The sequence below is a fragment of the Hermetia illucens genome, chromosome 5 (assembly GCF_905115235.1).
Source record: "Hermetia illucens chromosome 5, iHerIll2.2.curated.20191125, whole genome shotgun sequence".
NCBI classification, from domain to species: Eukaryota; Metazoa; Arthropoda; class Insecta; order Diptera; family Stratiomyidae; genus Hermetia; species Hermetia illucens.
In genome coordinates this window covers 74180587-74307933 of record NC_051853.1, presented here as the reverse complement: position 1 = coordinate 74307933, position 127347 = coordinate 74180587, and the positions used below count along the sequence as shown (strand labels likewise).

The 127347-nt window shown below is 42.4% G+C and overlaps 1 protein-coding gene across 1 annotated transcript; it reads left to right on the top strand.

Moving 5' to 3' along the window:
* Positions 1–9250: 9250 nt before the first annotated feature.
* On the top strand, positions 9251–126457 carry LOC119658134. The gene is made up of 20 exons (XM_038065403.1): positions 9251–9817; positions 20455–20610; positions 20674–21157; positions 26649–26805; positions 26903–26984; positions 27050–28304; positions 28368–28588; positions 40238–40834; positions 47390–47545; positions 47616–48099; positions 52817–52973; positions 59934–60015; positions 60078–61335; positions 61472–61686; positions 85604–86194; positions 117361–117510; positions 117786–118275; positions 118337–118575; positions 124930–126118; positions 126178–126457. The coding sequence occupies exons 1-20, from the start codon at positions 9285–9287 to the stop codon at positions 126382–126384; spliced, it is 8703 nt and encodes a 2900-aa protein (XP_037921331.1). The 5' UTR covers positions 9251–9284; the 3' UTR covers positions 126385–126457.
* Positions 126458–127347: the final 890 nt, after the last annotated feature.

Below are 127347 nucleotides of genomic sequence, written 5' to 3'. Positions count from 1 at the left end.
ACTAGATGCCAAAGAAACCTCTTTAGTTGCTATATCGATTATGCCAAGGTTTTTGATAACGTTCCGCATACTTGGCCAATCGATATCCTACATCCGTATCGTATTGATCTGAAAGTAATAAAGTTTTTGGCGACAGTCATGGTAGGGTGGCACACCAGCTTATCAGTGCGTACATCTGAGGGTGCTAATAGCTCAGAGCACAACCATATTAGGAGGGGCGTCTTCCAGGGGGATTTGTTGAGTCCCCTTTCATGGCTACTGAATGATACTAGAGGGCATGGTTTTGCAATAAAGTATGGCCCATGTGGCAAATGCGAACTGACACACTTGATGTACCTAGATGACATCAAGTTGCATGCTGGTACTGCCGACCATCTTAGAAGTCTGTTGCGAATTGTAGACATATACAGCCGTAATATTCGGATGGGATTTGGATTAGACAAGTGTCGAATTCAAGACATCCGCAAAGGTCATCACGAGCCCCATGTCGAGCATAGCATTGGTGATCTCCACATCGAAGCTATGATCGAGACAGATTTCTACAAGCACCTAGGAATTCTGTAAGGAACCGATGCTCAAGTTGGTAATCTGAAGGATACGCTGCTGTCAGAATTCTAGCGATGTGTGAAGTTGGTGTTGAAATCGCATTTATCGTGGAAGTATAAAATAAGCGCAATATTGTCGTGGACGAAGACCGATCTGGAAAACATCCAACGCAGATACGGGCTACTATGTCCAAATTCCGATTGCATCATCCAAACTTTGCCGTGGAGCAGATGAACCTGCCTCGTGACATCGGAGTTAGGGGCGTGGTTGACTCACTGCGCACTTATTTTTACAGCAAAGAGCAGACGAGTCGCTTGCATGCCTGTAAGGCAGACTGTGGACTGACTCCACTTAATTTGAAGGACCGACCATCTAATCCACTGAGTGGGGTGAAGTCGGATCAAGAGCGGATCGATGAATGGAAGTCGATGACAATGCACGGTAAACATGTGAATTGTCTTTGACAGACGTTTGTCGATATGCATGTGTCGAATAGACGCCTGTTCAGGACGGCGTGGTCGCCAATCGGGCTTATAAAAAGCTCATCATGAAAAAACGGGTGGAGAACGACCAGTGCACAATGTGTGGTTCTGGGTTAGAGACATTGGATCATCTCATTTCTGGCTGTACTGTTATGGCACCAGTGCAATACATAACCAGGCATAATGCTGTACTTGTGTGTTCCCATAATATTGTCAGCTACAGGTTTTGTATCTATCCCTCACGGCTGAATTTTCAATCCAAACCTCAGATGATGAGATAATGGGTAGAAGGGGAAGACCCCCTATCTAACTTTGTCGAAATATCGCGGCGACCATCCTTCTCGAAAAATGTATAGTACCTTAAAGTGGATATATTTTAATATCTTTACGACGGGAATTTCTTTCCCTCTTTAATATTCTTAATAGAAAGTGTAGGCTTTTTCGTTTTAATTACATAATTCAGACCGATTTTTTTCAAAATAAAACTATCATATTAAAAGGAAAAGTTTCCAATTTAACTATAGAATTATATTTATTTAAAGGAAGCAAACACGTGTTTCGGACACAACATGTGTCCTTCTTAAGTGTTGGTTTTTCTGTTTACTGTCTATCGGGTAAGCTGATTTCGAGGACAACAGATGCTTCCTTAAGGCTTTTCGTAGGCCCTGTACTGAGTAAACTTGCTGATAGGTGACTGGTGACGAGTTTTTCTGGCGTTGCTTTTGTTAGCTCTTCAACCTTTTTTGTGAGTTTTGATTTATTTGAGATACTTTCTGCTTCTGTTGGGCGTGAACCAATATGTCTTTGATAATTGAACAAGAATAGATGTCACAAGAATAGATGTTATCCACAAGGCGCTCAAGTAGACATTACCGGATTCCACCATATTACAATTTTCGGCAATCAAGTACCGTTATTGCAATCACAAAGTTTTGGTGAAAAAAAGGCCCAATGAACTACTCACGTATTTCTTGGAAAATTCAGAAAATCAATTGTCTTAGATTTTAGAATACATATGTATTATGTGAAATATAGTGCCACAGTAAATACCACATGGAATCTTTGTGCATAAAATACACATTTAAAGATATTTAAAGCACTTTTTTGGTTCATAATATTCTTTGGGCCAGTTTTGCCCGTACTGTATATTTTGAATTGGATTTTAGACTAATGCAAGCTCTTAGTTTTTCACAAGAATAATCCTAAATCACCTACATAATTTTTTCTTGCTGACCACGAATCTGCCTCCGTTACGCTCAGGGTTCGCGAATTAGCACTATTCCAAAGTTGTCCTTAGAAGTTGCCCTTCCATTTATTGTACACCCAGCTCCATTAGCACTTCGAGTTTTTCTCTAATGTCAGAGTATTGTTCTCTTCATCCGACAGGGTAGCCTTTTATTTGAATTTAAGGGGGTCATCCCGTGTGTCGGATCGGCGGAATCGAATTTTGGCATATATTGTATCTAGGCATAGTGTAGAATATACGGGCAAAGTGATTTTTTGATATTCGGAGTCGTTCGGAAATTATAGCGTTAAACACGTGATGAGTCACATGTCAGATTTATGCCGATCGTCGTAATAAAGCTCGTATTTATCGGTCCGAATGACGTTCGAATTCACTAAAAGGACAAGAATTGCAGCCAAGACCATATATGTGTATAAGGTTTATGGATTAGGTATAGCAGATTAATGGTTCAGTCAAGGTTTTATGGCTAAAAATCGTATTCTAGTTTTTAAATGTGTTTTTCTCGAAACTGCATGTTGAAAATCGGCTGCCACATAGCGCAAAATCTATCAAACGAAATTCCCTGAAATTTTCACGACTTATTCGAAACATACTTCTACGGTCCGCAAACTAGGATAATTGCGATTCATTAAGTAGTTTTCTTTTATTCATTGAGGAAGCCGGAAAAAAACACAAAATTAAAAAAAAAAGATTAACACGGCACCAAAAATTTAGTTTTTAACATTTTTTAATAATCCTAGTTTGCGGACTGTAGTTAAGTCTGTACATTAAAATGCCGTTTACTTTTTTCTTTAAGATGGTCGCAGCGCCCTCTAGCGTAGCAGCAGAAAAACGCCTTTTTTTCGGAGATGGGTGTGTAAATTGCTCTATATTTCAATAATGGACTATGCGATCGGGCTGGAAAAATTACTATGTACGCTCAAGATATTATTAAATTCATGGTGAAAAATTCGTATTTGTATCTTCATCCAGTTTTTTTACAAAAAATCTTTAAAAAGCCAAAAAAACGGCCTTCACCCTGGATGACCCCTTTAAGGGAAATTTGGCTTTCACTACAGTTTACATAATGTCCAACAGTGAAAAATTGGATTAAATTACATAATAATAATAATTCCACTTAATGTTTAATGCCAGGCTGCACCTGGTTTATCTACATAGATGATTGCAGCAGCAACTGGAAAGTCGAGATTGAAGGGGGATTTTCCTATCCAAAGTTCGACAAACACCACATTAGATTAGATAAATTGGAAATTAAATCACATTTAAGCTGCATCGGGGATTGATTCATTTTCCGATCAAAGGTTTGTTTTTATTGCGAAAACTTGTTATTTTCATTACAAGTGACCGATAAATTTATTTAATTTCATTGAAAATATGTAGTGCTAGTTTGAGGTGGTGAGATTAGAAAATCGTTGCATATCAGTTTCTATATTTTGGAACAAGAATGATTCAATATGCTATTTATCTTCAAATACTTTCGGTAAAGATAATGCTACTTATCATGGAAGTCCTACATATGCCACATATTTTCGATTTCTCGTCGAATCAGACCTAGTAATTATGTAACAGAAATATTTGTAGGTGGATAACATCTTCATAGCCGTGCCTGTTTTGCTGCCTACATTTTCCAATTAGAGAAAGCAGAGCGGAATTAAAATTCATTAAAATTCAGGTAGAACTTGACTGAAATGCCTCCGGGTTGATAAACAGTAGAATAAATTCAGGAAGAAAAACAGGGAAATTTTATATTATAGCTCTAAATTGAAGTTGAAGGTGTTTCGTTATGCTTTTTTATGGATTATTCACATAAACGTTCACATCGCTGTTATTCATTGACCTCTAGGGAGGCGTAGCTCAACGGCAGCTTAGGCAGTGCATTCCACTATATGGCACACCCCAAAAGGAGTTGCAGCTCTCTCGTAATGGCCTATCTATTCACAGTCTCTTTCACCTTCTAATCGTCATAGGTATCATCATCATCATGAACGGCGCAACAACCGATAACCGATCTGCCTTAGTCAGGAATTCCAAAAAGCGAAGACTTGTAACGAAAAGAATTTTCGTTCTCCGTAGTGTTCGTGGTGAGAAAGGAGCCGGCAAGTGCTCAAGAAGCTCATCAGTGATAGACCCAAGCTGAAGCGATATGTGTTACCGAGCAAAGCAGTTCGATTTTTGAGCAGGAAGTCCCACAATGCTGCATGCGGTCTTAAAGAATGTTTCCCTATCACATGTCCGGGCAAGTTATTATCAGAGCTGACTTTGCCATTTAGGTCACCCATCACGATCACAATGCTATTTTAGGACACTTCTCTAGGGCAGCATTGGGCTGCTCATATACAGCACTGTATTGTGAAATGGACAGCAATTTCAGCAGTTAATAGTATAATAGTATGAATGGAAATTGCATTGTGTCCTAAGGGAAAACTGTATCCTTTTGATCTCGAGTGTATCGATCAGTCCCATAACGGGCAGAACTTTTAGAACGTTGTCTACTTTTAGGTATTTGAGCCGTAGTCTGGTGCTATTATTATTCACCCAATTGCCGGAAAGTGTCTCAGAGTATGTACGGAGGTTTCACCTGTCAATGTGTAATCCGCAGTTTTCCCCCGTTGATAGGTTAGCCTGTAGTAGCCTATGATTCCAATGCACTCGCAGGTGGGGTTTAAATACATATGGCCTATTGGCTCTTCAGTAATTAAGTATACGCTTCCTGTTGATTAGTACTATAGTGGTCTTAGAGTAATTGGTGGACAGCCCGACCGTCTTAATAATTCCCAGTTGCATTTGGAATTTAACATATAGGGAGTCCTGATATTAACCCCTACAGATTAATACGATATCATCAGCGTATTATCAGCTCGCCAAGAAGTTCATCAACTTTTATACTCCACATTATCTCGGAGCCAACGTGTTATCGACTCCCTTATTACCAGTAGGTTACTCTGTATTTCACGCGATTAGTTGTCGAATGAACCTTCGATATCCAAAAATGAACATAGAGCAATTTTTTTGGTGCTTACTGCATTATGATGCAAATTACATTTTCCAACTGTTAAAGAGGAGCTTTGTTTGATTGTCCTGCCCGGTGAACGTTCTGGCATAAATGTGCACGTTAGGAAGTTCTTCAATATGGAGGGTCTCAATTCCAAATGTTTGATAGCATTTTCGCTTACCTTCATGCTTTCGGTATGTCTCCCAGGACTACCTTGCCACTTATTATCACTTCGACTGATTTCAGTGTTGTAAAAGTTTCCATCGTCGTCGCCCTAGCAAAGCTGTTTACAATAACTTTTTTTCTCCCTCTGTTTGCCATTAGGATATCAGAATGTCAGTCTTTCATCATAAGAGGCCGCGTAGGTGGGAATAAAAAGCCTGCCTGTGGGAAGTGTGAATTCGGGGTATATGATGAGGAAGAAATTTCAAATTTCAGACCACCCGAGCGGTGATGTCGGGAACTGCTTTTATCCCATTGAGTAAAAAGATAATGGAACTGTGAATGCATCAAGGACCACCGCAATATTCACCAGAATATTCACACATACAGCTGTTATGCTTCATCAAGTGCTAGACTTGCCAAGTGCTCTGGTTTCGGATGCAGGGGCGATAATCAGAAGCATGCGATACTTCTACGCCCAGAAGGTGACTGCTCCCCCGCAGATAACCCAACTACCAGCAGAATAACAAAATTTCAAGTTTACAAACCGCATGTTTACGGGAAAAGGAGCTTTACCAGAGGCTCAGCTAAAACCTTGGTAGCGACAATCGAGAAGAGACTTATGTGGCTACTTAAAAGAAGTCATTCGAAGAAATGGAAAGAGCTGCTTTAAACAGCCATGCCGATATAAACCCTCGGGGTAAGGTTTAGAGAGTGGTGATGAAAAGACTGCAGAGATCACTCTAGTTGACCTACCCCCGACTATCTCTGTTTCCTTACCAAGAAAAAGACAAAAGGCAAACGGTTGTTCAACAATGCACTGCGAGAAATATGTGGCAAGATCGGCGACTACAAGACCCCAGGTTTGGTTGGCATCATCATCAGAGCTTTGAAGTTGGCAGTGATGGTAGGCCCAAGCTTTTCACTAATAATTTCAAGGCGTGCCTAAAATAAGGAATATTTTCTCCAGCGTTGAAAGCGACTTGTCAGACCCCAGCATAATTTTCGGCGTCTCCACTGTACGGTGGAAGTAATACGCATGGTCGTTAATTTGACAGGAGGATACATTGGATGCTTGGGTAAAACTGTACACGACAATTAGAGAACTCGGCATCCCAACGAAATTAATAAGACTGACTGGGTTGACTCTGACCAATGTGCGAGGCCAGATAAAAGCAGCAGGATCACTCTCGAGACCATTCAAAATCAAAACGGTCTAAGACAAGTGGATGCCCTATCATGCTTTCTCTCCAACCTGGCCCTGGAGAAAGTCAAGCCGATGTAAATGCGATAGGCACCATCCTCTGCAAGTCGACCCAACTACTGGCCTACGCAGACGATATTGAGATCATCGGAAGAACAACCCGAGATGTACAGTCTACTTTCATTTAGAACAAGCAGGCGGCGTAAGATCTTGTGCTGCACATTAATGACGGCAAGACGAAGTACATGGTGGCACCGTCAGCGCTAAAACCAAAACCGAAAGAACGAACAACATCAAATCGCACTCGTCAAACGAAAATAATAAAGATAGGAGACTACAACTTTTAGACCGTTGAAAATTTCTCCTATCTAGGGCCGAAAATCACAACCGATAACAGTTATGAAAATGAAATTCGCGCACGGTTGTTGGCTGTCAACAGAGCCTATTTCAGCTTACAAAAATTATTTCGCTCGTAGCATGTCACCATAGAGTCAAAGCTCGTACTGTACACTACTATGATCTTGCCAGTCCGTATGTATTTCTCGGAGACTTGGGTTCTTAGCAAAAAAAAAACTGCAAACTCTTCACCGCGTTCGAGAGAAGAATCCTTCGAAGAATTTTCAGCCCCCTACTTGAGGAGGCCAAAAATTCCGTAGCCTGCATAACAACGAAATCCATGAGCGATACCACGATCATCTGAATGTGGATAAAATTCGACTCAACAGGTTCCGATGGCTTGTTACCGATGGCCGACGCCAGACAGCTTTTAGGCATATCGAATTGGTGGACCCCGGCGCAAAACCGGAATGTCTGGAGTTCCTTATTAAGGCAGGCTTAGACCGGATACCCGTTGTTGTGCCCTTGATGATGATGATACATTTGATGCCAAAAGCGCATTCCGTACGGACAACTGGAACTGAATTATAGGCGCTGACACAGATGAATTTAGCGAATGTGATCGAAAAAAACCTTTCGGAGAGAACTCTTTGGATGGATGAGGGTCCCTAAGAGAACAATGTCACAGCGTCACAGTACTACAGATAGTGGGTCGTGTGTTGTGGAATATCATGTGTAATGCGGTGCTTGCTCTTCCCGTTGTTGAAAAGACTACGATTATCGACTTGGCGTTACCTGTGTATGCGGAGCGGTTTGCAAACTCTCAGAGACGGTACTTTTAGAACCAACTCAGGTTAGGCAGCACTAGTGGTTGCAGGCATAGCCCTTCTCAACATTCTAGAGAAGGAAATGAACGTGCTGTACTATGCAAGAGAGAAAAGGGCCACACAGCACGTAGAAATGCGGTAATATCAGAATCAAATGATCTTTGGCAACGCAGTTGGGATGAGTCTTCCAAGGGTCGGTGGACGTACACACTCATTCCCAACTTTATGATGAAGCTTAAATAGAAACATGGGGAGACCAACGACCTGATTGCCCAGTTCCTTATGGAATACGGAGATTGATTGGGTAGGAGCGATAGCCTCAAGAATTTAGTTGCGGAGATTGAAAAAGAACTGGCTGACGGTTTCCTTCGTACGGACATGTCGTTCTAAGATTTTTACCTGTGGATACGAACAACAAAAAAAAAAACTGACAGAGGACAGATGATATAAAACCTTGTACCTTGTTTGTTTGACTCCTTCACACAATTTCTTCCTCTGATTGCGTTTCCGTATATCGTCAGTGCAGCTTTGTACCTTGGTCGGTCTCCGATTTGTTTCGCTTCGCAGATGAATTTTCGGACCGAGTTTTTGGTTTTTTAGTGGAGACCTAAATTATTTGCGAATTCTTTTTATCGCGAACCACGCATTTGGTGCAAGTCATCCTTGGGAATTAGCTTTATAATTACTGCAGACCCCATGATGGATTCACGCTTGTGTCCGGTAGGTTTACAAAAGTAAAATCCTAGTCGTACCGCTGAATTTCTTGCTGAAGTAGGTGAGGTGGAGGTTCTAAATAAAAACGTAAATAACATCCGAGGTTTGTAGGAAACTAATCCCTATTTTTTTAGTCGGCTCTGCGACAAGAGGAGACGAGGGAGGGTAGGAGCCCGGATTTTTCGCGGGTGTCGGGAATAGAATGAAAAATACTTTTCATTTACAGTTAATAAATTACATCGTGTTAAAGACGGTATAAGTGGATACCGAATGAAGTGTCAAAATCAGTAGCCGATAACACCTAAAATATACAGGTTGCATACAGGTTTTTAACTTATCGGGAAACTCGAGGACCACTGCCCTCATTTTATGACTTCTGTTAGCCGATTTGTCGCTTTCGCTATTTTTTTCCATTAAATATGGTGGCAGTTTTCTCTTGAAACGATTAGGCAATAGATGGATTTATCTTGAAGTTTAGTACCGATTGAAGATTGTAATGACGTCAATATCTACTTTGAAAATTCTTCTGAAAACCACTGGCCTCGTGCAGATATTAGATTTTGTTAAGCAACAACATTGCAAGCGATTACTAAATGAATTTTCCTTATCAAGCAACATCATATCGGAGCTTATCAACATCGCCTGAGTAGGATCAACAACCGTTGTAAATCATTTCAGCTTTTGAAATTACAAATTCGAATAATCGGTTTTAGCCAAGGATTTATTGGCATCCGATCGAGTTTTCAGCTCAGTTTATTTTATTAGCTGTGGCAAAATGTTCCGCTTAGTGTTAAGTCTTCTAGTTAGTAGTTTAGCCCTGCAGGGGGTCCAAAGTGCAGCGCCACTTCACGGAAAAGGAACGCCTTTAGGCCGTGCTGGGTTCCACGGAGAAAGAAGCAATGATCGCGCTCAAACTGTGAACTATCGTCTTAGCGGTGACCTGGTTCCAATAAACTATAACATATCGTTGTATCCTCGACTACACTTGAAGGACTTCACGTTTGATGGAAAAGTTCAGATCACGCTTCGGGCTGAAAACGATGCCAGTGAGATTGTCCTTCATGCCTACCAACTGAAAATTAATGATGTGGACTTAATGGACCTGAGTACGCAAGCTACTTACATCCTGTATGCAAAGGATTTAAATAGGACAACGGATTTTTTGACTCTGGCTTCTGCTCATGCGGATCCTCTAGAACTGGTTGCAGGCCGTGAATATTTACTAACGATTAATTACTCTGGATCATTGCGGTCAGATAATGGAGGATTCTATCTGTCGAGTTATGAAACGGCTGAAGATGAAGTGGAGTAAGTTATTTGGATTTTTTTTATCAAATCTGTCACGATTTCTGTTTGACACAGAGCCTTGTCAGTAAGGTATTGCAAAGTGTTTAGCGAATTTGGCTCCCTTTAAGTTTTTTGAACTTAAGCCTTTTCGTAACATTGAAAATTATCGACAAATGTCATCTAGGGAAAAACTAATCATCACAGCTGTAGAAACATGAATAATAAAAGATTTATTGGTTACTGACAGGCTTACAAAACTAGTTAAAATCAGGAGCTTGTATTGTCAATGACGAGAATCAACATATTAATACTTTCTTAGAGGGGTTTGCTTGTCTATACGGTGAGTCATTCGATAATTTGTTTCTGAAGAGATTTGAAAGAGAAATTGTAAGAAGTGAAGGGAGCGGTAGGAATTGTAAGGCGCGTCAATCACACCCAAATGCCATTGTTCGCGGTTTGCTGCAATATGCTTCAACTCCCATCAGGACTTCTCGAGGCGCCCGCACTCTTCCCATGCTGTTTCTGCAGTATTGCTCCTTCCAATAAATCATAGAGATATATTTCCCAGTAAATTGAGAAAGAAGATAATCGCTAAGATTTAGAAAAAGAGCTGAAGGCTGAGTGCATCAATTGGAGGGGTATTTGCGTGCTTGATATTGTTGAAAGGAAGCTAGCTAAAATAATCCTGAAAGGCGTCAAAGAATACCTCAAAATTTGATCGATGTTTCGTCCGCTTTTCATCGATTCCAATATGGCTTTCAACATCGTCAACAAGAAGTGTAAATGTTGTTAGGGCTATGCATGTCGGCGTAAATATCGGAAGAATTTGTCATGCTTCCTTTCTTTGACGTCATGGAAGGGAACTGTTTGTATAACAGTCGATCGAATGCAGAATCCGATCCGTCGTTTTTGCTGTTGACCGAATTCAAATCCGCTTAAAGGCTATAATTTTTTTCGCCAAATATGGTCATATGGGATATCGAATGAAAGGGCTCGATTAGTACCTTTTGGAAATGATGCTTCTGATATTGGGTGAAACATAGAGGAGTGACGGCTCAAAATGTGTTCCCCAAAAAGTGAAGCAGGTTTCGTTCTCACAATCTATCCAACCAAAAAATCTGAAAAAAAATCACAGAGATGTATTTAAATGAAGTCTAAGCCTCAAAATACATCCGCGCAAATAAAGTTAATAATATTTTATTTTAGAAGTTTACCCGGCAACCCCCCTTAAGTTCAGTACAAAATTTGGCATTGGTATAAAGGATAATATATGGCAGAATTTGGTCATGTTTGAAAAAATTCAACCATTATTAAAAAAGTAAGAGAAGGTGAAACTTGTCAATTTTTTTATGAATTTCGTGCATTCCGCAACGTGCATGTCGCCATCATCACAAATCAATTCATGAATACCACACCAGAGATCATATGAACGGGGGTTGTCATTTGTGTACATGTGTGCATGTTGATATATGTATATATGTGCTAATGAAGTTTGCGGTAATAAGCAGTTTGTCTGTTTAGTGTGAAGATAATATCTGTGTCTGTAATATGTACGCATATCTTGTAGTTTGGAAAACTATGAAGGAATATGTTGGATTTGTACGAATGTATACTATAATATATATTGGATTTGTATACGAATGAAAAAATGTCCGCAGAAGTTTCTCACATAAGATGAACACAAAACCTTTATACCCAAAGCGCGAGCTTCCTTATTTATTTTTAAGTTTAAAGTGCAATTGAATTTCTTACAACCAGAATTTATTAGAACGGAAATTCTACTTTAAGGCATGCAACACATGTGATTTCTTGCTGGCAAGAACAATATTCAGCAAAACCAAAATAGAGTTACTCATTGGCTAAAGCAGATTGTAAACACTGAAGAAGGGACAAACTGGCTCCCGAAATATCGACATTAGCAAATAAATACAAGAGGGCTATTCCTAGTCAAGAAACAATCTTTTCTTTTCATTAAAGCTAAAGATTATTTATATTACGGATGGTATGCTGATGATGGGATGTATTGCAAGGTCGATGACCGAACATTCTCCCCGTCGTTGAGTAATAGATCAACCCTCAGTGCTACTGGTTGGTCGCGATGGTAAAAGGTTGTGTTGTATTGGTTCTAGGTTGAGGAACTGGTATCTTCGACTTGCTGCTGGTCACTATCCGTGGTCGGTTGGTCCATAGAAGATAATAATGATAATAATCGTTGATGCAACAGACCAAGTGGATCAGGGCCTTGAAGTGTATTAGAGCACTTCATTCAAGACCGTAACGGTACACTACAGGATTACAGTAACCTATAGGAGGCAATGTGGTTAGCATTGCGGTCGCCCGAAATTATTATCCTGATTTGACTCAGGTACTCATTCACAACTGAGTCGACTGGTATCCGACGTCAAATCACGACCTTCCGTACGGCAGCCTTGTGTTCAACCACTCAGTTGTCCGGACATAGAAGATAGCCCGAGATAATTACGATGCCAATAAACCTTAGATAACCCACTGAGACAGAATGAGTGTATCCCAAGTGGCATCTACCATTTCCCGCTGCTGCAGGTTCTTTAGTTCATTTCGTATCTCGGTTAAATTCCTTTGGAAGGATTCGATCGAGCTGATATTGTTGCTTAATTGTGGTTGATGATCTGCGAGAATGAATTCGAAGGTGTTTCTGATCGGTACGTAAGAGGTGCTAAAGTAACTTCGAAACAATCGTTGCGCTTGAATAGTAACGGTTGGCTCTCATATAGTACAATTTTCGCGGAGTTGGATGATGCTACCTCTTTCTAGCCGAGCCTGAGTTATGGTAGGACCACATTCAATGTCTCTTCCATGTTTGGTAAAGTATTTCTAGTGATTGGGTTTTATTAGTTGAGTTCAATTTGATTGCCTTGCATTTCATCTTAGCCGGAATATGACTGATGAAATTCGATAGAGAGAATTCAACTGCTGGAATGAGCTATCTATGGTTTTATCAAATTCATCAAAATGTTTGTTGTTGAGTCGATAACCGTAGTTTGATTTTTGATGAGTTCCAGCAAGTGTGCATCGTTTTGCTTTAACAACGGTTGACATTTAAGTCGCATAGTCTCAGTTTGGTGCCCCAAAAAACAAGTTGACTATGTTCCTTGCTTATTTATTCGAGGTAGCTGCTTGGTTGATGCTAATAATGGTTCGTTATTTCTCTTGATATCGCCTAAAAGATTATTGAATTGTTCCATTATAACGAAGCAGGAACATTTGTTGTTCATCCTGCCGAGACAAAGAGGTAAATCTGATTTCCGACAGAATGGGCATATTGGAACGACGAGTTGAATACTTTGATGAACTACTGAACAACCAGAACATCGGTGGTCCCGCCAACTGAAGACGACGGACAAATACTACCACCACTAAGTATAGAAGGAACAGTTCGTGCAATTCATCGGTTTAAAAATCATAAGTCGCCAGGAGCCTATGGAATTACAGCCGAATTGGTTAAATATGGAGGCGACCAAGTGGTTCATCAACTTGGGCTCATGGCATGGGACAGCGAATCAATGCATAACGATTGGCAACGAGGCATTATCTGCCTCATACATAAAAACGGAGATATCACACAGTGCAGCAATTATAGAGGTATCACGTTGCTGAGTACCATCTATAAGATTTTCTCCGCTATCTTGCTAGGCCGGATAGCCCCATACGAAAGAGGCTTCACTCCAGGCAAATTAGCAACAGATCTGATTTTCTCTCTACGGCAGGCGAAGGAAAAACTGCTGGAATATTGACATCAATTGTACCATATTTTCATCGACTTTAAAGCCGCCTATGATAGCATAGCCAGGGTAATATTGTACACAACCATGAGAAAATTCGGTATCCCGACGAAATTGATAAGACTGATTAGGCTGACCCTAACCAATGTTCTCCGCCGCGTTCGAGAGAAGAATCCTCCGAAGAATTTTTGGCCCCCTACATGAGGATGGACGATTTCGTAGCCTACATAACGACGAAATCTATGAGCGATACCATGACCCTCAACTCGTAGATAAAATCCGGCTCAATAGGTGACAGTGGGCGGGTCACTTAATCCGTATGGATCGTCGTCTATAAGGGCAATATATATATATAAGGAAAAGAAGACGAGGCAGACCCTGCCTAAGATGGAGCGATGGCGTAGGTCAGGACGCCAGACAGCTTTTAGGGATATCGAATTGGTGGACCTCGCGCAAAACCAGGATGTCTGGAATTCTTTAATAAGGCAGGCCTAGACCGGATACGGATTGTTACGCCGTTGATGTTGATGATGAGGAACATTTGCCTATAAACTGATCATATGTTTTGTAAATTTTTTGTACTCCGTCGCAAATATTTTGCATTTCATTCCAGCACGGTCTTAGGTTGTGGGGTACCACCAGATTCCATTCATTTAAAATCAAATTGGCTACTCCCTCCGAAATAAAGTCCTGGTGGCGTTGGAAATGGTGTGGTTTGTACCGGTTTGGTGAATACTGGTAAAGTGAGGTCAGCCCATTTGTGTGTGATGAACTTTTGTTCGGCTGAGTTGGCCGGGGGCGGCTCTTGAACTAACGCCGAATTTGTCATCTGGTGGGAAGTTCCCTCCTCGGTTGATTCAATCGGTAGTGGGTATTTTATGGATAGGTCTGCGCACTACTTCTGATAATATTTTGACGTCCATTATCCTTACGAGACCATCTACTCGGTATATTATCTTTAGAATATGACCGATTGGTTATTTGAGAACGGGCATGTTATCTGCTTTTAGTCCTACTAATATACCTGGCTTGATATTTTCGTAGCGTTGTTTCCATTTATATCGTAGTTGCAGCTCGGACAAATATTCCGAGAACCAACGATGCCAAAACCTCTGCTTTATTTCGAAGATCTCTTTCCATCTTTAAGATACTACGCCACCCTTTGCGTCAATGGTAATGGTCAATGGTGGCAGAGGTCTGGAGTTCACTTCCAATATGGCTGTCTTCATTTCCTCGCGTGTGAGTGATTCAGGCGTGATTTTTTTTCAAAAGCAAATGTTTGGCGGATTTTCGGCAGCCTTCTTTGCGTACGATGTCACCGGTTTAGCGCGTTGATGAAGGACTCGGTCGTTAGGTCGGTGACTATATTAATTCTAAATCAACCGCTTCAGTTGTGAAACGTCATTTATCTCTGATCTTAAAATAAATCCATGTTTGCTACTTCGTAGCTGTTTCATTGATTGTGGATGCGCCTCTCATTAAGCTATTCTGATTACCACGCCAAGTGCTTCTTCTAATTCTTCGGCCGTTAAATGATCGATAGCTCGCTCCCTGATACACACATGAGTATTTTTGATGAAACGGTCCATAACTGATAATCCTTTGCGTTTGCTGAAAAGAATTCCCATGGTCGATTTGAAGTATCAATGGCGATTGACCAATCAGCACAAATAATACCAACATTGTTTGTTTTTTCTCCAGGTCAATGTTGGTGCTGGATGCTTCCCGGGCTAGACGTCTTGAGTTCCATGAAGAAATATTGAAGAAGTCAACGTGCCTCCATTGATTTGGTGTGGACAGTTGTTGTATGGATGCAACCCAATTAGCCGCAAAGGCGTAAAACAATGATACCTCTGCATACAATCAGTTCAGGACGATTTTTAAATCGGTCCAGTAGAAATATGCCTCCTCGGATATCTTTAAATCCCGCTTTAGCCTTTGCACAAGATGGTGGCAAGCTTCACCACACGTAGCTCTAGTCAAGATGCCAGTTTTTAACGGTGTCCGATATTCCTCTAAATATAATAGTTTGCCCAAGCGTACACCACCGGGCCGTATGCCCTCTCCGTTTCCGCCCCATATCCGTAGTCAAAATCCTGCAGACCCCAGGATTGTGCTTGTTTGTCAAGGGTTTCTTTAAGGTTATCTGTTCCAGCCATCATATCGTTTATGTAGTCCAAGTCTTCTCGCAGTGTTGATGCACTAAGCGTGACCGAAGCTGGATCTGAGATGATACGTGTTGAAGACGTTTATGTTAGTCGCTAAATAAGGTGCGGATGTGATGATTCTATTTAGCCGGTAGAATCGCATCGCTTCGCTTGGATAGATCTGCCATACTCTTAGCTAGAATCTTCTATATTCTTCTGCCACCAGAATTTGTCGATATTTCTTCTGCCGTGAAATCATAATTGGGATATATCCCGATGACTTTTTGGAGGAAGCGTCGAACACAACTCTAAGATTGTTCCTTTCTAGGTTCAATAAACAGTGGTGCGGAGGGAAGCGGTGACGCTTCAATATTCGTCTCTCAAGCTTGGGTCTTTGGTGACTTTTTTTTCAAGATGAAGGAAACGTTTCGTTGCAATGTCTTCTCGGAATGGTAGTTTCACACCGAAACGTTCGCGGTTTAGCCTTTTCACGGTTCGCCTGAATTTTTCCTCACATCTTCTTTCTTGCTGACTGATTGTAGAATCGCCTACTGATTTTTCTAACTGCCTGAATCGCTCCATTTGCTTTGGTACTCTGTATTGCCGGTATTCGAGACTGCTCAGGTGATACTCGGTGTGCCGGGTATTGCTATTCTACCTGCAATTATCCATCTGAAGACAGTACTCTGCAGTATTGGGAGGTTCTTGGCTAAGCGTATTTGTCCGAAACTTAATAGCTCGTAGTATATGTCCGCTACGAGAAGTCCGTCAATACGGCTTGGGTGGTTGAATTGGGGGTTCGCTAACTGAATATCCTTTAGTATAGCCTAAGTGTTACTGCCTAGTTTGTGTAATGGTTGCGCTGTCTATATGTGGCAGCACAAGTTCATCTAACTGTCGTGTAAAGGTTGACACTCTTGATTTTAGAGTTAACTTGACCTTTTGTCGCGATTATTGCGCTACTCCACATAATCTTTGGAGACTTATTTGGTGTTTTACTAGAGATATCATAATAGTCATCTGGAACCGCTGTCTATTATGACCCTAAGTTCGACCGATTTACCTTGTTGGTTCTTTACCTTGATAGTAGCAATTCCTGGGAGAACTAATGAACCAGAGAACGACATTGTCCCTGTGGATAAGGCTATTGAATCATTTGCTTCCGTAGCCATATTCGATGTATTCGCTATCCGTCCGCGTTTCTCCTTGAGATAGTTACCAGACGATTAAGATGTTGCATCATTGATGGTGGTGCCTTGGCTAACGAAGTCCAAAGGTAACAAATTTTAGGGCCTTTTGCTACACTTTAAACGGCTTCCGTAACGTAAACAATTCAGGTAAAGCTTCAGCTGCTGTCGTTAACTTTTGAAATTTGTCGCATGAATATATTCGATGTGATTGGTTGCAACTTCTACAAGCTTTGCCAGACTGATGTTTGGTAGCCATTAGTGTAGACAGCGAGTGGGAGGACGATTTACTTTGAAGTGTTGCTCGTTTGCCCGAATGCAAGGAATGATGACAATTCGTTCCGTTTTTGCAACTCCTGTGGTTTTGCTGATATTTGCTCGTAGAGGTTATGGTGTTTCTATCGAGCTCTTTTAATAGTAGATATAAAATAATAGGATCGCATCCTTTTACGTTCGGCTGACAATTGGAAAACTCAAGCAGACATTCCTTGGTGACATCATGAAACTTTTACATTACTTTGGCTGATTCGGTTGTAATCGCTAGCTGTTATATGAGCTTTTCCAGCAGCAACGATACTCTCAATTGTGGATTTTCGAACCAATTCTTCAAGATCTAGCATGTCACCTTATAGTTCTCATTAGTGATGGGAAAATGGCGGATTAGACGCTTGCCTCGTCCTCCACGTTTGCCAACACCATATTTTTGCGCCAGATCGTGAAATGATTGCCACTGTGTATGGTTATCATCGAAGACTGGAATCGTCACATGAGGCAATTACTTAATGAGCTGAACTCGTCTGAGAGGCTCTTTTGTCGTTGTAACTATTTCACGACATTGATCTAAGAGTGTGAGCGTGTTTTGCATTCTGTCCTCAAAGTAGTCGTTATCACTATATCCATGTTGTGATGGAACGGTTGCGCACTGCTAAATCGGCTGATGGCCTTAACGAAGCTGTTCCAAGCATGTGGAGAGTGTTGTAGCCTCCACTTTGCAATAGGCCTTAGGTTGCGCTTCCTCGACTCAATCAATTCTGCTGATGATGTGCTCGATTGAGCGCACCCTGCACTGTTGGTGCTTATTCTGTCCCGTGATGCCATCTGACGATATACTGGGCCGACTTTGGCTGCTTCGGAAGCCTAAATGGCATTCTGCTTCTTTACCCTTGTTGGTGGGGTCGTAGTAAATGTTGCCTTCGAGGTTCCCTCAGAACCATGAAGCGTTGAGTTATATTGGTCCTTGACTTGGCGTGTTCGCGTTTCGCCCCATCGAAAAACTGCTTCTTAAAGTGCGGATGGTCGGAACAAATCACGCTGAATATCATCATTTGTTTTGGAGAATAATGCCCAAAGTTAATCTAGTTGTGTTGATCGAGCCGTAAGATATTCCCCTTTCTTTCTCTCTCTGGAGTCCTTCTGGTAGTTAGAGATGAGACGCTGGATTTCCTGACCGGTCACGTCTTCATGCTGCGTCAACTTGTCTGCTTGCAGCACCTTTAGTTCGAAGTATTGCAGCAGATTACCGGGAACGCACTCTAGCCTGTAGGTCACGTCGAGGACCAATTGCATTCGGGGTTCATACAAATAGAATTTAATTACAGCGCTGGGTTGCAGGATTTACTCTCGCAGACGAACTTTGACAAAAATATTGATGTGGCCACAATCACTGAACCATATTGCAAATCCAGAAGCGACACCTGGGTAAGAAGTCAAACCGGCTTCCTCGTGAGGTAGTTTTATGAGATCAGGGAATACCCTAATGTCAAATTTGTAGAGGTGAAAGTGAGAGGACAGCACATTTGCAGTTACTATACTCCACCTTTGTCCTGAGTGCGGCATTCGATCAATGAGTGTGTTAGTCGATGTGTCTTTCTTAAAAGACTGGCAGTACTCACGAATGTCGGGGAAATAAATGCTTCACGAGAGGAAGGTCTAGTACGTGACGCAAGTGACTACCAAGCTAGCTGTACGAAGATCAAAGTTTTGCCAGGTGATAAAAAGGAAGAAAAATAAAAAAAAACCGGAAAAAGTGACTGGTGGGGTCGCTAAATATTTTGAGTAAAATTAATTTTCTGAGACCTTTGGTATAGATATATGTGTATGTCTGGGCGGCGCCACCACCATAGAAATAGTCATCCAGATTACCCAACGAATGACCGACGCATGACACAGATAGAAAAAAACAAGTCGAGAAACCGAGTATGAAAGGTTTTGTGTATTTCTTTTATAAAGAGATTTAGGTGTGCATTTGTCCCATTAGCATGTAGCACGTAAAATATGCATATATTATGTGAAAATAGCCACTTTCAAGTGATATTGACATTCATAGTCTTGAATTTGCAGAGCACAGATTTGACCTAGTATAACTTTGTTAGTGATGGTACGATTTTCACCAAATTTGGCAGAATCATGATCTATACTGTAGCCTACATTGTTGTAAAATTTTGTGATTCTAGGGTGAACTTAAAAGGGGTTTTCCTGTCAATTACTAAAGATTATTTTAATATACTATTATTAACTTTATTTGAACAGGTATCGATATGGAGGGTATTTCGGAGCCTAGGCACCATATAGTGGCAGCCCCCTGATTTTTTCCAGATTTTTGGGTTGGGTAGTTCCTGAGAATGGGTTCGTTAAAAAAATGACCAATTTCAACCCCCCGCACTCCCCACCTTTTCAGCAAAAGTCAAAACTAATACCGGCTTCGAAAAGTACTAACCTTTAATTTGATACCCTACATGACACTATTTGATGAAAAAAAAATTTACACCCCCCTTTTGCATGTATGGGGACCTTCCTTAAATTCGTCTTAAGAGGATGTAACTCACTATATGCGTGAGCGTTCATAGTTCCCACCTTTCTACCAAATTTGGTGTCAATCGCTATAACCGTCTCCGAGAAAAATGCGTGTGACGGACAGACAGACAGACAGACAGACGGACAGACAGACAGTAAACCGATTTTAATAAGGTTTTGTTTTACAAACAAAACCTTAAAAAGGTGCGGAGCGGAGGTGTTGACGATACTAGAGACTTGTCAATGACTGTAGTCTATTCCGAGCGCCAAGTATAACATAGTTCTTCTTCTTTTCCTTTGTCCCGTTCACAATTGGGGTCGGCTCGTCGTGATCGGTTTCGCTATTCTATCAAATGCCTGATTTGGATGCAATCTCGAGGCTTTTAAATCCCCATCCAGCGTATCAAGCCACCGTTGTTTTGGCCAGCTTTTTGGTCGTTTACCATCAACTTCGATGTTCAAATCAATCATGGCAAGCGAATTCTCGTTAGCGTTCAAACATTGGGTTTCCCTACTTGTATAAGAACGCAAGATAGAATTAAGATACTTTCCAAAATCAGAGAAGTTTCGAATTTTTCAAACTAATCTGACAACTCGGGTTTAAAGGGGTATCACTCTCTAGGGGCACTGGTATGGGTTATGTTCTAGTGGATAGGATAGGTGTCTTTAGTTGAAAGGTAGTAAGATTTCTAGTATATGCTGGAGGTATTCATTAGCCTTTAGCTAAGTTGATTAAAATTCAATATATAACTTTGACTTTAATTTCAAAGGTATTTGGCAACAACACAGCTCCAGGCAACTGATGCCCGACATGCTTTTCCATGCTTTGATGAGCCTGGCTACAAAGCCACTTTTGACATCGCGATCAGGCATGGCAAAGAATACAATGTGGTTTCTAATATGCCGCTATCTCGAACAGAAGATACGTAAGTACAAGATATCTTCTGCTTTTCCCAGTAAATTCATTGAATGCACCTTTGATTCCACAGCTCTTCCGACACTACAACATCGTACTTCCAGACTACACCGAAGATGTCAACCTACATAATAGCTTTTATGGTTTCGAAATTTGTCTCCACTGAATCCAAACAAGGTGATGTGCTTCATCGAGTATTTTCTCGGCCAGATACAAAAGATGAGCAAGGCTATGCATTGGAGACCAGCAAGAAAATCCTCAATTACTTCGCAACCTATCTAGATGTTCCATATGATTTGCCAAAGATAGACAATGTGGCTGTACCAGATTTTGGTACTGGCGCCATGGAAAATTGGGGAATGGTTGAATATCGTGAAGAGTATCTTCTTTTCGATGAAAAAAAATCCACTACGAAGACGATGTTGGGTATTGCAATGAAAATTGGACATGAGTTCACACACATGTGGTTTGGGGATTTGGTCACGGCGAAATGGTGGGAGTTCCTCTGGCTTCATGAGGGTTTTGCATCACTTTATGAGTATCTTTCAGTAGATGCGGTAAGTATTGAGTGCCAATTGATAGTACAATAGATAAAACTTTGTCTCGGAATAATCTCTGTTATCATAAATAATCTGTAATCAAACCTTACACATTACTCGGGGTACAGTTGCATAGCATATGTATGCAAGTGCTTATGTTACATGCAAGGTTTTTATCAAGCACAAGCATAACTTTGTCAATGTTTATGAAACGAGATTTCGATAGCTGATCCACTTGATTAGATAATCTGATTATTTTTGGGTTTGATATCAACAAGTATCGATTATGTGATTATCGTCAATGACATAAGCGTTTCAATTGCCTGAAATACATCGATAGATAAATAGAATACAAAATCACAACACAGACCTCTTATATCTCATTAACAGATTTTCTTTAATAATCTAAAGTTAATCGCACCCGCTTCAGCTCATGTTCAATTGGTGATAAGCAGATCACCGGGTCCCACCAGGAGTTACATTAGATAGTAATTTAATTTTCCGGACGTTACCTCAACCATGGTGGTCCGTGCACATGGTATCTAGGCCTGAAAATACTCTCCGGTACGATATCTGCTCAAGAAAAGTTTCAGAGTGGTATATTATTATATTTTGAAAATTTACTGCGACTCATCATACTGGTTAGTTTGGTGGAGATCGTACCATTATTAAGAAATTTACAGTAGGTCAAATTCGCCACTTTCGCGTCAAATTACTACTCTCTATGACATAAAATATTTGTATCATATCGGATTGAAGATCGGGTACATTCAGCGTATATAAAATACTAGTATCGTGTACCCATAAATTCTTACATAAAAAAGCAACAAAACCTTTCATACCTGAAACATTTCCATTTCCCATCTTTTTAGAGTTGTGCCACCACAGCTGCCATTTTTCATGCAATTCAGGTAGGGGGAAGATTGCCAATGATAAGGTGATATTGGAATTAAGGATACTTGCCATCATTATTAACGAGATTTGGAGGAACCGCTACAAAAAATGAGCCACTAGGACAAAAATGTTCAAGCTTCATCTTGACTGAAACATGACTGAATTCGCCAATAATGCCACTTTCACTTAAACTAAAATATCTTGGTATCATCCTCGATATGAAGCTGAAAATGGAGGTTCTACCAATGTACATAGTCGTAGTTCATCCGATTCTCACTTACGGTTCCATGGTGTAGCTAAGCATGGAGTACAGTAGAACAAAGCTTAATACGTTGCAAAGAACAACAGTGTGGGCAATTCTAGGGATATGCGTTCTTGTCTAACAATCGAACTCTATATCAAATAGAATAGAAAGAGGCCCTATGGAGTTGTGACCAACAAGAGTTTGAGCATCTCCAGCAAACTGCGTTATATAGAGGCTGGGTTTTAGGAAGTAGTTCATTACGAGTGTAAGGCTTTGGATCGAAGCGGAGGTTTTCGCAGAAACTCACAGCATATCTTACTGGTACAGGCTTCTGGGAAATGCCACCGTTTTCCGAGTGGGGATAGTGATGATGCCTTATCGGCGATGGGGTGTGATCAGACTGCTAAGCGAGATATAGAGATGAAGATGAGAATCGTTAGTTCAAGAAACTCCCTACCATTCAGTTCCTCCATTGGTCCAGCTTCTCCTAACAGCTGGGTGGAGAAATAGTCGGTCTCACCATGCTTTCGATTCAATCCACCCGCCTCTTCTCTCGTTTTGTCGAGAGAGTTGCTACTTGTTTAATGTACCGTTGCCGTTCTTCACGAACAAAGACCTCCTTTGGTTCTTCTCCCTCGCGCTTGTGTATGGCTTTATTTTCCTGGCGATGGGAATCACTCCCGCGATCACCATTACAGCCGATTTAGAGATTTAGGCAGATATCACCCGTAAAATTTCCCGTCTCTGTACTTGTGCTAGGCGCTTGCGATGCACCTCTTTACTAAGAGCACCAGTCCATACTTCTGCGTCGTAGACCAGAAAAGTATGCGTTGCACTCAGTTAAAGACTCGAATGTGATACTTAGGACGCCCAATGTTTGTCGTTAACCAACTTTAGGCCGAAATTTCACGTGAGCTTTGCCCGATGCTACTTTGATTTGCTCGAAAAATCTCATGTTTCAGTCGAGTTCGTTGGTTTTGACCCGATTATCGACTCTTTGATCGGTATGATCAGCGCAAGCCTTGCATCTTTCACCTGGAAGCAAAAATTCCTTTTTGAGGCAAGGGTTGAATGTACCCAGCTGTAGGTCTGGCCAATGTTAGAATACCACTTTGTATACTTCTGCCGGGATACCATTTGGGCCTGGTGCTTTTTAGTTTTTCATAGAGAGGATTGCTGCTTCCCATTATTTTATAGAGAAATTGGCAGTCCTCCATGCCATTCACGCTGCTGTGATCAACCCGTACGGGATATCCTGGGAGCAGTGTCCGTAAAATACGGTCATTTCGTACCCACAGTGATGAAGGCCCAAAAATCAAATTCAGACAAAGCCATCCCCTCGGCCTTAGCAAGAACCCTAGGTTAATTAGCGTCCGAACCCAGATGCTTGATAAGTCGTAATGTAATAAAGCAGGATCTCTGTTCCACTTATGTTCACTCTTGAGCATTAGATTAACATACTGCGCTGGCAATTCAGCACTTTCCTCTGTGCCCCTTTCCGGAACAGAAGATTGCCGTCTCCGCATCATTTTGTCGGTATTTATTTTAGCACTTACTGCTTCCTCAAAATGCGGCACATTTTCGTGATGCACACAAACGCAGTTAATTCCTTCTTTATTCGTCTCTCCTCAGTTTTATAATTTTTCGTCTCCATATAAGTTTTGTCAGCGAATCATGTGGCAACGGACCACAATAGTCAGGGACGGGTGTATATCCTTAAGGACAAAGAGTTGCCTTTAGACATGACCTACGCTTAGCTGATCCCGGAACTCATGCGTAGATCAGTACTCGCTCGGGGCAAAGTGATTCCGAGGGAATTAGCTCTTGACACATGTCGAAACTGTCACCTTAGCAAAGCATTACCATCGCACTTAATGCTGTGCTCGAGATAAGCCTGCAGTAGCGGTTCGGCACAAGGGCAAATAAAAACATTTATAATGGCCGCAATTCGAACCGGTGGTAACTAAAAACGCCTTATCTAAAATAATTTTTAAGTTGACTGGCAATGTGTAGTTGTTAGCTGGTTTACGGAAGATGACTGCGTTGAATGGAACAAGAGTATTTCAGTTGATTGACCAAATTCCGCCACTAGGTATTCGCTTGTTCATTCCCGGCGGCAACAAGTTATCTTGGGTCTAATATCATTACTTTGTATGAAAGATGAAGATATTCGAATTCATAAGATTTCAGATATTATATCATTGTTGTTGGTGACAGTATGGTGGACAATGCTTTTTGATCGATAGATCTTATCCCAAAACCTCGTAAATCCCTCAGTGGATACTTTATCTGTAGAGGTTGAGAGCTTACCGTCAGAGGTGCTGTAACTATGAGTATAAAAGTGCAATGCGATAGCCATCTATCGGCTTTCTGAGACTAGAGCTACGTGGTTTCCATTTCATGTTATCAAGGCAATAAAGAGAGTAACCGTCCAACAAGTCGTCGAAAGAGATCGTCAGCTTTACCGCCCGTCAAGTAGCCCCTGGTCGATTTCGTTTCACCTAGCTCCTAAAAAGGATGACTGTTGACAGCGCTGTGCCGATTATTGTCGTCGTAACGTGGTTACCCAATTTGATCCGTAACCACTGAATCACGTCGTGGACGTTTTAGCAGGATTAACCGGTGAACGGATCTTTAGCGAAATAAGTCTAATTTAGTGCTTCCCACCAAATTCCGATTATCGAGGGTAACATCCCCAAAATTACCGTCATCATCCCGTTCGGTTTGTACGAGTTTCTAGTGATGACGATCTGTTAGGAAACACAGTTCAGTCCTTACAGTGATTCATGGACGAGACATTAAGAGGATTCGATTTTTGCATTTCTTATGTCAACGACTTCAACTTCCGAACATTTGAAGAGTGGTGCGAAAGCATGGCTAGCACCACATTGTTACTCTACTATGAGCCAAATCGACCTTTGGCCTTGGTTGGTCCGACGTGGTGATCGATGCCGTCCTCGAGCAGAAATAGGATTACCGCAAGTTATCGCGAGCCTAGTTTCAATAAAAAGTGTCGAAAGCCGAGTAAAACTTCAGCACGTACAACTCGAGCTCCGTGCGGTATGCAGCAGCATCCAGAATTTGCAGGACTTATTCGAAGAAGCTTGATTTGTTGATGTTCAAACCGGATCACAAATCGCTCGTTTCTGCGTTTCTCGAAAGTTGAATGAATCAACTTTTCACTAGATCCAACATTTTAGTTGTATTTCGCAGAGAAAGAGAGAGAGAGAAGAGATAACCGAGACCATGAAACTTAGAGCTACCATTGAAGGCTCAAGTATTTAGTGCGATACATCTTTGCCGACTTCCAGGCTGGTAATCCCTGATAGCATGCAGAAACGAGTTTTTCATCGGATCGTGCTACCTTTCAAGCAATTTCGAGAGATTTGTATGGACTACGGGGATTGTCAGCGAGAGTTAGAAAGCCCTTAATACGATAAAAGGTTCCGAAAGGTCTATATTTATATTGTCCGGCTATGGACACTGTCGGATGGTTTTTGGTACTGCCTTGTTATGTTCGGAAGGTTTTTACGTTGGCCTGAGGATTACCACTTGAAGGATTAATCGGCGGAGTCAGGCGCTGTAGTGTTCTATTCAACTTGAACGTCAAGGTGCACAATTTGAGTTCGCTTTGTTCAAGTCACTAGCGAATCTAACCGACTGCAGACGTACTCATAGTACCCGTTATCATCCGGAGTCCAAAGGAGCTATCGAGTGACAGCAATCGCTGAAGGTGTCGCCAATGTGCCATGAAGACAAAGCAAACTGGGTTCTGGCTGATACCTACCGTGTTAATTGGCTTGCGAAACAGTGTAAAGGAGGACCTTGCTGTTTTGGTATTCGGAATTCGCCGGGCGAGTAGTTCATCAGCGGTAGCGACAATATTAGTCATTGCGAGTTCCTTAATTGCCTGTGAGAGCACATACGAGCACTTCATCCATGCTTAATTGCCCACCGTACGAGAGGTTCTTGTCACCAGGTTTTTGTACGGGTCGACATCGTTCAAAAGTCATTAACTCAACATCGTTAAAAGACCGTGGAAGGCTAAAATCGGCGTTCCTTCTGGGCGATCGACATCGTTCGAATCTATCTCATCTGTCGTTGCCGGATCAACCCTAACGCTTGCCCTAAGATCGTGTATTGTCGCCGGACTTTGAGATAGCTTTAATAATAATGGTATGATTTGCACCAAACTCTATACTAGCTCTACCTACATATATTATGATAACATTGATGGGGGATAGATGTATTGACAGATCTTAAGAAGGCTTTCCCGTCTTAAATGGCTAATGTTGTAGAAATACCTATTTTTTTTACAATCAAATCATATTTGAAACAAATCAAAAATAATTAATTTTTACTCCCTCTTAGGTACATCCCGAATTCGATATCATGCAAAATTACATAGTAGACCATTTCCAAGCATCTTTAAATAGGGATGCAACCCAATCGCCGCGCGCTATGTCAACTTATGTGGAGTCTCCTTCTGCAATATCGAATGTTTTTAATTACGTGTCATACGCAAAATGTGAGTATGTAACGTGATATAAATGAAAGGTTATGTTGCTCAAAATAATTTTAAAATTAGAACCCCAATTAATAGAGTTAAATTTACTCGTTTCCAGCGGCCTGTATTCTTCGAATGTTTCAACATGTCTTAGGAGAATCTGTATTCCAGAAAGGGCTCAGTGCTTACCTAAAGGCAAAGTAGGTTGAACCTTGTAAATGCTTGTTTCCCTTGCCTCGATTCAATGTTTTTTTCGTTTTCGTAGGGCATATGATGTGGTCGAAGAGGATGATTTGTTTGATCACCTGATTGATGCTGCAAAGAATGAAAATATTCCTGGTCTGCCAACAGAGTCGTTGAGAAAGTTCTTCAAATCATGGACACAACAAGGAGGCTATCCCCTTTTAACCGTTACTCGCGACTATTCCTCAGGCACCTTCCATATCAACCAGCATATTTTTGATAATACAAACGACATGACGAAAGTGAAAACTTTTTACGTTCCATACAATTATGTCTATGGTAACAACCCGAACTTTGCTAGCACACGACCTGATGGGTTCCTCCTTGGTTTGCCGACGGCCACAGTAAATAGTTCCGGTGGGCATAGCCAAGACGATTGGTTGCTGTTGAATAAGCAGCTCACAGGGTTCTATCGAGTTAACTATGATGACCAAAATTGGAAACTTCTGGTAAACCAACTTCGTAAAGACCATAAAGTGATTCCTGCGGTGCATCGTGCCCAACTTATCGACGATTCAGTGAAACTTGCTATTTCTGGACACCTACATCCATCTGTAGCTTTGTCTTTGATGGAATATCTCAAAAATGAGGTGGAATACGCTCCTTGGGAAGCTATGGACACTGTTTTCAATGTACTAAATCCATATTTCCTCGGAGATGAAGACTATCATCTTCTTCAATTCTATATTCGCCAATTAGTTACCTCTGCCTATGAAAAATTTGGAATTACCGAAGGTAGCGACGATACATTACACAAAAAACAGATTCGAAACCTTGTTATTAATTGGGCGTGCAGAACCAATGCTGGTAGTTGCTTGGATGACACAAACATGAGGTTAAATGAAGTTATCGATACGGGGAAGGATGTCGAACCAAACTTGCAGGTGGCTATCTTCTGCAATGGCTTAATAAATGGTGGTGAGAAGGAATTCGCCTACATTTTCCGCCGCATACTTGACTCAAAGGATCAAGCGGAGCGCCGTCAACTCATTCCCACTTTAGGTTGCTCTAGGAATGCAACCCTCCTCATGGAATTTGTTATGACATCCACTGTGTATTCGGTCGAAATTAATTATCGCACGCAGGAGCGCAACAGTATTTTGAGTTCAGTTATAGGCAAGAACGAAGTTGGTTTACTTATTGCAATTGAGTTCTTAAAGGACAATTATAAAGATTATTATAATTTGGGAGCACACGGGTTTATTGCCGGAGATCCTTTCACCAATGCACTATCAGGAATTGTTTCGCGCAGCTATTCTCAGGAGGCGGTCAATCAGGTGAGTGTTTATGACCGGCTTAACTGCAAACATCCAACAAAATTAATCCATTCTATTTTTCAGTTCATCGAATTGGCAGAAGAAATGAAGCAAGGATTACCCCAAATATCCTCACAAATAGATTCGTGGATGGTAAGAGCTATAAGGAATCGCCAGTGGGTTGAACGCAATCGAGATAGTTATATGAGTTGGCTCCGGTCGTATCGGAACAGTGCCTCTTCTGTTATTTTATCCAGCGTTACATTGCTTTTTGCAACTGCGATGTTTTTGCGTTTATATTTCTAGTTTACTCTTACAATTTCATGTAGGAATCCTTTCTAATATGACAAATAAATTTTGTGTTGAAGGCGTGTAGTTTTACTATTCACGGTTATTAATTTTCAGGATCATTTCACGGAAATTTTGAAAAGGTTATTATTTAAAAACCTCGCCTATACAGTGTCCTACGTCTGTCAAAGCTAGTTCGTTTTTTGTCTCCGCATTCTCATCTCTCTTCTCTCTGGGTCTGAGCGGCACAAAAGTTGACAACGGCTGATGGCCATCCATCAATCTTCTTCTTCTTCGATGGCGCTTCAGCCCAAATCGAGCCTTGGCCTCCCGGAAACCGTGTCTTCCAGTTAGAAAATCTTAGAATTGATCGGCAGTCTGCGTCCACTAACTCCTCTCAACGTTTGCTTCGCTTCCCTTTCGGTCGGCTACCATTGCTTCTGCCTTTCAGCACTCATTTCGGAATCCTTCCTTCGTGGATTCGTTCGATGTGGGCAGGCCATTCCAATTTCCGGATTTTGACTAGGGTCGATACTGGTGGACAATTCTTGATTGTATCTGATTCGCCAGGCATCTCCTTCCTTTATGGCTCCAAAAATCTTTCGGAGGACTTTTTTCTCGAAGACATCGATCTGCTTTTCGATATTTGTGTCAAAGTCCATGTCTCGCATCCATATAGCAGCACGGAACGAATTATTATCTTGTTGATGCGTCTGTGTACTTTTCTCTATCGTATTATGGGGAGGGCCGCATAAAATGCTTTATGAGCAGTACTAATCCGCCTTTGGATTTCGCGTTTTTTGCTTTCGTCCTTCGAGAGTAGGATTCCTACGAATTGATCCACCTGTTCGAAATTTTGCTCGCCCACTGCAATGTTCTGCATAGTAGTAGCCGCCTTTCGAGCTTGGGTCATGTATTACATTTTGAATTCATTGACCCAGAGCTCCACTCGTTGCTGACTCGAATTGCTCGAGCACCTCCTTTGCATGAAGCGTCGATCGGGTAAAAATATCTACGTGGTGTTCGTACGTCATTAGTTGCGTGCGGATTTTACCAGTAACGTACCTCTGGTATAAACTGAGGCTCCCTACCTGACGACATATTCGAGCATCAAGTCCTTGCTTAAGTCCTGACACTATAGGAAAGTTTCGTGTCAGCTCATTTTGAATTTTTATCTGGCCCTCGTTGTTAACCATTGTGGCTGTCACTAGCCGGACTAGCTTCGGTAGAATTTTTAGCTCGATCATATTCCCAGCACTTTTCGAGCACCTTCATAACTGGTCCGTTGTTGATCGTACGGGTCGAAAGCCACCTTGGTTTTTCAAAGTAGACGATAGATCGATTTTTGGACGCTGCACAAACTTAGACTTTTCCTCCAGTCGTCGGGTATTTATTCAGTTGTTCAGATTCTGCTGATTAGTTTGTAGATTCGAGTTTTGATCTATCTTCTCCATTCTTTGAAGAGTTCGGCTGGAAAACAAAGCTACCTCTACTTCGCATAGTCAGGGGTGTGGGCACTTGTTTTCCGTTTTGGATCACTCGTAATGACAAAGCAGTGGCAACGTGTCGTCACTGGGTCTTGAACGCTGATGATGTTGTCATTCTGATCTCTACAGAGGACGGTTCGCGGTTTAAAACCTATCTTTATCTGTTTCACTGTGCAAAATACTTCTCGTACGTCGTTCTTATTCAAGAGTCTTCAAGAGTTAAAATCGTGTTTCTTGTTAATCGCTTCCTGGCAGGCATTATTGAATTAATCACTACGGTTCCACTATTCCACATGCCCAAGGTTAGTTTTAGCTACATTCTGGACACCATCCCTAATTTTTCAACATTTTTTCATTACTTGCCTCAGGACCAGCATGGGGTAGTGCATCAATATGTGGACATGTAAGCCACTTTGACTTTGTCGTATTTCAACTTTTCCACATTGATTTTTGGAGTCCAGTTCCTATGGCTGTGAAAGTTTTTCTATTCGACAACGGTATTTCACTGTGATCCTGAAATGGTCGGAGTCACAGTTACCTTCTCGTGGTTTCCTCACGTCCAAAGTGTTTGAGGCAGCTCTTTTTTCGTCGAGGAGCTGGTCGAGTTGATTGAATTTCTGCCCGTCTGGTGATGTCCATGTTATTTTATGCATGCACTTAAAGCAAGTAAAGCTGATAACTGAATTTTTGCTGCTGGCGAAGTCGATAAGTTTTTGACTGTCATCGATTGTTTCATTATGCCGGCTCTGCCTTCCTGGAATGCCTCTATGGTATAGTTTGTTATCAATTTTAGGGTTGAAGTATCCCAATAATACCTTGATGACAGTGGAGGGCAACCGGTCAAAAATTCTGTCTAGTCGGGTGTAGAATTCATCTTCAATGAGATCATCTTTGTTCTCCGTTGGTGCATGAGATGAGGTTTCTCAATGTGTGGTATGTATTTGATATAATATATATCATATAATGATATAATTATATCAAAAAAATTGATATAATATATAATATATAATGTGTGGTATGTATTTGATATATATAACCTCATCTTGAAGCGGATTAGGCGGATTCGTTCATTAGTCGGTTTGAAATTAGTTACCAGCTGCCTGAATGTTCCTCGCTCTTCGTCGCTGGTAAATATTATATAAGGTCCGCAATTATTTACTTCGCTCTCAGGCCATTCCGTTGTCCGGATGTTAATTTCGTTACGGGATATTTCCTGGAGAAGATCCCGCAGTGCGAGAGGTCGCACATTCCAAGACCCAAAAGAGTAGTCCACTCTACGTTGCCGAAGTGGTTGCCGTTATACATGTCCAATCCGAGGCTGCATCCCTGGTTCCTGGCCCCTTTGATATTTTTCGAGAAAGTGTTGTCAGCACTTCGCTCAACCCCTTACTAGTAACGCCGGACTGCATAGTTTTTTCCGTTTTAAGGCGCGGAAAGCTCGCCCTTTCCCTCTTCCGTCTATTGTTTTAATTGCAAAATACCCAGTGGACACCACATGAAAGTAGGATTCGATAGAAGAGCTGTCGATATTAACATACAGGAGACGTTTTCCAGGATTTGTCTAGCTATGTACCAAATCACGGTGCCGCGCTGTGATCCTTACTATCACTTGACAACCATTCATTCATCAGTTTGCATGTTTTGTTTCGTCTTTTTTGTGGGTACGGTCGCTGAGAAGTTAGTTCAAAGAGTCATCTTCCAATTTGTTTTTACATGAAAAAGGATCGAATCGTAGCGCGTAATATAAGTAGCTCCATTTAGCAGCGCACAGAACTCCGTGGTGTCTGCATAAGGCTGCTAACGAATCCGTTCTAACAATCCACTAAAAATGGAAGTACGATCAGTGTCATCCACAACCTCATTCCAAAATGCATAGTCAAGAGATCGTACCATTTCAATTTGTAAGGTTGAAAACTTACACGCCTGTTTAGAAATTGCATAACAAAATAATCTATTTCACAATGTTTTTCGTTCAACTACGCTTTCGAGATTGCGTTGGATGGCGCCCTTCATCTGCCTCTTGACTTGTTTTGCCAAGGAAGTTAATATTCATTGAATGTATGTTCCCTTGCCAGGTAGACGCCACTCATGAAGCTCTCCGACTCAGTATTTGCGCTACATTTTCTTGCCAAGAGCATCAGTCCGTATTTTCGTTTCCCTTTAGCCAGTTTAAGCTCGAAACTTCTGCTAAAGCCACTGCTTCAATTACAAGGCTCCGTATTGGGGTTTTATTGTGGAACATAATGCTTGATGGAGAGCGTGGTTGCTTGGTTTTGCAGAAGACTTGGCGGTGGTGGTAACTTCGAAACGTACCGAGAACGTGAAACTTCATAAAAGCAAAATTATACATGTCCTCTTGATCAATGATAGGGTTCCCAGGCATGATTCAGCCTGGTGAAACCATGGTTTTGTCGAAACCGGCGGTGAAATACCTCAAGGTCATGATAGACATGAAGATGAGCTTCCTAGGTCACATTCGCAACACCACAGACAAGGCTGCGGCTAGAAAGTTTTCGATTTGCCGACTGATATCTAATGTGGATAATGGGCCTCCCCCCTTATCCAGTAGCCGTCGTTTACTGATGAGTGCAGTTCAGTCCGTCCCTCCTTGCAGTTCCGAAGTATGCCCTGACTCCCTCAATAATGGAATGCACTGTCAGCGGAGATTCATATACTTCAGCGAGAGGGATGAGGAAACTGTCACTTATAGAGAGAGAGAGCCCGTACTCTCTGCTAATGGCAGCAATCGACGGAAAGAGAATCGAGGGGTAGATGGAGTGTTACTTAGCCTTGTTACTCAGCGGACATGGGTATTTTCCATTTTGTCCGCACACAATCGAGAAATCATGGTCGCCCGGCTACAGTTATTCCAAAGATGTGGTGAATGATGCCTGCCACATCTTTTTTCCTGCAGAAGGTGGGAGCGCCATTGCTATCACCTTCGACACATCGGCCACCGGACACCTTAATTAAGGCCATGCTGCAGAGCGAGGACACATGGACCCGAGTGACACGTTACAATCAAGGCAAAAAGAGCGAAATGAATAGAAGAAATAACACCCTGACCCACGAGATTTTACTCCTGCACTGAATAGGACTGGCCTGAGGTAATGTGTCAAACGGTTCAGGGTTAGAGTCCTAGACGCTCCAGGGGGGGTTTTAGCCGGTAGTCTGAGACAAGAGTCTACCACTTAATCCCATGTGTTGGGAGATGGATCGAGCGAAAACACGCAGATTTGGAATTACCACCAAATACAGTTCCTTATGGGACACAGTGGGTACAGGAAGTACGTACATCGCTTCGAGTCCTATGCTTGTTCCGAATGTGCCATTACATATTATCTTCCATTGCCCGAGATTCACGGATTAAAGAGGAAGGTTAAAAAACACCCTCAACTCAGTTATTAAAAGTATTCGAGAAGCTGCTTCTTTACAGGCTGCAATATCACCACTACTACTCACCAGTTGGGATTCAGGAAAAAACATGGAACTGTCGAACATCAGTTCATCGGCCAGCCTCCGAGTTAAGCTGTGCTTCGGAAGGTAAAAAGTACCGATCGGACGTATTCATTGACGTTGCACAAGCATTTCGCAAGGTCTGACATGAAGCACGGCGGCTTATCCATCCCTCAGTCTAAGGAGGTAAAATATCTAGGAATACTTCCATACAGGTCAGAAGGTTATCTTGGAAGAAACATATTGAGGCAAAAACCAAGGTCAACTTGAGATCCAAAAACTTGCACTGGCTACTCAACAAATTTTCCAAGCAACACTTGGAATTCGAAGTGCTAATATATGAAGCAGCCATAAAGCCAATCTGGACATAGCGATTATCCTTCAAAGAGTGCAGTCTAAGATACTGAAACTCCCGAACCGTAGTAAATCAGAAAGTTTAAGACGAAATTAATTAGCTGAAGCGATCATATTTTGATAAATTTGCTATCCAAGTATTTTGGAAAGGAATCTATCACACGAGAGTCAATACCATGCCTGGAGCGCGGTAAATGTAACAATAATTGCCATACATGAAAGCTGCAGGAACTGAATCGAAGTAACGTGTTTTTTAGGATCGACGGCGGCTGGACCTCAGTTTAATTAAACGCATTTATGGCCATTTATGAGATCAATCACTGTGGAGACCAAATTTCCTTGGGGACAAGTTCCCGGTAGCTCTAGCGAGTCTATTGCTGGCAATGATTTTGAAGCACTTTCTCGGCTTTGTCATTCGTACAATATAATTGTTTCATTTGCCTTTGTTGATGAGCTCGTAGCTCAACACCTTCCAGCGGGAAGAAAAAAATGTCCCCCTTCACACAGTTTTCCAATGTAACAGTAAGTCGAACCGATCTTGGAACACTAGTTTATGTACCTTTGTCGGGATATTGTCGGGATTAGGATTGCCCTTTTCAATTCTTTCATAGTAAAAAGTGGAGGATCCCAGGCATTTTCTACGGTATTGCATGGAATACGTAATAAATGATGCCCAAATACATAATACATGCTTCCTCCCTGTATATGACACTTCTTCCACAGCTCAGCAATTTCCACCGGCTACCAATATATAGTTGTAGCCCCTTAATCCCACAGAGTATCCTAAAACATGAAGCCGATTACCTACAGCAGTAAGTGAAACTTTCTCAAGGCTACTACCTAAGACACAGGTATAAGGCCAGCTAGGTGATCAGCACTACTTCCTTGGGCAGGACGCTAGTCCCCGTATATTGAGCGACCCCTGAGGGATAGATGTTGCGATGCTTTCCTATGGTGATGGATTACAACAATCTTTTCTTCACTCAGTTTTATCTTGACGCCAGTGAGTAACTCAATCGGAGTTCTGCCAACGCTGTGGCTGAAGCTTAAATTTATGGCTCCGCATTTGTACAGGTTCCCTGTATTCCCCATTGAAATTCCTCCCAAAATATAGATTTTTCTGTCTTACTGTTGACGATTATTAATATTGGTTAAACTATTTTCAAGGGTTTTGGTAGGACTTCGAATTTTATTGCTCGTGGTGCTACCAGCATAACAACTTCATCTTGAAGGACCCAATTAATATTATGTTGGGCTCTTAAAATGTCGTCATTAACCAAAATTTGGTTTCCTCATTTCTTCATTAAATCTTTGTAATTAGACTTCCTTTTGATCGGCGGAACATGCAACTGAGGGTGCTGCTTCCTGGGGATCATGGAAGTTGTAAAACTGAAAAAAGACCAGACTCATATAGTTGTTAATAATAATAAGTGAATGGTGTTCTAGAGGACCTTGAATACTATGAAATCATCATGAAGATACATTTTATTCCTGAAACTACTGAATATTAGAAGATAGAGCAAACGTAGTGATAATCAGCGAAATATATGAAATTCGCCATAATAGAATATGGATTCATGATGCCTTACCAATGGCGGAATGAGAAAGTAAATGTGTTTAGGGCAAAATGCTTCTAAGCTCGACGAATCGACCGATAATTGAGAAGAAGACTGGACGTACTGAAAGTTGCTGCCTACACGAAACCAGATATTCATTTATTAATTTAATTAAAGACAATATACAGAAAAGTAAATTTCTAGTTAGTAGTTTGGTCGAGACTGAGCCAAAGGACTCACGAACGGCGGGGAGTGAAAGTAAATGTCGAGCTCCGCGAAGGGTACTTCAATGCGCTACGTGTACACCGAGATGCGATGTGGGAATTATATCAGAGTTGGAAAAGCAGTCCACCGGGCAATTACAGAGTTTGTAAAGGAATGCGGGGAAGGGAGATGCGTAGCAGAGACGGATAGACCACTTGGGGAAGTTCCTTTTTTAAAAATGGGGGCCGGCAAATTTACGTTGTACAGCTTCAAGAGTGCAATAATCACTGTTGCGAAATCACAGCAATATTCAGGGATGCCTCCGACAAGGGAGTTGAAAAGTGTTAAGCAGGTGTGAATTGAGGTAAAGTCGGAGGAAGAACGTAGGATAATACCTGATATATTGGAAGCTCGATTGATGATGTCAATGAAGTGGGATCTAAACCGAAGTTCATCATCAAAGATTACAGTTGAAAGGGGTTGTTCGAGAAGAAAGTAAGGAAACGATTTTGGATAAGGTTTAAGTGAATAGCACATGCAACGGCATTTGCTGACGTTCAGAGCCAGCAGGTTAACCGAGCAGCCAAAAGATGATTGAGGGGAGAGTTGAGTAGAGATAGTTTCGAGAGGAGAATATTGTGGTCAACTATATTAAAGGCTTTGACGAAATCGGTATAAATAGCGTGTAACTCCTGTCGTTAATTAAGGCATTTAGCAACGAAGGTGGTAAAGACCAATAGGTTTGAAGCAGTAGATCCATTTTTCATAAAACCATGCTGTTTTTTCACAATGAGGTGACCAAAATGCGCCGTCACACAGTGGTAAACCTATCTATCGAGAATTTTGGAGCAAGACAAAAGAAGTGAGATGGGACGGTAGCTCACAGCTTGAGAAGGATCTCCGCTCTTGAGGATAGGGATGATAAAGACCTGTTTCCAAAAATGAGGAAAGTAACATTCTTTTAAACCTTTGTTGAAGATAATACTCAGAGGGAAGCAAATGTGTTTTTTACAATTATCAAGGAAGAGGTTAGGAGGCTTGTTGGTCCGACATTGCTGTCAAGATTACCAGTGAGGAGTTGTAGTGGAATCAGCAAAGTTGATGGAAGAAGCGAAAGATTGGGTGGGGTTTACGGAAGTGGCGAGTGTGGGACAATAGCGCATAGCCTTGGAATGGGCAATGTCGGCGTAATTTTGTGAAGTCCGTAACTTCTTCCGCAAGCACGTTTCAGGCGGATCTTATTAAGGATATCCGTGGTGAACCAAGTTTCGTCGGAACGAAGACGAATAGGAGAAGAAGAGGTATAACAGGGGAGGAGATCGAACAGGATTTTATAAGAGGCACTTGAGCTTGATTGCACGTAGACGTTGATAATATAAGTTCCCAGTCGATTGATGCTAAGGCTGAGTTGACACCGTCAAAGTTGGGTTTCCGGAAGTTGAATTTAACAGAATTACTCGCATTTTTCACGTCTGACCAGGGAGCGTTGCATCGAATTCAAGTGTGGGTGATGAGCGTTAATCTTTACATGGGAGGATGGACGAGGAAATAGAGAGAGGTGGCGCTCGGAGGAGTTGGAAAGGAAGAAATCAAGAGTGCAGCCCAAGAAGTTTGTGGAGGTTTTGAAATTTAGGACAGAACAAGTGTTGATAAAGGAAGAGGGTAGAAAGGAAGAGTGGAAGAGGTTGTTGGAAGCTATGGGAAGGCCAGAAGGACTAAACCAATTGACCACGGGAAGGTTAAAATCTCCGCAAATGAAGAATGGCAGGAAATTGAACTTGACAGTAAGGAGTTTCAACAACACAATTGCACAAAAAATTCTTGGTATAGGTGGGAAGAGCTAACACAGGGGATGTAGATACAACATACAATAAACGGGCGGGAATCAGGCGGGAAAATACGTAGAACAACACAATCATATGGTGAGCCAGCGGAGAAAAAGACGATTTTGGTACGGAGTTGATCTTTAACTGTAATTAAGATTTCACCATCAGTGGACTTACCCGACGCAGCGCGGTTCCTGTTGTAACGAAAAGTGAATTACCCCTCCGGGCGCTTATAGCTCAGTATATTGTCTTCAACCCAGGTTTAAGAAATAAAAGTTACATTATGTTGCTGAGCCCACACGGTAGATTGAAGGCCCCGAGCTTGGTTCTGCAAAAATGCCTCGACGATTTTATTACCAAAAGGAAATGTTTCTTGAATGGCATAATTGGCAAAGATTGTTAGAGACAACTGACTGTTAAAGAGCTTTGTCTGATACGTAGTTTGGATTTAGAACTGCCATAGAAGGTGAGAGATGACGATGGAGGTTAAAAGAATACGGTTCAGTGGTCACGTTGAATGTGATGAACCCTTCCAATTCGATAATCTGGTTATGCAATGAAATCTTGCTCATCGGAATGAATACTCGGCACTATCTGACAAACATAGAGGCTAGCTACTTCGCTGAGGGTGTTGAAAATTACCATGGTGTCTCACCCAAAGTTCCTTGATAGTCGATGCAGGGTATACTCTGCATTGTGGAACATCATCTGCAATAGCGTCTTATGCCTACATTTACCAGAAGATGTAAAATTAGTTAGTTTCGTCGACGAAGTTTTGCGTTGGTTGTTATAGCAAATCACATCTGCAATTGAGAGAACAGCGAAAGGCGAAATCTGGAAGATCCAAGACAACCTTGAAATTATTGGATTACCGCTCGTTGATTACAACATGGAAATCGCTCCAACAAATATTTATTGGGAACCAGACCATAAGAAGCAACCACATACATCAATAGAATGTAACTCTTTCAAATTATTAGCTGTGTCTTCCTCTACGCCGCTCCTGTTTGGCTTGTGGTATTAACCAACAAGGAAACCAAAAGAAGCCTGTCATAGAGGATATGTTTCCTGAGGGTAATTACAGGCTTTCCGATATCAGATATCGGATGAAGTGGCATAGTCGGTTTGTTGCCGGTAGTCATTTTCGCTGAAGGGAAGTCACGAATTTACATTAAGAGATCGACAATCCAAATAGTTTCCTGTTCAATCCCTATATAGGGTATAGGACAACCACACAGTCAGACTGTGCTTCAGTTTCAGTATCATCCACTTAACGCTGCGCAAGTCATAATCACCTTAGTCATAATTACCTAAGTTACTATATGGATGCGGTGAACACCGTAAATATCTATATAGATTCGGATACCAGGATTCGCCAGCATGTCCAAGTTTCTTAGGCAAGGAAAGAGACGTGGAGTATCTAATGTTCTTTGGCAGTCGCTTCGCGGTGTGGAGCCCCAATTCACCGACGTCGGATCGTAGGGGATGGTGTTGTTAAAAAACCTAAAAGGTTCCATACAACGGGAAGGGGAAAATAGGCGATATTAATACAGGAATAACAGTTAATTACTAATTGGCTCCACAAACCGTAAAGTAATATCTAATTACAGCTTCTCAGGGTAAACTTTTGAAGGTTTCAAAAGTTCCACATCCATGGCTTAGTCTCCAAAAGGTAGGGAACAGGCAAATACTCCCCCCTTCCTATCGTCATACTTGAGACGAACGTGTTCCTCTGGAATGGCATCACCTCAACCCCTTCCTCTACATTCTGAAAAACGTTCCTGTGACTTTAAAATGGGTGGATGAAGCAATCTTGTGAGACCCCATGGCCCCATGCGTCACACCCAAGTCCAACTTTACTTTCTAATCAGAGCAGAGTGCAGAAGCTTCGACGTGTTTCAGTATTCTTCACGGACGGATCAGAGATGGTCTGTAGAGTCAGCACGGGAGTTTTGGATACATTCAGTCTAGCCGAGTCTGAGTCGGCTGGACTACGCTTTCTTCCTTTTCCCACAGCAGTCATGGTCTTATGGGTTTGTGGCCTCAAAACGGCGCACCACAGCGCTAATTGGGAGTTCAGAGTACGAAGTTTCCAGTGGTTCCTGCCTGCCTATCTGACCCCGCGTACTGCAAGAAGGTTCCGCGAGGAGACAGTGAAGATCGGCGGCTTTATTAAATGAATTTTGAATTTAAGAAGCAATCTTTATCCGTAGGTAACGATGACTTGCAATTTCATTCACGAGATGTGGAACTTCACGGATATTATCGGATTGAGACCCTTGACGCTCTTTTTACTGCAGTGCGCATGGAGAACGTGTATGGACTTACAGTACTAAGCCTGGTTCAAGCATGAGTTGCAATAATCTTCGCTTTGGAAAGATTCGCCGATAATGTGGTAATGATCGGAGCGATCAAAGTAGCGCTTATCTTTTAATTTTCTAAGGAATAAGAATATGCTTTTGCATATCTCGTTTTTTACCTCATATGCACATTTCAGTAACGATAATTAAAGCAACCGAACGTAAAAATGGGCCAATAACATATATTATTGCATCTTAAATTTCACGGGGATTACACCCAATGCCTCTTTTGATAAAAGTAGCTGCTATTGTATCATAAAGATAAATTTGTCTATAATCATTTTTACGCGTCTACCACATTTCCGTTATCAACTACGTTAGGCTAATAGCAAAGTTTATCAGAGTCGCTTAAGCTGGATTTATAACACCAATAAATTATTATGGCTCGCAATGTAGTTAAATTTTATTAAATATTTTCGCGCTTGTGGCTCAATTGGCCCTCGATCGATCCTCCGGTTCAGTCTTCTCTTTTAGTTATAATAAGATGTTTCGTCTAGTGTTTGGTCTCGTAGTTGTAAGCTTTCTCGTCCTAAGCATCCAAGGTGCTCTTCCAATTGATGAAGAATGGCTGCATCCTATATTCTATAAAGTCGCGGAACCTCAAAAAAGTGATCGCGTTGTGCAACCTATAAACTATCGCCTTAGTGGTGATGCCGTTCCTATAAATTACAATATTTGGCTGTACCCTCGAATTCACTTGAATGATTTTACCTTTTCGGGGAAAGTTCAAATCACATTTCGAGCCGAAAGGGATGCAAGCGAGGTTACCTTACATGCTCTGCAGTTGAAAATTAACGATGCGGATCTCACTGATTTGAGTACGCAGGATGTGTACTTTTTATATGTGAAAGAGCAGAATACGACCACGGATTTCTTAACATTCGCTTCCCTGCATGCGGAACCGTTCCAATTGGTTGCAGGGCAGGAGTATCTTTTGACAATTACTTATGAAGGATCATTGCGAACGGATAATGGAGGGTTCTATCTGTCATCTTATGAGAATGATGATGGTCAAGAAGAGTAAGTTTTTACAATTTCCCTTTGATAACGCTCATCCCCGTGAGCAGTCATATTTAAAATATATCTAAGAATGGTTACTTTTGAAAGTGCGATTAATTAAGTCTACCAAGATTTTATTTATTGTATCTTGATTTAAGTAAAGAACTCACAATGTATCCACATTGCAAGCTGCATTTCTTGCGGCAAAAGGCATACTCTAATTCTTTAACATACACCAATTCCTACTTTCGACGATATCTAAAATCATTTAGTATTAGGATCAGCTAGAAGCACTTTGGCTAGCTATTTGGCTGGTTTCTTACTCTTACTTTACGAATATATCTATTGATCAGAGTAGCAGTAGCATCCTTACCAATTGGAGTTTCTAGGACCTTGTTTATTTTCAGATTTTTCAGATATTATTGAGCATTGGTTACCGTTCGGAATATCTTATGCTTATTTTAGTAGGCGTATGCTTTCCCGCAAAATTAGAACGGATTTGTGATGAAGCAGTTTTACAAAGCAAAAGTGTACACTCTAATTAACGGAGAACGAGTGCGTATTCCTCATATTATGATGATTGAAACTGAACATTCTGGGTTTAAGTGAAGTAACTGGAACTTTGGAGAGTACTCCTCTTTCTTTTACCACATTAATGGCGACGTGCTTTTGTTCCCTGGAAAACCAAGTCTTAGAATCTGATATCAGGTTGTTTCTGATGGTCATTGCAAGGCGTGTGCTCTCTTCACCTGAGAGCCGTCTTCTGACAGGATTCTCGTTATAAAATTCCGGTCCAGGTGAGGGATAGTAGTATTCACTACAACCAATAACATCCATTTCAGAAAAGGCTTCCTAACGGTGATATTGTGAAGCCTTGAATGCCAGGGTGGGCTCTGGCAACAACTTGCTCCTGCATTTGATGGGGAAGCACGATCTTGGTGACTTTAGCGATAATAGTGGGAGGTTCGTAGGTTTTTGCAGCTTCCACCTCCTCGTCAGCGGTGGCACATTGTTCGAGCACAGAGGTTGCATAAGGTCAGTTAAGTTTCAACTGACCTGCAATAGATTTACAAGTTGCTTTCTAGATGTGCCTAACAACAGAGAAGCTGACATCGGTCTCGAAAGGGATCAGAATCTGATCTGAACATGCGGATTCCATCCACCAGAGTGAAAACATTAGGGCAACCAATGCGCTCAAACGAAGAAAATCCGTAGGGCTTGACGGTTTCCCCGCAGAACGATTTATAGCCGCATCTACAGTTGCAGTTGCAGGTCTGCTACTTCCTCAAATATGGAAGGAGATGATCGTTTACACTCCAAAGGAAGGCACCTGTTTAGTATGTGGCATTTCAAGGGGTATCTGTCTGCTTTCTGCCGTTGAAAGGATAACATCTCGAACGCGTGATCGACAGGGAGCTGGCTGGTTTTCGATCCGAATCGTCCTGCATTGATTTAGGAACAGTGCGCGGAGTTCAGATTTTTGCTTCAGCTGCCTTTCATGTATTTCGAGAAAGCTTCCGACAGTGTGAACAGGAAGTGTATCAAGAGTGCTCTACGTAGGAGGGGCATTCCGGAAACCCTAACAGCTATTATCAGAGCAACATATAATGGTGATGGCGCAAAATGTTACTTGGTGCATTGAGGTAAAATCTCAGAGGAATTTGAGGACGAAAGCAAAGTCAGTCAGAGTTGCATCTTCATTTCGATACTATTTGTTCTTGTCATCGGAGACGTTCCTCATGGAAGGGTCCAATGAACGATTACATTTTTCCTCAAATACCAGCAGATGTCATGCTCTCTCACCGGGTCATGGACCTTTGCCACAAGGCGCTTGATTTGGAAAGAGAGGCAGGTAGATTGTCACCAACAACAACAAAACTAAAGTTGTCAGTCTGACATTGCACTCTCTATATTTGTACTAATGAGCACAGCATCGAAGTCATCAATCAACTTCTATATCTAGAAAGCGTAAAGCTATCGACGGTGGCATCGAACTGGGTGTCACCCGGTGCATTGGCAGGGCTAGATCCGCTTTCTTTGCTTTGTCTCAAATCTGGAAATGCAGTTATCTCAACGCCAAAATAACTTTGAAACTGTTATGTGCTAATGTTCTTTCTGTGTTGTTATATGAGAGTAGCATGTGGAAAGTGATTCCCATTGTCACTTGGAGGCTCGAAGTCTTCGTAAACACCTGTTTGCGTTGTGTTGTTGTATCGGAGTTCGCTAGCCTGACACTATCTCGAACGAAGAACTTGGTCGGCGCACATACCTGAAACCCGTATACAATATGACTGAAAGACGGAAGTGGCAGTAGATAGGTCACACATTAAGCAGGGACGACAATTACATTGCTGACTACGCAATGTATTGTAGAATTGTAGGTTGATTCGGAATATGGATCGCTGCATTGTTCTGTTCAAATGTCCTGTCTAGAGCTGATTGACCATCACCTAAACTTAACAGCACGTTCTCCAACAACCCGCCATCATAGCTAGAGCCCAATTTGTGCCTTACAAGGCATATTCAAAACCAGCCCATCAAATGGTGTCATTAATGATTATCCCCCTTTAAAGTTTCCAGGGTATCTTTCACGCTCTCGGCCACCCAAACTTTTTTAAAACATCAGAGCCATCCGAATTGAACTTGTTTTAATCACTAAAGATTATGGATGGCCACTCGGTATCCCAAAATTCATATTTTCGAGCGAGCCTCAATCTGGTCAATTTGACAGAGTAAAACGTGATGATTTTCGGTGGATGACCAGATGGGTCGTTTTTCTCATAATCCTTCGAATTTTTTTCGGGAAATCGTTTACAGGACACTTATTTTGATTAATTTGACGAATGATATATCCCTTCAATCTTGAATAATAAAAATTTGCACATTCATTCCCACTTAAGAATGCATCTCACAGCGTCAGAAACCTTATTAAAATCGATTAGTTGTCAGTCTGTCTCTCACACGCACTTTTCTCCGAAACTGCTACACCGATTCAAAGCAAATTTCGTGGACATATGGAAGGTCTCGATTAGTACTTTCAATGTTTTGACGTAAACTGAAAAGTGCGTACATGAGGAATCAAGATGGAGACATTTAAAGTGAAAAATTAAAAAATTCCCCAAACGAAAATCTGAAAAAAAATCAGGACCATGCGCTGGTATGAAATCTAAGGCTCAAAATAGGTTGCATTCCAATATCTCCACAAATAAACTTAATAATAAAATATCACCAACTATTATAAGTTGACCGGGAAACCGTGGTTACGTTCATCCTAGGTTTATCAAATCTTACTCCAGCATAGAGGACAGTATCGTACACAGTACTGCAGTTTCGTGAAAATCCGGCTTTTAATTTCAAAGTCATAGCAGTTCAAAGTTATCAATTTCGAGCGAATTTACTGCCTCTTAAGCCATGGAAATAAGAATGTTGATGGTATAATTAACGTGAATAATTGACATTTGAGTGAAATACTAAAGTCCCTGTACTTCTTCGCAGCACTTTTGTCCTTTGCCGTCATTAGGTGAGCCCTTTTTAAGATTTTTGTTTGTAAAGGAAGCCCTATTAGAATTGATCTACTGTCTTTCTGTCCGTTCGTCTGTCTGCCTGTCAAATGACAGAAAATTATCATTGTCCAGTATAATTATTTCGCACTTTCTACTGGCTGACAATTTTGAAGGATTGCTTCGATTTTCTCCTGGTACAAGAGGCAAAGGCTCCACTTTGCAAAATCTGTAGTATTGGATCAGTAGAAGGAGTTGCGATTTTCCAGGACGAAAGTTCTTCCTGATCCAGCGCCTGTGTCCTGATGTTAAGTCTGTTAGTCTCAACTATGTTGAGACAATTCTGCATTCAGAAACTAGTTACGGTCGCCTTTCAACAGCAGATCAATGGTAGAAGAAGAAACGTCCCTATGATTTTCTGTTGATACAAAAACTAAAGAACCCGGTAGTGTATGCGAAATCAAGTGGGCTTGGATTCTTAAGGAGGTCATCCCGTGCGAAGGATGGATAAAGATACAAATGCGAATTTCTTAACACTTAACAATTTTTCCAGCCCGATATCATAGTTCATTATTGAAGTACAGTGCAACTTATGCATTCACGTTCATCTTTAAGAAGAAGAAATAAACGGGATTCTAACGTGTGGAGTATATCACGGTTCGCAAACTAGGATTGTTAAAAAAATATTGAAAGATACATTTTTGGTGCGTTGGTAAACAGCCTTTTTGTAAATTTTCGTGTTTTTTCACGGTTTTTTTAATGAATAAAAATCCAATGAATCACAATTATTCTAGTTTGCCAACCATATGATACTTTACCTATTTAACACTGTAAGCGTATGTAATATATTTAGCTACAATTGATACCTAAAAAGAATCGATTCCTCGGATCCTACACTCTACCCTTAATAGGTTGTGATGCGAATGTTCAACATATTTTTTGGAAAAACAACAAATCCGATCCGGGAGCAGAGAAGCAATTTGATTTGAATACCTCAGCTGTTCTAATGACTGCGCCCCTACGTCCGTCGGGTTAAGGATGAATGAAATTATTGACCTAATATTTTCTACTTCCAACATCCTAGATTTGATTAGGCAGTGGCGGTTGCTAGACGAAGTCTCACTGTCAAATTGTTTCGATTGCTTCGACTCTAATAACAATTTGAATCCTAGGAAAAGGGATTGGACTGAGGCCTAAGGACTTTGACAATAGAATCTCAGTTACCCGAGCTAAATGTGAATTGAGAAACGCAAACACCGAGGAAATCAAACAGTTAAAATATGTGAAATCTAAGCGTGAATATGAGAGACTTGTCAGAAGTTCAAAACGAGATTCCTGTAAACCTTGTTGCCTCACATCACTGACATGGGTGTATATCTTAACCAGCCACGCCTGGAAAGTATGCTTTTGGCGAACCTTCCTCTGGACTATGTGACTACCTCTTGGTAGAAGGCCAGGATAGTTTTCATACAAAAGCTTGGGAGTGGCGACTATTCAGGTCCAATGTATTTCAGGCAAATAAGCCTGATAATCAAGGCACGGGCTTTCAGTAAATTTAAATGGGGCCATAATTGTATTTTTTATAAAAGGAAGCAAACTGAATGAAGTTTGACTTCCAAGGATTACGGGAATAACCCACCAACTTTCCGAAGAAATGAAATATCTGAGGTATTTTCTTTATGGAGATTTTTTAGGAGCAAACATGTAGAGCTAAAAATGAAACGAGCCTTCACACTCTATGGATTAGAGACTCTACATGGTGATTCAGGAGTCATGTAGATTTATATTTGTAATTAATCAATGCAAAGAACTCTGTTGACAGGCTTTAATTGTCAGTATAAGCAAGATTCTAGGAAGTCTCAAACATAAGCTGTTTATCCAGAAGTTCTATGCGCTTTGAGTATCCCGTACAATGGAAGTAATGGCCACAGAGGGGATAGCTTGAACATTCCGCCTATCCACCATCTCTCTTATGCCTGTCATACACGATCAGGCTGGGTATTAATTACGCCTGAAGCGTCCACAAATTATCGGCGGTTGAAACATATGTGAGATTCGGTTGGCCAGTCAGTTCGGACTGCTCAGGCGGCCGGTGATCGATTGAAAAACAATTCAGCCATCGGGGTGGTCGAAATGGTGATCAGTAAAACCAATACGTGTATGGCCGATGGTCACCAGATTGGCCACCTAGGCAATGAGCATTCTGTTTTAAATGCTCACACACACGAATAGCTCAACTTTACGTTTCAACGCCTTTCACGACTAGAGTTGAACTGCTGACGCTGCCCGGCTTACCCATCCGTGTATGGTGATTTCAGTCCAAACTGCAGCCGGATGGACTGTGGACGGTTTATGACTAACTAACAGCCTGCGGTATCGTGTATCGTTGCCTTTAGTCATAATCGCGTTCAGAGTATACTTGTCTATTAAAAGAAGTCCCCACCTTATTCCACCGTATGTTGTTGAAACTGATTTTGATCCACGCACGCATGGCAATGGATTTCCTCTCTGGTTATAAGGTCGCAAAGCCTGCCCTTTTGAGCTAGTCAGAAAGCTACACAAACTGCTAATAACTAGTTACCACGCACTCTCCAATGCTACTTTTCAGGAAGAAGAACGTCGCACTGTTGTACGACATTTATCTGAAGTGTTGAAGAGATTCACGCAGGCGGATTTATCGTAGCTTCCCTAGTACGAACCATCTAGACATTTCCAGTTTGACGCTTTGGGTAGAAATTATTTTGGAAAAATTTTTACACTTTGTAACCTCAGGGATGAAATAAGGTTCTGGAGAATTCCACCACGCATTACATTGAGAACAAAAATGGATCTTAGTGGCGTGGATAAAAAATGTTAAGCCCAGCAAATGATATATTGCAACCTGGTGCGCTATATTTTACATGAGTCTATCCTACAGTCCTTAGTTTGACCTCAAGTTTGAATAGATAGTTTTTAACGGAGGTCGGAAATTTAACAATAAGATTGTTGTATGAATAATTTTTATTATTTATTGTACAACATGACAGAATTAAATCTTTTAACCATCGCTTGGAAAGTAATCTCGTGTATTTCATAGGTACATTGCAACAACTCAATTTCAAGCAACTGATGCTCGACACGCCTTCCCATGTTTCGATGAGCCTGGTTACAAAGCGACTTTCGATATCGCTATAAGGCATGGGCGGGAGTTCAGTGCGATTTCAAATATGCCATTGGAACGTTTCATAGACACGTAAGTAAAACTATTAAAACCGTTTCTAGAAATTTGTGATTTATCCCATTAAAATTTTGATCTTCTGCAGCGATGCTACCACCCGGACCTCATACTTCCAGACCACACCCAAAATGTCTACATATCTAATAGCCTTTGTCGTCTCTAAATTTGAATCCACTGAAGGTGATGAAAATAATATTCGGCACCGAGTATTTTCACGGCCAAATGCAGTAGCAGAGCATCCCTTTGCACTTGAAACCAGCAAGAAAGCGCTCAACTACCTGGCAACCTACCTTGACGTTCCGTACCATCTCCCCAAAATGGATAATGTTGCTATACCGGATTTTGGCGCCGGAGCAATGGAGAATTGGGGATTGGTTACATATCGCGAGGAATACCTTCTGTACGACCAACAACTATCTACGGTGAATACTGAACTGAATATCGCAATTATGATTTCCCACGAGTTTACCCATCAATGGTTTGGAGATTTAGTTACCCTGGAATGGTGGCAGTACCTGTGGTTGAACGAAGGGTTTGCATCACTTTACGAGTATCTCACTGTCAACGAGGTAAGGATATAAAAGATTTTTTTCTATATTTAATCAAAAGGGTGGTATTGATGTGTAAGGCAAGTTGAGGTCGCATTGAATGCCATATCTGTCACTTAGACAACAGCAAAGAATCACGTTTTTGTGACTTTATTTCAAATTAGACGGCTTCTTATCAATGTCCGCGATAATTGAATGATAGGAGAGAATGCGAGGTATTAATTAATCAATTCATCAATTATAATTAAATATCAATCCGCGAACTGATTGATAAGATAATCCAATTATTCAATAACGTTACGCTTCAAATTCGATGTAATCAATTATTGTTTGTCATGTTTCTAGGTAATCATGTCATTAATGAAATGCTTAATCAATGAAAATTTACAGATAAGATATGGAAAATGAGGGTATGATGTATTTCCATAGAATTATGTTTTAATGTTGGAATCAACCGCGTTGCTGGTGGAGCTATAACAAGTAATGATATGAGAACTGGGGCAGAAACTATTTTCACTGTGTTGGGTACAGAAATAAGTTACGAGTGAATTTTGAGCCAGAAGCCAGAGCCCCATGCAATCCTTTACAGTATTGTAAAACTTGTCTTATTAGTCCATTCATTAAATTTGAAAATCGGGTGCGCCTCCGGATTCTTTCACTCAAGACCGATTGACATGAAATTTGGGGTGGCTCCACTTTTTTCCCTTTTAAAAAATAAAGATGATAGTGCAAAACTGCTGATTTAATATTTTAAAGCTTTTTGTGCGTACGGAAGGTCTCGGTTCAAATCTCACGTGATTTGACGTCGGATACCAGTCGAATCAGCTGTGAATAAGTACCTGAATCAAATCAGGGCAATAATCTCGGGCAAGTGCAATACCGACCACATTGCCTCCTACAGGATCCCGTAATACTGTAGTGTACCTTTACGGTCTTGAATGAAATGCTCTAATACACTTCAAGGCCCTGATCCAATTGGATTGTTGCGCTAACGATTATTATTTCCGAGTTATCACAATTTCGGCAGATGCCGGATTTTACTATACGGCACTATATTTACGGCAATTTGGGTTCCGTAAAGCCAGATCAACCGTTGATGTCATCAAAATGGTTATTGGCTTGGCCTTTGTCTAGGAATAGCTCAACCATTATCAAATCTGGAGGGATGAAAAGGGAGATCTGATGCTGGAAATGAAAAGGTCCGAAGGGAGCAAAGCCGAAGAACTCCGCAGTCAAGTCGAAAAACCAGATGTTATCGCCGGTGACTTCAATGCTTGGGCCACACAATGTCGAAATTCACTGACAAATGCAAGAGGGCGTTGTCTCTTGAAGGCTTTCGCGTAGTTAGATATCATATTGACTAACGACGGTCAGGCAACTACTTACCAGAAAGAGGGGTCCGGTTCGATTATGGATCTAACCTTTGTTAGTCCGTCATTGGCTCGCGATGTGTACTGGAACGTCAGTGAAAAGAAGACCCACAGTGATCACCAGGCAATAGTCTTTGTCCTGAAGAGTAAATCAAGCGGTCGGAAATCTGCTCGTCTATGAATGAGGAGAATGCAAGGTTGGTTTGCGAAAGCAATTGACGAGCAAATATTCATCGATGTGTGGTTGGACCTGGACCAGGTAGACCCTCGGAAGAAATCCTCCATATCACGGGGTTTATCACGAAGGCATGCAACTCAACGATGCCGAAACGTTATACTTTCCCTAGTAGAAGGCCCAACTGCTGGTGGAATAGTGGCTTATCAGATCTTTGGTCGGCGTATCACCGGTCCAGGCGAGTCGCAAAGACTTACTGAGGAAAAGGGCATCTGGTCCTCGAAAGACCGATATATGAGGAATAAAAAACTCGGCATTTAAAAAATAAAATTTGTCTTTTTTTTTCATTATAAAATAAGCCCAAAAAAGACGAAGAAGAAATTGCTTAGGGAGTTGGCACTAGAAAACCTAGCTGAGATAATGCTTGCATGCCAAGAAAACTGGAAAGTGTAGGATATATTTAAGGTAGGGATAGGGAAACAGAAGAAGCGAAGAGGACGCGATTGCAATAGCAATCGATGAGTGGAAGGAGAGGTAGTTTAGAGGTTACTCAGTCCTGCGAGGTAGTATTTTGCATTAGTTCCACGGAGAGAAGTCTGAATCGGGACTTTGTATTAGTGGGCGAAATTCATATATGTCGACAATATAAGAACAAACCACCGCAACTGGGATGTAAGCATTGCTTCTCCAAACAGAAATGAAATTATCTTTGCCATCAGCATACTCAAGCTCAGTAAAGTCGCCGACCTTGATGGTCTTCCCCTCAGGATTGTTCCGTGCAGCCCTATTCATTCGCAAAACCTGGGAATCTCAAATTTTTCTAGTCAGTGGAAGAAGCGGATGATAGTTAAGATTCCAGGGAAGCGGTTTTCGCGGGAGCACCCCGAAGCAAAGATAACAGCTACAATAATGCTGGAATATTTCAGGAAATATTTCGCAAGCTTAATCGATATTGAACGGGCTGGTTTTGCTCTGAATTGCCATGCAGCTACCACCTCTTCGGACCATTGTGAAATAGCATTTGAATTTTAGATTGCCAAAACACCTACTGCTTATCGATTTCGAGAGGGTTTTGTCATATACTGTTTCGACCAAAATATCGAAACACAATTATTTCATCATAAAAATATTAATCAATATTAAAATGAGTTAGTTTTCTTGGCGATATGGATTCTATTACGAGGTTATGGATGCAGTTCATCGAGCTGTGGCATACAACCGCCGATCTCGCTTGACATCAGAACTGCCTTCAATTCCAAAAGATGGACAGAAATTGTAGGCATATTAGAAACCTCATTCCACTTGCTCAACTATCAGAAAAAATGCTCCTTGCTTTATGAGACGTTAGAGCGCCAGAGGACGATGAAAATCATGTCGAGAGTAGCATAGGGGTCCATCTCAGGGCTGTACCTCTGGAACGCTTTCTCCGATAGTCTGCTAAGACTCGACATGTCAAAAGAGTCGCACCCGGACCGTTATGTAGAGTACATTGCGGCATTTGTTGCCGGATGCACTGTTGAACAAGCGCAAAGCAGACTCTCCATATTGATGCGACCAATGAGCAGATGGATGACTGCTCATTTTTTCAGTCTTGCGCTGGAAGCAACCGAATTAGTCGTCTTGACCAGAAAGAAAATCCCGACCCTGTGTCCCATATCGGTGAGCAAGTTGACTTTAGATGCAAAATCACCGGTTATATACCTTGGTTTAATGCTCGACTCCATGACCATCTTCTTCAAATAAATAATTGCAGCAGCGGACAGGGCTGCAACTGGAGTCCCGGTTATGAGTCGGCCAATGGCAAATGTTAGAGCCTCAATATACCAGGAGACGTCTCCTTATGGCAATGCAGTCTGTAACATCCTTGGGGGTATTTCGTCATCATAAGTATCATCGACTGTTGTTGGCAATTCCAGCTACTAGAAATTTCGCTTTCAAAGCTGAAATCTTCTTCTACCCTTCTTCTTCTGCCTTAGTTTTTTGTTGATAGGGAAGGCCTCAAAAGTGAACATCTGGCCTAGCACATTAATCAGGATAAACCTAGTCAGTCTTACTAGTTTTGTTGGAATACCGATTCTCTTACCCCCTTGTAAAGTTTTACCCTGTCGATGTTATCGTAGGCGGCCCCTAATCGATAAAAGGGTGGTGCAACTGGTACTCATATTTCACCAGTTTTTCCATCGGTTGCTACAGAGAGGAGTCTGTTTTGTTGCTGGTTGGTTGAGGTGAAGTGTGTTTGGTATGTGTGGACGGTATTTTGCCCGTATGGGGCTGTCTGCCCTAGTAAGATAGTGCTGAATACCTTATAGGCAAGACGGACAATTCCGTCGCTAGTTTACAATCCAACTTTGTGACTGGTGCAACCTATACACGCATCGTTTTCAGGCGCTTCAGTTGTCGATGCATTATCCCTAGGGCACTTGATAGGTGCGATTATTGCGGCATCCATTTCCTCCTTGTAGCCATTACGTGTCTCAGTCCTGATCGCTTCATTGTTTTCTCTCTTCCGATGGACAGGGTGATTGACGCGTTATGGCTAACTTGGGGTTTATGACAGCCATATATTCTTGCTTGAGTGCGGACTACCATGCCAACGAGAGGGTGACCCGAGTCTATATTGGCCCCCTTTATGTTCTGACATTTATCAAGGTTGAGAGATGGTGGCGTTCGATCAACACGTGGTCAATTTGATTGAAAGTGGTCCCGCCCCAAGCTTCCCTCTGTAGATGCATGAACTTTTATGAAGTTGATGTTTCTAAATTTGTCTCGCAAGCATAGAGTATTCATCCGTTCGCTTTTATTTTTAAAGCTGATGTAAGCAGGTTTCATTTTGAGGATGACTAGCAAACGTATGTGGCTCTCTTTTTCATCAGAAATACCCAAATCATTAGTCTTATTTCGTTGGCGGATCCGCCGTTATTTATCCAATGCAGAGTGGGGGAAAGTCGTTAACCTTACACCAGCTCCTAATCTGGCCAGTTGGTATAGATGAACTGTGGGGTTGTAATATAATTTGCCCAGGTAGAGAGTAAGGATGAGGAAAAGTTTCTAGCGGAAATTTAAACGACAACGTGAATAAACAAATAACTTACTTTTGCAGCGAGGGAAGAGCAAAAATATGCATTTAAATTAACACTTCTATTTCAGTTTTCAATATAGCTAGCGGATTTGTTAATGCAAATGGTATTTTCAGATTTATCCACATTATGATATTATGCAAAACTTTGCTATCGGCCATTTCCAAAGAGCGCTGTTATCAGATGGAATAGCATCTCCTCGTGCTATGTCAACTTATGTTGAGGACCCTGCATCAATCTCAGGCATTTTTGATAGTGTTTCGTATGCAAAAGGTAAGTCAACAGTTAAGTTATATGCGGTAATTGTTTATCGATAGAAGGGCTGACAGTGATTTGCATTCAGCATCTATATAGATTGGGATCAAATTTTACATTGTTTTCGTCTTGGCGTCGATTTACTTCCTGGAACTTGGAATTAGGGGACTATTTTCCTTTTAGTCGTGGTTTGCTTGGAGCTGCTGGCACGGTTTTCACTTTTTAGGCACACGAATTTGAGGAGGATAGAACCGGATGATTAAAGTGGTTAGGGCGCTGAACTGTAGCGGAGGGTATCCCACTGGTGACAGAGAGATTTGTCATGATGGTTGGATGCCAGATACCAGTCGACTCAGTTGTAAATGAGTGCCTGAATCAATTCAGAGCTATAATCTCGTGCGAGCGCAATGCTGACCAGGTTGCTTACTACAGTGTACTATAGTGTACCGTTATGGTATTGAATGAAATGCTCACACTTAAGGCCCTGATCCAATATGGATTTGAGAAGGAAGATTAGAATCGAGTCTGCAATGGGGCTTATCTGAAGTGATTCTTGCCGCATAGCCTCACAGGAGATTATCTGGTAATATGGGAATCTGGGCCCTCCAGGGAGCATATGTTCCAGGAGAATTCCTGGCAGATGTGCTCCCGGTCCCGTTACTTGCGGTTGGCTGCCAGTCGCAGCGGCTCTCCCATAGTCGTTTCCAAATCAATCCATGCCCAAAGAGGAATGTGGGATTTTGTCTGCATGGCAGGTATTCTTCCGAAACCCCAGGACCTTCATGCACATATATCACTATATGTGTGAAGCATTGTTTATATCGTTTATGGAATGAAGTGGTTTCGTCCCAGAAGTGATTTCAGACTTCTTTCCGGTTCTGTTTTTTCTTCGGTGATTTATTTTTTAGCACTCTAGGTAGGCAATGGGCGCTCTATTGCCTAACCTGGCTATATGAATATTTCACCACTTCCTTCCGAAATTAAGAAATCTTACACTACGAGAGTGGAAACGGTACAGAAATCAGTTAAGCGACTTTCCGAACATGGCCCTACATTGCAATGATCCCGCATTGAATAGTACCTACAATGGAGTAATTGTCAGGTGCGCGTGACCATTGCTCGCTAAAAACAGACAGGACCAAAAATCATATTTACGTGCTGCTTAAGCTGTTAATTCTCTTATTATATAGGAAGGCTGAAGATATTGTTGACCGACCAAAAAGTGGCGCATTCATTCTACTCGTAGTAAGAGGGTGGTGGAAGCGCAAGCGCACGCGCATCAACCGTAACCAAGCGTGTCGACCGAAAACGATGGTTAAAGAAATGAATACTGCATCATGAACTGTCTCGCGTGTTTTAAAAGATGAAAGAACGCACTGGACAGCTTCTTATGCCGCGTTTGATCGCTACAAGTTTGCATCAACTTCGTCTCCGTTGACACCAGCATGAATTCAACTATATTTTCCGGTGTTGAGCGCCTGTCTGCGATCGCCTCCAGCCTAGTTCGGTGCGCGGTAAACTTGGGCAATCAAATACAACATGCTCCATTTTCCCGGCCAGGTTGTCACATCTTGGGCAAAGTGGTGACTCGTCGTGACTAAATCGATCCAGATCAGCCTGATAACCTTCATTTCTACTTAAGAACTGGGCAAACTCGTAGCTTAGTTCCCCGTGGCTTCTTTCAATCTATCTTCAATTGTGCAGAATGATGCGATAGGTCCAAAGCTTAGTTTGTGCCTCGGTGCATCTCTTTTGCCATTCTGCGATGGTTCCCGCCGTGCTAGTTACCGTCGAACTACGCTAGACTCCCCGATTGCATACATTCGCCAAGATGTCTATGGGTATCATTCATGTTAGTATATATGCTGCTTCTTGTGATGTTGTTCGATAGGCACTGCATACCCGGAGAGCACTTAGTCCATAGGCCATTCCTGGTTTTCCGCAGTTTGATTTGTTTTCCAGAACAGTTGCCAAAACTGGAACTGCGTATAGTAGCACGAAACTAACTACCCTTGAAATAAGACGACGTCAACTTTCTTTAGTATTCTCGAAGTCATTGCAGCGATGGAAGACGATTAGTTGCAGGGCAGTCTATACGCTTTTTTAAAATTGAGCCTTTTGTTAATTGTTACTCCCAATATTAAGCGATGGTTGGGAGTAAATCGTTTGTTCGCTTTAATTTTCACGGTTGTGTCCTTTCTTCTCTTGCTGATTAGCACTAGTTCCGTTTTTAAGGTTTTGTGTGAAACAAAACCTTATTAGAATCGATTCGATGTCTGTCTGTCCGTCTGTCTGTCTGTCTGTCTGTCTGTCTGTCACACCCGATTTATTCGGAAACGGCTAAACCGATTGTCACGAAAATTGGTAGGAGTATGTGATCTGCCGTTCCCTTTACATGCAGCAACTGACGCCATTTTGTGTTAAGTTTAAGGAGGGGCTCCCCATACATGTAAAAGGAGGGTGCAAAATTTTTTTTCATAAAATGTGGCCATGTGGGATATCAAATGAAAGGTCTCAATTAGTACTTTTCGAAACTGGTTCAATATTTGATACTGGGTGAAACATAGGGGAGTGAGGGCTCAAAATATGACCATCAAAAAGTGTAACAGGTCTCGTTCTCAGAACCTATCCAACCGAAAAATCTGAAAAAAATCGCAGTAGTGCATCTCTACGAAATCTAGGCCTCAAAATATATCCGGTTCCGATATCTGCACAAATAAAGTTAATAATAGTATATTTCCACATTTTAGAAATTTACCCGGCACCCCCCTTATGTTCATCCCTGAAGTACAAAATTTGGCACGCGTATAACAAAGAATATAATGCACAAGCTAGTCAAGTTTGAAGAAAATCCAACTATTATTGACAAAGTTATAGGGGGTAAAACTTTACCATTTTTTGTGAATTTCGGGCACTCTTCATGCATGACTGCATGACGTCATCATCAGATATCAATTCGTCAATACCACAACCAAATGAGTTCTTATGAATGGGGTCCCAAAGAATTATTTTGTTTTAGTTTTGTAGTCATTTGTATATGAATATCAACTGTGTATGTAGGTATATAGTATATGCGTGCTAATGAACTTTGTGGGTAGTGGCACTACCCACAAAGTTCATTCAGATAGATATAAGAAGTAAATCCGAAATATGGGTACGATCAATTTATATACGTGCATATATGTGTACGGTATTCGGAAATAGGCAGTTTGTTTGTTTAGGGTGAGCGTAATATCTATGGCTGTAATATGTACGTATGTCTCGTAGTTTGGAAAAATATGAAGCAATATGTTGGGTTTGTAGCTATATACGGATAGAAAAATGTGCGTTGAAATTTCTTACATAAGATGAACACAAAACCTTTATACCCGAAGCGCGAGCTTCCGGTATTCCGACTTGTTTTGTTCAGTAAGTGATAGGTCCGACTTTTTTAACCAGGAATTGATCTCTATATCGCTTCGTTTGCATAGATCTCATGCATTTGTCATCCTGTATTCTATCCCGAGCCAGGCCAGTAACCATGTTGATTGCGTCGACGGTCGATCTCCCCTTACAAAACTCGAATTGCCTGTAAGATAGGCCTCCTTCCTTTTTCCGCAACAACGAGCAGTCTATTGTGAGTGATATACTCGTTTAAATAGTTTGCCAATGGTATTGACAAAACATTTCGATCGATATGAGGAGGGTTACCCAATGGTTTACATGGCTTCGGAAAAAGCATCTGCCATTGTAGCTTCCATTGCACGAGAAATTCTCCTTGTCTAAGGCATGCCGTAAAACCTTGGGCAAGTTTACCTGTTGCTGCCCTGGCTGCCATTTTCAGGGCCACATTCAGAATTCCATCCAGCTCTGGGTTGTTATTTTCAGCGAATTTCCATGTTGCTTCTGGAATTTCCTCGGGGTTGCATTATTTTCCTCGCGTTTTTGTCTTGCATGTGTAACGCTGGGAGCATTTCCTAGCTTTGAGGCACTTTTTTCCTCAATTTCTGAATACCATCAGAAATTTGGATTTCGTATTCGGAAAACGCTACGTCAACGCATTGAGGCATCGCGTGCCCGCTGCAATTTTCTGCGACCTGAATGTGTCACCAAGAAATAGCTGCTTGAACATTTTTGCGTCATCGTTATTCTGCTTGGTGGCTTCATATAATTCCTTTGCGAGGTTTAAAAGATGATAGCGTGATGATCGCTGTGTGTTTACTCCTCGTTGACAGTGGTTGCAGTGACATAGTCTTTGATAAGATATCACTGACGAAGTTGAGGTTTACTTCCGATTGTAATTCTCCCCTCCGATATGTGTTGAGTCCCCCAGAGTTCGTAAGTACAATATTTAAGCGAAAGAATGTCTCTTGCAATATTTGTCGCCTTGCATTTATTTTTCTGCTTCCCCATTCTTCTACTCATTTGTTCAAATCGACGGCTATTACTTTGGGATTGTAACGTCTCGCATCTAAGGATAATTTATCTCGCACTGAAGTGAATCTCTCCAACGTGAGGCCTGGGGCTGTGTAACAACTATAGATATATATACCTGCTATTTTGGTATGTGTAAATCCGTCCTGGAGGTTTTTTCGTATTTGCTATAGCTCGACTTCCGCAGCTCCGTAGCGCTACTCTGCTGTTTTTGTCCGCTACACCATTCAGATTTTCACATTGTGCTGCTCTGTCTTGCGAGCTGCTACAGGTTTTCGCAATGTGGCCGAAGTGCCAGCACTTATAACATTTCTGCACTTGACTTTGTTCAATACGTAATTTGCCTGCTGCGATCTCCTTTTTTGTTGTTTCGATAGGAAGAGTTATTGACGCTGTCTGTGTATCGCGCCTTCCTTAATCGTAGCACGTTAGTCTCGCTCACTGATGGTGGCCTTAATTGAGATTGCAAGGCGACTTTATTCAGGTACTTGCATTTTATCAGCACCGAACCTCTTCTCATTTTGATAGCCGCAGCCTCGCCTAGTGACATTTAAATTTTTTTCCGTAGGTCTTCGCCAACATCTTTGCTCGCTTTAAGCTCTAGCAACAGATCACCTTTCTGCGTACGTCTTATACTCGTAACCCTACCCCTGAGTTCAGTCAGGGAGGTATCTGCTTTTACTTTACGCAAAATCTTCGCGTATGTCTGCTCGCTGGTTTTTGTTAAGATCAGCGCTTCTGGCCTGGCTTTTTTTTGCAACCGTTACTTGCTTTCTACTTTGGTTCAAGTAGAGTCTTCCTTGCGGTTAGTGGCCTTTTCCGGATGGGCCGTTAAGCTTCCGTCTCCTGACTTTCCAGGCTGCGCAGGCATTGGTTTCTCCTTTTCGCGTTTTGCTGTCCGTTGGTCAGATTGCACCTCTTTGTTGGGATTTCTTTTTCGCTTATCGCACATTTCTGAGATGTCCTTTTGACCTTGGATACCTTTTTTTGTCAAAAAGCTTCTTGTAAAAAAATGTTTCCAACACAATTTGTGTTGCTACGGCAGCCATAACTATCCCTTGCCTGATCGGCACTATTCCTACTTCGCGTGCTTTTGCGTCCCCTTTAGCCTTAAAGTACGTTGCCCTAATGGAACGTAACTGGTCTTTGATAGCGTGGTGGACGTTATTTTGATGACCAACTTATTCCATCAAATTTCGGATCACTGGTCCTAGTTGTGTGAACACATCAGCCTCATTTTCAGAAGTGACACCAGCGCTGCAACTCCTTTGATCCAACATCCTGTTCTTATTCGAATTCGCTGGAGGCGCAAAGCATCATTTAGATTAAAAAACACCAAAACGGCGCCCCCAAATTCTCGGCTTCCTTTAAAAACAAATTTATAGCTGTTTCAAATACCTTCTTGCTTTGACTAGGGATCAAACTCAAGGCATTCTCACCCGCAAATGATTCTAAATCGGAATTTGTTTATTGCCTGTCTGTCTGTCTGTTACTCCGTCTGTCTCCCTGTCTGTTTGTCGCACCTTATATCTCAGAAACGATTACTCTTATTGATGCGAAATTTGATGGAAAACTGGGACCTGCAAGTCCCATTGAATGCAGTGAATAACATAGTTCGACGTTGAGTTTAAGGGGGAGGCGAGGGGGGGGGGAGGGTTCCCCATATATGAGAAAGGCAGATACAAAATGTTTTCACCGAATATGTTCATGTGAGGTATCAAATGAAGGGTTAGTATGATTAGTACCGATATTGGTTTTGACATTGGTTGTAAAGGGGAGGGGTTCGGGGGTTCGAAAACGGTTAGTTACTTCAAGCTCCCAATCGTAGAAACTATTCAACCCAAATATCTGGATAGAAAATATTGTGATCTATGAACATGGTACCTACGCCTCAAAATAATCTCCCTACCCATAACCATATCCATTATAAGCATATTTTTTAAAATATGATTGGGAACCCCTCAGCTTTATCCTAGAACCATCAAGCTTTGCAATAATAAACGGTATACTATGGAACACGATACTACCAAGTTTGGTGGAAATCGTGCTAACAGAGTTACAATAGGTGACAGGTACCACTTTTGTGTAAATTTATTGCTGTCAATGACTTTAAATGTCAGTTTCATATCAAACTGAGTGGTCTGGCAAACTAAACACATAAACATTACGAGCTAGGTATAAACGGGATAAACGTCCACTCAAATGTGCTTATATAAGCAATACACAAAACCTTTCATACTTGAAGCGTTTAACGATTTGTTTTATGGAAGTTCAAGTTGAGAGTCAGCGGTAGTTATTTTTACTAAATTTTTCCTGCATAAGTTTTTGTAGTAATCGCCTCCAGCGTTTCAAGGACCGACTAAACGTTGTGTGTTAATTATTTTTGAAAAAGGCCCATGAGTCTGATGAGTTTCAGCGAGAGTTGAAACCGAAGTACAAGCAGATTTCGCAACATCTGATTTAATTTCTGAGTGGATGAGAGTTACCTCGAGTTGCATAATAAAAATTGAACTGATATATTGGAAAAGTTTTTATAATACACTAAAAGAAATTTTTCTTTTATAGCTGCTTGTGTTCTTCGGATGTTCCAGCACGTACTTGGTGAATCCAATTTCAAGAAGGGTCTCAGCAGCTACCTAAAAGCAAAGTAAGTCTTCAATTTTCATAACACTTATGCATATTCCATTACATGAATTTTCTTTGATTTAGTGCCTACGGTGTAGTCAACGAAGACGATCTTTTTGAACACCTGATTGAAGCTGCAAAAGATTCCAACATTCCTGGTTTGCAATCGAGCTTGCTGAAAAGCTTCTTCCAGTCATGGACACAGCAAGGTGGTTACCCAGTTCTCACAGTAACTCGTGACTATTCCGCAGGAACATTCCTAATCGATCAACATATTTTCGATAACACAAACGATATGACGAAGCTCAAGACTTTCATTGTTCCCTACAATTACGTTTTGGGCAATAAGCCATCTTTTGAAAATACCGGGCCAGATGGATTCCTCCTCGGTTTGCCAACAGCCACAGTGAATATTTCAGCTTCATTGAGCAAAGCAGACGACTGGCTCCTGTTGAACAAGCAACTGACCGGTTATTATCGGGTTAATTATGATGAGAAAAACTGGAACCTATTAGCGAGCCAACTGCTAAAGGATCATAAGGTCATCAATGTACTGAATCGCGCGCAACTTATAGACGATTCAGTTAGACTCGCCATCGCTGGACGTTTATACCCATCGGTTGCTTTGAATTTGATGGAGTATATCAAAAATGAGGAGGATTATGCTCCTTGGGCTGCTGCGAATAATGTTCTCTCGGCAATAAACACTTTCTTCCTGGGTGACAGTCAGTACGAATTGTATCTATACTACGTCAATAAACTTGTTTCTTCGATCTATGGAAAATTGGGAATCACCGAAGGCAGTTCTGACACCGTGCACCAGAAATTGGTTCGAAACATTGCCATCAATTGGGCATGCAGAACTAAAGCCGGCACCTGCCTTGACGATGCTAATAAACGGTTAAATGAAGTTATAGATACCGGAAAAGAAGTTGAGCCTAGTTTGAAGGTAGCCATTTTCTGTAACGGCTTGATATCGGGAGGCGAGAAGGAATTCGTTTACATATTCCGGCGAATCTTAGACTCAAACGATCAAGCTGAAAGGCGTCAACTCATCCCAACTTTGGGTTGTTCCACAAACGAAACTCTCCTGCTCGAGTTTGCCAGGACAGCAACGGCGTATTCACCTGAAATTAATTATCGTACTCAGGAACGGGGTTATATATTGAGCGGAATTATTGATAAGAATGAAGTTGGCCTGCTTGCAGCTATAACGTTCCTGAGAGAGGATTACGAATCTTACTACGAGTTGGGAGCTGCTGGATTCATGGACAGCAGCCCACTGATGTCTATATTGTCGAGTATTGCTTCGCGTATCTACTCACAGCAGGCATTGGAAGAGGTATTTGATTACTTTATTTTCTTTAGGTTAATTATTTACAGTCCCACTTTTATCCGGGGACAATTCACAATTTTTCTCCATTTCCAAGCTATTTACGACCTAATTTTTCAAACTGGTTTAAACATTTGAATTGCAGTTTATGGAGTTAATTGCAGAAATTAAAGAAGGCCTACCTGGCAGTGAGTCCAGACTGGACACATTTGTAGTTAAGGCGATAAGGAACGTTCAATGGGTTGACCGTAATCGCGACAGCTACATCGATTGGCTTGGAAGATTTAAAAACAGCGCTACGTCTGCAATTGTATCGAGCGCAACATTGGTAGTTGCAGTTGCGCTATCTTTGCGATCTTATCTTTAAATTAAATGAATTTGTACAAAATAATTACAACCTTGGGTTGAATGTCTAGTATTGTTGATCGTTTCTTTCTGAATATATGTATATATGTATACTTTTGTAACGAGTGCTAACAATTTATTTTCCCATTCATGGAACTGCTTTATAGGCTCCTGGTCGTCATTCTAACACTTTGAGCTCAGACAAGGTTTTCTAAAGTTCTCTTAATAATAATAATCGTTGGCGCAACAATCCATATTGGATCAAGGCCTTGAAGTGTGTTAGAGCACTTCATTCAAGACCGTAACGGTACACCACAGTACACTGTGGGAGGCAATGTGGTCAGCATTGCGCTCGCCCGAGATTATTACCCTGATTTGACTCAGGTACTCATTCACAGCTGAGTCGACTGGTGTCCGACATCCAATCACGATAACAAATTTCTCTGCCGCGAGATTTGAACCGCGACCTTCCGCTACGACAGCCCAGCGCTCTAACCACTTGAGCCATCCTTCGCTCCAGGAAAGAGCGACTGTAGCGGGGATAATCTCATGTTTGTGCCTGACGCTTCATTATGATAGCATAAAAGTACTCTGTTATAAATGTAACACGCCAGAAAAGTTGGTAGTCAATACAGCTCTAGTGAAGAAACCTATTTCGTATAATGAGTATAATGAGCGAAAAAGTAGAAGATGGTCGCAAAAGATGGTTCAGATTGGCTACAACCAATCACGAAGCACACCAAAGAGTCCGCCCCTGGGACACTACCTTGTCATGGTGGAGGAGCTTGTGGTAGTTTATTACTATACTAGGGGTGTCCAAAAACACATGAAGATGTAAACAAAGGATTGTAGCTTTCCAAGTGGTAAAAAGTCACAGAGTTCGAATCCACCCGCGACTTAGAGAAATCAGGTCGTGGTCGAGGCATGGATTTTGGAGACCTCACCTAATTCATGTTCCCCCACGGAGAAATCTCTGAAGAACAGGCTCTCCACTTCAATGGAAACCTACATCTGGTGTCTACGCGCGGTCAGTCAAAAAGGATAGCAACCCCCTGATGAGAGGAACTGGAAATCTGACTACGGCCGTCCTATCGGTGACACTGTTACCTAACTCTTCTAAAATATGGGAGAGGAAGGCACGGCAGAAAGAAACTGTAGCCACAACGGAGAAGAGAATACAGGGTTGCCTGCCAGAATCCTCTCCTCCGCTTGTACCCGGAAAAACGAATGAAAGGGCAGCTGGTAATGTGGAGGCAACTGGCCTAAATTCGGTATGTGAAAACAGATTCATGCAGCCCGAACACCGTGAAACTAGGAGGACTCCTAGCCGACGACGACGGAGGGCCCTGCGAAAGAAGGCGAAATTTTTTAGGAATGAGGACATGGACGTTGCTACACCACCAAGTATGGCGATATCCAGAGAAATCGGACGCAAGAAAGCGGAACTTTCGGTGGAAGGTGAGGACAAGCTAGTAACCCTGGTGAGATCCACACTGAACGCAGCATTTAGCGGCAGTTTTCATATTAGACTGCACTTATGACTGCAAACATAAGAGTTATTCAAATAAACCTACAGCATGCCAAATCTTCGAAAACCAAACAACCAACCACATCAAATCGCACTGGTCAAACAGAAAGAATAAAGATAGGAGAATACAACTTTGAGACCGTTGATAATTTCTCCTATCTAGGGTCGAAAATCACAACCGATAACAGCTACGATGATGAAATTCGCGCACGGTTGTTGACAGCCAATAGAGCCTATTTCAGCTTACAAAAACTGTTCCGCTTGAAACGTCTCTCTATAGGGTCAAAGCTCTTACTGTGCAAGATAATGATCTTGCCAGTCCTCATGTATTCCTCGGAGACTTGGGTTTTTAGCAAGAAGAATTGCGAACTCTTGGTCGCGTTTGAGAGAAGAATCCTTCGAAGAATTTTTGGCCCCCTACAAGAGGGTGGACGAATCAGTAGCCTACATAACGACGAAATCTATGAGCGATACCATGACCGTCAGGTTGTTGATAAAATTCGGCTCAGTAGGTTACGGTGGGCGGGTCACTTAATCCGTATGGATGAGGAAAGTCTATAAGGGCAATATCTATAGTAGAAAAAGAAGACGAGGTAGACCCTGCCTAAGATGGAGCGATGACGTAGGTCAGGACGCCAGAGAACTTTTAGGGATATCGAATTGGTGGACGTCGGCGCAAAACCGGGATGTCTGGAGTTCCTTATTAAGGTAGGCCTAGACCGGATATCGGTTGTTGCGCTGTTGATGATGATGATGATGCCAGAGCTTCGTCATACCTACTGGCGGCAGGGCTGGCAAAGTTGCAGTACTGTCCTTATATATTTCCTTCCTCCCTTCTATATATAATATATATATTCAAGAGCCGTGGGTTCGTTTTGAAGTATTGGATCAGTCAGTGAGACTAGGATCTTCTTCGATGAGAGATTCTCGAGAGCGAGGGCCTGCGTCCCGATGTCCAAATTGTTAAAGGCAACCATGCTGAGACAGTTCTGTTCACAGGACCTTATCGCAGTTAACTTACAATACCAAGTTAAGAGGAAAGATGTCATACTTGCCTCTGCTTACTTATCCTATGATTCTTTGCGCCCTCCGCCGACGCAAGAACTAAGGGATGGTAATATTTGCAGAATCAAGTGGCCTTAAACGTTTAATAGGTTGTGATGCGAACGCTCTGCGCATTTGTTGTGACAGTAGGAAATGCGATCCTAGAAGAGAGAAGCTGTTTGATTTTAGCACTTCAGCGCGAACGTAGGGTGCGCCTATTCGTTGAGTGGGGTTAAGAAGAAGTGAAGTAATTGACCTAACAATCTGCACTTCAAAGTTGGTAGAGTTAGTAAGAAACTGGCGAGTGCTAGATGAAATCGCACTTTCAGATCACCTTAGATAGAATTTAGTCTGACTGTTGCAATTTTGGTGATAAAATTGAGCTCCCTTGGTGACTAAAGATTCCTGTGGCGATAGAAGATCAATTGAAAACTCGGAATCGCACACTTTTAAAGTGCTTTGAAGAAGCTTGTCCTATTTCCCGAGGCCAACGTGGTAAAAGGGTTCCATGGTGGAACCGAGAACTGCAGAGATTCAGGGAATCAACCAGACGAATTCTAAATTGTGCTTGGCGGTTTTTGCAAACCCTTCAATACGAAAGCATTGCCAGGGGAATTGGGACACTGCGAGAGCGGTTGTTACCAATGAAAAGGCGAGAGTTGTCGTACTATCATTTGAATACTTCAAAGCACCTGGCATGGGTGGCATCTACTCAGCGATGCTTAAGAAGGATATAAAGCACCTAGAGCAACTTCTAAAAAATATTTTTCGAAGATGTCTTCCTCTAGGCTACGTTCCTTCCTCTAGGCAGAAGGTGAAAGTAGTCTTCATACCAAAGCCTGGGAAATATGACTATTCAAAGCTAAAGAACTTCAAGTAAATCAGCTCAGCATCATTTTCGCTGAAATGTTTGGAGAGACTGGTTGCGCGTCATATTCGCGAGAAGGCGCGAAGGTCGTACGCAATAAATGAAAACCAACGTGGAAAGTCCTGTTGTCTGCTCTTCATTCTTTGATTTCAAAGATAGAGGATGCAACTCGGATGGGTGAGTACGCGATGGATGTGTTCGTGGACATTGAAGGGGCTTTTGACGAAACTTTGAAAAAGTGGATCTACGCAATGCTAACGCAGAGATTGCTGTGGGCTGAAGTGAGTATCGACCGCTACCTAACAACGCAAGCGACGAAAGGCTGCCCTCAAGGAGGTGTGCTATCGCGACTTCTGTGGAGTATGCTGAGCAACTTACTACTATGCAAACTCCAAAATCTGCCAATACACGTTGAAGCATTTCCGGATAACGTCGCTGTACTGGCTGTTGGTTAAGATCTCGGAATGCTGTGTAGAAATACATAACACGCCGTTGACTTGATTGACAGCTGGTGTTTCACGCATGGACTTTCAGTACATCCAAATAAAACCACAATGGTATTATTTACAAAAAGGGGAAAACTGAATGGCCTTTGCCTTCCAGAGATGATCGGTACAACCCTTCAACTCTCCGAAGAAGTGAAATATCTGGGAGTTCTTCTAGACAGGAAGCTTCTTTGGAACAAACATGTAGAGATAAAGATGAAACGAGCTCTCACTGCTTGGGTTACGAAGGCGGACCTTTGCCTCGACATGGGGACTTAGGCCTCAGTTAGTAATGTGGATATATGTTGGTACCATTAGGCCGATATGGGTTAAGATGAAACAAAAGAGTTTTCGTTGTAAGCTAGCACACCGCAAAGAACTGTGTGTCTGGGTATCACTGTTGCTATGAGTACCACATACGGCGCAGCTCTGAATGCATTACTCAATTTGCAGCTCTTGGATTTGTTTATTCAGCAGCTCATAGACTAATTCAATTAGATCTATGAGAAAACAATGGACGTGGGGGGCACAGAGCGTTGGAAGAGTCATTGGGAGAACTGATCTAGTTTTTGCAATGCCTTCTGATTCTCAGTTGAAACGAAGATAAATCTGGGGCGAACCAGAAGAATGCGTGTCAGAATATATTGACGTCTTCTGCACCGATGGCTCAAAAACCGAAAATAGTTCTTTAGCAGGAATCTACCTCTCGAATAAAAACAAGAATTGGGCTTTTCCTTCCGGTATTTCAGGCTGAAGTGTATGCGATCCTAAGGGTTGACGATTTGTTGAAGGGCAGGCGTATCCCAATCTATAGCGATAGTCAAGCTGCATTGAGGGCTTTGAATAGTACCTTGATCACTTCAGGAATGTAGAAACCGATTGAACTCTGTTTCCAGATTCAATACGGTGGAATTACTCTGGGTACCTGATCATTGTGCTGTAGAGAGAAATGAAATCTCGGGTCCAACTTTCGCCATGCCCGGACCAGAACCAGCAATTGGGGTGCCAGTAGCATTGGCTGATGCTGCTTTCAAAAAATGGAAACAAGCTTCGCATAATGACAGGTGGCGAAACCTTAATGGTGTTAGACATATCAAACTTTTTTCAGTCAGAACTAAACAAACATACTGCAAAGTTTATCCTATCGAAAAGCTGGAAGACTTGCAGAAGTGTTGTGGGCATTCTGACTGGCCATAACTCCCTAGCTGGGCATATATTCAGAACAGGAATTCTCCAAGATGATACGTGTCCATCCTGTAATGAGGAAGGGGAATCCACGGAACATTTTCTATGTGAGTGCTACGCCTCTGGACGCATCAGACATCAGATTTTTGGTGTTGATGTGTTCCAACTGCAGCCATAGCACATCCACTAACGGAAATCCTACGGTACATAAACGAATCCGGGATATTCCGTTAGGCAGGGGAATCGAGTACAATGGACAACTAAAGTCTGAGTGCTCAGAGGCTTTGCCTCTGACATCATCATCAACGGCGCAACAACCGGTATCCGGTGAAGAACTGCCTTGCATAGAAACTCCAGACATACCGGTTTTGCACAGAGAACCACCAATCCGATATTCTTGAAAGCTTTCTGGCGTCGTGGTCTACGCCATCGTTCCATTTGAGGCAGGGTCTATTATGTTTTCTTTTTCTACCATAAATACTGCCCTCGACCTTCCGGGATGGATTATCCTCATCCATACGGATTAAGCTCATCGTAACCTATTCAGTCGGATTTTACTCACAATGAGACGGTTGTTGTATGGCTTATAGGTTTCATTGTTATATAGGCTACGGGATCGTCCATCCCCTCTCTAGGGGTTCAAACATTTTTCGGAGGACTCTCGACCGCCGTTAAGAACTCACAATTTTTTTTAAACTCAAGCCTCCAAGGAATACATGAGGATAAGAAAGGTTATTGTCTTGTTCAGTAAGAGCTTTGACCGTATGTTTAGACGCTTCGAGGGGAACAGTTTTTTTAAAGCGCGGATTTCGTCGTAGTAGCTGTTATTGGTTGTGATTTTCAACCCTAGATAAGAGTAATTATCAACGGTTTCAAAATTGAATTCTCCTATTTTTATTGTTGTCAGGTGGCCAGAGCTATATGATGCTGTTATTTCTTTGGTTTTCCGTGCTGACGTTGCCACCATGTGTTCCGTCTTATTTTAATCTACAGCGCACTGCCTGCTCGATCTGGATATCAGTCTCGGATTGTTCTTGGCATGATGTCGACTCGTATTTACATCAGCAACACGTTTCTCTTTTTCTAAGGCCAAGTTAAAAAGCCATCCCATTGTCTTTTACCGCTGTTGGTAGATGGTCTCGAGAGTGATCCATCTACTTTTATCGGACGTTGCACATTTGTCATGATTGTGTACAATTTTATCCCGCCTATGCTGTAATAGAATACAGAGAAAATCCTATTTGTTGCTGATTTGGGCCGATGATGTTCTTGGGATACGGAGCTATCCTGTCTAGCAGTGCAGCTATCCTATCTGGCAGGATAGGAGAGAATATCTTATAGAGGGTATTCAGCAAGGAGATATCTCCATAATTGCTATATTGCGATACCTTCCTTTTTATGTATGCAGGCAAGCATTGATTCGCTGTTCTTGTAAACAAGTTGCCGAACTGCTTCTTCAGTTGGAATTCTATGATTCTAAAGCCAATAATTTGCACGGACTGTTTCATCAATGCTCGGGGTGGTAGCGTTTGTCCCTCGTCTTTAGTTACCCGGACTTCCAACTCATTGGCATTCTGACTGAGCAGTACATAAAAATACTTAACACATCGTTCCAACCTGCCCCTACGATCGGAAATTAGATTTCCCTCTTTGTCGACAGGATGAACATGAACTTCCGCGTCTGGTGTGGTAGCTTTCCCCACTTTCGAGCCTAGAGACTTAATGGTTTTCCCTGGCTTGTGAGGTTGGCTTGCCGAAATTCGTTATAGGTTTCTGCGCATGCCAGGGATCTTTGATATTATTACATTGCCCCGTATGCAGCTGTTTGTGGTCATACTAATAACAACATTCTTCACGTGGTTGTGAAGATCATATGTCGATGCTTCATATTCCGGACTTTTGTTAGTTGCGGTAATTGTGGCATTCATTTTCTCCTTATAGGTTTTGCGAAGGGCTTCGTTCAATATTCACTCGTACCTGTCAGAGGAAGATAATGGTGCGGATCTGAATAATCCGTAGTCCGTTGCCATTGGAACTTTTACGTAAGCTATGGATGGCCGCTGTAATATATGGAATAGTGGTTCTCCTCCAGGAAAACGGTCCCTGTCAAGCACATCCCTTGTAACGCTGTGTCATCAGCTTTATATGAGGGCAGGATATCTGCCAGCTAATTAGCAGTTCCTGTTATGTATAAGGAGCACATGCAAATCGGTTGTCCGTTTTTGTTGCGGGTTCGATTTTCTGTAGTTTACACAATCCGAAGTTCCTTTTGTAGTTTCGTAATAACCGCTTTCCATGTAGTGTTTTCAGCTCTACCCAACCCATAACCTAGAAAAATTTCCCCTATTTTTAGGAGCTGGAGACTCGGCTTCATTCCGTTCAGTCCGCATCATTAAGAAAAAACTTCCACCGATTACCACGTAGAGGTGGAAATAGGGTTTTGAGGTAGAACTGTTGATGCTGGTTTATCAGTCGCTTCCAAGGTTTTAAGTTCTACAGCGGGTACCGATCCAGGTTTCTGTTCTTGGACCTAAAGTTCTCTTTGATCACTATAATTCGGTACCCTGGCTAAATTGATAAGAGTGACTAGGCTGAGCTTGACCAATGTCTGAGAATTTTCACCTCAAAAAGCAGTTAAAAGACAAGAGGATCCCTTATCATGCATCCTTTTCGACCAGGCCCTGGAAAAAATGATCTGTAATGCTGATGTTAATGCGAGAGGCACCAGCCAGATCAAGGAGCCTGCAAATTATATGAGGTCGTGGGCTGCACATTAATGAAGGCAAGACGAAATAGCAGGTGACAACGTCAGCACAAAAAAACAAAGAAGTAAATAATAAAAATATGAGATTTAAACTTTGAAACCGTTAATAATTTCCCCTAGTTAGGGTCGAAAATCATAACCGATAACAGTTATAACGATGAAATCCACTCACGGTTGTTGGTATACAACAGAGCCCATTTCATTTTTTTACAACTTTTTCGCCCGAAACGTCTCAAAATAATGTAGGTCTTGATTCTGTCCACCCCATTAGAGCTGACGCTATCGAGGAAAGAGTGAGAACTAAGGAATGCTCATCCCTTATCGTAAAGCAACTGAAGGAAGCGATCTTGCCTATGGAGGACAAAAAACCACCAGGACCGGATGTTACTCCCAGTGAAGTGTTAAAATTTGAATGTAAATAGAAGCCGAAATTGCTACTCAGCGCATTCAACGCATGTTTGACAGCGAGTGTTTTTCCCTCCCGCTGGAAAGTTGCAAGACTTTTGCTGATAAGCAAGGGCAACCACGAGGTGTCCTCAGCGTACCGATTGACGTAATACGTGCTGTGGACTACTGGCGAACATAATATGGTTTTAAAATCGGATGATCTGCAGTTGATACGATTGAGGGGGTGTCCAAAGCGGTGAAATTGGGTAAGACAAACATATTTTAGTCTACATATTGCGGATATTAAATAACTATTTGAAGGATCGTGCCCTGCGAGATCCGAGAAGGATAGCGTAGAATGAAGGTAACATCGGGGGTGGCTCAGGGATCTATCCTTGGCCCGGACCTTTGGAACGCTTCACACGATAGTATTGTACGACTCCAGATGCCTGATGAATCGCATCTGATCGAATATGTCGATAATCTTACGGCACTGGTACTGCAAGCACGATTGAGCAAGCTCAGCGCACCACTGGGAATGGTGATGCGACGAGTAAGCAGATGGGAAAGTTTATACACCTCAGAAAAGGCCAGGGAAATACTCTCGCCGAAGGGCTGCAATCTTGGGAAAAAGAATCAAGGGGTCGTTGGCCGCGCGGCTCATCATGCGGCCATGGCCATCAGTTTTCGATGGAAGAGTATCTTGTGTCCCTAGTACCATAATTGAGGCCATGCTGCCAAGTGGCATGTGGCCCTCAATGCATTTTTAGGGCGAAAAAGTGGAAGATGGGTAGGAGAAATGCCAGGGTAGATGAGGTTCTCTAAACTGCGTGGTTTTGTTCCTATACTAAATATGCTTGGCCTGAGGTAATGTATCAGACGATTTTGGTTTAGAGTCCGGTAGGCTGTCTGAGACAGAAGTCCGGAACTTTGTGAGTAAATGCATTTTCCGTCCCTACCCAAAAAAGTGGCTTTGACAGCCATTGTGCCTTCCTTGGACACCTAGATTCTTAACAAGAAAAATTGGGAACTCTTTGCCGGGTTGAAGGGAAAAACCCTCCGAAAAATGTTTGGCCCCTACCTGAGGATGGACAATTCCTGATCAGATTTTAGGGACACTGAAATAGTGAACTTAGTCGCAAAACGAGGATGTATGGAGTTTCTCGCAAAGCCAGGCTTAGACCGAATACCGGTTATTGCTTAGTTGGGGATCATGAAATGGTTACTTCTCACCCGGAAACGAAGTTAGTAACTTAGAACAATAAGCAACATATAAGGTCAGCAGGCAGACGTATGGAAGAACAAGGGCAACATCTGGTTTGACATAATCATCATGGGAATAAGTAACGTTAAGAACCAAGCCATATACAAGAGAAAAAGGAGAGGAAAACCTAGGCACGGATTAAGATATTAATAGCGACATTTCTTTTATTTGCGTCAAGAAAGGATTTTGCCTAGATTTCTGCTTGCTTGTATTGAAGGACAGGCTAATCGGTGATTCGTTGTTAGCTGTACAAGTTAGCTCGCCTGCTAATTAGCAAGTGTTACCAGCCTCTTCAAGCATAAATTTTGATATGTGTCGAATCTATAAACTAAAGACTAATGGTTTCACCCAAGGCAGAGGCAACCCATCAGGCGCTGCCTTACCTCTGCTCTGGGAGCAGTGTGACCGAAAGTGGCAACAGACGGAAATCGCCCTTTTTATATAATCACAAACACGATAAGGGTGCGAATTATATACAACTTAAAACCACCAGTACTTTAAGTCTAAGCCAGGCTAAAGCTTAATTTTTCGTTTCGGATATGAGGGATCCTAAGTCCACATCTACTCGATGTGAGACCATACCAGATGGAAAGCAACATTCTATCACTTGGGATCTCTCATATCCCAAACAAACAAATTTGCTTTACCTTGGCTCAGGTTTAAAGTACTGGCAGTTTTAAGTTGGATATAATTCGCTCCCTTGTCGTCCTGCTTAGAACATGCCAGCTACAAAACTTTTCAAAAATCAATGAAGAACAGATGAAGTGAAGATCTATACTTCACACACTGTTTCAAAATGATCCGTAGCCTGTTGATCTGGTCAATCCAGGCGAATGGGGAGCTGGAACCAGCCTGCTCTCTGTCTATCAAACTTTGAAGATATTCTTTGATGCGTTCCAGCATTAATTTAGCTATTCTCTTTACGACGGCAGGGAGCACGCCCTCCAATTGTCATACTCGAAATGAGTGCTTTTCTTTGGAATCTTAATGATCATTCCCGTCTTCCACTCTCCACCATCACTCTGTTAATAGAGCCTTCAACCACTTCCGATCCTGTTCCGAGATTGTACAAGCAACCAGATTTTATGACTCCCCTTCGGGACATGGTTGCATTTTTTATTGCTGTTTTCCAACAGGATTCTAGTCCAACGGTACGACTACATCGATTATGGAGCACAATAATTCTTCATTGAAAAGCAGAACCAGATCAGGCCTCTGTGATCAACACTGTGGTCGTTGGCAATAGTGTGATTCCGCAGTTGTGTGACCCGACAATTCGCCAAGGCTCGCGACGATTGAGAATCTTGCAAACTGGGTTATGACAGCAGATGCACGCACGAAGAGAATGATTACAGTGAATAGCTCTTATCAAGCGCACCCTTCCACCTTGATAACCTGGGATAGAGATCCACAATTTCTCGGCAGCTCTATTGTTCATGTTGTTATTTGAAAAGACTATCCTTACTTGCCTGTTGACAGACTCTAAATCAATATTACACCACTGTATCATAACGAAAGTATCTGGATGGATGTGAATGGCGAATGCCATGACTTTATTTTTCTCGAACAGCTCTGTTTTCTGGATAGTTTGGATTTAATCATTGCTGCAGCAGTTGTTCTCGCAGCCAATATGCCAAGCTATTTGCAGACGTCGGTCGTCCCTCAATTTGAATGTCTGTCTGTTTGGCTGTATCCTTCATTGTCGGCCTGCTTTCCCCGAACAATTGCTTCCATGCAACATTTACTCCAAACCCAACTGCATGCCGATATAGATGGTGATGTCCAGCAAGGAGCGAAGGTGGTTCTCGTCTTTGGCATACAATTTGATGTCGTCAATGTACATTAAATGGCTTAATGTACATTACGACAATATGCCATTTTTGAAACTCATATCCGCTTTCATGCAAAAGACGGGACAACGGTTTCGAAGCCAAACAGAGAGAGAATCGTCGTGGTAAATTTCACGCCAGATTGGTATCTCTTCGGATGATTACGAGGATATCTAAGACATTTTTCCTCCCATTCTTCTTCACTGTCCTCTGGAGAAGTACCACCTTCGGGTTGACTTTGTATAGCTGTAACACTTACAATCACCACAATGGAGTCAAGTGGTATTGACAATTAGTGCAGACTGTTGCCACATTTTATTTTGATGGAGTGCCTGGTACTGTATCGATAATATGCGGGTCTTATCAACCTATGAAGCCTTCTGCAAATCATTTTTGCTCCTTAGCTGTCAGCTACGATTGGAGCATACCGCAATTTCCAGCTTCAGAAGCTCGAGGATTTCTCTGATTGACGTATTTCTGCAGAAATAATGGCTTCCAACGATGCTCGTAGCACATCTGTTTACTTTTGAAAATGGATTTCTCAGCTTTTCGACTCTTTTGTTGACCCCAGAGCGGTAAAGTCAACATATGCATGCTGCTGTTCTTCCTTTAATGATGTTGATTGTGGAAGAGAATAACGGGAGCAGCTACACTATAGATTAGGCTAAAAACCTCTGTTTCAGTAACCCCGCTGGCCAAACGGTCATCCAAATTTATTCGGCAGTAATGTTGTTAGTTGCGGAAGTAAAATTGCGATCAAGGACTCATAATAAATACAAACAAGTCGCTGTACTCTTCGGGTATAAAGGTTTTTATGTTAATATTTTGCGAGAAATTTCCTATGCACGTTTCCCCATCAGTACATAGCTGGAAATTCAAAATATTCCTTGAAATATCCACCGTTCATATGAGTTCACTTTATATGGTGATGACGCGCTGCACGTCTCAGATTGCAATAAATTCACGTTCGGGATTAATTTGATTAAATAATGCATTCTATAGTGTGCGATTACCTTAAATTTCCCCACATGTTGCTCATTATTGAATGTATTCGGGCGAATGCGAATACCGCATCCATCAACGCTATCGCATATGTTGCTGGCAACATGTACTCTAGAAGTTCAATGCCAGGTTTAGTGGAACCGGCTGATCGAGAGACAGCTAATGGGAGGAGGAGATAATTTTTGTCTGTTGGTGAAAAAGGTTCAGATTGTGAAGGAAGTGGAACGAAATCGCGAGATTTTATTGAGAGGTTGTCATTTCAGGATGCATTTTCTTTTTTGTTTCTATTTTGTAAATATCTCGTACTTTTTTAGATAATTTCACGAGGAGGTGAAAGATTGATGGTCGACTAGGTCAATCGTAGCATCCACTGTGACTCTAATAAAAATTCTAAAAGAAAACCCGGTGATAAACTTCAAAGAATATATCCAGCAATGCATAAGGAGGTGGAATAAACCAGAAAACAAACGGAGAGACTAGGGAAAAGAAAGAAGAGTTGGCTTGTGTATCAACAGATAACTTTGTTTTGCTAAAAACACGTATACAGAATGGTGTACTTCTGCATGGTTTGAACCAGACTGCGTGATAGTCCCAAGACAAGGGAAGCCGTGAAGGAGTTTGGTACAATACCTGACAATATTATGGGAACTACAGCCACCCCCTCGAGACACCTAGTTTCTTTGATTTCCCAAGCCAGTGATTCACAGTTCTCATTTTTCTCCACGTATTTCCGTTCAATGTTGCTATTATGGGGGATAGACAGAGACAATATACGCGGAGCGACCCGTCTTATCAACTAACAGCACGTCAGGCTTGTAGTGTGGAAAGGGGCGATCAGTTAGAACTTGCTGGTCCCTATACATGCTGTAAGCAAAACTATCAAATACTGCTGGCGGCTCATATCGGTGACCCGGACATGTTCCCGTGATCAGCCCATGCTTGTGTGCAGGGTTTTGATGGATAACGTTATATACAGCATTATGACTGGTGATGTATTGCACCGGTGCCATAATAGTGCAGGCAGAAATAAGATGGTTCAACGTTTCTAACGGCGAACCACACATTCTACACTGGTCGTTCTCCACCCGTTCTTTCATGAAAGGCTTTTTGTACGCTCGGGTGGCGACCATGCCATCCTGAATGACACACATGAACCCCTTCATCTCAGCAAAGTTCCCCAGCGCACACCCATCTGTTCGACAAATGCAAATCGGCAAATGGCTGCCAAAGGCAGTTCACGTGTTTACCGTGCATTGCTTTCGACTTCCATTCATCGATCCGCTCTTGGTCCGACTTCACCCAACTCAGAGGATTGAAAGATTGATCCTTCAAATTAAGTGGAGTCAGTCCACAGTCTGCTTTACAGACAGCCGCATGCAAGGGAATCGCCTGCTCTTTGCTATAAAAAAAGAGCGCAGCGAGTAGAATTGGCGATGATGTTGTACCACCACGTCAACCACGCCCCTACCTCCGATGTCACAAGGCAGCTCATCCGCACCACGGTAGAGTTTGGATGATTCATTCGGAATTTGGACATAGTTTCGTCACTGGATGAGCTGGTCTTCGGCCATGGCAATATTCCGAATGCTTAGGCCAGTGAAGGGATAGTGAATATAGTCAATGCGCTTACTTTATTCTTCCCCGAGAGATGCGGTTTCAGTACCAGCTTTACATGCCGCAGGAATTCTGACAGCAGAGCATCCTTCAGATCACCAACTCGAGCATGCATTCATTGCAGAATTCCTAGGTGTTTGTAGAAGTCTGTCTCGGTCATAGCTTCGATGTGGAGGTCACCAATGCTGTGTCCGGCATGCGACTCGAGATGATCTTTGCGAATGGCTTGGATTCGATGCTTCTTTCCAAATATCATGGCTCCATCCGAATATCATGGCTGAACATGTCTACTATTCGCAGATAGTCGTCAGTACCAGCATACCACTTGATGTTATCTAAGTACATCAAGTGTGTTAGTTCGCACTTAGCACGTAGGTCATACTTTATTGCAAAACCATGCCCTCTAACATCATTCAGTAGCTATGAAAGGGAGTTCAGTGCCATGCGAAACCAAAGGAGACTCAATGAATACCCCTGGAAGATGCCCTTTCGCATATGGATGGGCTCTAAGGTATTAGCAACCTCAGATAACAGGACTGATAAGGTGGCGTGACTGTCGCCGAAAATTTTATTAATTTCGGATCAATACGATACAGACGTAGGACATCGATTTGCCAGGTATGCGGGACGCTATCGAAAGCCTTGGTATAATCGATAAAGCAACAAAAGAGGTTTCTTTGGCCTCATTTTGCTTGTCTTTGCTTGCAGCCCATTGACCCAACTCGACAGCCCTTCTGCTCCACAGACAGAATGTTCTTCGCGGTGCGCATTGACTCTTCCACTAATAATGGACGTTATGAATTTGTAAAGGGTTGGTAGGCAAATAATCGGTCTTGTGTCTGCGGGGTCTTGCACCCTATCCTTCTTAGGGATAAGGTAGGTAATCTCCGCAGTGAGGAAGGGTGGAAATTCCTCCGACCGAATCATGACCTGATTTATGCTGTGTGCCAACCGACTGTGTACGCTGGTAAATTTCTTATACCAGACATTCTGCACCCGATCCAGAGCTGGGCCCCTCCAGTTTATGGCTCGTCGAACTTTCACTTCGGTAACATCCGCAAAATTCATGCCAGGCCTTCGGTGATGATCCACTCAACATGTTCAGCGTGCTGGGCGGTAATCCCCAAAATTTTCCCCAGTATTCCTTCGCTCCCGTTATCGAAAACTGCACTCTCTGGACGCTGTATTGGGATTCGTTGAGAGATCTGAAAAAGCTCCGCTGGTTTCTCGCATATGTTGCATTCTGGACACATCTGGAGTGACTTTCGTCATACCGTCGTAACTGACTGCATACAACAGAAAGTTTCTGCTTTAGTATGTTCAGAATTTCAACTACGGGTGTTTCACTGGGGATGGCATAGCTTTGCTAAACCCGACGTTCCAGACGAATTTTCCATGGTAGATCTCTTCGGTCACTTAAACCAATAACGCGAAAGCGAATCGTCTGACCGTGCAATCTGACAGCCGTAACTGCACCACAATACACAAGTGATTGTAGTTGCGGCATCGACATATCAGCACACAGTCAAGATGCATCATTGATTTCAAATAGAATTATCGGAGTTGCTGAAAATGCGTAGAGCCTGGGAATTACCTGGTTTATGCAAAGGATTCATATCCGAGAATTCTATACACACTCTTTGGAATTCGCCCCGAACCTCAGCGGAAACCTCAGCTGGACGGTGGAGAAGAGTGCTTCGGCGAGTACTGAAACTGTTGCCTGTAGTGCGGCGTGGTGTTGTTGATGTCGCCGCCTCTGCCCCCATCGACACTCGGTTACCAATTTTAGCGGTTACCTCAATTCGAACGCGCTCCCTGGTGAATGATCGGAATTGCGTCGGTGCGAGTAATAGAGCGGTACTGTGTAATGATAAGAGTGGTAATAGGAAATCAAGTCGATCATCCTGAGCGGCCGATAACGACCTAGAGAGCAGAGCTATCCCAAAAATCTCAACAAACTGGCTAAATTGACCGTGAAGATCCGCCCACAAAGATTGAAGCTCCTTTCGAATCCTCCTTTTCCCCTTCTCTCTCATCCTCAAAGTGAATAACTGGCCTGAGGATGTCGAGGTAGGGTGGGAACCTCAGAGGCCGTGCCTCATACAAGATCTGAGGCGGAAGAGACGATCATTGAGTCGGTGAACCGTCGTGGATCTTCCCCTCTTGATCGCGGCACTCGGGTCCGGAGACTTACGGTTCCACGCGCGCGGTCGAGCCGTTTTTGTTTTTTGTTTTTTTCTTTTAATTTCCAATTTTAGTTCGCGTTCTGTTTGTCCTTCGATAGGCCGTCGCGAAATCCGTATTAATGTCGAGTTTAGAATCCGGTGCCGACCCACGCATCGGAATAGACACGTTGTTTTGAGTAATGAAGCGTGAGGGATCAAAGCGCTCAAAGGACCCCCTCCCCCACATTCCCGAGCCTGGCTAGCACAGAGGCGTGCAAGAACGTGTCGACCGAGCACTTTGATGGAGCTTCAATCTTTGGGGGCGGACCTTCACGGTCAATTTAGCCAATTTGTTTAGATTTTTGGGATAGCTCTGCCCTCTAGGTCGTTATCGGCCACTCAGGATGATCGACCTTATCTCCTATAACCACTCATATCATTACAACTGGTCTGAGACTCACTGCACAGTCACGTGCGTGAATTGCGGGAAATGCTCGTCGGTAAGATGTTGTACCCGCTCTGGCCCTTATTTCGTAGTAGGAATGGATGATGAAGAGGTTCATTTCTTCAGGCCACTTCAACCGCTGCCTACGGGAACCTGCTGAAGTGGACTAGCGATTTCGATGTCGTGCTGTCCATTAGGGGAACCCGACCCAGTCACCAAGTCAGACGGCTCCCGCCAGTTATCCGTACCGGACCCCCAAATTTCCTTTTCTTCTCATTAGATGGATTCGCATTTTATACCTAACTGCCTGGTGTGGGGATAGCTTCCTCAATGAGTAATATGCAAGACTTCAAAGTTCCTGCATTTTCCTCATCTACTCCCTAAGACGCTGCGGTGGAGTACAGCCATTCACACTGAAGCTATTCATCCCTCCTCCTTTCATACTTTAATAATAGCAAACTACCGCCAAACATTTAGGCTCAGATAAACCTACTTACTTAGAAACTAAAGGGGCGCTGGTGGTGATGGCCGGTGGTAGGTCAATGAGAGGATCTGTCGAGAACTCTCCGCAACATGGAGCACGTATGCAGAATGGTGTACTTCTGCATGGTTTGAACCTAGCCTGTTTGAAACTACGCCGTAGCCGGTCCCAAACCTGGTTGTAAAAGGAGGACTGATGGTTTGAACCTAGCCTGTTTGAAACTACGCCGTAGCCGGTCCCAAACCTGGTTGTGAAAGGAGGACTGATGGATAGCCTCAGTCTGAATGGCTATACGCTACCGCAGCATCTCAGGGATAGTAGGTAGGTGAGGAAAGTTCAGCAACTTTGCAGTTTTTCAGATTACTCACTGAGGAAGCTATCCACACACCTAGCAGTTAGGTATAAAATGCAAATCCATCCAATGAGAAGATTGAGGCCCGGTGCAGATAACCGGCGGGAGTCGTCTGACTTTTTGACTGGGTCGGGTTCCCGTAATGAACAGCACGGCGTCAAAACCGCTAGTCGTGGGGCGGTCCGATGATTAGGCGCCACGACGACCAGGAGCATTGCTCCGCCTGCCGCAGCTGTTTCGCCACAATCTGCGGCGACCACTTCAGCAGGTTCTTGTAGGCAACGGATGAAGTGGACTGAAGAAATGAACCTCTTCATCATCCACTCCTACTTCTAAATAACGGCGAGAGCAACATCTCACCGCCCCTTGTTGCATCAGAGATTCGTAGAACGTTTCCCCCAATTCACGATATTTTTATTTATTTGTTTTTCATTCTTTATTCATCATCATCATCATCAACGGCGCAACAACCGGTATCCGGTCTAGGCCTGCCTTAATAAGGAACTCCAGACATCCCGGTTTTGCGCCGAGGTCCACCAATTCGATATCCCTAAAAGCTGTCTGGCGTCCTGGCCCACGCCATCGCTCCATCTTAGGCAGGGTCTGCCTCGTCTTCTTTTCCTACCATAGATATTGCCCTTATAGACTTTCCGGGTGGGATCATCTTCATCCATACGGATTAAGTGACCCGCCCACCGTAACCTATTGAGCCGGATTTTATCCACAACCGGACGGTCATGGTATCGCTCATAGATTTCGTCATTGTGTAGGCTACGGAATCGTCCATCCTCATGTAGGGGGCCAAAAATTCTTCGGAGGATTCTTCTCTCGAACGCGGCCAAGAGTTCGCAATTTTTCTTGCTAAGAACCCAAGTTTCCGAGGAATACATGAGGACTGGCAAGATCATAGTCTTGTACAGTAAGAGCTTTGACCCTATGGTGAGACGTTTCGAGCGGAACAGTCTTTGTAAGCTGAAGTAGGCTCTGTTGGCTGACAACAACCGTGCGCGGATTTCATCATCGTAGTTGTTATCGGTTGTGATTTTCGACCCTAGATAGGAGAAATTGTCAACGGTCTCAAAGTTGTATTCCCCTATCCTTATTCTTGTTCGTGCTTGTGTTTGACCAGTGCGGTTTGATGTTGTTGGTTGATTCGTCTTCGGCGCTGACGTTGCCACCATGTATTTTGTCTTGCCTTCATTGATGTGCAGCCCAAGATCTCGCGCCGCCTGCTCGATCTGGATGAAGGCAGTTTGAACGTCTCGGGTGGTTCTTCCCATGATGTCGATATCGTCAGCATAGGCCAGTAGTTGGGTGGACTTGAAGAGGATCGTACCTCTTGCATTCACCTCAGCATCACGGATCACTTTCTCGAGGGCCAGGTTAAAGAGGACGCATGATAGCGCATCCCCTTGTCGTAGACCGTTGTTGATGTCGAATGGTCTTGAGAGTGATCCTGCTGCTTTTATCTGGCCTCGCACATTGGTCAGGGTCAGCCTAGTCAGTCTTATTAATTTCGTCGGGATACCGAATTCCCTCATGGCCGTGTACAGTTTTACCCTGGCTATGCTATCATAGGCGGCTTTAAAGTCGATGAACAGATGGTGCAACTGTTGTCCATATTCCAACAGTTTTTCCATCGCCTGCCGCAGAGAGAAAATCTGATCTGTTGCTGATTTGCCTGGAGTGAAGCCTCTTTGGTATGGGCCAATGATGTTCTGGGCGTATGGGGCTATCCGGCCTAGCAAGATAGTGGAGAATATCTTATAGATGGTACTCAGCAACGTGATACCTCTATAATTGCTGCACTGTGTGATATCTCCCTTTTTATGTATGAGACAGATTATGCCTCGTTGCTAATCGTCAGGCATTGATTCGCTGTCCCATACCTTGAGCACAAGTTGATGAACCACTTGGTGTAACTGGTCGCCTCCATATTTAACCAATTCGGCTGTAATTCCATCGGCTCCTGGTGACTTATGATTTTTTAGCCGATGAATTGCACGGACTGTTTCTCCTAAACTTGGTGGTGGCAGTATTTGTCCGTCGTCTTCAGTTGGCGGGACCTCCAACTCGCCGATGTTCTGGTTGTTCAGTAGCTCATCAAAGTACTCGACCCATCGCTCTAATATGCCCATTCTGTCGGAAATCAGATTTCCCTCTTTGTCTCGGCAGGATGAGCATCTAGGTGTATAAGGCTTCATCCTGCTGACTTGTTGGTAAAACTTCCGCGCCTGGTGCGGTTGCTCCCTGTACTTTTCTAGTTCACAGACTTGTTGGTTCTCCCAGGCTTCCTTTTTCCGTCTGTGAAGTCGCTTCTCCGCTCGACGGAGTTCGTGATAAGTCTCTGCGCGTGCCCGCGTTCTTTGAGAATGCAACATTACTCGGTATGCGGCATTCTTCCGTTCCGTTGCTAGCTTACATTCATCGTCAAACCAGCCGTTCCGACTCCTTTTGCGGCTGGGGCCAAGTATATTTGTGGCCGTATCCATGATAACGTTCTTCAGGTGGTTGTGAAGATCATTAGTTGATGCTTCATCTCCAGGTCCTCTATTGACTGCGGTTATTGCGGCATCCATTTCCCTCTTATAGGTGTCGCGGAGGGTTGTGTTGTGGATGGCTTCAGTGTTCACTCTCACCTGATTGTCAGAGGGGATTCTAGGTGGTATTGTTATTCGAGCTCGGAGCACCATGCCAACGAGATAGTGATCCGAGTCTATATTGGCCCCCCTATATGTTCTGACATTCATCAAGGCTGAGAGGTGGCGGCGTTCGATCAACACGTGGTCAATTTGGTTGAAAGTGGTCCCGTCTGGAGAGGCCCACGTATGTTTGTGGACCGCTATCCGCGCAAACCAGGTACTTCCAACAACCATTTCGTGTGACCCTGCTAATTGAATAGTCCGCAGTCCGTTATCATTTGTTTTTTCGTGTAAGCTATGGGAGCCAACGTATCGTCTGAATACGGGCTCCTTCCCTACTTGGCTGTTAAAATCCCCAAGTATGATTTTGATATCATATCTGGGACAGGCTTCGAGGGTTCTTTCTACTGCCTCGTAGAAGGTATCCTTCTCCGACTCTGCAGTCTCCTCTGTAGGGGCGTGAACGTTTATGAGGCTTATATTTCTAAACTTGCCTCGCAAGCGCAAAGTGCATAGCCGTTCGCTTATACTTTCAAAGCCGATAACAGCAGGTTTCATTTTTTGGCTGACTAAGAAACCTACTCCGAGCACATGGTTTACTGGATGGCCGCTATAATATATGGTGTAGTGGCTCTTCTCCAGGAAACCGGTCCCTGTCCATCGCATCTCTTGCAACGCTGTTACATCAGCCCTATATTGGGACAGGGTATCGGCTAGCTGCTTATCAGCTTTATCTCTGTACAGGGAGCGCACGTTCCATGAGAAAATGCGCAAATCGTTGTTCCTTTGTCGTTGCCGGGTCCGTCGTTTTAGTATCCGTCCTATCCGAGGCTCCTGTTGTGGCTTCGTAACGGTTGTTTTCCGTGTAGGGTTGTCAGCCCTACCCAACCCCCAACCTGGAGGACCAGTTGGTACAATTTGTCCCGTTTTTAGGCGCGGGAGACTCGCCTTCATCCTTCTCCGTCTGCAGCTTTTCGTCAAGAAAGAGCTCCCAGCGGTCACCACGTGGAGGTGGAGATAGGGTTTGGTAGTAGAGCTGTTGGTGTTGGTTCAGCAGGCATTTCCCAGGTTTTATGCTCCATCGTGGGTACCAATCCACGTTTCGCCCCGGGACCTATACTACCAGTTTTAATTTTATCATTTTTATTTATGGATACTCCTTGAACAGTTTAATGATTTATTTTATTTTGTTATTTACCGATTTATCGTTTTTGCATGGAAATATACTTCTGCGTCATGAAAAATTATTATTTTTTTTTTAATTATGAGCCCCGCAAAATCCACACATATTAGGGACAGTCTCCAGAATAATGGCCAGAGGGTGTCAATGCAGAGAGGGAACGTCAGCGGCTGCGCCTCAATAAACATCTGAGGCAGAAAAAACAGGGATCAAGATTGTGATCCGTCGTGCATCTGCCTCCTATATCGAGGCAATCGGATTCGGAAATTTACGGCTCCATGCAAACGGTCGAGCCGTCGTTTTTCTTTAAATTTAATTTTTGGAGGTTTTAGCTCGCGTTTTGTTTTAACTCGTTAGGCTTACGCGAATTCCTATGTTTGTGCGGTTATCTTCAAGTCACTTGAATTTTGTTTAATGACACGTGAGGGATTATAGCGCTCAATGGAATGACCCCCCCATTCTCGAGCCTGGCTGGCACAGAGGCGTACAAGCACGCGCCAACCGAACGCAACGATTGAGCTTCAGTTTTGCGAGCGGACCTTCACTGTCAATCCCGCCAATTTCTTAGGTTTTTGGGATAGTTCTTCCCTCCAGGTTGTCTTACCCCGTTAGTTCATTACAGTTTTTAGGATGAACTTAAGGGTGGCGTTCGGTCAAATTTCTAAAATTTATATTACGCAATTATTAACTTTGTTTGAGCACTAATCGGAGTGGGATATATTTTGAGGCCTAGATTTTGATTAGTGTGAATTTTCCGAATTTTTCGTTGGATAGGTTCGAGATCTTTTACACTTTTCGGGGAATACATTTTGAGTTCTTACTTTTTTAAAACTACTAAATGACGCCTTTCTTTTGAAACACAACATGACCATATTCTGTAAAAAAAATGCACATCCCTCTTTCGTATGTATTGCGAGCCCCCGTCTCCCCTCTTAAACTTAACCCGAGATGGTGCCACTTACTACATGTAAAGAGATTCAAAGACCACATGTTCTCACCAAATTTCGTGACAATAGCTCCATCAGCTTCGAATAAATGGAGTGTGACAAACAGGCAGACGGACAGACAGACATTGAATCGATTCTAATAAGCTTTTGTTTCACACAAAATGTTAAAAAGATAGACACACAAATTTGTTCAATTGAACAAATATCGTATTAAAGGAATCACTAATTCCTCCTGACAGATGGGAATAAACACAGGATTTTTTAAAAAGGCAATTTGTAACCAAAAAAGGAAGATTCTTCTTCTCTGTTTACACTTGACATATTGCCTAACAAATTTATCCAAAAATGGCAGAACTGATGAAACCTTTTGTGGAAAAGACAAAACCTTAAAAATGTTTCTCTCCACTCAATATATCTCACAACGCAAGCACAAGTCTACACATGCTACTATGTATGCAAAACAATGTATCTTCAATTACAAAACTGACGATTTTCAAACGCGAAAGTTACTCAATAAATAATGGGTCAAACTACGATTACAGAAGTTGCACACGTGCTGAATTATTAATGAAATATATGTACAAATGGAGGCGCATCAAAGATTTGCATTAATAAGTGGATACCTTAGAGCTGAGATTATACGATACTCTGATAACAAATCGCGTCTAGATTCCATCTTGTTACATTTTATTCTGCGTTCGTTAGTAAATGGAACTGTCCATAATTGGAGCTTTCGAAGACGCTACGATTCCTTTGACATCTTGGTTGGAGGAAAGGGCATGTGGGACATATTTGAAAGTTTGAATTAACGGCTGCGTCCCCTTTCATTAGATTTAGTGAAAACCAAAGGTAAGCCGTTGAGGGGCGAGATAAGCAGAATATGGAGTAAATTCTATAAACGCAATGTGATGTAAGCGGTCTGGACGTTAGCAAGCGTGGAGGCTATACGTTAACGCATAAATTTATGACTTGATGACTGATTATAAAAATTCTCTCCTAACGTAAATGAGCGTATTATTGTTCAAATATTGTTCATTAATATCAAGCAAAGAACAGTGTTGTCACTGTCATTGTGGGCGACTCTGTGTAGTTTTGCGGGTACACATATGATATGAGCCGCTTTTCTGAAAATAGGTCCAGAACTAGTGAACCTAGTCATCCTAGACAAGTTCCTTTATTGGGTAAACAATTTGATGAAAAACAAATGCCGTATTTCGGGAACCAACTGTTCCCTTCTGCAGTTTCTTCTCTGGAAATAACGGGTCTAGTCTACTCGACCCATTTAATTTTATTGAGCAACTCTTATTTTTACATAGCTTCCAAATTGGTCCTGATCGCTACCACAACAGCATATTGCTGAGTTCCAGGTTGTATCGGTATTTAAAATATTGGAAACTGAAATAAAGTATCCAAAAACTTAATTTAAATTTCAATTGTTTGAAGATGCCATATTTGCCTATACCATTTTCCTACATTGCATTGGGAGTTCTCCTTTCTCCATGATATGTTAGCGAATCAGCTCTTCCCACCGAGATTTCCTTTTAGAATAATCTGTCAAAAATTATTATGAACTAACCATTTGGGACCCGAGAATTCTGAATTGAGGATACACAAGGGTCTAGTATTATTAAATTCCGGTAATATTCGCAAATTATTTTTCACTTACCTTGGAAACACCGTTCATTATCTAGAGGCAGTAAATGAATTGTAGATAATCAGGTGCAGAAGGCAAACTTTCATTACACCCAAGTTTTAACCGATCATTTTTCTTAAGCCATTCCCTCGATTACTGTCCAATAAATAGGTCTATAGCAGAAATAAATCGGCAACAGTGGGGGAAAAAAAAATTTTGCGCGGCCAAATTAAAAATCGCTAAAATGTTGCTCCTACCTTTAGTATTCCTTTTGAAAATAATTTGTATTTTGCATTTTGAACGTGGTCTTTTGGTTTCAAGTGAAGACATTTACCGCTTATCTAATACAACCAATCCTCTGAGTTACTCAATTGAATTGACGGTCGATACAGATTGTGAAGTAGATACATTTACTGGTCAAGTAAAAATCATAGTGGAAGCGAGGGAAGAAGAAAACTACATCACTTTGCATACTTCAACTCATATAACTTTGAAAACGCCCAAAGTTTCCGAAGAAGAAAGTGGAAATGAAGTTGAGATCACGGGTAATGACTTTAATAGTGTGACGGAAATCCGGACTGTGACTCTGGACAGTGAGTTGATTGTCGGTCAACAATACGTTCTGGAGTTTAGCTATTCAGCCAAATTAAGCACGGATAAACTGGGGCTTTATCAATCGACGTACGAAAATGACGATGGAGAGAAAGTGTGAGTATCCTTTCTTGCTTAGTTTTGATAATAATTATATAATAATGGTACGGAAGGAAGTTGCACTGCACCGGCAAAGGACTACTGCATAGTGCACCTATAATTATACAATCAATCTATAATCGGCAAGGATTTTAGGATGTTGTTTTCCCCAAAGTGTCTTAGCATAAAATATTCTCCCAGGTTTAATTTGCATAAGTGTCCCAGAATATGTATAGGCGTTTCATCACTCTCTCAATGGAATTTTCAATCAGTATCGCAGATATCCCTAGATTTCCCAGATGGCAGTTTAGCCTGTGGTGATTCGTAAATACTCCATTATGATCTTATGGCCCTTCTCGGTGAGTTTGAACAATCTTGCGAGCGCTTGTGGTCACATCTCGCCTTGAGTACTCTGGAATGTTCCATTCCTGGTAAGTTCTCCCAGTGTCTCAAGTGTTCCCTTTAATTTTTCAGTATCATAACTATGAGCCCTTCACAAAACAGTTTTGGTCCAAATAAGGGCATTTATGCTCCTTTCCTGGCCAGGTAATCCGCCTACTGACCGAATATGGCCAGAGAATCCAGAGCCTACTACGCGAGCTAAGTATATTCAATTTTTTTCATTTGGTTGGACCTGTCTTGATAACATCTTTTCTGTCGCCTAAGAACCCAATGTTGGTGTCCCTTGTTGTTTCAGAGATTAAAATACGCAAACCTATTAATGGTATGCTTGCCCATTGATTCGAAGTACATTTTCCTTGAATCTACGGCTTTTGCTTGTCTTGCTGTTGTAGCTGTCTTTCAGTCATCCTACATTTGTACTTGATGTGCGTCTTCCAGAGAAGCTTTTGATCTAGCTCCATTTCCAAATATTTAACCTTCGTTTCCTGTTTACCTAAAATTTCATACAGTCTAGCTGTCTTCCAATGATAAAGCTTGCGTTTCTTAATGAATGGGTACTATAATGGTCTTAGCTGCTGCTACTCCACCAGGTTCGAGGAATTCTTAATCCCAATTGGATTGCTTTCCTGCTTATCGTAAAAGGCGACTAAAAGGGATAGAACCTGTAAATTTCAAAACTTCACCGCCACCGAAACGTACACAATGTTTCGGATAGAGGCTGGCGTTTGAAACGTCCTGAAGGGGCGGCATAAGTTCTGGCTGGCTGCGATGGCTGCGATGGCTGGGACGCATCAAAGAACATCTAGAAAGTTTGACTGGTTTCCAATCTGCGTCCTCCTGCATTGACTACATTTACAGTTTGAAAGAAAGTGGAGAGTTTAAACATATTTTAAACCCCTTCTTCTTCAATTTCAAGAAAGGTTACGTCAATGTATCTGGCATGATCTATGCAGGATGAACATTCCCAAGAGGCTAATAGCTCAAATTCTGAGTCTCTCGATATGATCGGAAGGCGAAAGTGGCAGTGGATAGGTCACACATTAAGGAGGACAGATAATTGGATGGGTGGCTATACCATGCAGTGGACCCCGCTCTCTAAAAATGAAGGTGTATGTTGGCGTGGATGTAAGGGATTACGTACTAGACTATTAGTTCCAATGTAGTTATCTAAAGTCTTCTCTTCACTTTTCAGCACAAGTGATGTCAGTCTCGTTGGCTTGAAAATTTAAGGTGAAAAGGATTCCTTTTAGTCTATGGTTTGTGATTACGTTGCTGTACCTCTTCAGCACATTTTCGTGCCTCAACTATTTCCTCATGTCCCTAGATCAAGTGATTATCTTAACTGGGCAGCTGGCTTCATCCGTGTCAATGATGACTCTGATGAGATCTTGCACCATTGTTTCCAGTTCCAGTTCATTTTTCATATCATCACCCGCTTCGACCTGAGCTAACTAGTTACTCACATGACCTACATAGGAATCCCAATAGGTTCTCCTATTAAACCTTACCATTCTTTTTATTTCTGGATAGTTTTTTGTGTCCGGATAGCTGAGTGGTTAGAGCTCAAGGCTGTCGTTCGGAAGGGGAGCACAATGCTGACCGCATTGCCTCCTACTTTGTGCTGTAGTGTACTGTTACGGTCTTGAATGAAGTTCTCTAACACACTTCAAGGCCCCGATTTAATATGGATTGTTGCGCCAACGATTATTATTCTCTTTATTTCAGAAAAGACCTCAATGTCGAATTTTGTTATTTTGTGATCCGACATAAAGAGTTCCTTCGACACTCACAATTCCGGATTCATTTGTAAGAAACTTCGTCACGAATGCTGGTGGATTTCTGCGTTGTATGCTTCTAACCTGTCGTTAGTCCGCTTCGATTGCATCGATTTGCATCGTAGTCGAGTAGAAATGGTAGTGCCTTCTTCTAGCAGTACTTCACGTCTAACCACTTGTTTCAATGAGATCCGGATGTCGCTTCCTGTGCCCACGACTACGTCCCCTATGCCGCCTCTTGCCCGTCGACTTATAATGGATCATGGATGTCATATGCTATTATTGCAGATAGAACTTTTTGGTTGTAAACGCTTGCATAGGCTATCTTAATGCTGATCATTGGTTCCATTAATTCGTTAAGTTTTTCTCATTTATATAGGATTGTCGCCCTCCCACATGATGCTTTATTCTGTTTCATTTCCTGCTTTGAACTATAGGGGATTCAGTTCTAAACCGCACAGCCTCTTATTCTCAATTAGTAACAGGTATGCCTTTTTACTGGATCCTGAAACCCCATACAACTCCTTCAGAGATTTCAAAAGACTTTTCTCGCACACATATATTCGGGTATTATCGAACCTCTAGTTGATTCGGTCCGTGTTGCTTTTGATTGTTTTCAACGGTCGGTTACTCGCCCTGATCATGAGGAGTTGGTTCTTGCTCTTTGCTTTGCTATTGAATACTCTATACAGCTATGTATGTAGACCCTGTTTTATTCCTGATCTCTGATATACTAACCTCAAACGTACTTTCGAATGTCATTGACTTTCATCATGGATCTTGTTGTCATTCTGTTAAGAGAAAGTGCTCCTTTTGCTGCTTATAGTGTTCCATAGTGTTAATCATAGTATCTGAAGCAAGCCTATAACCATTAGGAATTTTAGTATATTCCATACTTCCATATCTTTCAACTTTGCATCTGGAATTAAGTGTTCTCCTAGATGCCTCGAGCTACTTTGTACAAGTGCCGGACACTGTCCCAGAATGAGTATAGAGGTTTCATCACACTCCGCCCGCTTGGCTAGTTCATCCACTGCCTCATTGCCTTCCAACTCAACATGGCCTGGAACCTAGAGTATCCTTGTTGGACAAGCCGAGATTATTCAATCTCTCAAGGTATTTCCACCATACCAGCTTAGAGTTCACCTGGTTGGACCTAAATGCCTTGATCGCTGCTTGGCTGTCGGGGAGAATAGAAATGTTCTGCCCCCTGTAGTTCCTTTGGAGATTAAAGGAGGCACATCTCTCTATGACGTATATTTCCGTTTGGAATATGCTAGTGTACCTACCCATTGGCTCCAAGTACATTTTCTTTGGACCAATGACACTGGCACTTGCTCCCTCTGCGGTGAGGAATCCGCCAATGTACCAAGTAACAGTTGCTGGTTTAAGCCGTATGTCACAGCTACGCTCTCCCAGTTTACCTTATTACCCCAAAGTGGTTCAAACTTCTCATCGAAGTGAAACTTCGTTGTCATGTTATCCCTTGGTATCAATAATTCGGGGTATTGCCTAGAAATAATATCAATCTTCCTTCGGTTTAGGCAGCTCCTCGCCTCATTGATACTCCCAGCCAACCTGAATATTGCCCTCTTTGCCTGCATTTGTATGTGCAGATGGAGAGGGGGGTTAATTCCAGAAGGACCTCCAGGGATGCTGTTGGACAAGTTGGAGTTTGTGTAACTCCCTGGCTTGTGTGCTGAGTTCAGCTTTTTCTGCCAAGATTACCGCCCCATATAGGTATATATATACTTGGCTCACAATATTTCAAAGATGCGCTTTCGCTTGGTGCACCCATTGATGTGCGGTATGGAGTTTCGCTTGTTTATTATTATTTCTGTTTGTATTTACTTTACTTTTGTCAATTTTAAAGTGGTATGGATACCTGTAGTATGGGCAGAGTTGCTCATGCGTACTGAGCTACCATCGCTTTTACGTTGAATTTTAAGAACATCCGCTGGATGGTTCTTCTCATTGTTCCCCGCGCGTTCATCAACGAAGTCAAGGTTTTGGAATTTCTGATAAAAGTTTCATCGGTTCCGGGGGTTTGCACAACAGTCGCTTTCATTTGGTTAGTTGAATGTACCGTTACACACCTCGACACTTGTTTACCAAGTTTCGTGGATGCGCTCTCACTATTCACTTGTTTTCAGGTAATGTTTTGATGTTTCTTTTTGCTTCTGCAGGGAACGTCGATGGTCGGTCACTTCTCTTCTTATCCTCCACATTTTCCCATTCTGAGCAAATTCATTATTGAGGAGTGTCAAACAAAACCTGGCTTGATTCGGTTGAATGTGTGTCTTCGTATCTTTTCTTTTTTCGTTGGAATGTGAAAAGATGTGAAACCAACTCCTTGCTCTTACCATACTGTCATATGCGAATTTTACTCACCAAAACCATTTCCTTCCAATTCGGTATTACGTCGCGGGGCAGGAATAGTTGCGAACTGCGGTTCGTGTCCTTATTAGCTACTTTCCTCCGAAGCTCCTACTTCCTCAGCTGATTATGGATCGCCTTCATTAATTTTTCCACCGTCCTCCAAAGTATTTCAGAGGTTAGCACGTGGTCCACGATATTCGCGGGGGACAATAACGCCCCGGCGTCAATTTTCACCTCTGCCCTGTTTGTGGCGAACCTCGGGCAGTTAAAACCAATATGATTCGTATCCTCCGGAAACGGAATCATCGTGCATGTCGAACAATGTAGGGAGTCATAACGCTCGAAGCTAGAAAGGTATGCACGGCACCCCCATGTGCGCTTAGGTATTGAGTTAGGTCATAGCTAACTTCACCGTGCCTCCGTTTGATAAATTTTGAGACATCTGGGATAATCCTGCGAGTCTAGCGGCTTTTAGGTGAATTATCACATTTAATTTACCATTCCAGAATAGCTTCAATGCGTGGTAATTGTCGTGCAGGTCTCGCCGGCTGCATAGATTCATCGACCTCATTTGCCAAAATGTTGATGGGGCCCATGCCTGTAATCACATATGCCGCTTCATTTGATGTTGTACGGTAAACGTGGGACGTTGGCAATGCACTCACTCAATTAGTATGGGACTGACTGAACTCTCGGGATAAGGAGCTGACGGCTTTGCCTTGGTCACCAACATTCGGAAGTATTCGTATGTATGATGTGTTCGCCAAACCTGATGAAATGAAGTTAATAATAGCATATTACAGTATTTTAGAAATTTAACCGATGGCCTCTTTGTAACCATCATTTCCTCAGCAAAGATTACCTGAAGACTCCATTGTAGTTAACGTTTAACAAAATGTATGACTCCTTTAATTTTGGTCAAAACCTTGGTTGAATCCAAATAGCTTTACTTCATGTCGTAAATTTACTGCAGTTACCAACGAGTTTAAAGTCTTTATCATAATTTGCTTGTTTATAAACCCATGATTAATACATTCAGTGACCATATAATCTTGTATTGGTGCCCCACCCTAAAAAATATAGGAACATCCAATAATTTATATTTCATAACGACTATGTCAGAGGTTCCTTCCATTCTGCAAAATTATGACAATTTAGAAACCAATGGATATTATGTTTGCTTTGAAATGGTTTCGAATGACCAAGTTAAATTTATAATTTAATTTTAGGGAAAGTCACAGAAATTAATTTAGTAGTCCCCTAACAGAAAACCACCACGCACTAGTGCGGCATCGGCACTCAACGTCTTACAAACCAAGAAGTCTATATCAATATTTCGTAATAAATGTGAAATTGCATTGGAAAAGCTTGGGTGGAGCTTTGTGAAATAAATTGGCTCATTGTTCCCACTTATTAAAGAAGTTGATGTAAGACAACGTAAAAGAAATATTATTCACCGGTGCATGTCAAAAAGTGAATTGAGATGCAAAAAGAAACTGATAAGCAAAATCTCTTTATCTTGAATCAATCTTGAAACCTTCTTAACCGGATTGGATTCATAATACATGGAATAAGCATTCCATTGAACATTTGTTACCGTAATAAATTTCTTTTATCAACATTTTTCGATTGTAGAGGAGATCTCACTTTTCCTTTTCTGAGAAAAATCCAATTTTCTTTGAAGGATTGCGGTATAATCCCTTTAAATAATACAGCGGATGTAATGATCATGTTCTGGGAAAGATATAGAAATTCATGGAAACAAAACTTTATTAAAAGCGAGGCACTGTCTCTCCGTCGATTTGTCTAATACCTTTCCCTTAAACGGTAATACCTGTTGAAAAGAAATTTGGGAAGATTAAAGTTGTGAATCACGCGCATACAGTGATTGTTATCTTTCTACGTTGAATTTTAGATTCCCATACAACGAAAGGGGCGGGCACATTTTTTTTTTGTGTGAACCAAAATCTTATAAATCCGCCTGTGTGTCAGTCTATTTGTCTGACTGACGCACCACAGCGAGTGGAACATATGTGAATGAGAGGTGGACATTTTTTTTCACTAAATATAGTCACGACACACGACACCCCGACTAAAAGGGCTCGATCAGTACTTTTTGAAACTGATCTTATTTTTGATATTGGATGACACCGAGGGGAGTGAGCTGTGAGTGAGTACCTGTGTCAAATCAGGGTAATAAGCTCCGGTGAGCGCAATGCTGACCAAATTGCCTCCTATAGAGTACTCTAATTCTGTAGTGTACCGTTACGGTCTTAAATGAAGTGCGATTATTATATTATTATATTTTAGAAATTTACCTGAAAACGTTCCTTAAGTTCACTCTAGAAGTACGAAACTTGGTATCAGTATAAGTCATAATATAAGAAACAATTCTGCAGTTTGAATGCAATCCAATTGTTGCTAACAAAGTTATAGAAGTTCAAAGTTCTGTATTCTATGTGGCTTCATTCTATACCAACACATGTCTGACGTGATTATGATATAAAGTCAGTTTATATCACACGCCATACACTGGCGGGGCGTAACTTGAGTAGCAGCTCGCTCCGCCCTTCGGTAGATGGCAGGCTCAGTTGTATTAGATGTAACCAGTCTAGGTGTGAACCTAGTACTTTCCAGCAATAATTCATTCCCTTTTCGGGTTTTGAATTAAACGAAAATAGTGCAAAATCCCACCCGAAGTCGAATTCGGTCACGCCGCTGAGGTGCAGGTGTGAGACAACGTCTGATGAGATCGCCTCCACCCTGTGATTGAAGCCAACCGTTCACACACGCCTTTGTGCCGTTCACTAGTGGGGTCGGCTCGTCGTGATCGGTTTCGCGATTTTATTTTATCAAATGCCTGATTTGGATGCAATCTCGAGGCTTTTAAATCCCCATCCAGCGTATGAAGCCACCGTTGTTTCGGCCGGTTTTTTGGTCGCTTACCATCGACTTCGATGTTCAGACCAATCTTGACAAGTGAATTCTCGTTGGCACGAATTGTGTGACCACACCATCCAAGACGCCTCTCTCGTAGTTTTTCCACGATCAGTGCAAACCCATATCGATCGTGGATATCCTCATTTCGGATGTGATCAAAACGTGTCACGCCACTAGCCCAACGCAACAACTTCGCCTCCATTACCGCAAGATGCCGTTCCTTGGCATTTATAGTCGGCCAACACTCAAAACCATAGAGAGCGACAGGGCGGACAACATTACGATAAATTTTAGATTTGAGATATTCGTTGATACGTCGATCACAAAGAACACCAGTTGTGGAACGCCAAATCATCAAGGTTGCGTTATTGCGTAAAGCAATTTCATAGCGCAATCCACCATTGGCGGATAGCGTTGACCCGAGGTATTTCAATCGCTCAGTTTTGGGCTGGTCACTGCCGTTGACATTGATTGTGCCTGTATCATGGGGATCGGCTGTCAAAAATTCAGTTTTATTCAGATTCAATGTGAAACCGTGTTGCATGAGGCGATCATTCCATTTTTGGACATGTTACTGGAGATCATTTTTGCTATTATACGCTAGGAAAACATCATCTGCATGAACCAGTGTCTAGGGCACTGGACGTTGAATGTCCCGTGTGGCGGTCTCCATAACGAGAACAAAGAGTAGTGGTGAGAAGGCGCTTTTTTGATGAACACCGACAAAGACAGGAAATGGTTTTGATACAATAGGTTCTTCTGGCACTAAGTGTTGTCGTAGAGCATATCAGATGAATTCGCGTGGCTTGCTCCAGATTCAGAGATTCAGAAATACAATGCGAAGAGGGCGATGCTTGCCACGGTATTTCTCCATGAGTAACCGCGCAGCGTGTATTGCGTCAATAGTTACACAGTTCTTGACAAATCCGGCTTGACTCACGGTTATTTCAACGATTTTGCGAATACGCTTATCAAGAATCCATTCAAAAATCTTCATAGTATGCGAAAGTAACCTGATTGAAAGGTAATTTGAACTTTCTGCTGAACTAGCTTTCTTTTTCCATATTGGAACAGTGGTACTTTCTTTGCTAATCAGATGGTGTTCCACCTTCCTGAATAACACAACTAAAGAATTCATTGAGCCACAGTGTTGGGTTCCAGCTATTTGCTTTGCAGAGCTCTGATGCCATATCGTCAAGTCTTTTGGCTTTCCCCGATTTCTTTCGTTTTAATGTCTCCTCGACTTCAGTTGCGCTGACAGTTACGTCACCGTTTTTACGAGGGTAACTGTCTCGTGGACTTAATCCCACGGTCTTCTTAAGACACGGATTGAGTTTGTGACCACAATCAGAGCTCCGCCGCAGCAAGCTACGAACCAGTCTATACCAAGCGCATGGCTCAGCATTCATACTGGTGGATGCAAGACATACCTAAATCTCTACCGAACTCAGGAATATGGCACTCGTGTTGAAACGCAACACCACGCCGAGGACCGAAGGTCTCTGTTCGCTTGAACGCAACCCCCATGAAGCTCCCACTAAAGGGCCAACAGGAATTCTCACAAAGTATGTGAGCCCAGGGGCTATCCCGGTTCCCATGGTATCAATATACCCCTGCTAAGGTTTCGTGACCAATTACCACTTCAGATGAGTCCCCGTGCAGACTCGGGTCTAATCGCCCTGATTAGGCCTTTGGAGCATTCACCTACTGCATCATGGCCGGCAAGCCACAGTGAGTACAGCGTCTCCCGGTGTCATCATTATGGAGGTTGTCCTCGGCCACTTGGTTTTGGTTCAGCCGACAGGGTTGTCGCCCCGTCTTCCTCACCGCCACCTCTGAGCACCAGTTGCGCTGACAGGTGGAACTGCTCCAAATGTCGGGAATGATTGTGGAAGTGGAGGATTAGGAAATTCTTTAGTTAAAATCTGTTCGAAGTATTCCCGCCATATATCCGTCGCGGCTCGATGGTTGGTAATGTTCGTATCGTGTATGCGTTTGATTCCGGTTTTGGCAAGTCGATACAGATCTCTCTCACCATCCCGGATTGTTTATCGTGAAGATTTTTGTAATGGGCCGCTCGGGTGACAGTGATTGCCTTCTTTGCTTCCCGGTTGGTATTCTTATAAATTTGCTAATTGGCAAGCGTTTTATCGTCAAGAAGCTTGTGGTAGAGGCATTCTTTTCACGGACTTTCATTTCAACAAAGTCATTCCAAAGCCAAGTATCTCAGTTGATGTACCGCTTGCTTGGCTTGTTGACCCCGAAGGTTGCAAAGGCCGCTTTGTGGATAGTGTTTTACATTTGATTCCACGATTAGCGTAAATGAGATCATGTCTTCTTTTTCTTATGAAATCGCCACCATTTAATGCCCGCGGACCAGTGCACTCCAAACCCCTTTCCCCCATGGCACCTGGTACTGTCTGCCTTTTCATCCACATGACCATTAAGGTCGCCGTCAAAGTCTTTTCATCGAGAAGTTGCCAGAAGGCATCTTTCTCGGCATCAGGTCGACCTGTCTGTGGTGCGTATGCGGTGAAGAAGTGAATAGTCCGATCAGCTGACATAATGGTGAGCTCCATCAGCCGAAAACCCTTGAGATGGCAATGCCAACACCGTGTCAGTGTGTGGGCTAACGTAATAGAGATGTATATATCCAATTTTATCGCTTTCGCGTTCTATGTCGCAGCTTTTGGCACCATACCTCGAGTTTCTTGTAAAGGGCAGATATCAATGCATCTTTTTCTTGTTCTTCTTTCTTCTTCTTTCTTTTTTTTTGCTTGCGAGTTCCTCGGTCTTTCCAGTTAGGGTGCAAACATTTAGTGTGTAGACATGTATTTGTTTTACTTGGACGAACTTAATTACGTCCTGACGCCGTCCATGCACCAAGAACCCTTGCTATTTCTCGACAGAACCGGGGCTCGTTCTGTCGCGTCAACTGAGGTGGACTAGCATTTTTCCTTCCTTGTTACTCGATCCAATCATCTTCTTTCTAACGACATTGTATACATTTTCTTGGTCGGCCTGTCGTGGGACCTGTCACCAAGAGAGCAGGTAAGATTTAGTATAGTGAAATAACTGTCCGGATAGCTGAGTGGTTAGAGCGCAAGGCTGTCGTACGGAAGGTCGCGGTTCAAATCTCACTGGTGGCAGTGGAATTTGTATCGTGATTTGACGTCGGATACCAGTCGACTCAGCTGTGAATGAGTACCTGAGTCAAATCAGGGTAATAATCTCGGGCGAGCGCAATGCTGACCACATTGCCTCCTAGTGTACCGTTACGGTCTTGAATGAAGTGATCTAACACGCTTCAAGGCCCTGATCCAACATGGATTGTTGCGCCAACGATTATTATTATTATACTCTATTTATCTCTTTCCCTTATCTCAGGATTTTATTTTTGTTTTACTGGGGATGACTTGGGACCAGCATACTATGTTAATAGCATGGCGGAGTTGGTAGTATTCCATTCTAATGGATATATATCTAAGTTAGTACCAGCAGTATTCAAATTTTCTACCTACATATATATGTACATAATATGTATGTTTGGTAAATGGATATTGGATATGGTATTGGATATTGGATTGGTGGATATGAGGATTGTTACCAGGACAAGACAGGAAGGAGGCCAACTAGCGGGCCGCAAATCATTATAATCTACAAAGATATAGATGAGATCACCACAAAAAAGGAAGTTTACGAAACGTTGGGGAAGCAGTTTGATTCTGTCGGACTACAGGAATCAACGGTGATAACGCTGAGGAAAGCCTACGTGGGAACACAAACCGCCATCATCAGCCTACCAGTAGAAACAGCACTCAAACTGTTAGCAGCAGGGTGAGTAAGAATAGCCTGGGTTATGTGGGGGGAGGTGGTGCCATTGAAGTGATGCTTTAGATGCCTGGGCTTCGGTCACATTGCGAAGGCATGCACCAGCTCAAATATGAGGTCAAAGCAATTTAGGAAATATTGAGCGAAAGCCCATATAAGCAAGGACTGCGACGCTGACCCGAATTGCTTACTGTGCAAAGGGCACATTGTAGGCAGTAGCAGACGCCCGGAATAGAGAAGAACCCTTAACACAAATCGCAGATGTGGTTGATGCAAATCAACCTCAATCGCTACCAGGCGGCGTGAGACTTACTTTCGCAAACCATCGACGAGGTATGGATGTGGCCGAACCATACCGAAACCACGATTGTGGCATTTGGATCAAAGACCAAACGGGTCAAGCAGGGCTATGGGCTTGTGAAGAACAAGCCTTCCAAAGCGAAGTTGACAGGAGTCCATTCCTACTGTTGTTATGCTCCACCCAGTGCTACACTTGCCGAGTATGAGCAAATACAGAGCGTTCTGGTTTCGGATGCAAGATGAAGTTGATCAACCATAATAGCAGGCGATTTTAATGCGTGGGCTCTTGAATGGGGCAGCAGGACAACAAATGTGAAGAGACGTGTACACTTTCAGCGCAACGGTCCTGGAGTCGATATTGGACCTGACATACGTGGGTGCCACTTTAGCCAGAAGAGTGGCTTGGCATGCCAGTGAGGACTATACTCAGAGGGATCACAGGCAACCTGCATGGAAATCAAGAATGAATCGATCAGGAAAAATAGTTCTCGCAGGGTGCGGATGGAGAAGTAAAAGAGCTCCTTCAAACAACCTTGTAACCATACCGATATAAATCCTTGGGGTGAGGTCTACAGAGTTGTAATTAAAAGGGGTGCGGAGATCACTCCAGGTGACCTGTCGGCGCTTCCTATACGACCCTGTTCCCTCGCCATGGAAGTAGGGCATGGTAAACCCAGGTTTGGATGACATCCCAGCAGAGCTTCGAAAACTGGTAGTGAAGGGTGTGAAAGTGGAAGTCGGTGGATTTACGGTCGTATCAAATACCTGGTTTGAAAATTGACACGAAATTGAGCTTGAAGGAGAGTATGCATGCCAAAAGGTAGCAAATGCAACCGCGGCACGTGCAAAAATGTTGCCGACTATTGATGGTTCGAAACACTGTTGGAGGTTTGCTTCAATTCGGGGTGGTGCGATCCATCCTGCTTTACTAGTCACTTATGTGGACAGAGGCGCTTGCAAATTTACCAAGATGGAAGCAGGTGAATTCAGTTTACTGCCTGATGGCTGTGGAGTTTTGCAGTGCTTTTAGAACCATATCAGATGAGGTGGTGGCAGGTATTATCCCTGTCGACATTGTGGCAGAAGAAATTAGTGTGCTGTACCATGCAAGGCGTGTAGAGGGGCACTCGAAACGTAGGAATGCGATAAGGTCACAGCCGCACAAACTTTGGCCTACGTCAAAGTGTGGACATACAGGCACATTCCCCAGTTCCTTGCAGGACACGTGGTTGCTACACGCAATATCTGTGCCGCTTTGGGTTGGACGATTATCCTAATTTTCCTAGGTGTAGTGGCATAACGGAGGATCCAGAGCATGTGATGTTTCATTGCCCAAGGTTCGCAATAGAGAGGGGAAACCCAAACCAAGCCTCGAGTAAAAGTGCGAGCCCGGAGAACTTAGTTGCGGAAATTCTGAGGTCGAAGGAGACCTGGTTTACGGTTTCCTTCGCAGTCGTCAAAATGCAGGAAGAGTAAAAAGGAGTAAAGAAGGAGGAAAGCCGAAAGGAGGAAGACGAGTGCCTAACGGCAAACCCATCCCGCAAAGTAATACCTAAATGGTGGTCGCGCGGGGTTGGAGAGGCTGTCGGTGGTTTTTAGTGGGTGGGAATCCCACACGCGCCCGCCCTAGCTTCGTCGTTTGTGCAGCGAAGTTGGAGCGGACGTGTCTTCGAAAGATTTTCTACCTCCGTGTACAGACAAGAAATAAAAAAAAAAATGGATATCTCCCATGCCATTGCTATGCTTGTCCTGTATATTTTGTTACAAGTGTATTGTTGGTGCATAAGCTTTACGTTTTTCATCACTCCTGGATATCTCATGGTCGCCTTGGAGGCGATGATACGATTCCCGCTTATGGTGTGAGCATAGCTTAGTTGTCGTTTGTTATTGGGGCTCTCCCTTCGGCGACTTTCTTCTTCCTGCCCAGCTATCTCTCATAGCACGGATGACGGTTTCTAGAAAAACGAGGTTTTGAGCCTCTTATCGTCAAATCCAAGTTCTATGTTTAACAATAATGCATGTACATGTGCTTAGATTAAATGCTAATTCTGTAAGTTTGGTTAGTGTGAATTTTGTGGGCACATTGGTGCAAGTATTTTTGTAAATTGGGGAAGATAAAGAAAAATGGATTTGAGTATGAGATCAAATTTACAGGAACGGATGGGAAAGTCTCCGTTACCAATATGAGACAATAAAATCTCGTGAGTGAAAAACCGTTTAGGTTGTACCGGGGAGCAGCGTGATGGGAGTTTAGACCTGCATGCATCATCCAGTAATCCTTCTCACTCAGTGCGTTAATGGTGCACTAATCTCTCTCAGGACCTCATCCCGTGTTCCTCGAGGGAGATTATGAAGAGTGGTTATCACTCTGTTTGTACACGCGCAGTGTAAACACAGAGTTAATTGGTTGAGAGGGTGGCAATGGGTGGTGAGGGGGGGGGGGATATTTTTGGGAGGTGTGATGTTAATCTGACGTCTGGAGATACCTATCACGACTTTGTGTCACTAGCGTAGAGTATAAGGCTTTGTTGTGTGGAACTTGTGCGAAATGTACGCACCACAACATACAAGAGGCCTCTTTGTAACCGTCATTTTCTCAGCAAAAGATTACCTGATGACTCAATTATAGTTGACGTTTAACGAGATACATTATTCCTTCAACTTTGATCAAAACCTCGGTTGAACAATATTGAACTGCTCATGGATCCAAATAACTTTATTTCATGTCGTAAATTTACTGCAGTTACCAACGAGTTTAAAGTCCTTATCATTCTCTTGTTTATGAACCCATGATTAATACATTCAGCGATGTAGTAATCTCTCTGTCAGGGGCTTTCCTCTCTTCACAGTTATGAAAATTTAGAAGCTAATGGTTGTATATCTGCTTTGAAGTGTTTTTGAATCAGGAGGCAGATTAAATTTGTAATTTGTAGCGAGAGTAGGTGGCCAGAGACCACCACACCGCATTGAACGTCTTAAAGACTACTTGTTAAAAAAGTAATCCATCCCAGTATTTCTAGAAAATGTGAAATTGCATTGAAAAGCTCGAGTGGAGCTTTATAAAAAATATTTGTTCACACGACGACGTTAGAGAAATGTTATTCACGGGAGTGTGTAAAAGTAAATTGACTTGCAGGAAGAAAACGATAAGGAAAATTTCTTTATCTTCCAGTAAAACTGATATCAAATCCATCATGGAACATTCTTGACGGCCTTGGATCCATAATACATACCATTAGCAATGGAATGTTTATTACCTTAATCAATTCCTTTTATTATCAACAATTTTAGATTGAAGAGAATATCCGGCATTTACTTTTCTTTGAATAGACCGATTGCAACGCAATCAGTTTGACTCACGCAGCGGATCGATAGTCGTATTCTGGCAAAGGCTTTGCAGTAATTGTCAGTTATTAAAAAGATCATTTTCGACCAGCAAGCAGGGAAGAAGCTTTATTTTCACGGTCATCCTTTTTCAATCCAAACATACATTTTGCAGTTTACTTTTTCTGGAAAGCAGGACTCCAAGTGTTGATAAGGGTGTAAGGTCTCGTCAAATTATCTTCTTCTTTTCGGACAGCAATTGTATGCATATTCTGCAAATGACAATCTGTCATTAGCATTGAGGCCCAATTAGGTGAGCTGTCTAATTTGAGCCTTTACAGGTATTTATGGTATCCACCATGACGACTGAGAAACTGGAGCAGATTATAATTAATCCCCTCATTTTTCTCCCCAGCCATCCCTTGATGTTAGGAATAATAACCCTTTTTTGAGTGGCCCCATCGCTGTTGCTATTGTATTATGGATCTCTTGGCTTTTTTTGGTTCAAGCAAAGGAGAGATTCGTCATCGGCACTATTTTGGAGATGACGAACTCAGCGTCATCTGATACATTCCGGAGGGCAGAAAACACTCTTATGGCTAATCTTCTGTAGAACCTACTCATTTTATGTGCGCTTGGAAATTATGATATTATTCTCAATTCTAATGCTAGCGAAATTTTCTCCTGCGCTTGGTGATGTGGATCGTTTCCGTCTGTTCCTCTGCAAGTGCCAGCCCAACGCTTGCCAACGAAACCTTCACAGCACAGAATACAACTCAGCATCCTCGAGATCCATTGGTTGTAGTTGACCACCGTGGCTTCCTCTGGAACTACAATATTAAGAACATCGTTGTATATGATGTTCCATGGGTCCTCGGAGACAACGAGGTCCATCATCGGTGTCATACCAAAGGGTCTGTTATCGCAAATAGCGGTCCATAGTGGCAGCGATATAGGTGGCAACACTAATCTTTGGCAGGGACTTCTGCATACGGCTCCTATTGGCAAAATTGAATGCATTTTCCACGTCCACGTAAAGTTGGATTGTATTACCCTTTCCATAAGTTGAATTTTCGGCCACGGAACTCATATTGTGGATCTCAGAGGCTTCTTTGTCTCGCAACTACAGGGAGCATTCTATTAAGTATTATCTGCTACAGCATTTTTCCCGTCTGTAGAATGATGCTGATCAGAAGGTTTATGAGCCTTAGGTATCAGTACCAACTTCTGCCGCTTCCATACTGTAGGTAATATCGCCTTAGTGATGCACACTTTGAACAACATGGTCAGCATGTCCGGTCTGAATTTCATAGCGAGCTTAAGCGATATTGAGTCCATGCCCGGAGCTTTGTGATCACCTATTGGGCTGCAGATCTCGAGCAGCTCATCTGTGGTTACCGCCAGAATTGCCATTACATCAAGAATTCTCTGAAGGGTGTCAGCGTCAATCAGCAGGGAGAATAACCCTGGATGATTTGCAACAAGATGGAAGGACACGAGACTTGTGAAGATAACCTTCTCTGAGTTGCCATATCATAACTTTATAGGCGCTCCCCCAAGGGAGTCAATCTCCCTCAAAGTAAAGCTCCTTAAAGACTTCCCCTTTGCTCCGCTGGATGGCCATCTTCTTTGTTGCACGCTCTTTTTGCTCCTGATCGATCTTACTTACCGCCCTCTGGACCGTTCGTATGGTTCGGCGACAGGCTGATCGAAGGCCGGTCAGTTCACTATTTCACCAGTAATTGGGTATTTTTCTGAAGAATATGCATCTTTTAGGCAAGGACGCATCATACACCTTAGAGACGCATTGCGTGTCAAGGAAAGCTTTTCCGTGTGGCCCAGCCACATTTTCATGAAGATATGCTGATCCAGTGCCTTTGCGGACCAGCCTCATGTCCCTGTTGCCTTTGATATATTATTTGCTTATCGTGTGATTGTCTCCTTAGTTCGAAGATAATTGCCTGGTGTCCTTGCTTAAGTGCCACAATTGAAGCAGACCGTCCATTTCGAACGGTTCTTACCTTACCTTCGTTAGCCACAACTATATTTAACTGCGCAAAACCCTCAAATAGACTTTGTCCTTCGGCTGCTCAAGTAAATCCTGAGCGACCGTGCAATGATTAAGGTTTACCTAAGTAAACCTATACCGGCAATATGCCGGTTATCTCGTCCCTTCTTTTCTTCGTACAATAGGCATTTTGGTCCCTATTGCATTCCTTGGCAATGTAACCTTTCTCTTCACACCATCTGCATCCATCGGATCTCGCGTTTGAAGCACCTCTTTAATGAAATTTGCTCTCTTAGATGTCAGACAACGGATTCTGCGCTGCCACTACTGATAGTCGCATTCAGGCCGTTTCGGGTCGCCATAGGGTTTCCTTTGACACACAATTCGTTCTTCACGTGTGCAAGTGTGCAGTTTTAAGGTTGCTTGTGAAGCAAAACTTTATTGGAATCGATTCGATATCTGTCTGTCTGTCACACACGATTTACTTGGAAACGGCTAAACCGATTGTCACGAAATTTGGTGAGAACATGCGGCCTATGAATCCCTTTACACATAGCAAGTGGCCCCATTTTGTGTTGAGTTTAAGGGGAGGGGCTCCCCATATATGCAAAATGTAGGTGTCATTTTTTTTTCAGTATATAGCTATGTGGCATACTAGATGAAAGGGCTCGATTAGTACTTTCCGGAACTCAGAACCTATACAACCGAAAATTCTAAAAAAAATACAGTGCTGTACTTAAATGCACCACTCCGTGACACCTATAAGACGGAAATGGATGCCGCAATAACCGCAGTCAACAGAGTACCTGGAGATGAAGCATCAACAAATGATCTTCACAACCACGTGAAGAACATTATCATGGATACGGTCACAAACATACTTGGCTCCAGCCGCAAAAGGAGTCGGAACGGCTGGTTTGACGATGAATGTAAGCTAGCAACGGAACGGAAGAATGCCGCATACCGAGTAATGTTCATTCTCAACGAACGCGGGTACGCGCAGAGACTTATCACGAACTCCGTGGAGCGGAGAAGCGATTTCGCAGACGGAAAAAGGAATCCTGGGAGAACCAACAAGTCTGTGAACTAGAAAAGTACAGGGAGCAACCGCACCAGGCGCGGAAGTTTTACCAACAAATCAGCAGGATGAAACCTTATACACCTCGATATTCATCCTGCCGAGACAAAGAGGGAAATCTGATTTCCGACAGAATGGGCATATTGGAGTGATGGGTTGAGCACTTTGATGAGCTACTGACCGAACCAGCTGAACCAGAACATCGGCGAGTTGGAGGCCCCGCCAAGTGAAGACGACGGACAAATACTGCCACCACCAAGTTTAGGAGAAATAGTCCCTGCAATTCATCGGCTAAATCAATCATAAGTCACCAGGAGCCGATGGAATTTCAGCCGAATTGGTTAAATATGGAGGCGACCAGTTACACCAAGTGGTTCATCAACTGATGCTCAAGGTATGGGACAGCGAATCAATGCCTGACGATTGGCAACGAGGCATTATCTGTCTCATACATAAAAAGGGAGATATTACACAGTGCAACAATTATAGAGGTATCACGTTGCTGAGTACCATCTATAAGATATTCTCCACTATCTTGCTAGGCCGGATAGCCCCGTACACCCAGAACATCATTGGCCCATACCAAAGAGGCTTCACTCAGCAACAGATCAGATTTTCTCTGTGCGGCAAGCGCCTATGATAGCATAGCCAGGGTAAAACTGTACACGGCCATGAGAGAATTCGTTATCCCAACGAAACTAATAAGACTGACTAGGCTGACTCTGACCAATGGGCGAGGCCAGATAAAAGCAGCAGGATCACTCTCAAGACCATTCAACATCAACAACGGTCTACGACAAGGGGATGCCCTATCATGCGTCCTCTTTAACCTGGCCCTCGAGGAAGTGATCCCTGATGCTGAGGTAAATGCAAGAGGTACGATCCCCTTCAAGTCCACCCAACTACTGGCCTATGCTGACGATATCGACATCATGGGAAGAACCACCCGAGAGGTTCAAACTGCCTTCATTCAGATCGAGCAGGCGGTAATCGGTGCGAGATCTTGGGCTGCACATCAGTGAAGGCAAGACAAAATATATGGTGGCAACGTCAGCACCGAAGACGAACCAACCAACAACACCAAAGCGCACTGGTCAAACGGGAAGAATAAAGATAGGAGAATACAACTTTGAGACCGTTGAAAATCTCTCCTATCTAGGGTAAAAAATCATAACCGATAACAGCTATGATGATGAAATCCGCGCACGGTTGTTATCAGCCAACAAAGCCTACTTCAGCTTACAAAAACTGTTCCGCCCGAAACGTCTCACCATAGGGTCAAAGCTCTTACTTTACAAGACTAAGATCTTGGCAGTCCTCATTTATTCCTCGGAAACTTGGGTTCTTAGCAAGAAAAATTGCAAACTCTTGGCCGCGTTTGAGGGAAGAATCCTCTGAAGGATGGACGATTCTGTAGCCTATACAATGACGAAATCTATGAGCGATACCATGACCGTCCGGTTGTGGATAAAATCCGGCTCAATAGGTTACGGTGGGCGGGTCATTTAATCCGTATGAATGAGGATGATCCAGCCGGGAAAGTCTATAAGGGAAATATCTATGGTAGAAAAAGAAGACGAGACAGACCCTGCCTAAGATGGAGCGATGGCGTAGGCCAGGACGGCAGACAGCTTTAAGGTATATCGAATTGTTGGACCTCGGCGCAAAACCGGGATGTCTGCAGTTCCTTATTAAGGCAGGCCTAGACCGGATTCCGGTTGTTGCGCCGTTGATGATGATGATGATGACTTACACGAAATCTAGGCCTCAAAATACATGTCGTTCCGATATCTGCCTAAATAAGGTTATTAATAGTATATTGCCAGATTTTAGAAAGCTGGAAACCACCTTAAGTTTAGGCTAGAAGTTTAAAATTTGGTAATTATTTAAGGAATAACACAAGGCATAACTCTGGGAAGGAAGGAAATCCTACTATTATTAGCAAAGTTGTAGAAGGTGAAATTTTTATATTTTATTTTAATTTCGTGCATTCTAAAGCGTGTATGATGTCATCATAACATATGAATTCGTCAGTACTACAACAGTGAACTCATATGAATGGGCGGTCGCAGGGAAACATTTCGTTTTAGTTTCTTAATCATTTATATATCAATATCAATTACTTGAGACAGACATATGTATGTATTTATTAATTTTTTTTTTTTTGTTTTTAAAATCATTTTTATTTTTAAGAAATAGGTAACAATAGTATATGGATTGGAAAAATGAACAATAAAAAAACAATCTTTTAAAATAACAAAAATAACTTAAATCTAATGGCCACTGTGGGCTCTCAAAATTTTTGAATAACGATTTACAGACAGAGAAGAGAAACAGTAAGAAATGAAAATCTAATTTTACAATAAGTTGTCGGGAAATGGTCAAAAACCCGACAGAATTCACTTGGCCTTAGTGGCAAATAAAGAAATATAAAAAGTAATAATAAATATTTGATCGCTTCAAAAAGACACTTTTAACTTAAATTATTGTTCTTAAAACTATCATAATTATAGATTTTATATTACACATTTTTTCTTTTTTTTTAAAAATAACATCCATACAAAAAAAACAAACAAAATTCAGATAGATATATTTGCACATTAAACCAGCGGTATTCAATATACGTCCTGTATGTGTCATATGTACGCTTTTTTGCACGAAGTAAATCGGAAATATGTGTACGATTAATTTATAATAGTATATACCTACATATACTATAGGCAGTGTTTGTTTGTTTAAGGTAAGCATAATGTTAACGTCTATAATATGTACGTATATCTTGTAGCCATATACGATTGCAAAAATGTGCGTTCCTCACAAAGGTTAACACAAAACCATTATAAACGAAGCACCAGGTCGATAGTACTTCGGTTAGATGTCACCTGGGTCACCTATGGCACTGTTTGGACGGCGGGTTTCAGCTTTTGCTTGTGTACTCTTTCCTCCTCCTACGATATATTTTGAAGGACTCCAATGGCTCTCACCATGTTTTTGATAGCTTGATAGACGTTGTGCTTGTTCTGGATAAACTCGGAATACTCAACTATTTTTGCTCCAAGCTGCATGAAGGGTGGTTCCTCCATATCAGGGCTTTGTGCTCAATAAGCTTTGACCTGATCACACTTTCCAAACGCTTCGTTGCCGTTAGCTCTTAATGTGTTTTCCACACTTTTTGTCTTTGACATTGGTGAAGATCAGAAAATTGAAGAGTTTCTCCTCAATGGATCAATCCCGTGACCTTGGAGCATCACTTGCGGTTGCTCTTCTTTGATAAATGCGGTGGATGTCGAAACCGCCTTCGTGAGCCATCTCGCCCATCATTCTGCGTCTTTGTTATTGATGTTCTTTGCAAATTCTTGCTTCGCTAGAACACCTCTTTCTCCAAACTCCAACCTACTGGGATTCCGAGCTCCGGCACCGTAATTTTACTATTTCTGTCATCTTCCATGTTGGTTTTATTTTCTGGGTGTTATCTGACAACTCCTCACAGGTTTATTCAATGTCTTTCTGTCTGTCTATTCTTCTCTCACGCGAGATTTACTCGGAAATGGCTTGAGCTATTGTCAAGAAATTTGATGAGAATATGTGGTCTGTGTGCCTTTACATACTGCAAGTGGCTGCATTTTCTGGTGAATTTAAGGGCGGGCATTTATGCAAAAGTGGGGTGTAAGTTTTTTTTTAACAAAGTATAAAAGTGTCAAATGAAAGGACTCAATTAATGCTTTGCGAAAATAATCTTATTTCGAATATTGGATGAAACTGAGGGGAATCAAAATGTTTCCCCTAAAAAGTGATCTTGCTCTTAGAACCCATCCAAAGGAAAAATCTGATAATAGCCGCAGCCGCACGAAATCTAAGCCTGAAAGTATATCCCATTCCGATATCTGCTCAAATAAAGTTAATAATAGGATATTAATATATTTCAGAAATTCAATCGAAATCAAGTCTCACTGTAGAAAAGGAACAATTTCCCAAATTATTTAATTTAATCGCTAGAAACATCGCAAGAATAAGAATGCAGCCGTGAAGGATTCCATTGCGGACTTCGAATTCATTCGAAATTGTACTCATTGTAGTACGTGGCATTTTATGCTATCATAGCCTTTCGTAATTAGGGCACTAGAGACGGTCGTTGTTGGCTTGTTGAAAGCTTTTCGAAGTCGATAAGAAGCAGGTGAAGCTTCTATTGAAGAAATCAACTCTGCGCGACCAAAAACTGAACAATGCTCCGGGATTCGATGGTATCCCAACTGAACTTAAACTATTACAGAGGAGAGCAAATTGTCTGGATAATCTGATTCATAAACTGATTTTAACAATTTGGACAAATGAAAAATTATCTGGCTGAAGACTGGCATAAGAGCGTAATTTGTCCTATACCCAAAAAAGGCGTTTCCTATGATAACAATAGAGGCATTTCATTGTTGTGCACGTTCTACATGATCATGACGAAAATCAACCAAGCTAGGCTAGGCCATATTCAAACAAATTAATCTGGCTTCCGGAAGGACGACCCACGTTGGAGCAGATTTTCACGGGCGAACAACTACTGGAAAAGTACTATGAGCTCAATATCGATGTGCATCAAACGAGAAGTACTATATTGTATCATGCGCGGGTTCCCCTTGTCAGAAAAACCGGTACGAATGATCAAACTGGAGATGGCTAAGACTGAATCCCATGTAAGGGTGTTTGACGAGCTAACGCAATGCTTCGAAATGAACTACGGATTAAAGCAAGGAGATGGACTCGCTCCTATGTTTTTTAACCTAATCTTTGAATATGTTATCCGCAAACTGGAGTTAGGTATCAGGAGAACATTGCTCTATAAATCTTCACAAATAGTGGGGTTCGCTGACGACATAAATATCCTGGCAAGTTCAATTCCAGGCGCAGACAATGGGCGGCTTTAATTTTGAAAACATGGAAAACTTTTGTGCAACTAGGAGTAAACATTGCAAAGAATGGTAATGAAAAGGACAACAAACCATACTATTCAGTCCTACGGATAATGAAAAGTAGAAGGATATACAGGAAAAATAAGCTGCGAATTTACAGGTCCATAATACGATATGTACTCCGTGCGGCTATGAAGCATGAACTCTAACGCAGGCGTTAAAGAAGTCCATCGACACATTCGAATGTAAAGTTCTACGTCGAATATTTGGACCGGCAAAAGGTGGAGCTTACTGGCAAATTAGATATAACCATGAGTTGCACCAGCTCTACAATGATCCAGCAGCATCAGTGGTGGTAAAACTATGCAAATTGCAGTAGGCCGGTCACGTAGACCGGTTGGATGACAAGCGAATACCTAACAGGGTATTAAAAGGCACACCCAAAGGATGCCGCCCAGAAGTAAAGCTACGCAAACGATGGAAGGACTCAATGCTAGTAAAAAGATGCTGAAATTTTCCAACTAGAGGACGCGATCGAAGAATCGAAATGGCTAGATGAAATCTACCCTGGAAGTCAAGGGTTGGTTTGGTTTGTCGCGTCATTGAAGAAGAAAGGTGAAGCATCGATCTTATGTCCGCAAGTTGTTTCATAATGATTTGGAAGCTTTTGATGTGGTCAGTTTAGGGCAATTCTTTCGGTAGGGAGACCATCCAGGCCAGCAGCTTTACTCCGTTTAAGCACCAATTTAATTAAAATTATTTACAATGGTAAACGCTGCCTTTTCGAGACGTAATTTTCTGAAATATTAGGGCTTCATATGAATGCCTAAGGTATTCTAAAGTGCAGGAGCACAGCTGGCTTCAAACAGCTTTCTTGAGTCCTGCTACCTGATTCAAATTGAAGTTGTTTTCCGGCCTGTTTTAGTATGGTTTATTTCGTTTTTGTCGAAAGAAATTTTATTGCTTGCAGATATTGTATTTCAATAAACAACTGCTCTATTCTACAGTGCGTTACGTTATAAATTCCAAGAGTTTATGGGAGCAAAACTTATACTTTGAAGATTTTAAATAGTTTAGAAAAGTTATTTTCAGATCCCTCAGGGGTCGTCAGCGATCTTTAACACGTCGCACACGGGACGGGGAGTAGTAGCCTCCAGAAATTCTTTGGATGAAGATCAAGCGTGAACGACCGAACATTGGGACAGCTCTCTGCCGACGTCGATGAGTCTAGCTCTGCCAAGTGTGGTAGTTGTACGTGTATGTGACGTGTATTAGCAACCAGCCCTTTCAGGACCCTAGTCGGGTAGCATACATTAAACCGGTATTAATATACTGCTCTTGCGCCGAGTAAGCGCTGATCCACCCGAGAGTCCCAGGATCAACAAAACTTAGGTCAGGCCTCATAAAACTGCGGTAGGGGCTTTATCCCCAAGGGTACACTAGTTCCTGACTATTGCAGTCCGCTCGATTGACCACGATGCGCTGGGGAAATTGCCATGGAGAACAAACATAACAAAGTTAGAAAATCGACGAAGTATGAGGGGAAGGAGGAAGAACTGAGTGCGTTTGGGCGTAGTAGAAATTGCGTCGCTCACCGGAGCGACTAGTGAAAGAGGCAGCAAGGGCTGGAACACCCGATATGAAACCGTAACGCCCAAATAAAGAGGAAGTCTTAGAAAGTGACATCACTGACCGTGCGAGTATAGTAACTACAATACTGCACTTCAATACAGTGTCCCTACTCCAGAAAAAACCAGCTAAGGTATTTCATCAGTACCTTTATGCAAACACAGGAGAGTTCACTCCAGATAACATTGTCAGAGAAATGTTGAGGAGCGCTGGCAAATGGAGTTCTGTTGCACATTCGATTCGCGCTCTGCTCGCTCAGCTATTGAATTAAAAACTTCCTTCCTCCTCTCCCCTTGGTGAAAGGAATTCCCTGACTTGAAGGAGAGAATGAGAACTAGTCCCAAGTAATGTGTTAAACGGTTCCAGGCTAGTTGTTTGCTTATAGGGAACGAACGAACTGTTACGGAAGTCCAACACTCTGTGCGTAAAAGCATTCACCTACCCTACTTCAAAAACAAATCGAAATACCGGAAGTTGCCTCTTTGGGTATAAAGGTTTTGTGTTCATCTTATGTGAGAAATTTTCTACGCAGTTTTCATTTGTATATGTACTTGTAGTATAATTTTGGGATAAACTAAAGGGGGTTCTCGAGTAAATTTATTTATGCAGATATCGGAATGGAATATATTTTGAGGCTCAGATTTCATTCAAATACATTACTATGATTTTTTTGCAGATTTTTCGGTTGGATAAGTTTTGACTTTCTCATACATGGGGAGCCCCCCTCAAATTCAACAGAAAATGACACCACTTGCTATGTGTAGATAGATTCATAGCCCACAGATTTTCACCAAATTTTGTGACAGTCATATTTTGTGACTCAGTCGTTTTTGAGTGAGTCAGGTGTCACTGACAGACAGACGGATTGATAGACATTGAACCGATTTTAATTTGTTTTTTTCTCAAGAATTCTTGAAATATATAAGCTTCCATTTCCGTCGGGTTGGTTCAGGATATTTATTTTGTCGAACATTTCCTTGAATTCAGACAGTCTGGAACTTGGTGGGGCATAGCAGCTATGCATACGCTACTTACCACTGGCTTCCCCAATCATGGTAAATTGAATAATTTGGCGACCCCATGTTCATATCGCACTAGTCAAATCTATAACTCCCAATTTTTCTGTAGAGCTCACTTATAATGATAATTTTCATCTCGGATTCATTGGTGGTCTACAATTCGAATTGTTCACCTTCAAGATAGTGAAGATTTTTCCTTCGAACATAACTTCATCGAGATCCTTACATTCATTTTCTCATCAAGTTTTTGAGCACGCACTGCGGCATTCTCCCCAACTGTGCTTTTAATTTGAATACGAACGCCTTCAGTTTTGCGGGCGCTGGATCCTTTCTGGGTTTCTCGGATTCTGTTGATATTGCCGCACAGTTGTTTTGATACCTTAGACGCCAGTTGGTTATGTAGAAAATCGCTCTCCTTTTCCGGTACTATTTATTTGGTCGCCTCAGGTCTTCGGAATATTTTTCTTCCTCCTGCTAATTGTTGATAACTCTAATACTACATCCTTAATGCTTATCCTTGATAAACCCGGCCAGTTAAACTATTTTTCCTGAAGATGTGTAATTCTTCCAGATCAGGACTCCATTGCCATTTATTGACCTTGCTTGTGTTTCATTTTGGTCTTTGAAATTTGCGAAGATCTAAGAATTGACGAGTTTCTCCTCAATGGGTTTCTTTCTTGGTCGTGGAGCATATCCAGCTGCCAGCATTTTCGAACAAATAAACTGGATGTCAAAGCCACCCTAGTTGGTCAGCGACTTTTGCTTCGGTTTCGTTAATGAAATCTACATCTAAATTACTTATGGCAGTAGGTACCATAGCGATTAAGTTGCCCACCATCGAGAGACTGTGGTTGAAAAACACCAGGTGGGGACCGTATGGATGCAAAGTTTGCAAATATGGCTTTCTGTCGCTTTCAACGCTTCATCATTGGTGACACATTGTTCGAGCGGAAAGTTTGCGATAACGTTATTATTATTATTCTATTAAGGGAAAGTCGTACCGCGTCCTTAGAGAACAATTGTGCACCTTTTACTGGTTATAGTGTACCTATTGATCATAATATCTCAAGCAGGCCTATCACCGTCAGGCACTTTAGTATGTTCCATACTTTCAGCTTTGCATCTGGTATTAAGTGTTCTCCCAGATGTCAGGACCTACTTTGCACAAGTGCCGGACACTGTCCCAGGACGTGTAAAGAGGTTTCGTCATACCCTTTATACCCTTCAATGACCAGTGAGAATTCCCACTATGATTCGGAGGTTCTTTTTGGTGAGGTTTAAGCAATCCTTTCTGCACATGGGTTCGTATCCCCCAATAAGCACCCTGGATTGCTTCATCCCTGGTAGGACCGCCCAGTATAGTTCCCACAACCGTTCCTTTTCATTTCTTAGAGTCATAGTCATGAAACCGTTTCCGATTCCACAGAAGGGTTCTAGCCAATATAAAGGCATCCGTGCTCCCTTCATGGCTAGTTCGTCCGCTGCCTCGTTGCCTTCCAGCCCAGTATGGCGTGGAACCCAAGGTATTCAGTCTCTCAAGGCATTCCCACATCAGTTTAGAGTTCACCTGGTTGGACCTAAGTGCCTTGATCGCTGCTTGGCTATCGGTGAGAATAGCTATGTTCTGCCCCCTGTAGTTCCTTTGTATATTAAAGGAGGCACATTTGTCTATGGCGTATATTTCTGTCTGGAATATGTGGAATGTGTACCTGCCCATTAGTTCAAAGTACATTTTCCTTGGACCAATGGCACCGACACCCGCTCCCTCTGCTGTGTGGGATTCGTCAATGTACTCAGTTGCTGGTTTAAGCCGTATGTTGCAGCCACGTTCTCCTAGTTTGCCTTGTTATTTCAACTTGTTTCAAACTTCTTATCGAAGTGAAACCTCGTTGTTATGTTATCCCTTAATAATAATAATAATAATAATCGTTGGCGCAACAATCCATATTGGATCAGGGCCTTGAAGTGTGTTAGAGCACTTCATTCAAGACCGTAACGGTACACTACAGAACACTGTAGGAGGCAATGTGGTCAGCATTGCGCTCGCCCGAGATTATTACCCTGATTTGACTCAGGTACTCATTCACAGCTGAGTCGACTGGCATCCGACGTCAAGTCACGATACAAATCCCACTGCCACCCGCGAGATTTGAACCGCGGCCTTCCGTATGATAACCCAGTGCTATCCCTTGGTATCAGTAATTCGGGATATTTCCTTCGATTTAGGCGGTTTCCCGCCTCACTGATACTACCGGCCATTCTGAATAATGCCCTCCTTGCCTGCATCTGTATGAGTAGATGGAGAGGGGTTAATCCCAGAAGGACCTCCAGGGATGCCGTTGGGCATGTTCTCATTGCCCCACTGATACACACGCAAACCAGCTTTTGGAGCTTATGCAATTCCCTGGCTTGTGTGGTGAGTTCGGTTCTTTCTGGTCAGATTGCCTTACTATTGCAGTATATATCCAAAGTAGTATCTTCGGGCTGCAACCCCATTTTTTTCCTGCTATGGACCTAGAAGTCATCATATCCCTCGTGGCTTCCCGACAAGTGTTTCCAACATGTGTCTACCAGAGTAATTTTTGGTCTAGCGTAATTCTCAAATATTTGACCTATGTTTCTCGTTTCACCTCAATATCATGTAATCTTATGGCTCTCAGGTAAACAAACTTACGCCTCCTAGTGAATGGTATTATGGTGGTTTTGGTTGATCCGCCGTCCCACTTTCCTGCACCAGGCACTAGTAACCCTTAGTCCAGTTTGGATTCTATCATATAGGGTATCTTCATATTTGCCCCTACAGATTAAAACAATGTCGTCCGCGTAACTCTGGACTTGTATTCCAGTATTTGTTAACATGTCCAGGAGTGCCTCCACTACCATACTCTACATCAGCGACGATAGTACCCCGCCCTGTGGACAGCCTTGAGGAGTGTTCATGACAACAGAATTTGTACCTGTCGTTACTTCTATTTGCCTGCCTTCTAGCATTTTGCCCATCCAGAATGCCAGGGTGTTTCCCACTCCCTCGCGACTCAGGGCATTTTGTATCTCTGTGTGCGATGTGTTGTCGAATGCTCCCTCGATATCCAAAAACGCACACAGTGCAATTTCTTTTGTTTCTTTAGCATCCCGCAGCACTTCTGTCAGCTGATACAGTGCAGTTTCAGTTGACCGTTCTGCCCGGTAAGCGTGACAGTGATTTAGGGGATTACCCTTTGGAACGTTAGCTCTAATATAGTTGTCTATGTCCTTCTCCACCGTTTTGAGTATGAACGATGTTAGGCAAATTGCTCTGAAAGATTTAGGATGAAATGGATCTTTTTTACCCGCTTTCGGAATCAAGACCACTTTTGCCAGTCTCCATGCCCTTGGTATGTATCCCAGTCCTATACTCCCCCTTACCACCCTCAGAAGAGACTTTAAGATAATTCCTGGCCCTCTCTGGACTAATGCTGGGAAAATGCCATCTTCTCCGGGAGATTTCAGTGGTTTAAAAGCTCCCACTACCCACTTTACCTTAGCTTCTGAGCATACCTCTTTTGAAAGTTTCCAGTTCTCCTTTCTTCTCCTTTTATTTGTTGTTGGGGTGCCAGGCAGAATGTTGTCGCCTGCCACCGTGGGGTAGGACCCCGGGAAATGAGTTCTTGGCTGTAATCACCTGGTTCTCAGTATTTCGGAGATGTGCGGTACGGGGCCCCGCTTTGCTGGTTTTCGTTTTCTTTTCTTTGTTGTTTGTACTCATTTCATTTCCACGAGTATGGACGTTAGGAGGTCCGCAGTGCAATAGCCCCCCGTAGCACGGTAAAGTCTAAGTTACTCACTAAGATGACCAGGTATCAGTGAGGCTCCGTTCGAATACAGTCAGTTACCCTCGACTGTAAACTATCCAATGGCCACCGTTCGCATAACACCCTGGATTGGGGGAGGTGTTTTTCGACGTGTGGGGTGTGGCTATCACCACTCAATAACGGTCTTGGTAGACGAGAGGCTTGGCCCCTGAAAAGCCACGCACCGCCCCAGAGGAGAGACAGCTCATCCTCAGAGAGAGATAGGTTGGCTTCAGGAAGCTATGTTCGGCGTCAGTCTATCCTCCAGTGCACTGCTTGATCCCTGCAATAACGCTAGTTAGGTTTCAAATTGCCGGCACCGTACATTTAATCACATCAACTACATCGCGGACAGCGGTTGATTACTGTTATTTCTCTAAGAGGCGGAGTGATTCGACCAAAGTCATTATAGTTCCTTTCGTAATACGGTTGCCGTGCAGCAGTGGGGGAACTAGTGTTCTGACGGAACGGCAAAAGTTTTGAACGTCTTGCCGGATAATATTAATGAAAATTGGTTCATAATCTCCCTCTTTTCTCAGTTGTCGACCACATTCCGGAGCACCATAAGATCGGGTTCACTGTGGGAATATGAAATTGGATTAACGTGCGCAACTAGCTCTTATTGTCGCTGAGGTGATGAAGGTAATGCTCTCGAGGTTTGGGAACACAACAAATACCGTCACATAATTTGTCATAATGTCTCATAATTTCTCTTCTGCGAAGCAAAAGTGGCTGCATCGCGCGATTTAACCATCATATCTTGTTTAGAGTGTGATAATGGGATGTATCAAGGAACACTTCGAAGACCGATGCAAGACTGGTTTTCATTCTCGATCCTCCTGCGCTGATCATGTCAACCTACAACATTGCGGAAGAGTATGTGCAGTGCAGATCGTGACTTAAACTGAATTTAACTGACTTCAGGAAATTTTTTGGGAGCATTTGCAGTGAGAAAACAAGGAGGCATCGAGAATGTGTGGTCTAAGACGGAGTCTGACAATTGCATTTGGTCGTCGATACTATCCTTTCTTGTTATGTTGCCTTGTTCATCTTTCTACAATCAGCTCGAGAATTTTGATGGCATCTTCTCGTTGTCTCATCGAATAGTAAACCTTGCCCAAGCGGCTCTAAATTTGGAAGAGGAGTCAAGCAAAGTAGCACTGGTTATAAACACCTATAAAACAAAGGTTCTCAATATGACGAATTATCGCACACTCCCTATATGCCTTAAAGGATCTATCATGATAGTGTGTTTTCTTGTTGATAGTGGCACCAAACTCGATGTTACAATACGCATTAGCAGCGCAAAATCCGCCTTGGTCGTCTGACATTAGGACAAGCGGATACCTCACCACCGCCATTGATATTGTTCTGCGGCAATGTGCCGTTGCGCCGATGTATGGAAGCAGCAGAAGTGTTGCTTAAAATACAGAACTGGCGGTGGAAAGATCACAATTTAAGAAAGGATGATAACTTCATAGTGGATCTGAAATGGAATGGAATCCACTAGCCCAGGATACAGACAAGTGGTACAAGGCAGTAGAGAAGGAGTGTAGTTTTACTGTTGGGAGAGGAAGAGAGAAAACAAATGAGAGTGGGCTGGTAAACATTTTGGTGAACCGACAATGGTGTTTCATATTTTGATGCCACCAAATCCTTAAATTAGTGGTGTACCCATTAGATGGCGGGAGAAGTTACTAACCATCTTTATCTAATGAGAGCACTGATAACGTTACCTTATTAACTTTTTTATTTTTTATTACTATTGCAGATGTCTACTGTCGACCCAGTTCGCTCCAACTCAAGCACGCCGAGTATTTCCATGTTTCGATGAACCTGGTTTTAAGGCGAATTACGACATAAAAATAATACATCCAGCTGGAACGATAGCTATTTCTAATGAGCCAGCTATTAATACTCGGTAAGTTTTACGATGGGCGAGGACCAGAGGTCCAACTTGCAATTACTCGAAACTAAAATGCAGAAGAGACTAAAGAGATATCAAGGTAACAAATTATTTTGGGACTGAATGGAAGAGCTGAACTAAAACATTCTTTCATCTTGAAGTTGGTGCCAAACGTTCCAGTTTAGGATACAAATTTACATAACCATTCCGCAGCATTAGGGCTGCATGCTTTTAAAAACTTTTGAATAGAAGGCATATTTGGAACGGTTTAAACATTCTTAATTTTCTAGGGTCGCTCGTGCCGATACTCTTGAAACATCATTCGAGGAGGTTAAATCGATGCCAGCATACCTGGTTGGCTTTGTGATAGGCGATCTCGTCTACAATGAAAGCTATGAAGCATCCGTTAGACAACAAGTCTATGCGCGAGAAAATGAGCTAGACCACGTGCAATTCGCCCTCGATTTTGCTTCAAACGTCTATGATTACTACGTCAAGTACTTCCAAAAGACTCTGCCTCTCAAACAACTGAAGCATGTGGCCATTCCCGATTTTTACTTCAGCGCCATGGAAAATTGGGGTATGATTACGTACAAGGAGAGTCGCCTGCTATTCAATCCTGAAATTCATCCGGTGAACCTGCAGCAGAGCATTTCAAATGTGATTGGACATGAAATAACGCATCATTGGTTTGGAGACTTGGTCACAATGAAGTGGTGGACGCATGTTTGGTTGAAGGAGGGGTTCGCTACGCTGTTTTCATATTACGGTCAGGATGCTGTGAGCTATTGTTTGGGCATTACCTCTGGTTCAATTAAAGTGAAGTTTCTAATTTTTCCAGGTGAATGAGAACAATGATGCCATTCAGTTCCTTTTAGTTGAAAAGTTGCAATACGTCTTTACAATCGATTCAGATCCGGATATAAAGCCCATGTCAAAGTATATAGAAAAACAGGCCGATATTATGGCTAATTATGATAAAATCGCTTATGATAAAGCCTGCTGTGTCCTTCGTATGATGGAGCATGCTTTCACCAGCAGTGTATTCAAAGATGCATTGGCGAAGTACCTGGACCAACAGTGAGTATCAATAAGTGAACATTCTAAACCACACGCTTTACTAAATTTCGCTAGATCATTGAAATTTCGATTTAAAATTTTTCCATATTTTGATTTTTTTTCGATGTTGAGTCCTCTTCGTTTTCTGTTTGCTCAAACTTATGTGCACTATGCCGTAGGCCTTTTCTGACACATTTGTGAGTAGGTGAAACTATGTGTTTTGGAGTTCCGAACAATTGTCGCAGTACCTTAATTTCGCCTAATCTTTAGAGACTATAGTGATATCTTCTCTATTCTAACTAAAGTTTTCTAGGAAGTTTCTCATTTTATCCTGTTTCGGGTCTCCATTGTTTCTGAAGTAATATCTTAGGCGTTACTGTTACTGACACTATAACTGTATCCTTTGTATCCTTATCAGTCTCAAAGTTCGGACAGTTAATTTGGAAATAGTCTATCTTAGGTGTCCAAGCGAGGCCCAAGATTTTTATATGCCTTTCTGGAACCTGAACTAGATCCAATTATTGTATCTCTTTCGCGGCTGAAATTCTTGGTAGTATTATTATTCTGTTAAGGGAAAGTCGCACCGTGTCCTTGAAGGACTATTGTGCCCCTTTTACTGTTTAATGTATACCTATTGATCATAGTATCTCAAGCATGCCTATAACCATCAAGAACTTTAGTATGTTCCCTACTTCCAGTTCTTTCAGCTTTGCATCTGGTATTAAGTCTTCTCCCAGATGCCTCGACCTACTTTGCACAAGTGCCGGATACTGTCCCAGGACGCGCATGGCGGTTTCGTCATACTCCTCACAAAACCTGCAGGCAGTGTCCGTAGATATCCCTAGCTTCTCTAGGGGATAGTTCATCCGACAATGACCAGTGAGAATTCCCACTATGATTCGGAGGTTTTTTTTGGTGAGGTTTAAGCAATCCTTTGAGCGCATGGGTTCGTATCCCCCCATAAGCACTGGTAGGCCCGCCCTGTATAGTTTCCTCAACCGGTCCTATTCATTTCTTAAAGTCATAGCCATGAAATCGTTTCCGATTCCATAGAAGGATGCTGGCCCGTGTAAAGGCGTCCCTGCTTCATTTTTCGCTAGTTCGTCCGCTGCCTCGTTGCCTTCCAACCCAACATGACCTGGAACTCAAAGTATCCAGACCTTGTTGAACGAGCCGAGTGTATTCAGTTTCTCAAGGCATTCCCACACCAGCTTAGAGTTCGTCTAAGTGCCTTCATCGCTGCTTGGCTATCGGTGAAAATAGCTATGTTGTGACCCCTGTAGTTCTTTTGCAGATTAAAGGAGGCACATTTGCCTATGGCGTATATTTCCGCCTAGAATATGCTAGTGTACCTGCCCATGTGCTCAAAGTAAATTTTCCTTGGGCCACTGACACCGGCACTCGCTCCCTCTGCTGTGAAGGATCCGTCAATGTACCAAGTAATCAGTTCCTGGTTTAAGCCGTATGTCGCAGTTCTTGATAGTGGGGTAGTTATAAATTTTAACTTATTTTAATGTATTTATCGAGGTATAATTCTCCTTGAATGACTTCCACCAGATTTCTCAACTGATTAGCTTAGTATCTATCAAAAAATTGTATTCTCAAAGTCATTGTCGACTCTTTTTAAAGCGTTTATGATTGCGCGTGTTCGTCATTGAAAATTGGTCGCTCCACCACAGTAGCACTTGGTGACTCCAGGATTCTTCATAGCGTTTCTTTCCACGGACCTTCATTCCAACATCATCATTCCAAAGCCAACTATCTCAGTTGATGTACCGCTTACCCGGCTTGGTGACCCCGAGGGTTGCAGAGGCCGCTTTGTGGATGATGTCTTTCATTTGGTTCCACGATTCTTCAACATTCGTAATGGTCGGTAATCGTGTGAGTGAAATCGTTTTTTCTTTCTTCTCACCAAATCGCCACCATTTAATGCGCCGCGAGCCAGTGCGTTCCTCACGCTGCTTTATCGGTGGCTTAATTTGCAGGACGGCAATCAGTCTCATTGCGTGCTCCGAACCCCTATCCTCTATGGCATCTGTTACCGTCTACCTTTTCGCCCACATGACCATTAAGGTCCCCGGCAATGATAATATAGTCGTCAGCAGGCACGTGAAAAATCTTTTCATCTAAGAGTTACCAGAAGGCATTTTTCTCCGGCATCAGGTCGACCTGTCGGTGATGTCAGTTGATATAATGGCCAACACCATATTGAGTGTGTGGGCTACCAAAATAGAGAAGTTTGTAGCCATTTTTACCGCGTTTTGGCACCAGACCATCGAGTTTCTTGCAGAGCGCAGATATCAATGCGCTTTTTCGAAGAGCTCTTGCGAGTTCCTCGGTCGTTCCAGTTAGGGTACCAACATTTAGCGTGCAGACACGTATTTGTTTTTTTCGGACTAACTTACTTACGTCCTGACGCCTTCTATGCGTCAAGAACCCTTGCCCATTTCTCGACAGGACCGGGGCCCGTCTCGCCGCGTCGACTGAGGTGGACGCTCTAGCATTTCTCTGAGGCTTGTGACTCAATCCGATCATCATGTTTTTAATGACATTGTATGCATTTTCTTGGTCGCCCTGTCGTGGGACTTGTCACCAAGAGAGATCAGGTAGGATTTAGCATCGCGGAATAACTTCAACTCTACTTTATTTATTTCTTTCCCTAATGACAGCATTTTATTTTTGTTTTACTGAGGATAGTACAAAGCACGTTGCCTCAAACGCTCCTCCTTTAGCTGGGCTTGGGATCAGCATACTATGTTATTAGCACGGCGGAGTTAGCTGCAGAGAAACTGTGATGGGGTCCTACCCTCCCAGATTCCTCCCCATCATGTATTTCTTTGATGGAATTAAATAATTCTCGAAACGTTGTTCAAGATTTCCCATGCTAACTCGTAGTTTCCGTCGCTGATGGGCAGATCACTGGTTGGTTAGTTCACAAGTATTACATTTTGAAGTGCTTTGTCTAACTTTTGATTGTGGATTATCGGGTGTTCGGTCTTTTTACTACTCTACGACATTTTCCCAAGAACATGACTGCGCTTTGAACTTTTAGTTTGATTACAATGGCACCTCTTTGTCTAGCCAAATAAACTGATGATTCCGTCGAAGTCTTGGCATCATCAGGCCATAAAAATTGAGGATGTCCATTTAGTAGTGTGAGTTTTTTATCGTAGTAAGATTTAGCTGAAATTTAGAACAATTTCCACGCCCTGAATGTCATTCATCCTGTGAGTTAGGGCTTAATACATTCAAAGTCTTTCCTGCTTGTGGGAAAAGGCGGCTAAAAAGGATAGAAATTTGTGGGCTAGCAATTTGCGAAATTCCAGTGTTTCTTCTGTGCTGCAATATGGGAGTAACACATGGAAAGTGACCCCCAATGTCAGTCCAAAAATCTAAGCAATCGTGAACCCCTGTTTGCGTCATATCACTGGAGCACGCTGGCCTGATATTACAAACAAAGAAGGTAGTCGGGACAGAGGCATGTCATATTTGGGCATATGATTGGAGGATCACACATGAAGGAGGAGCATTGCTGACTGCTCCATGCAGTATATTACACTTCCCCAAGATGGCCGATGAGTGGGTCGCCCCAAAAGCGCTAAGGGCACAACAATAAAGAAGGAGTGCAGCGAGCTCAGGAAATTGTGGGGGGAATCATTTATTTCATTTATCGATCGGGGAACTTCATCCTTCATATGGTTGACCTTATCGTCGACATGGTGCCTTCACTCTCAACACCGAGGACATGGCAGCATCCTCATCTTGCATAGATACCGTCCTTACGGTTCGCAACAAATGGTCAATGTGCTACTGAGGCACACATCGGCACCTGTACCAGATACAACCACTAAAAGGTAACATAAAGGCGACAAAGGCTGTCATATATTGAAATCTCGGATTTATCTCTCACGGTGGTTGGATTTCCCGAGTTTTCTTGAGTTTACGACTGGAAATTTCCGGACACTTTCCAAAGTGGTAAGGGCGCTCTCCTGCGCGAGACGCATTTATTTGCTCGTAACGCATAACTTATCACCACTAATCCGGGAACAAGAATGGAAATGACGGCGTTTGTTTTCCCTCTCGGTAGGAAAATAGAATACATCCAACCCAATCGCGACCCACTTTTCACATTTAAGTGGCTTTGATCCGGACGAGCTTACTATTCGTCAATTTTCTCCCCGGGGGACTAACTATAATATGTTCCATCCTTACAATTTTTCACATCTCAATCTCAAAACAAGTCGGGAAACCGGAAACTGGACGCTTCAGGTACGAAAGGTTTTGTGTATTTCTTAGTACGTAGCACATAATATATCCGTATATTATGTGAGAGTATCCACTTTCGGGTGATATTGACATTCATAGTCTTCAATTTTCAAAGAAGCAACAAATTTGAGTTATTATAACTTTGTTAGTAATAAGGCAATTTCCACCAAACTTGGTAAGATCATGCTCTATATTATAGCCTATATCACTGCAAAATTTCATGGTACTAGGATGAACATAAGGAGGTTTCTAACCAATTACAAAAAATTGTAGTAATATACTATTATTAACTTTATTTAAACAGATATCGGCATGGAAGGTATTTCGGAGCCCAGGCACCGTATAGTGGCAGCCTCCTGATTTTTTTCAGATTTTTCGGTTTGGTAGTTTCTGAGAATGGCCCCCTTAAAGAAGTGATCACTTTCAACCCCCCGCGCTCCCCAGCCTTCCAACGAATGTCAAAACTAAGATCGGCTTTGAAAAGTACTAATCGAGACCTTTAATTTGATACCCCACATGACTATATTTGATGAAAAAAAATTTTACACCCCCCTTTTGCATGTATGGGGACCCCCCCCCCCCTTAAATTCAACGTAAAAGGATGTAATTCATTGTATGCGTGAGCGTTCATAGTTTCCATCTTCCTACCAAATTTGGTGTCAATCGCTATAACCGTGTCCGAGAAAAATGCGTGTGACGGACAGACAGACAGACAGACAGACAGACAGTAAACCGATTTTAATAAGGTTTTGTGTTTACACAAAACCTTAAAAACGTTCATGACACACTCCGCATTTATCACCTTCCGTCTCTTCTTCTTCATTTCCTTCTTTTTTCCCGAAAAAAAACCCCAGCCATGTAGCGCAGCAAACCAGAGCAGGGTGCCAAAGAAGTCCGAAGATTCAAATTTGAAATTTAAAATTTTAATTTCAAATTGGAATATTAGAACCTCAAAAGCGGCTAGGAAAATTATGTCGGCGTAACACAGCATTCAGTTTGATTTTTAGGCCTACAGAAAGCCAGGTCCACCGCTGAACCCGGTGCGATTCCAAAAAACAGCACGAGTTTCCCAACTTCATCGAGAGCATTAATGCCAACAGTATCACATGAAAGCTTCTGGCAAGCTAAGACAGAAAAAATGCTGCATATTAGCAAATGCATTCTCTTATCAGATTGTCACCTGACAAGGCGAATGAAATCTTCTACCGGTCCGAAAGCCGCAGACAATACAGCTTCCTTAACTTTATCAATGCCATCGATGATATGCTCAATTGCACGTATCCTTTTTTGTTGGTGCTTAATCAATGCGGCGATAACACCCGAAGGTACTGCTAAGCTGACGTTAGCTAATGCGGGAATCCCTGTGGCTTTTCATTCTTTGTCGGCGTGGATGTCGCTAGTGATTTGTTCGAAGATTTCTCAAAACCATGCAGCCGCTAACTAATGGCGTCATTTCGTGAACTACAAATAATTACCACCTAGGTAGTTTAGCTGTTGGACCTCCTCATTCATCGTGGAGAATGATATTCAAAACTTGTTTAATTGTGTTTGACGTGAAGCAAGATGTTCATCGGCATTTCTCTCCACGAATTCCTTCGGGTAGTCAGATGCGAGGCGGTTACGTCCTGAAGCTAGGTTATAAAATGCAGATTCTTCATTTTAGATAGCACTACGCTTAGCTCGGAGTGGTTCAGTAAATGACGTGTATGCTTGGCATACGTAGTTAACGTGCTCGATGACAGCTACCCACAGGATTTTATCTGTCAATTGTAAGATTCATCTTTGAACTACTTCGGAATCACGATAAATGTTTCTATATCCAAAAAGTCCGCTTTTTGGCCGTCGATCGAATACCAATCCGATCAGTTGACTTGAATGTCCGCAAAGTCCTTACTTTAATCAAAAATTTCACCAACAATATCAAATTTATATGCAAAAACTCTTTACACATCAAAAGTACAGACAAGATGGGCACTTTCATGCATTAAACCGTTTATAATGAATTTTGCTTATAGTAACATTTTTAAAGATAGTATGTATCTTTAGATCGATGACAGGACAAATGCAAATTTTTGACTGAACAGCTAAAATATTCTTTCACTTTTTTAGCGCATACGGAAACACAGATGAAGATGACTTATTTGATGCGATTGACCAATCTCTGCCCAGTTCCAATAGGAACCTTAACGTCACACAAATTATGAGATCATGGACCCAACAAGGAGGATATCCCCTAGTCACAGTGACCCTTGAAAATTCATTGATTCGATTGAAGCAGGAAAGATTTTTAGATAGAACTGACGTAGATCTACCTCAGGGGGCGTTGTGGTCGATCCCTGTAACATTTTACGTTGAGGATAGTGACAGCAGTTACCAGCATTGGCTTTACGAAGAAGAGGATACGTTGGAGTGCGAAAAAGTCTTAAAATCTTGTTCACCGGACAAAGTGTTTACCATCAATCATCTGCAGGCGGGTTATTACAGGGTAAACTACGACGAGGCCCATTGGAATACGTTGGCAAAGACCTTAAATGCGGATGGTGCAAAGATAGATGTGAATAATAGAGCACAATTAATAGATGACGCTTTCAACTTAGCCCTCACTGGACGTTTGAATTACTCGATCGTTTTCAATTTAGTCAAATATTTGAAAAAAGAAACTGAATATGCCCCTTGGGCAGCATTCCAGAGAGGTATCGCCACTCTGAAAAGATATCTTTCCGCACAAAAGGAATATAGTCGACTGGAGACGTTTGTTCAAAGTATTGTCGGACAATCTTATCGGAACATAGCATTAGCAAATCAGTACGTTTCGAAATTCACACGAAAGTTCTCCAGGCAAATAATTGTCAGTATGGCATGCGAATTTCGTTTGGAAGATTGCCTACAAGAGCAGCGAAATTACAGTTATCCGGACTTGCGAGAAGTCTACTATTGCAATAGGCTACGCGCTAGTGGTAACAACATGTACTCTGAGCTGAGAAATCTATTGAAAACTACAACGGAACCGATCCTGCGCGCTGAAATAATATCCTCACTGGGTTGTTCCACGGACTCAACGCAGCTTGCTGTCCTTTTACTTATCGCGGCTGATAAATCGGCAACTTATAAACTAACAGACGAAGAGCAGATTCAACTGATCCAAAGCGTTTATCGAAAAAGCCATTTAGGTGTCGTTGAAACATTGAATCTGTTCACCAACGAAAATATGAAGAATGTGATCACAAAATCCTCGGAATTGGAAAAGCTTTGTCTTGACTTCGCTAAATATATAAACAGCTACGATCTGAACATAAAGGTCAGATTTGGAACTTTTTGAAACCGTTTTCAACCTAACGTTTGCTTCTGAATTTTCAGTTCCTTCAGGTCGTCAAAGATTTACTAACGACTGCGAAGTTGGTGGAAGCAAGAGCAATAGTTCATCAAAACTTGTGGTGGATTGCGGACTATGGAGCAATGGCGCTCAGTAGCTTGCCAAATCCAACAAATGGAGTCAGTGGATTGTCTGGTCATATCGGGACAGTTGTTACCAGCTTCCTTGTTTTAAAATACTTTTATCATTGACGGTTAAACCCGATATAGTATTTCGGGTGTGATATATCAATTCAGCTTATGAATCAAATAATTAGAAATAAATCATATAACTTATAATAAAGAAGCGTAATGTTTCCTACTTTCTTATACCGTTGGCATGCACCCCTAAATAGGCATAGTATGTGAATCATAGTTACGCACTATTGTTGTCGATCTGTTGAAATGTGTTTCACTTCTCCCCAGGACTTCCCACTTTTCCTACACTGCTCTGCATCACATTGTTCTGTCGTCACCCAATCGTCGGACATCGTGGTTTAGCCCGTAGTGGAATTTCCATCCTTTCCTAATGTATGACCTAACCACAGCCACTTTTCCATTTCCATCAACACATCCCGGTATCTGCCCGGAATGCTGACGTCGTTTTCAGTTAGTTATTATTTCAGCCCAGAGTTCCACGTTAACCACGCGGGCAAGACTTGATGAAAATTTGGAGTCTTCGAGTAGCGGGGGCGGTTATTTTCCACGTGCTGCTGGAGTACAGATAGTTCCTTTTCCAAATTTTGGGCACAACACCGAAGAAGGATGTAGCGCTGTTAATCCGTCGAGCGACATCAAGTTTGGTGTCACTGTTGCAGAAACAACACAGACGTAAACTGGTGGACGCCTTCAATACTCTGCCAATTGATGCAGACTGGAAGAGTGTCATAACCAATCAAGCTGAGAACTTTGATTTTGATCTTTAGCCCGACCCTGTTTGCCACCCGGTTAAGAAGAATGCTTCGGCAAGTATTGAAATTGTTGCACGCAGTGCGAGGTGGTGTTACTAATGCAGCCGCCTCTGAGCTCATTGAATCTTAGTCGTCAGTCACTGTGAGTAATAAAGCGGTGCTGGTTTGGAGTGTGCTACACAATCACGTGCATGCTTTGCGGGAAACGCTTGACCAAACTTTGGTGCAACAAGGGGCGGTATGCTGTTGCGTCTACCGTGGTGGT

Coding starts and splice junctions, on each gene's coding strand:
- LOC119658134 (XM_038065403.1), top strand. CDS start 9,285: ATGTTCCGCTTAGTGTTAAGTCTTCTAGTTAGTAGTTTAGCCCTGCAG. Junction 40,835..47,389: donor AATGATGATGGTCAAGAAGA/GTAAGTTTTTAC, acceptor TGTATTTCATAG/GTACATTGCAACAACTCAAT. Junction 60,016..60,077: donor AGCAGCTACCTAAAAGCAAA/GTAAGTCTTCAA, acceptor TCTTTGATTTAG/TGCCTACGGTGTAGTCAACG.